General features: G+C 39.3%; 1 protein-coding gene across 1 annotated transcript; it reads right to left on the bottom strand.

Annotated features, from left to right (window-relative positions):
• Positions 1-2,638: 2,638 nt before the first annotated feature.
• On the bottom strand, positions 2,639-76,674 carry STAC (SH3 and cysteine rich domain). Its single transcript, XM_009556669.2, has 11 exons — positions 76,148-76,674; positions 50,797-51,073; positions 30,593-30,693; positions 28,448-28,529; positions 26,556-26,671; positions 22,130-22,211; positions 17,674-17,738; positions 16,691-16,779; positions 14,888-14,939; positions 14,638-14,775; positions 2,639-5,708 (listed from the first exon to the last, which is right to left on the bottom strand). Exons 1-11 carry the CDS (start codon positions 76,262-76,264, stop codon positions 5,610-5,612), a joined length of 1,218 nt encoding a protein of 405 aa, XP_009554964.1. The 5' UTR covers positions 76,265-76,674; the 3' UTR covers positions 2,639-5,609.
• Between the last annotated feature and the right edge of the window lie 67,505 nt (positions 76,675-144,179).

The following is a 144,179-nucleotide window of genomic DNA, read 5'->3' on the forward strand; positions in this document are numbered from 1 at the left end:
GCACCTGGGTGAGAATGTGCAGTGGGAGCTGCTGCCATGGCCATCCGGACTGGCCCTGCCAGGGAGAGGGGTCTATGTAGAAATTTTAAGACATTTTGAGGGAATTGCTTCAGTATTACTACTGGACTGTTTCTTTTAAAATTCTGATTTTTACCCACAGCTACCTCTCATTTTTCACTGTTTGTGATGCAAAGCAGGAACAACTTTCACAGTCTCTCAGTTCTGTGTTGTCAGCCTTTGACCCTATCAGCTGGCAAACTGCAGGTAGCATAGTAATTGCTCAGATGTTGATTTTCTTAATTCTAATGAAGGTGAATTTATGTGACCTTCTCATGGTGTGTATATGGAAATGACTAGCATTTTTTTATTGTATTTTATTTTAATCCCATATGAATTCCCTCTGTCTTCCTCTCCTTCAGACCTCCAAGGAGAAGTTATTGTCTGTTTTGACTGTCTTATTTATAGTGAGGCAGTCAGGTCAGAGAGGTATGATTTACATGTTGTACTGACAATGTTTTCCAGCTTCCAATTTGTGTGCGGCATGCAATCCTATCTTTGCCTGATGAATGACATGCATTTCAGAGCAGTAAGTATCTTGATTGATCTCAATGTATTGCATATTTGCAGTTCAACCGCCTGTAAATCTGAGTTTATATTATATGCTTTGTCCAATCCAGACAAAACTTGTCAAGGCCAGATTTCTCTGTCAGTATAGCCGTCTGTCTTAGTACTTATTGGGAACCAATTACCACCCGAATTAGCTGCTGATCACATTACAATAAGGAAAAAATCAACCAGGACAGATTTTTAAGGATGTGTGCTCATGCTGTTGGGTTGATGTTAATGAATGTAAGATATATGTATATCTATATATGTTTAAATGCTGCTGGTATGTACATAAATAAAATGAAATTAATGGAATTGAACAAGTGACATCAATTTAGGTAGGCATTGTATGGAGTTCCTTAAGCCACTCATGCTGACCTGAAGCAGCCCAGTTATTTTTGTGGGCCTCTTTTGTGGACACTCTGCCAAGTGTTCATTCCCTAGGCACATAACAATTTTCTATATAAAGAATGGTTTAAAAAATAACTCTCGTGTACCTCTTAGGTTCAGAAGTTCTTTTTACCCATGGATAGCTCAATGTGCTGTTGACATATATTCCCACTGGGGAAAATGTTTATTCTCCTTGCTTTACAAAATGTAGTGCCCACAATCTGGATGATGATTTGGGACTACATTTTTATGAAATAACTCAAATATGAATTTAAACACCTTTATCAGTCTGGCTGTATTTGTAATAGAGTGAAGTACAGAAGGCGTACACATGGGAATATCATTCACTTTCCTCCCTACACTTCAGACAGAGCCTGACATACTTTGTACTTGTTCACTTTCTGTATGCTTATTATCGTTGCTGTAAAAGCTATTTGATAAGCATATCACCAGTGAACAGAAAATAAATATCTGCATTTTTCTTTTTCTTATGTATGAAAACCACAGCAACACCCCCACCCACCCACTCCCGTCTGATTGTCCAGGCCAATGTTACTTACTCCAGTGGTTTGTAGCTTCTTAGAATATTGTGCATCAGGAACACTGTGAAATCATAGACTGATAGCATTGTTTGGTTGGAAAAGAACTTTGAGACAATTGAGTCCAACCATACCTGTCCACTACTAAACCATATTCCTGAGCACCTCATCTACCTGTCTTTTAAATACTGCCAAGGATGGTGACTCAACCACTGGCCTTTTACAGGATCATAGCTGAACTCCAGTCCCTGTGTCATTCAAGGGTTCTTCTTACCAGGCCTTAAGTGGGACAAGATTGGTATGTATTGCTGCATTTATTCAGTGTCCTCTAGGGAAAGAAAGATGTAATTTGATCGCTCAATAAATCAGACTTGTCTGCACATATTTATAATAAATGAGTTAGTTTCATTTTCCTCAGACATCTGTCTAGTGCCATTTTAGAGAACCTATGAGGTATCTGGTGGTTTCTTTAGAAGGTCACAGCCCTTCCAAATGTTCAGTTTCATTGCCTGCTGACCCTGTGCGTGTACCTCTGATGGCACTGGGTACTATATTTAGCTAAATGAATCTCAACAAATAATTACAAAAAGGCCTATAAGCTATGCTAAAGATACACAATGTTTGTAGGAACAAGTGCCTCAGCTTCTCTGGGGCAATGAGTCCACAGCTGATGATACACTGCAGTGTCTGTCTCCAAAGGAAGTCACTGAGGCAAAATGCCCAAGCATAGAAGAAGATGATAATAAACAGGGATACCGTCCTAATAGATGGTAGGAGATCACAATACAGGTAGCGCATCTTCAGCTCGTGTTGATCAATGGTTCCTAGCGCTCATGAATATATTCTGTAGCCAGGTTCCTGCTGTGATGAGATGTTCAATGGCTTAAAATACATTGTGATCAATTAGAAAGAAATGTTGAGGAAGGCCCCACAACATAACATCACTTCAAGTCTAAACATATTACATGCATTGCAGAACTACTTTAGTTTGCTAAATGTGGCAAATGCAAGAGCTGCTGCAGGTTTTAAATGGAAATGCTCAGTAACCTCTGATGAGTTTAGTGAATGTTCTTGAAGGCGGATAACTGAAAATGGTAGTCTGATGCAAAGAAGCCAAGAAACATACACTTATATTCTCCTTCCAACCATTATATAGTCTTTATTAAGCAGAATATTAAATTAAATCTAAACAGCATTTATCTCCTGAAATTCATTTTTTTCTGAGCATACCTCAGATAAAGTCCATTCCATCCTCTGTGTGATGTTTAACTGCTTGCTAATGCAGTATCTATTGTGAACTGCATAAAGTAGGAAAAAAAAATGATGGGATACTCATCTGGATTCAGAGCAAGGCATCCAAAATAAATTTGAGAAAAATGACCTTAATTCAGCAAAGTGCTTCAGTTTTAAGCATGCAAATAGCCAGTGAATCACATGCTTAAAGTAAGACTCACGTGTGTGCTTCTTGCTAAATTAGGTATAAATTACATCTACATATCAAACAGCAGCAAAAGCTCAGTAAAAAGACAAAAAAAATACCCACAAAGAAAAACCATGAAAGCTTTGGTTCAGAAGCAATGCTTTCTCAAATGTAATACAGTCCACATAAAGTCTGTTTCATTTTTACTCCGTCACTTTATTATTTATTGCTCAGTATCAAAAGAAATCAAACTGACATTGATTAAAGGCCATTGTGAGTTGTAGGTAATATTCATATATTTCTTTGAATAGTATGATGCACATTGTAGGGATAAAATGAAATCATAGAAGACTAAAATATGAGGGAATCACAGTATGATGCAATCATGTAAACAACAGCATATATGTATAGATTATTACGGATTTCCTTTGTCCACTTGATAGGACTGATCAAAAGTAGCAAATATTTTAGTTCTAACAAACACTTGCGTTTTTCCTTTGAATGGGTGAATATATAAAAAAATAATCTTATAAAGCAGAGTGGATCAATACGCCTCTACTGCTTTTCCTCTTGGTCTTTAAGGCTTAACAGAATTCTCTGTCCTCCCACTGAGTTTATTGGTTATGTAGGAAAATGAGCTGAGCAAACATACATTGTTTGCACTAGAAAAGCCCCATGTATAAATTGCTGATATTCCCACTGAAGAGATGAAATCACATACTTTTGATCAGCCAAGAGGACATTATAGTTGGTATACATCACTTACATCATGAAGGTCCACATTTCAGCAGTTGACACCGCTGCAACTTCCTCCTCTGTAATGAACTGGTACATAAGATCTTCAAAACATGTCTCTGGGAGGTCGAAGAGTGATCTGCTCTGTGACATTCTTGTCACGTGTCGAGTTGTACTGGATTTCATAAAGCTTTGAGTAACATGAGCTATTCAAATAGGGTAACCCACCTGTGAGATCTGGGCTATACAACAGAGATTCAGACTGCCCCAATATAAGGAAGAAGAGCTGATAGTTGGTTTTTAGAAATGGTGTCAACTTTGCAAAGGCCTATACTAACCTGGCGGCATCTTAGTTTCTTCTTGCAGTATTAGGATTTAGGATATCAATTTGGGGTTAAGTGGAGTTTAGACTGGCATTCAGTTTGAGGCTGGTCAAATAAGGCATGAATTCAGCAGGGAGCTTTGGATCAGGACTTAATCTCTACATCATAATATATGCTAAGCTGTTTAAATGTATTTGATGCAATTACATCCGATTAAATATTGGAAATTGGGTTGTCTGTCTTTAAACATTATAAGGCCCCACCTCTACAACAGGATTGGCACTGGCTAATATACATAACTTGGTCGGGATCCACAAGTCCCACAGACTGCTCTCCAAGTACCAGAAGTTTCATATGCCCAAAACACGTTTGAAAACAGAGGCTTATATGGACAAAAAAGACCTGTCCGCACAATCTCACTGGGATGGAAAGGATTTGTGCAATGCTCACAGTGGTTTATTCCAAGGGGGAATTCATGTCAGTGCATTTACTGCTGAATCTGCAAAACTTCTACTTAGCAAATGAAGATGAATTTTCTAAGACACTCAGTGCCTTTCAGTCACAAATTCTGGATTTCAGTAATTACAGACTTCACTTCTATGTGTGATCTGTCCTTTCCTAGCATTTTCAGTCTTACAAGGGGTTAATTTTTAAAATTTTTATAAATAAGATTAATGTATAAAATCTTTTAAGTGCAATAAACACAGAAAAATACAAAACGTTTTAAGCCTGGGGCTCTCTCCCAACATTTCACTCATTTTCTGTATCACCAGATAAAGGTGGAGGAAAGACAGAGGGACACTTCCGAGCGGGCTTATGAATCAGAGGACCAGTTATTTTTGTGAACTATGAGAGCAGCCATCACACCTGACACACGCTGAGAGCTTTTGTTCGTATACAGAGAAAACCAAGGACACACAAGTTCGCTACTCTTTCGTATGGGAAGATTGCACAGAAAGAGAAAGCTGCCGACTTCCAGGGCACAGTGCATTTCTTGGACTGACGTTGACATGGTGTGTCCAAACTTCTTTGTTATGAGACTAAACACCAGGATTAAATGCTTAAGGTGATTCGTTCATACTGGGGACAAAGTTGTAGAACCACAGCCACGCTTTACTACAGGGAGTAGACTGCAGTATGAGGACAGTTTGAATGGTATTTCTCCCACCCCCGCTCCCCCCGCCCCCCTCCCAAAATACAGACTTCAAACAGGAAGCAGTCCAACAGTTTTCTAAGACACAAGAACAGGACATGAATTTAGTCCTTCAGAACAAGCTGTCTGTCTCCATCAGGGTCCTAACAGCCATCATGCACCAGAAATCAGCCCAGACTTTTTTCCTTACCCATTTCCTGTTAGTATCCAAGGATCTCTCATTTCTCTAGTGCTTTCTGGTTATATTTTCTTTCAGTCATTCCACTTTTCTTATTTGTTAATGCTGTTGTGGCAGTCTAAATATCTTTCTTCTCGTAGTTGCAGTTTTCTTGCTATTTCCCTGAACATCTGCAAAACAGCCCATCTGGGTTGACACAGTGTGAGATGAGGCAGACAGGCATTGCCAACAAGGGGCTTCTACTGCAGCAAGTAGGCTGTTGAAATCAGATGTTTTCTAAGACGTCTATGGGGACAAAACCTTTCTTCTTCCCGCTGTATACTTTGATAAAGCCGTCGTGTTCCTTTTCAGAGGTTACGCAAATCTGAATGTAAAAAAAGTATGACAATAATAAACTCTTTGCCATGAACAAGTGACAAGTTATTCCAGGCTATTTATCAGATGGGTTAGACATCCTGTTAGTTATTTCTGTACATAGAACAAGACTTCCTAGACTCTCAGTGCTTTGATAAGAAATGCAAACTCATGTTTAGAGAATTACCTTTCCCTGTGCCTTCTTAAAGTGCCACAAATACATGAGAGACCTTAAAATCATTAAGAACTTTGTAGTGGATCAGAGATTTTGCAACATGAATTATGACTTCACCCTACTGTAATGATTGTGATTTAGTTGTCTGTGTATGAGATGATTTGGTGTTATTTTGGATCATGAGCTAGCTGTCTTCCGCAACTCTTAATGGTGAAAAGTAATCATGTTGCCAAGGTCACTCGTAGCAGCTGACATGAATGCAAGTATATTCTCTTTTGCTTATTTAAGAACCCTAGGAACTTATCTGATGGCGGTGTGTTATGTTATGTTATGTTATGTTATGTTATGTTATGTTATGTTATGTTATGTTATGTTATGCCATGCCATGCCATGTCATGTCGTGTTATGCTATGTCATCTCATGTTATTTTACTTAGTTCTTACACTTACAGGTATCTGTACCTGTTGTGGATACCAATATATTTGAACTGAACCCATCTCTGTGAGTGTGTTTGCATAATACCTACTCCAAAGGGAGGCAGTTATGATGAAATCATGTGGTCTTTACAATAGTACAAATATTATTACATCATGGTAAATGTTTGCATTTCCTGAAGACCTTTGTGACCTCAGGTATTTCCATTTTAGGGTCTATCCTGAGATACTTGTGTTAATGGCTGGGACATTTGAAAGCCTAGTGGCACAAGTACTTTAGACTGGGCACTTGAGCACAGAGCCACACAAAATAAACAACTCTTTTCAAACATATCTATTTCTACTAACCAAAAAAGGTTTAAAAATAGACAGAAAACTACTGATTTCTCATGATGTCAGTGCCAGGTCCTTAAAGTCCCCTGTCTGGACTAACAGTCACAAATGCTCTGTCTGATAGATATTTACACTGTTCAATTACAATAATTCAGGGGTATGAAATGAACAAAAAGGCTATAAAATATTCCTGACTAAATCCATTTCAGAATTATTGTTATAGATTGTATGATGACATCTAAATACCACAATACCACATCTGAATTTTGCATCAGGTTGTCTTCCTGTTGCTAAATATGAAAAATTAACTAGCAATGCTGATGCTGCCAGTGGGAGATGAAATGTCATAAGAATGAGATGAAGCTGCTTCATTTTGCCACCTCCAGTATTTGGAAATGATCAAGTGCATCTCTCTACCTGCAAACAAAGGTTTGGAAAGAAAATGGACTAATTAATTTTCTTATTTAAAATACCTACTTAACACTAACTGAATTGGATCCCTGGGGCAGAATGACTGAGCACACCAAAAGAGCTGACCAGCAATAAGAAAAGTTGATATATTGTTGTTTAGGTTAAATCCCATGGAAAACTATGGGAAAGAGATGGAATTGATGACATTTAGTTTAGGCTCTGTTGCAAAACAGCCAAGTTCATCTGTGTTACAAATCTCTAGCATAGCAGCTGCTCTCGTTCCAGTTACCATTCAAAGCAGAGAGATGGAAAGCACATGTACACAGAAAGATGTTTCTGACTACTTCTAGATGTTGGTCTGTGTCTTTGAGAAAGGCTCTGAAAACTTAATAGTGAGAGAAAAACCCCACAAAGAAGCATGAGACTAAGGATGGCCAAGCATGGCAGAGTATGCAAGAATGAGAATGTACATCTTGGTTGAAAGATGCTCCTTCTCTGCTATGTGGGAAAATTGGCCTTTGCGGCTTCTTTGTAACAAGACTTTGCTGGTTAAAAGGAGTGTTTGACTCCATCACTCTTCTTTCCTCCTAACTAAAGATGTCTGCAAGACCTCTAAGTTTTTGCATTGACAAAAGTATCCCCCAAATATGCAGATCCCCAGGAGGGACATGCAGCAGGTCTGCACTGCTCACTATCCGTGCTGCATTTCTTGCTTCACCTATGCAGAACATATTGTGAGAACAGAGTGCTTTTCCCTGATGTCTTGTACTGTCAGCAAAATGATTTTTGGAGAAAAGAAAAATAGTGGTCTTTCTGAACACTGATTTTCTTTAACTCATGAGTGAAATAGCATGGCAGAATTGGTCTTTTTTTTTTTTTTTAGAGGCCCCCAGATGGCAGTTCTTTCCCACTCCTTCACATGGAAGAGGATGTGTCAGGGGCAGAATGAGCTTGGACACAACAGGCCACACTTTTACAATCCTGTGTGAGTCAGGAAACCTCCTGGGGTTGTGGCAGCTCCTGGAGCTTTGCGAAGCCTTAAAGATGCCCCACATGATGCAGTTTCAGAAAAGAGGGAACACAACACAATCTTTGGCCACGTTTGTCATCACCCCTTATGTGAATGCTGCCAAGTATTTCACTCACAAGTTTTATGCTTGGAATTTGGTTCCTGACATTGTTAGGTGAGTGAAAATCAGCAGTAACCTCAGATAGGTGCACATTAGCATCCACAGTTTTGGACTCCACCTGATGAATCAGGTATTGCTGAGGACTAGCTCTGGTGACAGACAGCAAACATGATGGTTGTGAAGGCACATGGTTTGCTCATGGTTTACTGTACCAAACTGGAAATTGTTTCAGCTACTCAGACTGGAATGGTTTGGAAGAAGGCTGCTGGTCTGATAAGGTAACGAACCACCCAGCATCCACTGTCCAATGGATTTGGTAGCAACACAAATGTAGACAAAATAGTTGTGGTTTTTACTTCTTTTTTTCCTGCACCTTGACTAAAGGGATTAGTTATGGAGTAAGCCACAGGGTAAGAAACCACACCTCAGGCTATTCCTTAGTCATCAAGCAATTTTTAAAAATAGCTGAAAGTGGGATCTAATGCTATAAAACCACTTCCCCATTCTTTCATCTCATTTTGTTTAAAAATGCCCAAAACAGTAAAAACAAACAAACAACTGTTCATATCATAGCTGTTGTCTGAATTTGTCAGCATCTGCCCTGAGGATTTTTTATCTGTCAGTCTGCCCCAAACAACTGTGGGAGATGAGCAGTTATGAAATGACCCTTTAAGCTGCATGGCATTAATAGCCTTCTGTTCTTTTAAACCCAGTGCTTTGAATTTGGACATAACTAGGAAATTCTCTTTTTCCAGGAGCAACTCTGAACTTGGTCTAATTTTCTGCAGCTGTTTTTTGCTTATCTTCTCTCTCTCGTATATTTAGTCCATCTGTCAGCCACAGACTGGTCTAATGAAACAGGAATTTGGTTATGAGGACAGTACAGTTTCAAGAGCTGTCCTGGAGCCTGCAGCCACTGCCAGGTCAAGAGGTCTGAAAGCTCAAATCTTCTGTTTGTCTGTAAGAATGACAGCACAGGGACACAGTGAGTTCTACATCTGCTGTTGTCTGTGCGCTGGAGTTCTTGCTTACGTGAGTCTTGTGGATGGAAATGATAAGTAGTTCAGTTTTCATACCCATTCGAGCATAGTGCAAATGATGATGACAGTTTTATAATAGCTGTTTCATTAACTTTTTGGACCAAGAGCACCAGCTTATTTTACCTACAGCACTTATTTAGGGTTTTAAAGATGACCTGGGCTAACCTGGATGGGTAATGTGTTATACCCATGTTTTGGGCCCCTGCAAAATTTGTGTGCCACATAGTTATCTCTGAATGAATGGGAACACCCATCCCTGTTCTGCAAGACTGACATCAACGAAAATCAGAGATAGCTGGAAAAAGACCCTTTACCCCTGAACCCTAGATGTGAAATGCAGCGGTTATAGCTGGGGAGAACATGAAGAACTGCAACATCACTTATTGCACGGGGTATGAGTTTTAAGTGATTCAGTCCGAATGCATAAGTGACAATGATGCAACTGATTTTCAAAGGCAGCTGAGTCATGCTCTTCAAATTTAAGCTACTTTTACAGTATCCCAGGATGAAAAATGTGAACCTAAAGTAATTCCTAGACAATGAGGTGAAAAAACAGGTAGCAATGAAGCATTTAGACTAATCAGAAGACTCCAGGCTGATGAATCCGTTAGGGCTGGAGACCTGGGCTGCAAGGCTACCTTGTTAGCCCTAACCTCACAGGTTTGTGTAAGCCCATTGCCAAGCTATTCTGGGGTGGCTGGATCAGATCAGTACATATCAGCTGATGTGCATGTGCCTAAAAGTCACTCTTTTTGAAGTTCTTGTGACTGGGTGTTGGGATAGGAGGGAAGTTTGTCCCCTCAGCTGTGGTGCCAAGGGGATAGCAAAGCTGACAGCTCTGGTTTGGTGGTTGTGGCCACCACAACAGCAGTAGTCAACTCAAAGTCATCACAGAAGCTGTCTGGGAGATGTTTTTAGATGTTTTGGGCTAGTTTATATCAGTGACATTTATAAAACACTTCCATTGCAAAATGGATCTGTTGCACTGACCTTTATGCAAACTCCACTTTTGGATGAGGCAGAAAGTTTCTGATTGCCAGTATTATTACAAATGTTGTGGTTTGGGGTAATTTCTGTTGCACAAGATGACTTGTGCAATTTCAAATCAGTTGTGTTATTTAATCACAAAAGCCCAACTCTAAATCAGTTTGTATTAGTGTGACTGTAGATGCCACAGGCTTCCAGTGAAGGGTGTGAGCAGTTTTTCTTTAAGAAGTTATTTCCTTTATTTAAGTAGGATATTATAAAAGGAGCAAAATCAGACATTCAAACAATAGATTATTGTGACTTCTTTAAAAATAAGGATGATAAAAAAAATGTTAGAGGCATTTTAAGAGATTTTTCTGGACATTGATGACTTATTAGGTATGTATTTTCAAAATGGAGACTTCTTATTTTGTGAAAACATGTCAAATCAAAGTCTGTAGTCAGGCAAAGGAGCATTTATATAATGTGTGGTAATGAATTCAGGTAGGCTGGAGCAGAAGGTACAGGCTGCAGAAAATTACCAAATGATGGTACAATCAGCAACAGCTGGAAATTAGGCTGCCAGTATTGTGTGTGAGACAGCTTAAGAGTAAAAAGCCACAGAAACTGTCTGTTTTTTGTTTCTCTGTCAATAATCTTGCTTTACTGATGACAGGGCCTAATTCTGCTTCCTTCCAACAGATTGCTGATTGAGCCCTGTGGTGCCCAGATGTCTTCTGAATTTGTTTCAAGATTCACAAATCTTTCAGTGAACCCTAAACTTCAAGATGCTGATGTCTCTGAAGCAGTACAATTTTTCTCCCGAAGGCTGGATTTTGTATTTCATAATGAAATTTTCAAGGGATCCTTTGTGAAGACGAGCTTGTGCATATTGCTCAAGATGGGTGAGCAAATGGTGCTGGCTTTCCCTCAGTCCTCTCCTTGGGTATTAGCTTTGCCAGAAAGGTTTGCATGAATTTGAAACTCAAAATGTTATTCCCAGGACATGAAACTGGCAAGTGATTCCAGAGAAAGCCCTCACCCATTGTGCTTCATACTTCGAAAATATCTCTGCTCGCCTGAAATGGCTTTTCTCAAGGTATTCCTGTGGCTTTGTTGATGTGAATATACCACCTCTTGCCTTACAAGAATAGACTCTAGCTGGGAACATTCATGTAAGGCACAAGGGAGATAGAGACCTGCAGTATAAACTGGATGTTATCAAGCAATATACTGAAAATTCATGTTACTGTCACTGGATCTGTTTTCCTGTTGGCATATCGTCCTTGTTGGAATGGTTCTGCACTCTTGTTAGATCCTGCAGAATTTGACCCAGTGAATTAATAGTATAAAATGGAGACAATTTGCCATACTATAGTGACAGGAATTTATTAGGCCAGTTAAAGAGTTTCTCTAGCTAAAGTGAGACTTGACAGGAATTGGTAGTAATGAATAATGTCCCCATCTTCCTAATCTGGAACAAGCCAGTGCTTTGCACATAGCACATATATTGTGCTCACAGCACACTGGACACTGTGCCCAGAGACAGCTAAAACGGCTTGTTACATCCCACAGAAATCCCCAAATAGAACTGAAAAAAGAATTCTGCCAAACAAGTCCCATTCAGATGACCCTTTTTTTTTTAATGTCTTCCCTATTGCATTCCTCTCTCTTTTTAGCATGGAAAACAACAGAGAAATCAAGGACAGAAAATAAAAGAAGAAAAAAAGAAAGCCAAAAGAAATTTGACTTTAAAACTAAAATATAAAATAAAATTTTAAATTAAAATTTGTCAATGACAATTAAAATGTTTTTCACACCAAGAGTTGTACCGCAATGAAAGCAAAGCTGCTCTGCTGAAAAAAAAAAAAAAAAAGTATTGTGCCATTCAGGCAATGATGTCCATGGTAGGCACACATCCTGCAAACTAGATTCAGGAGTCCTTGTGCTCTTGTCTCCATACTTTTGCTACATCTTGGCCCTGTGCAAGCTGCCAGCTCTCACTGGGAGATACTATGGGGGCTCAAACCCTGTATGGAGGGACACTGTGATACAGATGAGTGTCCATGGCCTCGCTGTGACTGTCCTGCCTGGAAATTGCTCAAAATGGCCTTGAAGCTACATGAAGATCCCCTTTTTTGCATAATTTGTGGGAAGGAGGAGTGGGATCTGTTGGCTCCACTCCTTTCCTCTCATGTCTCTGAATTTGTGTGTTCAGACTGATCTCTGATCCCTGTTTTACATCAATTATTTCTTTCTTTCTTCCTCTGAAGCCTTGTCCACACGGAGTGAAGACCCAACAGCATTTGCTTTCAACCTCAGCATTTGTGTGGGTTTGAGATAGGGCTGAATAAATCAGCTACAAAGGAGGAAGTAGCAGACAGACAGGAAGGATTCATCCCTTTACCTCCTGCCCTAATTGAGATGATCACAAGCTCCTAATGGCGACCTCCCTTGTAAGCCTGTTGTGAAATAGGGACAATAGGAAGTCCTTGTGTTTTAGATGAAGCTGCCAGACTTTCTACTTGGAAACTGTGATTTTGTCAGAAACAAAACAAGAAACTGTGTCCTCACTGTTTGCAGTGGCAGCCACTCTAACAGAGAGGATCTGGTATGCCCACCGATGAGAAGGGACTCAGACTGTGACTTATTCCTGCATGGTGGCATGTCCTCGAGTTTTGCCCTTGTGCATTGCTTATACTAGAGCACGAGTGCAAATACCTCTCACTACGCTTTGCTTTGGTAATATCTTTTCCCTCTGGGTGCGCATACATAAATGATCAAAGAAGGTTCTGGGTAAAAAAAAAATTTAAGAATCTTCTCTCTTTCTAGTAGCTTCGGGGCTGTCTGGGGCTAGGGCAGTTACAGCATATTTAGGCTATTGTTACGTCTTCCTTAAAATGCTGTGTATACCCAAGGACTGTTAGGACTTTCACTAGCCCACAAGGCAGAAAAGGTACAAGTTAACCTTATCCACCAGTGGAGGGAAGCATTAAAGAAGTTCTGTGTGAAAAAAAGTTATGGCCCTGAAGATCACTCCGATGCTGACTTCTGCTCTCCTTCATTAAAATCAGTGATTGTCCAGGCACTGTAAGGCAAATGATTCTTGATGATGTAATATCAATTGCCAAAGGAAAGGAAATACCTATTGTGAGTAAGAGCATTAGTCTTCACAAGATGCAATGAGAAAAAAAATTAGCTTTTTCTCCATGATATTTGAAAAGTCATGGGAGTCAGGAGAAGCCCCTGGTGACTGGAAGAAAAGATGACCCTGGAAACTACTGACCTGTCAGCCCCACCTCTGTGCCTGGGAAGATCAGGGAACAGATCCTCCTGGAAGCTATGCTAAACCACATGGAGGACAAGGAGATTATTTGAGACAACCAGTGTGGCTTTGCCAAAGCAAGTCCTGTCTGACCAACCTATGATGGGGTGACCACAGCAGTGGATATGGGAAAAGCAATGGATATGATCTATCTGGACTTCTGTAAAGCCTTTGACATGGCCCCCCACACCACCCTTCTCTCTAAATTGGAGAGAAATGGATTTGATGGTTGGACTGTTCTGTGGAAAGAAAGTTTGTTGGATGGTCGTATTCAGAGAGTAGTGGTCAATGGCTCAATGTCCAGATGGTGATCCATGACAAGTGGTGTCCCTCAGGGATCTGTACTGGGACCAGTGCTGTTTGATATCTTCAACAATGATATAGACAGAGAGATCGAGTGCACCCTCAGCAAGTTTGCAGATGACACCAAGCTGAGTGGTGCAGTTGCTACACCAGAAGGAAGCAATGTCATGTAGAGGGACCTGGGCAAGCTGAAGAAGTGGGTCTGTGTGAGCCCCATGAGATTCAATGAGGCCAAGTGCAAGGTCCTACTCCTGGGCTGGGGAAATACGTGGTTCCAATACAGGATGGGGGACGATGTGATTGAGAGCAGCCATGTGGAGACGGGCTTGGGGGTGCTGATTGGTGAAAAGTTCTACATAAACTAGCAACGTGTGCTTGCAGCCCAGGAAGCCAACCATATCCTGGGCTGCATCAAAAGAAGCATAGCCAGTAGAGGTGATTCTCCCCCTTTACCCTGCTCTCATGAGACTCCACCTGGCATACTATGTCCAATTCTGGACTCCCCAACATAAGAAGGGTATGGAACTGTTGGAATGAGTCCGGAGGAGGGATATGAAGATGATCAGAGGGCTGGAGCACTTCTGTTATGAGGACAGGCTGAGAGAGTTGGGGCTGTTCAGCCTGGAGAAGGTAAGGCTCTGGGAAGACCTTATAGTGGCCTTCCAGTACATGACAGTACATTCCCACACACATAATATATTTTTTAGTAAAACTGAAGTCAACAGCATCTGCCTGTGCTCATCTGGCACAACTTTCTCTCTAGTCATTGGTCAGAATGCTGGATGCTGAAGTTAAGTAGGGATCTGGCACAAAGGAACTTACTTGGTTCTCTTTCAGAGTTATCTGTCCCTGTTCCTTGCAGCCAATGAATGTCCTGATACACCTGTAAATCTTCTCATCATGTTGCACTCTTTGAACAAAGTTAGCAGGAAAAAATCCTATTCTGTCATCAATTTTCCCCTGATGAGAAAACATATTGATAGAAGAAGGTCATTAACACTAGTAGTATTGAAAAGAACATATTTTTCCCCTTGGAAAGAAAACAGATAAATATTAAATAATTAGCACATACCTTCCACCAGTCTTCATTGGAGTCTTCCAGAAGAGTGATCATATCCCCTGGCCTGTAATTAGAAGAGAAAAAGAAGTTTAAGATGACTCTTAATTTATATGCTGCATCACCTTCCACAGTTAACTTCTACTAGGGAGGTGGTCTGTCCTTGGTCATTTTATCTGAGCATTCACTACAGGCAGAATCAATGAGGCAGCAAGGTTTTCTTAAATGATACATGGTAACGGAGAAGAGAGCGTCTGTATATTTGGGCTAAATTTTTATTTTGAGATAGTATCTGAGAAATGGATTTTTTTCTTCCTGTTTAATAAGAAATTGTTTAAAATACAGTCCTTATTTGTTACAGGCATTATCTTGTTACTTCAAGACATTTCACATTGTTGGGACACACCACTTTATCATCTGTGTTTTCAAGCTGTGATTGCAGAAGGAAGGCAGCAGGAAAATAGTTCTATTTAACTGACGAAGGCAATTAGGCAGCAGGGATATAATTCTGCTCAGGAATGTATTTTTGATTTGAATGGGACTTATTTACCTTTATAATGTGTGGTGCAGGGTTATAATTGCTAAGTATCAGCATCCAGCTGCCTCGTTCCAAAGCAGAGCTAAAAGAATAATTTAGCTGGAAATGCTAATAGCGAAATGTGCTGAGCTGATTTTGTGCAGGTAGTTGAACAGTTATTTGACCTCCTTTCTCCCATTGGTGGCACTTTGTCAATGCTATTATTGTAATTAATAGTAATTATAATAGTGCTTCATTGTAGAACGTAAGTGGTAGCTCATTTCCAAATGGATTAACCTCAGAAAGAACTGTCTGCTTGTAAGAGACATTTCTTCAATCTTAAAAAAATTAAAGGTTGACCCTGAATTATTCTGCTTTCCCTGCATTCCTTGTTAGGCTCACTGTATTGTTGAGGTATCAGTGCAAGACCTTGCAAAAACATTCGGAGCATGTGATGCTCTGTCAGAGCATGCATAGAAGCATAGGGCGAGGCTGGAGGTAGAAATATGCTGGACCTCCTTGGTCCACTTGCCTAGTGGTTATCATTGTTGCTGACAACTCGAGAAACAGGCATTTAGTCTTCTAACACTGAATGATCTGAGCCAGTTTTCCAACTCTCAAACAAAGATGCTTTGATGATCATTGCAGGTCCAATGTCCATGCAGGACATTGCAAATGTCCTAGTCTAGTCTAGTGTGTTTATTACAGTGTCTGAAGCCTGGAATTGCCTGTACCCAGGACTCTAATTTTAATAACTGTGAAATAAGGCCATCTCTTAGAAAAAGCATATTATTGGAATGTCCTGTCTATTCCAGAGCTTTGGAAAACCTGACCTGCTGTCAAGGAAGAAATAAGGTTGTGGTAAGTACTAATTGCTTCTGAAATCAGGGCTGGTACTTCTCCGTTGCTTCCGTAATCTACCACCCATTACATCCCCTCAGAGGTGAGCTGAGATCTCCAGAAATCTCCCCTAGCTCTTCTTCCCAGCTCATCTCCTTTCTCTGCTATGGAATCACAGATTGCTTTTACCCCTAATTTGAGGAACCAGGGAATTTTAGACAATGATGTGTTTTCTGGGATGTACAGGCATGTTTGAGCAGTGTTATTCTTCATGGAACAAATGCAGAAATTGGAATATACCCCTAAAGGAGCAAGATGCAAAGTGGAGTCCCTCAAGCAGAATACCTGGCAAGTTGCACTAAAGTTCACCAAAACTTGTGATTATTTCCTGAAGAGCTGACAGCTATATAAGCCTCAGTTCATATGCGTCAAATTAACTGATAATTATTTGGGCACTTTACCTCATCTCCAAGTCTTCGTTTTCTTGTGGTACAAATTTGTACAAGGCAACATAGGTGTTCATTTGTAGCGTGCTTTTATAAAATGGTCCCTTTAAGAAAAAAGAGAAAGAGAAAATATAAATATCTGTCCTTCAGAGGAATTTGGTTCATTTTGTTAGAGACTGGGGAATCAGAGTCTGATCTTCCAAGAAATGAGCTGGAATCATCTAATTGCTTTCACACTTTGAAGGATTATGGCCCAGATACACTGTGAACCATTAAGGCAACAACTACCTACATTTATAAATAAAATTCTTTGAATCCTGAGATCAAATTTCAGCCTTTAAAGAACACGAGCGGAATTGTGTGTAAGTTAGTGTTTTCGGTGACATCCTAAAAATGAGTCTGCCTTTTGCTCTCTGTTTCTGTATGACTCTTAAAAGCCCAGAAGTATAATATTGGCATTACAGAAGGTGTCTATTATACAGTCCTCATTTTGCATGAAGCAAGAGTTACACAGTGTACAAGTCCAAAAAACAGGTTGGGGAAAAATCACTTTCTTAAACAGAAAGCTGCTTGCACTGGGCTTCTCACAGAGAAGATTGGCTACTCACTCCTTTCTCTCCACTGGTAAACTGGAGGAAAAAAATAAAGCACCTAACCCCCAAATAATTTTCCAAATTAAATCTGTGATTTTTACTTTACTGTAGCTCAATTGTTATGACATGGCTTATCCACTGGGTATTTTGTGTTCACAATATCAATTTTTAATAAACAGAAAACATAAAAGGGACCTTGAAGGGTAAACCAAAGAGCCATCCAGTTTTGTATATTGCTTCCAACTACTGACAGTGGCTCAGAAATTATATAAGAACACAACAGTCAGATGTTGATGCTTCTCCAGAAGATGAACAGATGTACTCAAGGTCCTCACTATTCATACAAACAGGCCTTTTATATGTCTTCCCATTCCCATTTCATTCTCTCAAAATTTATGTTCATACCGGGGAATGTATATTTTTTGGTTCTTCTCCAAAGTGTTCTGTGCCATTTTCGGTGTATGTAAACACTGAAATAAAGCAAACACATGACATTTTAGCAGTAGTTTAAGATTCTTCACTTAAACAAGATCACTTTTATTTTATAAATCTCTTCCCTTTCCCCCTTACTTCATTTGATCCCATGTGCTCTCCTTTAAACCATTCTACACCTCCAACAAAACCATGTATACCACTGGCACATGGCACAGAACAATTTCTGTTTTGAAGAATTTTCAACTGTGACAAGTAAACCATTTTGATCAGATGAATATACACAAGTGCAGAACTGGGAACAGATCCTAGATCCCCTAATTGCAGCTTTATCCTCACCTTAAATGCTGTATTTTCACGTTCAGGATAAGAAGTATTCCTGTTTAAAAGCATCTGCAAAACCTGATGACCATATATGAGCAATATTGCAGGCAGTTTGTATGCAAAACCCCTTCTTCCCCTTCTTTGACCCTCTATCTCTAATTGTGTGATCGCCACCTTTGATCTCTCTCCAGTAGTCTCTGCCTGGGGACATGGGATACACTGCCTCTCTCTCTGATTTTATAGTAGGTAATCAAATTGCTTTCCAAACAGAGTGGCTCATACAGATTATCATAGGCCTGTATGTATGAAAATTTTTACTGAATTACTACATCAAAAGCTCACAGAATAAGACAATGGGCACAGCACCTGACATACCTGATTTCTAATCAGTTACCCTCCATTGTAATTGCTTTGTGTACTAATTGATGCCTGACCTTGGTTATCTCCTTAGGAAAAGCACAATGGTTTTACTACATTTACTGGATTCCCCTTTAACATTTTAAGAATTGCCTGGTGTTTCTTGCTTCTGGATAAAGTCTGAATGTGATATTAACAGCTGGAGCATTTGAGCATCTAGAACCATCAGCACCTGGGAGTACCATTTACCTCTGCAGGTGTTTTCAGCAGAAGCTGGGTTTTGTAGTCTCTAATAATTTGGAAATCTCCAAAATAGTCATAAGTAGCAGGGTGATTGTCTTTTTTTTTATCGTCTGTTATACTTAAATGTGTTCAAGGGAAAGAAGGTGCCAAGGAACACCAGACTACTGATTTTCTTTCCCCCATTTGCCCTTTGACTTATTCACCCTATCTTCCATTGGTACATATTCCTGTGGCTATTCTACATTTGTAAATGACAATCAAACAAAATCTTTGAATAAGTTTTATGAGTGTACTAGTAAGGTTCTTTGATAGCAGAGAGTTGTACTTAGATACTGAAAAAAATGTAGTGTACTTTGAACAGAGGAAACATAAGTAAAAGGGCACCACAGTACGGATGAGAAAGATTTTGTACAAAGTGACATTCATCCACGAGCACACACAAGCACATGTACTCTGATAAAACATAAGACAATGTTGTAGTCATAAAGGCCAACGTGAATGTGAAGACAGCATAGTAGCTGGTACCTGCAGCATTTAACCTGAAAATGCCCCAAGCTGTGTCCGGATGACTGCAGCTGACCTGGAGGCCTCAGAGTGCTCCCCACCAAGTCCTGTTTTAGAGAGACTCTGACCCTGCAAAATGTCATGAGTACCAGAGGGAAACCCTCAAAAATAATTTCCTGTATCTTCTAGTATAGGGGTGTATGTATATCTGACATATGTATAAAGGATGTAAAAATCTGGCAGTGTCTAAATCCTACTCAAATTGCTACCCTTCGTTTTTTGCATCAAGAAGAAAAGTAGTTAGGGAGGCAAATAGAGAAAGTTCTAATGAATAAACAGTTGGGTAACCAGGAACAATTCAGACTTGCAAAAAGTCATTCACCAGATGATGTGGAAGTATTTCAGCAGCATGTTTGGAGTAATTTCTGCTTGGTGACAGAAAATAAAGCTAAGTTACTAACATACAGGGTCGTGAGCAGAGGAGCTGACCCAGCAGGAGGAGAAGGAGCTTGACCGTATCCTTGTGTTTGCCAAGAAGTGCTCACCAAACCTGGGTTGGAAGGAAGGATGTTCTATATTTGACTCAAGAGGAAAGTGCTCAAATCCCTGTTGATAACAGGCTCATACATGTCACTTAAAGCACATTTTGGCTTGCAGTACTTCTGTTACAGATGGCAATTCCCAGCAGTGAAGGAGTGTAGCTGGCTTAGAAAAGGCTGAAGGGCTGAAAATTAGGTATGCCATCTTAAAGTTGTAAACTAGGAATTTTTGCTTCACAATATGTGTGCCAGGGCCTGAATGAAATCATCTTCCCTTGAATTTATTGTCAGAGGAGCCCATAGAAGCAATTACACAGCCACAAGTGTCTTTTCCACTGTTTCCCTTAAAGAAAAGAATCTCAGATGTACGTTTTCCTAAAATATTTTCTGCAGAAGACAGTTTCTTGGTGAAAAAAAAAAAAGAAAAAGAAGTGGAATGGACCTGATTCATCGAGGCATTAACGTGGAACTTCCTGCTGAAGATGCAGTAAGCAACTGAGGAAAAAGGAATGGTGAATCACCCTGTAAAAACATTTTGAATTAACTTTGTTGAATTTTTAATCTCTGTTTAGCTCCCTGTTTCTGGATATTACAAGGAGGCACTCGAATTTAAAGGCCACAGACATATGTTGCAAACTAGGAAGTTTTGTTTCGCAGTATGTATGCCAGAGCCTGAATGAAAGCATCTTCCCTTGAAGTTGTTGTCATAGGAGTCTATAGGAGTTGTATGTGAAACTCACTGCTAAGGAGGCATTGGACACCCTATAACAAACTTTTGAATTTACTTTGTTAAATTTTTTATCTCTGTTTAGCTCATGGTCTCTGGATATTACCAGGATGCACTTGAACCTGAAGGCCAAAGAGGTACATACTTCACATCTTTGCACAACAGAAATGCATCTCTTTTCATATTTGTTTGCCCTACAAGCAGCAGATTAAAAAAAAAACAAAAAAGATCTTTGTAGTCTGCAAAGGTTTTTGCCATTTCCACAGCTTGTGCAAACAGTGCGGGCAGTTTATTAAAAATCTACCGAGGAGAAATTTTTGGAGTGACTGATGCATAATTTATACCCTGAGCCTCTGAAGGATGGATTGTAAAAAAGCCAGTGCTGATCAAAGGAATCATTAATGTGCCGTGGAAGTTATTTAGAGGTTTAACACATGCTGAGTTTTAAAACTAATCTCTTTGAGTAAGTTCCTTGAATGCCTCTCAGCGCATTCAGTGAACACAGATCTCGGAGAAAAAAGTTTCTTTGCATTTCAGAAATGAAGTTACTGGTCAACAATGAAATACAAAGTTCTCAGAAAACTCCAAGAGGGATAAATTAATCTCAGGTGGGCAAGATTAAACAATATGAAGCAGACTGAATTGTCTGTCTTTAACCAGGTCAGGTCAACTTGCACTTGCAAGACAGAAAACCTGAAACAATTGTCAGAAGAAAGCAGATGATGTAGCTGAGATGTTCAAAAAATGAGAAGGAGGAAATGATAGAACACAGTGAGGAAAAGTGATAGGGCCAGGAGGGGAGGAAAGGAATAAGGAGGTAGCATAAAATGGGAATGGGCAGCTGAAGGTGGTATTTTACCTACATGGATTGCTACCAGCATGTAAAGAGCACTAGTGGTCTAAGAGAAGAAAGCTATTCTCACTGTGATTTATTTTTATGGTGCCCATCTCATGTGAGATCCAGGAAAGCAGCCTTGAGGTGCTCTTAGAGAAGCTGGTCTGATGGCTTGGGCATGAAGTTTTGCTTAGTGCTTCAAAACCCTTCATACTTACTGCTTCCCTCACCATGACTGAATACAAGCACAGGGTTACAAACAGCATCGCTCAGTGTTTTCGTTACTAAGATCTCAGTTGGTATCATGGTCTCAAAATCCTATCACACTGATGTTACAAAAACATAACTCTTTTATTGCAAAGCAGACAAAGGCATTGGGATATTAATATTACTGTCCACATAATACAGTTGTACTGAGAATTATGTACTGCAATTATGGTCAGAATTCATTGTGTTGGATATTTTACAGACATACATATGCTATATGATTAATTTCCTATCCCAAAGAGGTTATAGTACCTAGAGGCGTGTAGAGAAGTCAAACATATGGAAGTGAAAAGAAGTATTGTTTTTGTTCTTCTTTGCCAGTGTGAAACCGAAGCAAGTTAAGTGTTCAGTCTACAGTCATGTTCATGAAGCACAGGAGATAAGGAATGGACCCAAATCTTGCCCCATGTCAGGTCTGGACACAAAAGAAGTTAAGAAAACTGGTGGCTTGGATTTCATCTGAATGGCAAAAAGCATTCCCCAAATTCTGGCACCAATTAAATTCCCCACTCACCTCCTGCTTTGAAAACCAGAATGCTGGTATAACTTAGACACGTCATAAAATCACATCTGAAATAGCTTATACACAGGCTTACACATCTGAAGATGCTATACTGTCCCGGCAGCACTCACCGCTGTTGCTGCGTTTCCTGCTTATGTCAAGGGTGCCTGCAGAGCTATTGCCTTCCTCAGGAACTTGTGCCAGGTCAGCTGTCTGCGGGGACAGAAAGAGTAAATGAGGTGAGATAAGCCAGAAAAAGCGAATGATGAGGTGAGATAAGCCAGAAAAAGCGAATGATGAGGTGAAATAAGACCACACAAGAGCCTTTTGGGTAGTACTTGGGTGCTACCAGAGGAGAGCAAGTCAGTGTAACATGATTGCAGAAAACCTTGTATCTGATGATGCACAACAAATCATTTCACAGGGACCAGTGAAAACACAGAAAGAACTCCAGACCAAGTTTCCAGTCTGGAGTACTAAAGATTTCTGCAATATAAAGTGAAGCAAAAGTTAAGGAACAAAGGACTATTAAATAGTGTGATTCTTTGTGAAAAACAGAAGGGGCTTGGTGGAATTTGTAGATCGTTCAGGTATAATAAATAGGTGTCTACTAAGGAAATGGACATTAATTGAAACTATTGACTATTAATTTCTTAACCCTGAATACATTATTCTGTAATGTAAAGGTTATGAAAATTTTGGTAACATACTATGAAAAGAGTCAGTCTTTAAGTATCTGCCTTCGCTTTCTTCTTAAACAGTCAACTGGCTGGTATGGTTAGGGAAAATTGAAACCCCAATGTTGTTGTTAGAATGACTATGATTTATTTGTACTATATTACTGTCAATCATGATTAGAGACCCATTGTTCTATGGGTGCAGGAAAACATGGGATGACATAATCTCAAGCCTCAGAATTATATTCTGCATTAGGCTCCAGATTCCTTGGTTGGGTAGTCACCTTCTCCATGTATAGCCTGACAGGAACCAGGAGCTGCTCCAAACAACTCTGTTTGAATCTGACCTTACAGAACTTTAGTTTCTGAACTCTCCACATGTGACTTCTTTTGGGTAAAACGTCTTTGATAACCATGGAAAAACACAAACATTGAACTTGAGTGAGATGTCCTTTCTAATCTGAAAAACTGCAAATCATTATAAGCTCCTAAGCTTTTTTTAAAACTTGTTAACATGATTTCAAGACACATGGAAGGATTTAACTTCACTGCTCCATGGCATTCTGGAATTATACCGTCCACAGTATAATTCAATATATATACTGTCCACATAGCTCTGTCCATTGCTTTGCAGACCTTTGCCTGAGCTACAGGAAGAAACAACAAATGAGTCACATTCACTGTTTTTGTTCAGGGATCACAAAATCTGAATTGCTTCATAGATTTTTATATATTTTTTTCTTTTTACTACTGTTGACAACATTTTTTTCTTTTAGAAAGTACTTTTATAATTTTATTTCAGTTGTCTAATACTTTCCTAGCTACTTCTCTGTCCAAGGATACTAATAATCAAAGTGGTTAAAAGTAGATTTATGCCACAGGTATCTTGAGGTTTTCTTGTTTCGCTTGCTGTTTCAGGATCTTCTACTTCACGGCCCTGTTAGGCCTTGGCTTTAGATTCAGCCTTTTGCAGCAGGTCATGCCTGTCTTGCATCTTGCACAAATGGTTCGGCCCTTGATGAGATGGCACTGCAATAGTACTGCTAACAAGGACTCAGTGTAGAACATATCTAGGGATTTCTAGCAGCTAGGTGGAGAAGAGAAAGACTGGCTTTGTTGAAACATTGAAGTCCCAGCTATTTTTCAGCTCACTACTGTTCCTCAGTCTTCATAGACTAGATTCATAATTGCTGATTAACTTCAATTTTGTTGGGCACTTCTGCATATGGGATGTATAGTGAATGTCTCTTTGATATGTACCTCATCCAAATCCTCCTGAAGTAACCTTAGCTACCTTTAATGATTTTTCAGTCAAGAGTTATATGACAAATCGTCTAATACAAATGATAGAGGTGCAAAACTTTTTTTGAGAGGAACTGGTCCACAAAAAACTAACAAGAACTGGAATCACATTTACATCACCTCAAGTGACTTTCTGTTGTAAATGTGGGTTGCAGAAGCACATTTTTCAAGGAAGCAGTAGGTAGTAAATCTGAAGCATATGGCCACTTTCTTTTATGGGAAATGCAGAATCTGGGCTGAAAAATCACAGTGTGTTCGTCCACACTGCTCAGTCATGTTAAAAATACTTAGTCTAGTTCAGAGCAAGATGGTTATCTCTACTCTGCACAGACATGGACTGCAGTCCTCGAAACTTCATGGCTGTAGAGGTACGGCACAGCTTTCAAGCTAGTTTCCTTCACTTTTAGCTACCTTAAGCAGGAGTAACTATGCTGCTCTGACCCAGCACAAGGCATTCGACAGCCTGGACACCACTTGCAAAGTGAAGCAGAATCTGAGGTGTGACCACGTCCCTGGCATCCTTGGTTTAGTGACACGATAGAATTTGAAGGACTCCCTAGTTCCTAAGGCTGGGACACAGCCCAGCTGCAAAGCCCCAGTGTTGCTCTGAGCCTCACAACTGCATTGCAGCCTCTGCAGCACAGAATTGAGGACCGCTGGGGAAAGATCTTAGTGTCTATGTATTAACTGCTAATTCACATGCTCTGGTGCATTTTTACCTGGGCTCTAAGTGCTCTGTGTCTTGTCCCTGGCTCTGGTTACTGGTCAGTGCCTACTCTCGGGTCACACATCAGAGTTGTAAAGCTCCATTGCCCAATCATTTGGATCAGGATTGTGTCTGCCCCTGGTTCTCATTCTTGCCTCAAACCACAGGCTTTGACTGGCAGAAGTTATGGTTTCACATGCCTGTTTATTCAGTTCCCTAATGTTTTCTATTTTCGGTATGCTGACATGTGTTATATTCTCTCTCAGCCTCAATACCCTGGAGAAATTCCCGTAATGAACTTGCGTTCCTCATTTTACACCCACATCCCACCTAGTTATGATCAGCTCCCTAGGGCAAGCTGATACAGTGTTCATGATTTCTATGCTTGATTTGTCATTCGTAATTCAACATAATACTTTATTGATTTGGAAAGCAATAATTACATTTGTAGATCTTCTGTTTCAAAATAAATTAAATAATTGAAAGAAAGAAATTTAATCACAATGAAACAGGTGGCAGAGTCACTTTGGGTTTTAAAAAATAATGGAGATTCCCAAATTCCGTTTGAGGCACAAAGATAGATAGAAGACACATCCTTCAATAACTACCTCGCAGATTTCATTTTTTATTTCTTTAAATTTGTTTGTCTTCTTTCCTGCCTGACACAAATGGACATCTGTTTAGAGACCACCTACATCACCCGAGGCCACAGTTCAGTCATGTGAGTGTGCATACATTTAAGTGTCAGAGAAATGTTGCACCAAACATAATTTCAGCACAACTTTAAATTAAACAAGTAAGTATTCCTCTGAGGCCTGGAGACAAAATCACTGTGTCACTATGCCTGGTGATTTGTATTTTGAGTTAAGTGCTGGAGGTTGTCAGATAATGTGGGTCTGGCAATCAGCTTTAGTCTCAAGTATATTCAGGTGAGGCTTTGTTGTGGTTGTGGTTGAGTGTTGCAGAGTAGGAAGGATCTCTTGGGAAAAAAAAGAGAGCCCCAAGCATAGGCTTAAATGCCTGTTTATGAGAGATGAAAGGGGATGAAATGTTCTTTCAACACCGTGAATGAGCCCCAGACCTCATGGAGTCCTGATACTGTTGAAATAACCATTTCCGTAAGAAAGAAATTGCTAAGTGATGTTGTTGAACTAGGTATGGATTTAACAAAGGCAGGGCTAAGGGAACAATAAGTTCCATCATTTGCTTTGTCCTCCTTCTCTAGCTCTTCTGCCACAGTCCTGCAGAAAGTGCCTTTTATGATAAGTGAGAGTGGATGACAGAGTTTAACAGCAAGGTTAAAATCTCCCCATCTAGATAAAAGAGGCTGAGCATACCTGTCTGTATTTGGGGTTTGGAGAGAGGAGCCCAGACCTGTGATGACCCTCTCCTGAGCCTACACTGAGTAGGGGTGAAGGCACCAATCCCTTGTCCTGTTACAGTAGCACTGACTTAATTTTGGCTGGGCTTGTACTGTGGAACTTATACTTCCAAGCCTAGGCCCTAAGGACTCCGTGCTTTCACAATCACTTGCATGAAGTGTAAATGGACACCACTACCGACAGGCAGGATTTGTCCACTCCAGCATGACAGTTAAATATCTCTGTTCCACTTTTACAGAGATACACAATATTAAAATAATATAATTTCCTTTTATAATCAGATAAAAGAAGATTATTAATTTAATTTGTATTTTTTCTCTTTCTCTTCCAGTTTTGCAAAAATAATAGGTTTTCTAGTCTCCTTTTGGAAGCTGTAAGAATTTTTTTTTACTGTTTGAAATACAAGTTTTGTGAACCCATACAAACTCCTGTGAATGAATATCTGTTGCTCCTCCACAAAGAAAACGCAAGAAAGATGTGGCATACTTACAGAGTTTCTGTTGGGAGATTCAGACCCACTTCCAGAACTGCCCTTTTTGGTTTTCTGAGCTAAGGAAGTCCCAAAGCGAAGAGTTTCATATACAGGGTCAACCTTATTTCCACAGGCTGCAACAGAAGGAGCAAAACATGCATCAGTCCCTTGAAGATATGTCTGCTCATGTTCCTGCTCTACTTGGAGAAACATCTGCCTCTACCAACATGTTGGGGTGTACGCTAAGAAGCACAAATTGAGAGACTGCCCTCATGAAAAGTGTTCGATGAACTTAGTGGAACTGGCTTTTGCTAGTGATTTTCTGCTGCCTCTCTTCTCCCATAAAGATCATCCTTCCCTCACACGGGCTCTTTGGGTCCTTGCCATTGCCTCATCTCTCTTCACTTGACATCCTCTTCCTCTAATCACCACTGATGCTGCCTATACTGCCGTAAGGAAGACAAAGTAGCAGGAGGATTTAATCCATATTTGCTCCATGTTGCTACCACTGACCTCTTGGATTACTTGCAACTATAGATGCTTGAAGCGAAAAAAAAGGTGCCTTGTGCATGAGCATTTTTGTGGTGTGGGTGGGCCATCACCTTTAATCCATTTACCCTCACAGTGCTACTACTTGGATAGTTTGGGTAAACAGGACGGCCTGGATCTTCCTTGAAAGGTACCAATATCACCACTGTGGGGCCATATAGGGTCTAGAGGCGTGTATGAGTAGGTACCTGCATCTGGCAATGCGCTCTAGGTTGCTCAGCTCATTCGAGGGGTAGCCAGAAAGGCCACAGTCCCCACTGGCACATATCCATTCAATTCTCATTTCCACTGTCCCTCATAGCTGCCCCCAATTCATATCCCATGGCAGAGAAATGGATGAGTCAAATTGGCATGAGCAAATCTAGTTCAAAACCTCTTCTAGATACCACAGCATTGGACCCTAACCTCCCTTGCAGTACAAAGCAGTAGACGTATATACAAGCATAGACATCTGAAGCACTATGTAGAAGCAATGAAGTACTTGGCCAAAATACAGAGAAAACAGGATTTTGAATTTTGATGAAAGGAAAGCACACCTCATTTTTTAGCCAGAGTTTGATCAAAATGTTCCTATCACTTCTAACAAAAATGATGGATGTTTTTTAGAAAGAGAAACCTAGATAAAATCTATGTAATTCACTTTTTTTCTTTTCAACTGCTGAAACCAACAAAGTATAATAAATACCCTTAGACAGTAATTTTAAAGTGACTGCCTAGTTTTGGCTTTCATTTTTAGCAGTGCCAGGCTTGGCTGGTCAAAGTATTGGTGAGGAGAGGTTGAGGTATTTTTCTTTTTTTCAACTCAACTTCTCACTTTCAAAGTGTTTCTCCTTACATATTTGTTATTACAGAGAGCAAAATCTGGTCTTTTCAATATTTCGGCAGTGTGTAGACATGATCAATAGTGACAAATAAGAGGAAAGTAAGTGTGGGTGAAAAAGGAGAGGAACCTAGCAAAGTCCTTCAAAAGCCAGACCAATGGTTTGAATGCCTCCCACTGTTTTGATCTCTCTTATCTGGTCTTCTATCTCGTTCTTCCCAGCTTTGATATTCACCTCAATATTCCAGTGCTTCCTCCCTTTGAAGTTTCTACCTTGAGCTCAGGTAATTATTATTTTAAACAGGGTAATTGCTAAGAGGTTATATGTACAGGGTTTTGAGTGAAATGCACAATAGACACACCCTCTCCTCTTCCAGCTTTGTATCTTTGAAGTGGTCCTTTCCCGAGATGGCAGAAGGACATCCAGTCACTGAAAGGAGCTGGAAGGCTGCTGAGGGTAAATATCATGGCTGAAAGTCTGCCGCTGCTGTTGCAGAGCACTGCCAAAAGGAAACTGAACGGAAAAGCAATCAAAACCTACCAATAGGCATCACTTCTTTGATGCAGCCAAACTGTTCATGAATGAGTAGTGGTGAGCTGTAATACCGTCGAAATCCCTTCGGCTGGAGGGAGAGAAAGAAAAACCAAATGAAGTGCATTGCTGCCATGAGTGACGTAGTAGAAATAACCTCAGATCTTTGGCTACTAGCGGAATAGTGTGTTGAGGCTGGAAATTTGCCTCTTGTGGTTGAGTCACCGTAGGGTGTATAGATCAGGGATTTATTTGATTTTTCTCTTGGAAAAAAACCAGTTTCCTGTGTTTATGTGGAAGGAAGAGGAACTCATTTTCAGGCCCCCCTTTTCTTTTTTTCTTTTCTTTTACACGAAAGCAGAACTAATTAATTGCAGTAGAAGTACTGAACCATTAGAGGTTCTGAGAAGTGTCCCTCTTCCTTTCCTATGTAATGTGAAGTTGCATTGTTTTGTATTTGCCGAACAGGTGACTATTCTTCCCCACCCTGACTCCTAATCCTTATGTTCCCCCATATGCACTTGTGAAACCCAAGGAATTTAGAGCCTTTATTTAGGTTTTTCTAAGGTTTGCTGCTGACTGACTGCAGCTTCCACTGCTTTTTTGTCTTGTAAGGTCAAAAAACTCATCACCAGATGAATGCTAAACAATGAAGGTGCTAACATCTAAGTCTTTGGAAGTGCCTTTTACTGTATTAGAGGTTCACAAATGGTCTCTCAGATTGGTAATCTTTGTGGGTTGTTAGAACTTTCTAGTCATAGTGAGAAGTGGAAAAGTCACATGCGTATGTACAAGTTTTCTGAATCCCCTGTTCAACATTACATCAAAAAGTGATAGACAACTAGTTCTTTTGCTAATGAGCTACCGTATAGATTGAGAAGGAATGAGGGGACTGAGAAATTTGATTTCTTAGCTGAATAAATGCCAGATTCCCCAGTCTCAGTTTGCACCCAAACAAACTAGATTAAGACACAATACGAGCTCATAAAACTCCCATGACTTTGCTGTATGACTTCATGCTTGAAATTTGGTCTCTACTTTTCTGCTTTTGTAAACTAGTAAACAAAAGAGCAGAGGCTGGAATCAGAAATGTGTGAAACAGTTATCATGATTGAATATGTGGCTTGTCCAAGGCTTGCAATGAAGTCATTTAGCTTTTCACAGATCAACTTCCTACAGCAGAATGCTTCTCACTAGGGCTACAATTATGGTTTAAATGCTTGAATATTTGTTGCAGGTATATAAACAGCAATAACATTCACTGAATATTCCTGGGAAGGAAAGATCTTTCCAGGGAGAGGTGGGCTTTCTAGCTCTTTTGAAGTTAATGTTTGATTTTTTTTCATCTTTAACACCTTAAAACTATTTGATTTTAGGTTATATTTGTCTCAGCGGCCTTCAGGATGCAAGAAATCTGAGGACATCTGAAACATGAATACATATATTCAGTTTTCATATTCAAAATGGTCATTTACCAAGATCTTTTTCTAGAAGTAAGCAAAAGAACTATATTCCTATAAAAGTCATCAAACTGGGCTAGAGTAGTCTCAAAACGTGTGTCCTGTCTTTGCCAATAATGAGAATTTGCTGCTTGGAAGGTGAGCCAGGCACTAAGGTGCTGTATCTGTACAGGGGCAGGTTTCCTCCCATTCTCTCCTGCTGAGAGAATGGTTCAAACTGTATAGAGTCTCACTGTGAAATACTCTTTGGTTTTCTTTTTAAGATGAATAATGTTTTTTGTCAAGCCCCAAGAGTGCAAAAAACAATAAAACATAATTTGAATTATTTTTTATTTCTTATTTTGATTAGTTTACCGCATTTCTTGAGAGATTTAGACTACAGCAAGTACAGTTTAAATCAAGTTAATTAATTCTGATATTTAGCTAAATTTGGATTTTGTAACAGTTTTCATACCCACAAAACAGAAGAGATTTGTGTTTCATTTCTGTTCAGGATTTTGAGTAGTAGCAATTTCCCAAATTGATAGCAAGGGACTACCTGTCTTTACTTTTCTCACCTCAGTAAAGTGACCTGGTGTCGGTTCTGTTAATGCACCAGTTAAATGTCAGCCAGGGGGTCAGGCACACAAAGCAAGCAGCTCCAGAACGTGCTGGTGCCTCCAACTGCACTTTCTGCCCTGAGCTGCTCACTTACCAGCTTGCCCATGCAACGTTGTTGTCCGATACTGTCTGTACACTTGTGGTGGATGCTCATTTTACAAGCCTTACAGCGCAGTCCATGCTTAGCATTTGTCCCTGTGAAATGCAGAGAAATGATTTAATTAGACAAAATCAATAGTTTCCATGCATTAAACAAATGACCTGAAAGAACTGATGGGGCGGCCAGTTGCAGAAGAGTAAATATTGACAGCATTCTTTGTCTTGCCCACTTTTCTTAATATACATTTATACAGGCATTTTCTTTACAGTCTCTCCATTTTAGTCATTTCTTCCCCAGGCTCTTTCCTAGGCTTTTGCTGCCTTCAGATATATATTGGATTATGCTCTGATGTATAATAGTTTTATCAGTGATGTCTCTGCCTCACGACCATCAAGTAAAATTCCTTTGCCATTTTGGAAAGGGTTGGCATGAGAGCTGCACGTGGCTGAGGGAGCCACTGATGGAGCACCTCGCCTTTGGATCTGCGCTTCAGAGCCAGGCCATCAGTGGAGGGCCAGGTTTCATGGGTGAGAGGCAGCTGTAGGGGTGTGTAACAGGACTAAGCAAGCTCCCTTACCGTTGCCCACCCATGCGCCCAGGAACTGCTGCTCCCACCTCCCTAAGCCAGTGCTCAGAGGGTGCAAGAAAGGCTCCTTGTGTGTACCCCAATGGGGAAGTGACGATCACAGAATCGTAGAATCATAGAATAGTTTGAGTTGGAAGGGATCTTAAAGATCCCTGCTCTGTTGGGCAGAGACATGTCTCACTGGACCAGGCTTGCTCTCTTTCACTGGCAGTGAAAAAGTTCAGTGCCACTGGTAGGGGAGCTCCAGGAGAAATTTTGCCTTACATAAGCAAACTTCTCCCACTCAGGTAACAGTAATTTTGCATCATCTTTAATGTGGACCTACTTCTAAATGAGAGAGTTGAGTCTGTTTGCTTCCAGGCAGGAACAGTCACTCATCAATACACCCATAAGACTTCCTAAACTATGAAGAAGAAGTTAAAGCGCAGCAACTCTTTTATCCTTATGGGACTGTATAAATGGAATGAATAAACAACACATAAGCTGATTATCATCTACTGTGAGAGTGAGTAAGGAACAAGGTAGTAAAAAAAACCAACCCAAACTCTTGACATTTTAACTGGCTCTAATTAGTCAGACACGACAGGAATATTAGTCAGAAGGATCTTGCATCTGAAAGTACTCATGTAGCTCTTGGTTATTTGGGTAGTTAATGCCAAGTGCATGCTGCTGTCTTCATTCAGTGAAATGCTATATCTGAAAGAAGCACTTCAGGGAAGGGGTCATCAAGTAGATAACAAAACCTGCGCCTTGACAGGACTGCTTTCATGGGAAGTGGTCCCTGAAGTGGACACTTTCAAGCCAGACAGAGGCAGGCTGGAGGAGCTGGAAGCAGTTGCAGCAAACCAAGCTCAGAAGTTTTTCTGTGCTTCTTACAGCACAAGGAATTGACGTCCCCCCCCACAATCCTAATGAGATGGCTGGAGAGATGGGGACCAAGTATGCTTGAGTGTGGGTTGCACCTAGGGGGCTCTCAAGTAGCAGGGTCATCACCTGCTCTACACTTATTTCCTGCTCTATGCTCAGCTGATACATGGTGCCTCACTACCCAGGTATGTGCAGATGTCTGGCGTCAGTCCTGGGGTCTTTTTCACTAGTAAACGCAAGATTTACTAGAAGAACACATACCTAGGGTTTTGTTTTCCTGAATAGTTGCACTTGGATTATTGTGCTGTGAAGATTTTTTTCAGTTATAGTTTCTTTTCAATGACACATGCTCAAATAAATATTAACTTCTGCGACTTTGTGCTTTTATTACTGCTGAATCATCCTTCCTGATGGTCAACAACTGACATAGTGAGGAAGCAGGACTTCCTCCATTTTTTTAATTGTATTTATGGGGTGGAATAAAAAAAAGAGGAAAATGGCATCATACTTTGCTTATAAAACACGGATTTGACACGAGTGCTCACACTGGGTCTAATTCTCCTCTCATACTGGATTGTACTGACATAACTCTTACCTGCTTTACCAAGTTACTCCTGAGATTCAGCTGAAAAGGCAGTCAGACTCACAGTCCTTTCTGCTGGCTGTGTTACACTCTTCCAGTCATTGTAGTGTTAACATTACAAGGTGGATATTGGTCCTTACATGTTATAACCATGTGATCACAGAAGATACATATTTGTCAGCAGAACTGTGCATGCAAATGACATGCAAAATGAATGCAAAGTATCTGTGCTACTTTCAAAAATCAAACCCTAGCTTCTTCAGAACACAAATCTGTGGTCATATGAAAATGCGTAAGATGATAAATTAGAAAAGAGCAACACTATGTTTCTATTGCTGAATGCCATTTGTTACCTGTGGCTATGTTAAGTGGTAGCTTCAAAGAGAAGAAAAGTATTTCAGTAACACATTTCAAGCTACAAGGAGTCTTTGTAAATAAAAATAAAATTCTCTATAACTAACAAAAGCATCAATCTTTAATTTATTTTCATTTCTAAATACTTTGTGTACTGTGGGATTAGGCAGCTTGGAAATAATTTGCATATTTCTCCCTGCCTCCCATTTTGAGGGCTTAAAAAGACACATTTATTCTGTGTTTACACCTAGCCGCCGTATCTCAAGATCTGAAAATGGCATTTCTACAAGACACATTTTCTTTTTTCCCCAGGATAATTCTTTTTTCTTTATTTTGAGTTCAGTCATCTTCTTCAGTGTTTCTTCTTCAGCCTCCTGGGAGACCTTATAGCATCCTTCCAGTACCTAAAGTGGGTCTATAGGAAAGATGAGGAGGGGCTCTTTGTCTGGAAAGGTAGTGACAGGATAAGGAGTAATGGTTTTAAGCTGAAAGAGGGGAGATTCAGATTAGGTGTTAGGAAGAAATTTGTTACTGAGAGGGTAGAGCAGGTTGCCCAGAGAAGCCGTGGATGCCTGATCTGTGGAGGTGTTCAAGGCCAGGTTGGATGAGGCTTTGAGCAATCTGACCCAGTGGGAGGTGTCTCTGCTCATGGCAGGGGAGTTGGAACTAGATGGTCTTTAAAATGCCTTCCAATGCAAGCCATTCTATAACTGTATTATTTTGATCTCCTTCACACTAAATCCAACCTCCTCAGAGAATCATGGCTGTTTCAAAACTGCATGCCAGAGACATATACAGAGACAACACACTGACAACATACATAACCCAAAAGTTCCTGAGATTCAAAACTGAGGCACAACCACAGTTCACATTATGGAGAAGACCTGACCCACATTTTGTACAGGTGTAAATGAGACCAGAGCTTGACCTGTTGCATCAGTTTTTGGCCTCCCATGTAAACAAGCTTGTTGCCTGACTGGGGCTGGTTTTGGAAGGTGTCCTGGTAGTTTGAAATGGGGAAAAAGCAGACAGAACATGTATATTGCAAACAAGTTATGTAAAATCGAGTGAGTACAGTGAGAGTCCTGCCTTCATGCTGGAATTAGAGAGGTATTTCATTACACTTAACGTAGTGGCACAGGATACAGCAATGTGTTGAAATATTTTTTTGCCAATAAATTCCCCCAGAGATTATAAGAAAGCTAGGAATTTGGTCTGAACATATATGAAGTAGTAGAAAATAAGTGGTATTAATGACTAAAAGTGAAAAATTATTATAATAGTAATAGGAGAAGATTATTATAATAGTAATAGTAGTAACACCACCACCACAATGAGGCAGATTATTTGAGGGGAATTTGTATCATTTCATTTATCCACCATAGGGTACCAGGGCTTGTTTGAAGTTGAAAGCCTCCCTGTGGTGTGCTTATTCCCACTAGGTTAATCTTTCTTTAAATTGAGGCTTGAGTAAGGAGAAGAATAAGGAGAGAGTTCACATTTGAGATTGTTGCAGCAATGCCTGGAAGCAGCAGTGTTCCTGCAGAAACATTGAAGTCTGTGTAACTAAAACAGTCTCCTCAGGGACTTCTGCTGAACATACCCTGATGAGCTGCAAGCCTGACCATCAATCTTTTGTTTGCTTCTTGAACTCCTAAATAGCTGACAGCCTGATTGCAGTTTACCATTTATTCCCGCTAGCAGATGGGAACACTGTTCCAACCATAAGGCACAGCTGGAATCTACTAGTATAAAGCATTCTCTGAAATGTCTTAGCCCACCTGGAATAATTTCAGTTTGTGGTAGATCAGAAATAGAGGAACTAAAGGCTTAGCTATTAAGCTAAACTAGGAGTATCTTAACTACTTTTCTTTTGTCTGATTTTCATTCAAAGAGGGAATAGAGTAATAGCTTTGATGGACTTTTAGTTATTACCTTCAAAAAACAATCATCCCTTTCAGCCTCTTCTCCCAAGACCCTTAATAAAGTTGCTTAATAAAATTGTTAAAAGCTGAGCATGCCAGAGCAAAGGTTCTGCTCTGTCACTTTTTGATTGCAATCTAGGGATATGGCTGTCACTACTTTTATTCAAGGCACGCTACCTCATTCACTGACCAGGCGGGACAGCATTCAGTGAATGGGCAGCTCTCTTCAGTACTTCTTTTTAACTTTCATTGGTCAGTGTGTGTCCTTAAGCAATATCTCTTGAGTACCATATTAACCTAGTTCCTAACACAAGGTGATTAATAGCCTCATGGGCTTTCTTAGGCGATAGCCTTGCAATATCAGTATATTTGCCAAAACTTTGATGGGGTGACCTGATTTGAGGTAATAACGGTTAAAACTGTCACTGCAGTATTTGGCCCAGATGCTGGCGTTTAAGTTTTTAAAAATTGCAGGCTGCTAAAACTAGGGGTTCAGAATGGGAAGTACGGAATATATTTAGCTGGCTCATAGTGCCTATAAACATAACTATCAATGCAGTCGTGAAATTTACATAGGAAGAAAAAATACACAAATTTTCACATACGTCCTCTGTGTCCTATATACTAATCTCTCTTAATCTGTCTCAAAGTCTGTAAAGGCTGGTATTCCTTTTGCAAATGAAAAAACCCAAACTGACAAAAGATATAGTGTTTCACTGAAAGCAAATGAGAAAATTTCATGTCAGAGTACTGGAATAGGTCTTAAATAAACTTACAAATAAGAGTCTGCCACAGCCACTTTCTTAAGATATCATCTAACACATCCAGACACCTGGCACTGGAAGGAGGCATTGTTTTGAGAAACAGGTCATATTTAATAACACCTTGCTAGAAATATTCTATGACTGGGTCAGTTCCCATTTGGATATCTAAACTAGTAGGCAGGTTTTCCAGAACAGCCACAAAAAATTAAATCTTAAGCGGTTCTGATAATATGACCCTGAATGTTACCAGAAGTACACACTGCATCCCTTTTGTAAATCCAAGCTTTTTTTGGAGGAAGCCCAAATGGAAACACAACACCTCAGTACAGGTAAGGGGAAAGATTTGGAGTCAGAGGGAGAAGAGACAGGGCAGAGTTTGATTCCATGTCTTGTCTCTGTCTCTCCCATAAAAGTAATTTAGTGACTACTCTGCATTTCAAGAAAGTGACATTTATCATAAGGAACGCAAATGGGACTTATATTTGTCACATACATGTGAAGAGAACCTTTATCATCCTCTTGGCCAGCAGAACTGTGGCTGCAGCACTGTCAGCTGATGCATATTGCCTGTTGTTTCAAGACTTAATGTAAGATTAATAGCTAGAGAAGGCGAAAGATCTACAGCCCGAAGAAATCTGAAAGAAACCTGCAAATGTTCCTAACAACATGATATTATGCTGCCTGTATGAAGTTAACTGTATTAGGCATTTGTGCTAAAGTGTGTGTGTGTGTTGTGGAACAGAGAGGATAAAAAGATTCAGGTCTATAAATGAGAGAAAGAAGAAGAAAAAAAAGCCACAGAGGGACTGTCACCTCTGGCTAATCTAGCTATGACCCAACCACTATTTTTTAGCTTTCCAGCTGAGAAGAACATGCCAGCCAGAAATTGTTTTGATTTAAAGCTTTCATAAATAAATACATTTAAAACTGCATATTTTCCATGGAACTTCAACTTCTGCTGTGGGAGGGTGATAAAAATAATGAGTGCCTTGCCCCTTTATCCCCAAGCGCATTTGCAATTGTCACAGGAAAGCTGTCTCCATGCCAGAATTTCTGAGAGATGGAGCATTTTAAGCAAGCTAGGCCAGTATTGTAGCGGTGAAACGCTTAGGATGTCACCTTAGAAGGAGAAAGAAAAGTCCCTGCAATGGCAGTGGTGCCCCTGCAGTCATTGCTAAGCCTTTGCACAACCTCCTCTTCTGTCTCCTTCATTTTTAATTAATTGTTTTTGCATAAAACAAAAGCTATGATGCTGAAAGGGAGACTATTTTTAAAATTTCCTCTATGGCAACTTCCCACCCCTGCGGCTGGCTGCTGCTGGACAAGCTCTCACCCTCCTCCTTCCCCTGCTCTGCCTTAGTCGAGAGCTGTGGGTATATCAGAGAATGACATTTTCTGTAGAGAACATCCACATCATTAAAGTTAAAAGTCTTGAGCCTAATTCCCTGAAATCAATACGTTTGTAAGGATGATTTTGGCATCCCTTTGCTTACCCTTCCTTGCTCTTCAGCCTCCTTGGGATTCTCCTGGCAACCTTAGAAATTGCCCCCTTTCTTTACTCTGATACCTAGCACCCTTCTGGTTCTTTTTCTTAACTGATGCGGGGATGCCATTGCCTGCTGCATTGATTTCATAGAGAGGACAGAGGCTCACATCCTCAGCAGCTCATCAGGGAGCTATGAATCAGAGCCTGGACCTAGATGGCCCCAGCCACCCTAGATGGCCAACTGCTGGAAGTCATTGCTGTCTGATTCCTGACTGATAATTCAAGTTGAGGGATGCACAGTTGCCCGGTGTGTTGACTGATACACAAATATTGATTTTGCATAATGTTACCAGTACTATTAGCAGTCCTCCCGTTGCACTTACCATTGCTAAATACAGGACTGAATGGATTGTTCTAAGAAAGTAATAAAAAGAGGACATAATAATTTTGTGGTCTGCTGCTTATTTTTCTTAACTGCCTCACAGATAAATGTATTACGGCAGTTCTTGGCATTGCCATTTTGATGATTCAAAAGCACCAATTTTCTTTTTTTAAGGAGATGAAACTGCACTTTATGGATACCCTTATCTTTTAACCTGACTGGTCTATGTTAATTTGAGTACTGTGGCAAAGGCACTCTGTGCATGAATAACCAAAGCGTAGGATGAGAATGTTCAAAACACACAGAGAAAACTATGCAAAAACCTTATTTAGAAATTTTTCACAAATGCCAGCAGCATAGGATTGACTTCAAAGGTTTTACTCTTTAGTAAGGGTTTTTTGGTTTTTTTTACAGTTAAATCTGCCAGTTCAAAATGTGTGGAGTTGTGGGTAGGTTAAATCAGTAGCTCCTTGGGATGGAGGTACACTGTAGAGAGTTTGATCCCCTCCATTTGAGACCAACCTGTCAGGTCTGGACCCTACATCTTGACTGGTCGAAGTGTCCTGTTCCCTGAGTCCACCTTTTGTCAGCCTAAACCAAATGGGGTGTGTGGAGAAGCTGGCCCTTGTATATTTATGTTCTGTGGACTAGGACTTGACATCCAACCATGGTATTTGTCCTGCTAAATGAATAAATTTTAGATTATATGCCACTCAGAGGTCTGGGTCTGTCTGAGTGCCTACCGCACTCAATTTCCGCATAACAATATCCGATGTTTAAATAGCAAGAAAAGTTGCCTTGTATGTAGGCAGGCTACAAAACAGCCCATAAAATTAGAACTGACTTCCTAGTGACATAGTTTTCTTTAGAAATGACATGCTGAGAAAAAACTAAGGCAGTAATAGACAGGTTTTTCTTCAAGGCTGTTACTGAGAAGAAAAACATCCCTCTTAAAATAAAGCCATTCCTAACTTCATGGTTTTAAATTGTGCATTTTAGCGAGAGGAGATGCCTTTATTCCTCTTGCAAATCAACTCTGTAACTCCTTGACAAAGAACTTTCAGTGCTGCCAGACCTTTTATTCTGCAGTTCAGGAGCAATGAGACTCAAATTGCAAATAGGCCTTTCCTGTCTTTCAGTGCAAAAGTGATTCTCAATCTTGATGTCTGGTGATCAGAAGAGGACGAAACTCACTGCTCTGTGCTCAAAAATTTGGCCACAAGTGCTTTTTGGGTGGGTTTTGTGCAATCACTTTTTCACATATTCAGCAGCTTTGCTATAAATGTCTGTCCCTGAAAGGAATACCCACCTTCATACTTCTTAAAATACCATCTCAGGTTTTCGATCATGTAAATGCTAGTTAAGATGCTGGTACTCCATGATAAATAAACTGCCAGCTAACTCTTATTGAAAGAATCAGTCCCACCACTCTGAAAACCAAACATAATAAATCATATCTAAAGTGCTTTGCTCTAAACAAACTGACATGGATATCTCAATGCCTACTTTTCTAGGCAATTTTCTAGACAGCTGTACCTGTAGATCTTTGCGCTAGGTCACCTCGCTGAGAAGGAAAATATCTCAGAAGGATAGGCATAGATTTGCTTATGGGAATTGATGCTGAACTACTGAACTACTCTAGAAATGATGACGGCACCAGAACAGGGACAGAAGAAGACGGAGAACTTAAACCTGGTGGTGTCGTAAAGAAGGACAAGCAGAGATCAATGGCTGATCTTGGTCTCAGTAATATAAATAAACATAGTCTGTTCAGTAACTGTTCTTGAGATGAAGATGATGAAACACTTCCAACAAGATCTCCATGTTGGCATGCTCAGGTTATTTGTATCTGTGTTTCGACATGTATTGAAATGAAAAGCCATCCAGTTGCAGCCTTTTTTTTTCTGTTCTGAGATACTTTGAAGTAGCAGTTGAATTTTGTAGGGCCTCTTATATGTGCTGAAACCTTGATCTTTCAGGGACCTTGTACCATCATACAAGAGTTGAAAAACAACATCTGAACAAAAATTATGCTGCAAAAAAAAAGCAGGGCTCTGAGCTTGCTGAAAATATGGCTAAAGAGTTACAGAACGGAAGAGAAGTCTGCCCTCAGCAAAGGGATTTGGTATTCTCTCTGCTATGTTAATGAATTGTTAACACTGCCTGTTGCTTACAGAGTTCCATCATTGATGGGCTTCAAATGATAGTCTGCTATGTGCCAGAAGATTAGGACAATCAATTAGGACTATGAAAGATTTAGTTTAAAAAAACCAAACAAACCTTAATATGTAAATAACCAGTTGCTCTCTGGCTTTCTGCTCTTTCTGTTACTGAGGTTTCTGGCTCTTTCTAGCAAAAACAATACCTCATCAGTGTAACCTCTCGGAGTTGTTCCTAGTCCTTATTAGCACAGCCTAAGTGGCAGAGCCTACAGCTTTGGGCCTCACGGACACAATGCTGATATGTGACTTACCATGGCCACGATTCCTCTCTCTCCATCTTTCGCCCATTTCAGGGTACCTAGTGATGGTGCTGGAAAGTGGAGCAGCAGAAGATAACTGCATGTGTTTCCACCTAAAATGTAGTGCGTGACCAAGATATGGTCACACACAGGCTTCAGCTCCAAAGCCATTTCTTCGCTTGGATCACAATTAGCTGAGGAGGACTGAGAGCTACAGGTGTAAGTGATAGCACAATTTGCTTAGATGAGAGATGATTCAGAGGACCACAGTAGTTAACCGGGTAGTTATAATCAGTTTGGTAGGATCAGTTTTCAGGGAAGTAATTTTTACCATTAGTTACAATGTGTTCCTTATTTACAGAATTTTACAATCACAGTTTCATTTCCACAGGAGTTTTGAAAACCGAATGCCTAAAATTGGACTCCTGAACTCTCGGAAAGTAGCCTGCTACTTGCTAGCTGCAACCTGTACAGGCTGCTTGGAAATGTTGATAGCACTTTGACTCAAAAAAAAAAAGTGATGCATCCCAAAACCTTCAATTAATAAAGAGATAGGAGACTGACCCACTAGTTACAAGGCTGATCATGCATTGTTCTTACATTCATACACTCTTTAGACTGGAACAACTGGGAGCTTGATTTCCAAAAAGAAGATCTGGTGCCAAAGGATGGTTTCCTGAAAGAAAGAAGTGTGCTTGGAAAGAAGAAAGGAACCCAGAAAGAAGAAGGTGAAGATCCTGGCCCAGGGAGAAGTCTTGGAAATCAGATAAGACCCTGAAGAGGAGGAAACCATGGACATCAGTGCCAGGGAATGTCCAGGGACCTTGGCTAGTGGTGCCCGAGATGGGTATCTGCAAGCAGCATTACAACAGGAACCAAAATAACTTTCTGCCCAACCTTCCCAGTAGAGCTGTGACCTCCCTTGGGGTCTTCAATATTGTTTCTTAATTAAAATCTGGTATGCAGATCTTTTCCACATTCGCGTTTATGCTTCCCCACCCTTAACAAGAGCTCAGCATAGTCTTTAAATCTTTGGCTCAGAAACAACCTAAATTTCCAGATAGGGCATTTTGAAAGATCATCAGTGAGAGACGTACCCAACGTCTCAAGTGTTGAATTTTCTGTTGCTCTTCAGAAAAATCTGTTTCAGCTAACAAAGGGTTTGTTGCCCTTGGAGAACACCACTCACCAGTTTAGTCTGCCAACCTGTGTCTTCAGTTTGTTATGGAAAACAACTGCTATTCAGAGGCTATTGCTTATATACTGCTCTCCAAGAGAAAGCATCCTGTGACTGCCCTTTTGGTGACATTTTAGACTCATCATACTCAGTGGCTGGTTATCTCATTGTGCTGGTTTTGGCTGGGATAGAGCTGATTTTCTTCACAGTAGCTGGTAAGGGGCTATGTTTTGGATTTGTGCTGGAAATAGTGTTGATAATTCAGAGGTGTATTCATTACTGCTCAGCAGTTCTTATGCAGTCAAGAACTTTTCTGCTTCTCACACCACCCTACCAGCGAGTAGCCTGGGAGTAAACATAAAGCCGTGAGGGGACACAGCGGGGACAGCTGACTCCAGCTGACCAAAGAGATATTCCACATCATATGACTTCATGCTTAGCAGGAATGTATGGGGGAGGAGGAGGTTGTTGGTGGAGGCTGCTGATTGGGGACTGTTTGGGCATCAGTCTATTTGTAGTGAGCAATTGTTTTCATTTGCATCTCTTGTTTTCCTTGTGTTTTATGTCTCTCTCTCTGTTATTTTCCTTTTCATTACAATTTGTTGTTGTTATTGTTGTTATTATTATTATAATATTTTATTTCAATTATTTAACTGTTGTTATCTCAAGATGTGAGTTTTCTTATTTTTACCCTTCTGCTTTTCTCCCTTGTCCCGCTGGTGAGGAGTGAGTGAGTGGTTGTGTGGTGCTTAGTTGACATCTGGGATTAAACCACGACACCTCCCCAGACATTAATAAAGGAAAATGGACTTCCATGCTCAACTGTGCTGAGGGATTAGATCCAGCAAACTGGGCAAGCACCTTGGTATAACCTATTCATTTGCAAGCTGCAACAAACACTAAGACAGAAAAGATTTCACCTTGCATCTGTAAACAGATGTGGAGATGAACCACTTATGATGCCAATATGCTGTGCCTGGACGTACAGAGTAAGGCAAAGTGATGGAACAAAATGAGGCTGTACTTAGCACCTTCTCCTTTAAAGCCCATCCATGATGGAAGTCTGTAAGCAACGAGCAATGTTAAAAATTCTTGCCCATGCTTCACAAAAAAAAAGACCTGAGGCAGCACAAAATCTGTCTGGAGACAGATTATATTATGTGCCACAGACCTTGGGATATGAAAGACTGCTGCACCTCTAGAGAAACAGGCGATATTAGTACTGCAAACACAACTTCCTTCCTCAATGCATCCAGTCCTTGTTTGGTGGGACCTTCCTGTGCATTAAATCTATACTCTTTCTTTTGCGATTGCTGAGGAAGCCTAGCAGGGACATACTGACTATGACAATGTGATTCACACCGTCTCAGGGATTATACCAGCTGTATGTCATTTCCCTTCTTGGCTGGGAAGATGGAATTGTGGGGAATAGGGGAAGACGTAGCCACATTTTTTTTCCCCTTTTGTTCTTGCTTCCAACCCTTCTATTAAGCAGTAAATAACCTAGTGCTTAACATGAAATATTTCAAGATTTTCAAGATCACTGCCTGCGTATTATGAAGGAAACTACAATGCAATCACAATTTTTAAATGCAGAGCACGTCTTCAGAATTAAAAGTCAGGGAGGGGATCCGTGTGTGTGCAGCACCTTTCGGCATATTATATAAACATATGTCAAGGAAGAAAAAAGTTACCTGGAAAACTAAGATTTTGGCAGTTTAAAGAAGATAATTGCTAAAGCTGCATTTACTTGTATTCGTATTACCAAAGCAAAAAAAGAATGCAATGCTCCACGTGAGCCACAAGGACCACTGCTCTCCGAGATGTTCTTCTACATTAAGAACAGTAACAAGACACTGTGAGCAGGCATTTTGTGATACCTGATGGTAATGTTCTTTTTCTTGCAAAAGGATTCCTGCTAAATGCCTCATTTTATGGCTTCTGCAACTCATAATGAGGTGAAGTTTCCAAAATTTTCCCTTCTAGATGATGTTTTTGTCAGATGTGGCAATGTAATTATCTACATAACAATTATACTCTGATAGACAAAGACTCTAAGACTTACTAGAAGGTCAAGCTTCAAAGAAGATGCATTTAATTTTCTTATCTGAAAACACACAATCTCCCATGTGAGCTCAGGAAAAGTACATAGCAGGACATAAAAAAAGAAATAACGTGTTCCTCTTCATCCCTAGGTCTTTTACAATCATTAAGCTTACCATTATGTTCCTCCCTGAGGTTGATCTCAGGAGCAATTGTCACTACTGAGTAGGTTGTTTAGTGTTTTTCAATGCAGGTTTTGGTCAAAAAAAAATTCTTGGCTAACATCATCTTATAATACTGATTGTAGATGTACTGGAAATTTTATTCTTTTCCATCTAGTGAGGGAGAAAATGGTTATCAATATCTTTAAAGTCTCTTTTCACTGAGGATTAACTGCATTTTTTATATTAATAAGCCATATCCCCAAAATGACAGTAAGCTTGAAAATTATCTAGTAACAAACGCGAAACATGCTTGATGCTTTTCAAGGGCAAATTAGAATTTAAAATATATATCCACCTTTTTTTCTCAGCTAAGTAGTTCCTGATTAACCAATTTAGCAACAACATTGTTGCCTCATCTCAGGGGAGGAAGCCCTCCCATAGGATAATCATACTAAATATTTGCTTTTTGCTATTTGCTTTAAAGTATGTTTAACTCTTGATTACAGAAGAGAAATATTAATTTAATGCAGGGATAATGTACAGTCCTTGGCAGCTACTTTACAAATGTGGGGTTGTCCAAATTACATAACCGACTTTTTTCATGCTTACTAAAAACAAGAGACATACTGATGTAGCACACCTGTACTACATACACCATAAGTATTTCTTCCTCTTCCCATCTGTTCCTCACATTACGTATTTTAGTAGACAAACCATCCACTTTCTTGAAATTATGTGGAGTCCACATGATATTTTCTATACTTGACTAGGCTGTAACTAACAGTTACCTGCATACTGTACAGTTCAATTAACACAGTCCTTAGCTTCACAGTGCCGGAAGGCTTTTGTTTAGTGCTTCTCACAGTGCTCCTCTCAAAAGTGGGAAGGTCCACGCTTACACAGAGTTATTAATTCAACAAAGAAATCATAGGACAAACCAGGTTCAATAGATGTATTAAAATTATTATTTAGCATTTTTTTTTTTCAGATAGGTGTTAAAAAATACAATGGTTTTATTTCCTCTATACACTAGCACAGCAGGCCAGAGAGGATTGAAATTATTCTCATTCCCACTGATTCTGAGAAGTACTGGAAGATTTATGTGCCCAAAGCCATTCAGCATCATTTGGAGTGAGAACCTAAGTCTCCTAAATCTAGCAGTGGATTTACTGGAGGGAAAGGGGAGAGAGAAACAGGGACTTTAGTCCATTTGATAACACACGGTGTGTTACCTGGTACCAGTCCCAGACAAGGTTACACAACTGCCCCGTCCCTCACAATCAAAACCAAAGGTGGCTGGATTCAGCTACTTTTGAAAACCTCTTTCCAGAGGAAGACTCTTTGCCCTCTTGTATTAATAATAAACAACATTTATCTCACACACCCACCCTCCTCCTCCATTCTACTGTAATAATCGCTCATCTGGAAAATAGATCTGGGAAGGCTCAGCTGTGACTGCACAATCCCTTTGGAGAGGTGGGCACAAAGCCTCCTCCACAAGCTGCTGCAGGGGCTTCGCCTCTCCCCTGGCAGCTCTTTACCCTTCTCTACAGGAGATAACACCCATGCTGATCCAGAGGCAACAGGAATCTTTTCCTTCAAGTTCATCTGGGCTAGGAAATGCCAGAAAGACTGGGAGGAGTGGGAAAGGGCAGAGTGAACACTGAATGAATAACACCTTTTTTTTTTTTTTTTACCTTTAGCCTGCAAGAAAAGCATTAGTAAATAAAATTGCACTATTTTTTTTGAGATCTGGAGAAGTCCTCCAAACTACCATAGCCTTGGAAAAACAGCTTCGGTTACAGTTATACTTCCCAGGAGTAATTGTAGCTGCCAAGCAGTGGCGATCAACCTGTGACTGTTTATTGCATCCTTGTCTGCCTGGATAATGCTGAATAACAGCAGCTTGGATCAAACCAGGATGGCTACTTGATGGAGTGAGACAGCAAGCTTGAAAAAAAGTCAAGAATATTCATTATGAGGGAGCTGATCAGACTGGAGAGAGAAAGCACTGTGTTGCAGTTCCTGTGAAATTTTGCTATGTTTAATAAATACCCACACAAATTACAGTTACATAAACACTTCCTCAGACTACGGAGTTTTTTCATTACTTATGGGTTGCAGTTAATGATAGTCTACAAGAAGAGGTTTAGATGTTGTGTCTAAAAAAATGGGGGACCACAGCTTCAATCTAGATCTCTTTCAATCCTTCATTCAAAAAGTTGGGCTAATTTACTAACTTCGAGCCTAGCTTTATGGAGGATGGTGTATTACACCTTTAGGGGTACAAATGGTTTAAAGTCTTAGTAGCCACAGTAGCACAGCGAAATAAAGAAACACTGAATTTGAAAGATGCGGCCAGAAAGAATTATTCATAGAACTTTATTGGTTGTTTGAAAGTCCAGAATGACTGGTAAACTAGAACAGACGGGGGTAGGAATGAGTCAACACTGAAAGGACAGCACAATTTCACTGCTTAAGCACTGTTGATTAGCAGACGGGAAGTAAGCTGTGCAAAGGGTTTATTAACGTGTTTTGGTTTTTCTTGCTTGTTTTCTGCAGGTTTCTCTGACTGGAACCTAGTTAATTCCCTGAGAATGCAGATACTGACTTTACCTCTGGAGTTACAAAGTTCTGGACAATATGCATCCAATCAGAAACTCAATTGTAATGAGACCAACTGTAAATGCATGTATCTCAGGTACCTAACCAGTGATTGCAGGACTCAGAAGGACCTGGTTTTGACTGTCACTGGACATTGCAGTCCACAATTTTCTTTCATCTTTCTGAAAGTTTGTGGCCCTCTAGCATGTCTTTCCAGGTAAATATACCCCAAAATGTATGACAATAAAATGTGTGGTTGGCCAAAATTTTGTGCCAAGATTAAGGTTACATGGAATGAAACTGCTTTGAAACACAAAGAGACACAAAGTGATGTTGTTATAAATGAGCAGCTATTTCCTTAAAATACAGCTTTAAAGGACTGACTTTAAAGTCAGCTATTTTTAAAAGCAAAGTGGCTTACTTTTTTGCTACTCTACTTATATTTGACTTAGATGGGAATACATTAATTGCATGCAATATGCTTGGAATGTGTGGAAAAATAACATTTTTTCCGTGTGAGTCAGCACAGGAAATGAACTGCAAATGAGTAAAATGTTGAGAAGTCTACAGATGGAGTTTTCAAAAAATATACAAAGTGTTTCAAGAGTAGAATACTGACATCATGTTTCTTCAAGAGTGGAGTATCACAGAGATGACTGATGACACACCAGAGACTGAAGAAGAGCAAGGACTTGATTCTGATTAACATAATTTAAGGCTCTAGTCTGATCTAACACTAATTTAGTAGTTTCCATCTTTGCTAGTGCTGGGCAGTTTTGTATCCTTTTATTGGACATTGCCAAAGTTTATCACGTTCTTGCTAAAACCAGAAAATAGTAGATAACACAAAGAAAATGCAAAGGTGTTCTCTAAATTTACACTGATGTAAAATAAACAAAGGAGAAATAATGATTTAGTGATGCTTTCCACAAGATACTTTGAATTTCAAAATTTTTTCTTGCTTGGGTTAGATATGAAAATACTGATAAATACTTCCATTAAGAACAGCAAATGAAGGGGTTTCTCAGAGCCTTACTGTGAAAGGATGTTCATGGGTGGATGTATTTAAGAAAATATGAACCCCACCATTGAGCTGAATCCTCAGTCCTAAACTAACCAGTGTCTGGAGCACATAGCAGCGGAACACTGAGTGGCGGAAAGGACGACAGAGGCTGCTCCAACATACTGTTGATTTGCTCTGGAATTACATGAATTATTACTGTTGACTTCAGTATTAGAACTGACGATTGCATTGCAGTATTTGATAACGCAAGAAGGGACCATTAACATTAAATGGATGCTCCAGGCATTCCTCAGATCTCCCTCTAATCTGAAATTTTCTCCCTTATTTCACTTGGCATAAAACTACTGCTTCTATATCGAATTTTGCTTCTGTTTACTGATGTGGAACTTTAGTCTAAAACTAGTACAGTTAGTTGGAACACTTAAACTCCTGTCTTTAATGTGGAGCACAAACTGCCTGATTAATATATATTTTTTTTCTTTTTTGGAAATCAAACTAATAACCAGAGATTCTTTTGAATACATCACATTGCACTCTGGGATGCGTGAAAAACATTTGAATGAGTATGTTTGCATTATACTGATCCTAGTAAACATTCTTCTCTGAATGCTGAAACCAATTACATGTATTTGCCCTTTATCTTATGACTGTACTTCTGTCAAATGAACAAACAGGCACACGTGCTGCATTCCAAAGGCAACACTCGGCTCATAGTGCCTAACAATCAAGGAGAGACGATGCACATATTTTTTGTAGGAAGATAATGTTTCATGTTCCTTTGCTTTAATTTTGCTGTGAAAAGAGCAGCACGGGGAGCCTGCTGCCTCTGCTTGGAGTATCCTATTTGCTCTGAAGCTACAGATAGATTCTGCTACACTAGTGAGACAAGCGCACACCGCACGCTCACGCTACGCACAGTTCATCAGGCTGCCCTGTACCAAACAGAGCTGCTTAGTACATAGATCAGAGAACCATTTAAGGTGAACCTGGAATCATACTTGGTGGCAAAACTGAAACCATCTAAAGTCAAGCTGGGATTTTCCTGGACTCTTTCCCTTAGTGTTCAAAACATGTATTTGTCTTTGCCTTTATTCTCATCAATAAGGAATTTAAAGACATAGAACCATTACTCTCGAATATCACTGTCCATGAAAAATGCAAATAGAGAGCACAGATAGGCTCCATGTTGCAAGTGTAAATTCAGAGTCCCTGCACAGAAGGGAATTTTTTTCAGAGTGCCTTTGAGAGCAGGCCTGACATGATTTCCTGAAAAACTGCCTGTTTTGCTCCACCATCCCCATAACCAACAGTTGCACAATTTCTATGGATTAACCGAGCTGCAAGCAGTAACATCCAGATATCTCACGCTGCTTAAAATACAATACAGTGAAAAAAGGCATGACTGCAGTAAGGGTCAAAGAGAGAGGATTACAAGAATAGAGTAGATGTCTGTCTATGAGAATCAGGGCATCTAGACTCTAAGGCATTATAAAGTAAAACTCTTAACATCTTTTCTGCCATACCTCCAAGCAAAGATATGCTGGAGGAGGTCAGAACAATTCACCAGACTCAGTCTGCTGCCAGACAAAATAGGTCGCATTAGCTTCTTCAGCAATTATGAAAGGCTTCTTTCTCTAATGAAGACGCTGAGATACAGAACAGAAAAGAGAAGCCCTCAGAGGATAGAAAAGAACAGAAAAAGTTCAGAAGGCAGGTGGGGTTAAAGCTGATGTTTTGAAGCTCATAGCTATGCTTCAGGACTTTTCTGTTCTGGGCAGAACACAGATTGCCCAGCAAAGGAGAAGGGCACAAATGTTTATGAACTGGAGTTACTCCCTGCAAAGTTTGCTGCCAGTAATAATCTGTCTTGAGCAGCAGTGTTTTGAAACAGTATTGCTGAGTTGTGCAGATTTATGATGATACTAATCTCCATGCAAATTAATGAGAAGCTGCCAGAAATATGAAGGACTTATATTTGCAGTATATATTTGTGAAACTAAGTTTTGACTGAACATTCATCCACATTACAGAAGGAGACAAGTCCTCGGCCTGCTTCCCTACATAAAGTTATTTCAACTAACTGCCTGTATTCCAGACTTCCTTTCAATCTCTGGACTATGAATTTCCCTGATATTCATGCTTTACTCCATTCTCCTTTGACACGTTCTACCACTTAAAGTAGAAAAAAAAATAAAAGACTGGAAAATAATAGAAAAAAAAAACGTGATCAAAACTTCTCTGTTTCCCAAAATTCCATAGAGCTGTGCAGAGAGGATGAAATCAGGCCTCATAGATTTAATCCTTTAATTTATGGAAACAGGATTGTCTTGTATCAGAGAATGTTCTATAGACAGCTGCCTTTTCCAAAGAACACAAGTTCCCCACGCAAATAGGAGACATTGAGCACCTTCATGTAGAAAAAGAGATTCCATTCTCTGAAAAAGGTTGAGCAATCCTATCAGCATCTTTCAAGAACATACCGTAATGCTATCTGACAGGCATTGATGTCAGTGCCAAGGGACATGAATTTGTTACAGTAAGCTAGACAAATTATAGACAATGGTTTGTAGTCAAAGACCTGCAGTACTTCTACATGAAGCTAAACCAGTGTTTTACTCCTTGCCCTGCCTAAAAGCCTGGAATTGTGTCACTCACATTCATGCTGGCACGCTGCCACTGGATTTATTCAGTGGGCTGGGACAACTAGATGATAAGTAGAAAGAAGACCAAACCATGTGCATAATAACCTAGTCACAATGACGTGAATTTCTAGGACCAGACTTCTGAAGAGCAACTCCTGCAGCTTCCCACAGTGGTGATCATCCACGTTCTATACCTCCAGCCACCTGCCATCACTTCTTTTATGACCTCTCCTTGCATAGATCCATGGATAATAAGCAGCAGGAAGGGCGACTTTTTAGGCCTTCCACACTGCACTGAAAACTACCTTACTAGCAGGGCTCAGTGTGGAGTTGCTCTCTCCATAGTGAGGAGAGCAATAAATGATTAGTTCTGTCCTCTGTGTCTTTCTGTCAATCAGTTTCTGGCAGTGGCTTACATACCCATGGACAGTTTCAGAGAGAAGACAGAGTGATCTTTCAAAGGTATAAGGTTTGTGTGAGATTTTGTGAGTAGGAGGGATCAGGTGTAAGACTTCCAAAAAAGTCCACAGTGTAAATTCAGCCATTATCTCTTCTGTTGAATTGGTCTTGCAAAACATGTGTCCTAGAAAGGCAGCATGCGCACAACAAGCAGCTTGGAAGATTCTACTTCTTGTAGCAGATGCTACTTCTTGCCCAGTTGTCACTTAGGAGAGATGTGAGGCAACTGGAGGAGGTAGGCATGGTTGCCACAGTGAATGGGACCTGGGAGCACTGCAGGATGTGGGGGCAGACAGAAGGAGCAATAGAGTTAGAATTACTGCTGTGCAAAAGGGTAAGGCTAGTGGATTCAAACTTATAAAATGGATTTCTGCTGTTTCTAGTGTAACATACAACAGAGTTTGTGCTTGGTGTTCAGTATAATCTGAACAAGAGAGACATTTGACTCTAGCTGAAACCCTCACCTGTGATTTGTGATAAAAGCAAGTGTTCACAAGGCATGACATCTGTCAACAAATATAGAACTTGTATTAGTTTGTGGCAGATGTGACATGAGTCCAGATTCTTTTAGCAGGAATATTTTCAAGTAGACATCTGGGCTCATGTAAGTTATGGAAAGGTCATCCTGCAAGTTTGAGCACAGAAAACCACAAAAATTTTAAAAAAACATTTCTTACCAACAATCATGTGGTTGCAGACATCGCAGAAGGTGGGTTTTTTGAAGATGTGCTCCTGGAAGATGTGAGTCTTGTTGTTTTCTGGCAGCTGCTGGGCTCTGGTGGGGGACGATGCCTGGCTTTCTGAGCTGGGGAGCTGCCCAGTGCTTGTGCTCACCTCAGGCACCAACTCTACTTGCAGTTTCACATCGCTATTAGTCCTCTGGAAGAAATTGTCTGCACTTTTACTCCGCAAGCTTTTGGTCTTGAAGGAGAGTGATCGTTTCAGTTTCTGCAGCTGCAACAAATAAGCCAGTTCACAATTACTGCCTTTTCCTCTTCAATAACAAGGCGAGGCTCCTGGTTTTGGGATGTGCTGCTGACATGTAAACCTGGGAGCCACTAGCAGACCTTGAACCACCTGAACAATAAAATTCACTTTAGAATTTAACAAGCAATTTCAGAGAAAACAGATCCCAATCAGTAAATAAACTGCTCTACCTAGGCTTACTTATAGACAATAAACTTGATAGCCTTTATGAATGCTGCTATTTGTCTTTCTGGTATGACAGCAAAGAGGTACTGCAGAGTTGTATGCATTGGACAGTGCATCTTTTGTATTCCAGCATGAGAAAACTTAGAATAATATTCATCCTTGCATGGTCCTTAAGCAGCCTGTGAAACCATTTCAGGAACAGCTGTTAAATGTCAGTGTAAGAGGAGTGAATTCAGTAAAGACATTTGCTATACTTAAATTTCTTGAATTTGGCAGAAACAGAGATTATATGCAGTTTTGAGAAATTCTTGTTTTCTTTTATATTTTTAAAGAAAAGAACACTAAGGAACAGTAACACTATAATTAACTAGCCAACTGATAGTTAATGAAGTAATTAATTACTACTAGTTAACACACATTCACGTATATTCTTATATATTGTATTATGCATTGATTGTCAGACTATTAAGTACACCAATAAGGCATTATCAACTTACTTTTTTAACTCAAACTCTATACCTGTAAACTGTCTGTGTCCGCTCTGAGTCTACAAGTAGAGTCTGGGTAAAAGGAAAGCCAGCTCTGAGTCAACTTCATGTTTGTTATCTCTGAAGTGTAATACCTCTGTCTCACCTTTCACTCAACGTTATTCCAGCCACTGTGAAATCATTTTAATACTGCTGTAATTCTCTGGATGAATGTGATGTAGCAACTGAAATTTTCCATGCCGTTCAGGCTGTCTGTGGTAACCAGCAGGAATGGTTTATATTAGGAACTGTTTATGTTAGAAGTAATGATGATCAGGAATCATAATTCACACAAATATAAAGGGAAGGAATTAACATCCTTTCCCAGAAAAGCACGGCACTGGTCTGTCGTACTCAGTGGCCTCAGAGTACTCACTATCCCCAGCTTCTGTGCCTGATCTGCCCATTTTCTTTATGATGCTGTTGGAGAGGAGCCACAAGGCATCCCCAGAGGGGAACCTCTCTTCTAGCTTCAGACATTGGGAGCTTGTTCTCAGAGAAGGGAGACACTCCACCTCTTGTCCCCACATTTCGCTACAAACTCCCTGAGTCAAATAAACAGACAAAGACCTGCCTTTGTCTCTGTTTAGTGGTGTTTGAGTTTGCAATACAGGAGCTAACTGCATTCTGCTCCCTGAGATGTTTCTCCACAGTGACTTCAGGAGTAAGGAGGCAGCAGTCAGAGGCCCATCCCACATGCACCACTCTCACCCACAACTCTCTCTGGGTGCTGGGGAGGAGCCCTGGGTCCAAATGAAGAAAATACCTGTTTGCAAGAAACTCTCGGTCTTTGCAGGAATGCATGAACAAGAGCAATGAAGTCATTAAATGCCCATAACGAAGTAAAAGCATTTTCTGGTTTCTGAAACTCTTTCAGCTGAATCCTAAGTCATGGACTAGCTGAGCCCAAAACTCACTGTACAACCGCATCAACAAAATGTGGGATCCTTCCTTTTCTTCTTGGATGTTGAGTCATCAGCTCCTGAAATCACTGGGGTTGCTCAGTACTGAGCTTACTTCATCTCCAGTGACAGTTAGGAACTCAGCTATAATTCACCCCCTTGCTCCTGAAATGCTTCTCACTGAAGTCACACCTAATTAGTGCAGGAAAACACAGAGAATTACAACACCACAAGGTGACTGAAATGGCACTCATTATTGATTTGCCATCCATTTCTACAATGCCACATGAAGTTAATTAAGTTTCAAAATGCTGCTTCTGCCACAGAAAGAAGACTAAGCTGAGCAATACAGTATTTGTATTATCATGAAACAACTATCCTGCTAATCTGAACAATGCATGCAGTACATTTTATGGAGCCCTGCATTTAGTATGCTTATTCTGTTCTTCTGTGCACAGTCATTTGCCAGTCAAGAGATGTATCACCAGTCTTTCCTCACCCAGGCAGAATACTTAACAGTTTTCTGAAGAGGAGTAGTCCAGCCTTCAGGCATGCATGTCCAAACATACACGTGCACACGAACACAGCAATGCAGCTGTGCATGTTCTATGAGTTTCCAACCACGATGCTCAGAGCAGGACACATATACAAGAATGAGTTGACCAAGTTATGTTCCCAGATTTGGCAGGCATCTCTGCACAAGCTAATAGTCCTCTCTAAGACTCCCTGAGGACTGTCCTGTGCTAGCGTGGTTAAATAATTTGCAAACAAGGTAGGCATCCTTGTTGTTACATAAATGCAGATTTCATACTCATTTGCATTCACGCTGGAAGACACCTACACGTTCAGCTTGCATTGCATAATTAAAACACCAATAAAAGGCTGCAGCTATTACATCCCAAATAGGTTATATGTGTACAGAAATGACTACGCAAAAATGCAGAACATGGGCAATTTTTAGCACTCTGCACAGCTTATTAAACACTTTGGTTCGTACTGTTAAAAAGTACCTCTCAGATCAGTGTGTTTTACATCCACCTTGCATAAGTGATAGGGTAGAGGGCAATAGAAGACTGGCATCAGGTTCAAAATTTGATCCAAATTTCCTTTCTCATACTAGGCCCACATCAGATTTTGAAATAGTGTACCAGTATGTGATTGTTAACTCAGGGAAATCTGGCTGAAGCAAAGGCAAGGACAGGTTGTATAAATTGTAAAACCATAGAAGCATAAGTAATTATGCTGCAGTCAAGTGAGCATCATTTCCCTTACTTGAATATCATCATCTCCACATTTTGAATTTTGCTATGACCAAGCCCTTTTCTTTTACTGGAAGATTTCAAATGTAATTAAATACAGGTATATTATATATGTCTGATTTTGATCTACCATAAATTGATTTAATGCATTTGTCATGCCACTGGCTCCTAATAGAGTAGCTATAGCTTTCAGCTGAAGCGGGAATTAGCTCTATCAATAGAGAAGATGCTATGCAAATTTCACTATTCATAATTTCTTTCTGCAGAGTTTAAGAGCCCAAAGTTAAATCTTAGGAAGAAACACTACTGAACTTCGGAAAAACCTGCAACTGGGGTAGTTCTACACTTGACACTTACTTCAACACCAGTAAAAAATCATACATTGGGACCCTAAACCTGGTACAAAAAGGCCTTGAGATATACATTTCAGATAAATCTCCTAAGCTTTTCACATTTTCTCCTCTTCAAGGAAGGTTACAGATTGGCTTTCATTTAAATACAAATAAAAAGTAGAGTTAAATTCCCAGAAGCACAAGAATTTTTCTAGACTCACGATAGCATTGTGGGACTTCACAACACTGACACTTCAGAAGCATGAACCCTTGACACCAAATCCAGGATGTTCCTGTGGTTTGAAATTAGAGCTAGGAAAAAAAAAATCTATAGATAAAAGCATTTTATCAGTCACACAGACTCTCAGTGACTGTACAAACTAACCCTGCAGGCAAGGTAGAGATAAGTGCAATAACTAAACCTCAGAGCTTGATTAACCTTTTTTTTCTTTTTTTCCAGTATCATCCAGCACAATCTCCATCTTCCTCAGACTTTACTCAGACTTCGAGGGATCATGAAACTCTGACAAACCACAGCTTATCTGCACCTTCTCTGTTCTTAATTTGCTTATACTACAACTCTTCAGCTGCTATAACCAGAAAACAGGAGACAGCAAAATGACAGCTACTGAAATTCATCCCCAGTGTTAACTAGGTGCCACTGCTTTTGATGTGAGTGAGAATTGCACCTGCTCTCACTAAGACTTTATTTGATCATCGGAAGCACACAACTCTTTCTTTACAATTTTGGTTCAAGGACTTCTCATGGAAATCGGGAAGATATCAGTGATTTAAGTGTTTTTATAGTCCTTAGCTTTGCAATTATAAAAGATATAATGTCCACCTTGCAAAGAGCAGTTTATCCTAACTGATCCCAGATCTCTAGAAGCTCTTTTTTCTTGACTCTTCAGCTTGTCTGCCTTAGCAGTCAGTGTACCTCTGTAGGAGTGCTTCTGGAGAATGAAACAGGAGTTGTTGTGGATGCAGAATACACACCACATGCATTTCAGGGGACAGAGTACTCTGAACCAGACTGGCCTGTTAGGTGCACACTTGTAGCACAAGCAAACCCCAAAGTGATGCAGCCTGCGCTCTATGAACTACAATGAGGAACAAAAAGTGTGGTGAACAACAACAACAACTGGGAAATTTGCTTTGAAATCACACCCCCAAATCATTCTAAAATGCTAAGATAGGTGTCCTCTATACCATCACCATTTCTCTAGCACAACTTCTACATCACATCTTACCATTCAAAGCTCTAAGAAAGCCTCACTCCTTCCATATCCTACACACAAAAGTTTCCCCTTCCTGAAGCTCTCTTCTTGGTGATCTCAAGAGCGAACGGTGGTTACTAGGACAAACTGTACATCACATTACGTCACGTCATGTCATGTCACGTTATGTCATGTCACGTCATGTCACGTCACATCACGTCAGTTTGCTTAGGCCATCAGCTTTGGTAATGAGAGCAACTTTCATGGACGTTGACCACATTGGATCATTTCCTAACTTTGGTATTTTTCCCTTCTCAGCCACTGCTAACCATCCTTGCCAGCAGCAGAGGCTCCTGTGCAGTGTGAGGCCAATAGGGAGATTATTTTTATACATTTCCACTCTTAACTATCTTCCAGGAGAAATGAACAAATGAACTAGGCTTATCAACTGTACTTTGCTGACAGATCGTCTAACCAAGTCCTTATTTCCAGACATAAACCGTCTGCTGTATTTGTACTGTGCTAGCAGTAAAAAAAAAGGGACACTGCTTCCTCTTTTCTACCCCTTTCTTTACAGTAGTGTTAACAGCATCATTAAAAGGATTAGAAGTAATACAGGGTATTCATAGAGTTGGAATGAGCCATCAAACCATTTGATACCTGCAGTTCTCATAAAATTCAGCTATGGAGACTGTGTTCAGTTCTGGGCCCCTCATTCCTAGAAGGGTGTTGAAGCTCTGGAGCGTGTCCAGAGAAGGGCAACAAAGCTGGTGAAGGGGCTGGAGAACAAGTCTTATGAGGAGTGGATGAGGAAACTGGGTTGTTTAAACTTGAGAAGAGGTGGCTGAGGGGAGACATTATTGCTCTCAACAACTGCCAGAAAGGAGGTTGTTAGAGAGGTGAGTGCAGGCTTCTTCTCCCAAGTGATAGCTAACAGGACAAGGGGGAATGTTGTCAAGCTGCACTGGGGGAGGTTCAGACTGGATATCAGGAAAAAAATTTTCACTGAAAGGGTCACGGGGCACTGGCAGAGGCTGCCCAGAGAGGGGGTGGAGTCCCCATCCCTGGAGGTGTTTAAAAGACGGGTAGATGAGGTGCTCAAGGACATGGTTTAGTGGCAGATAGGAATAGTTGGACTCGATGATCTAAGAAGTCTTCTAAGAATGCTTCATCAGCAGATTTCAGTCTGCTGCGAGATAAGCATTCACCTTCTGTAAGGAACAATTTCTTCTTTTCAGCTTCTCAGAGCAAGTTTCCAAATTATTTGATTCTCACATTGTTGCAAAACAAGGGCTTGAATGCATAGGTCCCAGATGATGTTGTGTAGATTCATTAGAGAGCACTTCAGGTACATGGGATATTACTAAAAGGGGTTCCGATCAAAATCCTTCCAAATGAGGGAAAACTGAAAAGTCTTAATAAATGACATCTATTTTACTTAGTACTGTCCATCTTCAGGGTTAAGCAGCATTCAATTTGTATTAGCAATTCTCAGAATGTACTTCAGATGTTAACTAGATTTGTTGAAGGACTGGACTTTATCAGGGTGTGAGCTAGTCTGGTGGCATTGCTGGGCTTCAGCTAGCTATGCTGATTAGAGCAAACAATGAACCAGCTCAAAGAGAAGTGCTTACTTTTTGTGAGCACAAAGGCTACTGATTTTTTTCTTAAAACGGAGGGATACAAAAGTAAGTGATCTTTGAGCACAGACAAGGGTGGGATTTTTCCCTGGATTTGATTTGAAAATGCACTGCCTTAGCATTTTAATGAGCAAAAATGAGATTATGACATGCCCAAAGCCAGTATGTAATTTCATAGATAATATGTGTGTTTGCCTGCTGATGAGAAAAGTACCATGTCTTATAGCATTAACAAGATAAAAGGATATTTCAAACACTTAAGAGGTTGGTATTGTTCTTTGGCAAAGCATCTGTGATGAAATCTGTGAGCAAAGCTAATTCCTTTTCTACCTTCTTCTTTCTAAATAATAAATAGTACAAATACTCTACTAGGACAAATTGAATTAGCTAAACTGACTTCAATTTTATCTGATTTATACAGTCTGAGAATCTCACTCTATCATTTATTTATGTCTGCCCTAGCCAGTTTCCTTGGAAGCTGTATCCTTTTAGTCCACTACAAACAAGGAGGGACAGTTTATCACTGCAGAATCTGCTACTTATTATATTTATGTATTTTCCCAAAAAGACTGCACAGGTGGCATTAAAATAAATATATATGTTTGCTATTGCTGTGAGAAAAAAAAAAAAAGAATAAATCAAACTGTCTGCTTGAGTACTCTATTGGACTAGTCAAAGGGGAGACATTTTCCACAGTACATAACAATAACATTCTTAATGACTTCATTCTGACCTCCAAATACTCTGGTTGGCTCTTGCTGCTCTGATTGTCATTCTCAGATTCTCCTCCCTGCCCTATATATACTGGTTTTGAAACACACTCGCTGATCCTCAAACCTATTTAGGATATAAACCTTTTCAGGCAGGACTCCTTCTGTGATTATGTTTTACATGTAGAATCTAACTACAATGAAATGTTCTGATTGGCACTCCAGAGCGTCACAGCAAAAATCCCTGAAACAGCCTCGGGATTTGAAAACATGAAAACTGAAAGGATGCTCAGTTGTCACTGCTCCCACGAATGTCACTGTGAATCACACATTCCCAGCCCTCTCCTGATGTACTACATCCTTGACAGCTGTGCGTTTGCATCTGTAATTGTAAGACCTCTAAATTTTCAAGAGGTACATTCTGCACGTGTAACCAGTGTGTTTGCTTAGCAGCCCTGTTCATTATATACAATTCTCTGGTTTAGTTTAAACTCACCTAGTTCTCATCAATTGCTCCTGCAGTTGGTTTGAAATTATCCTATGGTTTGAGGCACATCTTCAAATATAGCGAAGAACCAGGATTAGCAAATATGTGAGACAAATGTGAAATAGAGTGCTGGAAGCTTTAAGTCCTGAAAATATGGAAAAGTCTCCCTTGTGCTGCAGATTTCTTTAGATATCTTCGAAACTCAGTGTAAGATGTGACAGGACAAAGTAATGCAGTCTGGGGAGTGATAGATTTGAGGAAACAAACAATTTAAGCATAACAATTGCCATCAAATCTCAGGGTAATACAATTTTGTCTCCAATATGTTCAGAAGTATCTATGTAGTCTTAAGGCATAAAAAGAGCAAATTCTGTGCTAGATATTCTGCAATTGTGACTTACCCTCAGCTTGTATTACCTTTTCTACCAAATATATTTTCATATTAACTTCAAGAGACTCATAGTCATTTAAGCAGTTTAGAGCTGCTTGTAAGATTAGGAAACATATGCAAAATAAACATAATGATACGTGTATTTATGTCAAATCCAGAAAATTTTAACCTTTTTTTATCATAAACTAAATAAATTGCATCCTCTGACACATTTAATAGTTTTATTTACCTAGCTAAAACTCTGAAATTTTATATCTAACAGCATTTTTGCTGCTGTGTTTTTGAACAACCCTATTTTGCTCTATTCCTCTTTTTTTTTCTTTTAATCAAGCTATGTTAGAGAGATGAATTAGAAAAAAAAAAAAGTGTGTATATTACATTTCTCTCCCTGGGAGATCTAGTGTCTATTAGTATATCTTTAAGCTTCCTGACAGGTTTGATTCAAGTTTAGTCTGAGGAAAATGCTTGCAATATCACTCAACCATGGTTCATTTTCAGCCTGCTTCTAGCAGAGAGGAAAAACAATGAATCTTTCTCAAATTTGAAGCAACGACTCATAAGATCTTTTAGAGAAGCTTTGCAGTAACTTTCCAAAGTTTATCATTAACAGTCCCCAAGTAAAACCTGCCGGGTTCATTGCGTTGGGCTCGATGATGGTCAATTCTGTCTCCTTTGTGAACATGTGCATAAATCAAAACCACATTACAAATCAAACTAAGCAACCCTTCAGCCATGACCAAAGCCTGTTGCTTGTTTTATATCAGGTTTGGAAAATGTTAGTCCCTTTGATCTCCTTTCCTTCCTCACCTAGCAAAAGAAGAGCTGCTCCTCTCAGGAGTGGAGTGAAAGACTACAAATCCTCTATTTATATCCAGGATTATATTCTCTGTGCTGCTAAACAGCTATTCCAATTTGAGTGGCACCAGCTGCACAAAATCTTTTAAAATTCAGTTTATGAAAAGTGGCTAGTGGAATAACCAGCTGCAAACCTCTTTGTAGATCCTGTCTCTCTTTCATGGTCTGGCAAATGAATTGTCTTCAGTCTTACCTCCTGAAGCCAACAGGAAAGCTCACAAAGAAAACAAGAGATGGTTAGGAATAGTCCTTCCATCTTTTAAAAAATGTCCCCGTACTTTTAGTTTCAAAAGGGGTATGTGTTTACAACATCTTGTTTTGTACTTTGGGTTTCACCTCAGGCATCTGGTTGCTAAGCAGCCAGTCATCTCCATACTTTGTCCCCACTAGGATGAGGCACACGTGGTTTTTTTCTTGCCTCGTCACATAGAATGAATTAGGACTGTGACCTCTGAGGTCTCTTCTGGGAATCCCACATTTTACTGCTCTGTTTGGATATCTCTTTTCCCTTTCAGCTTCTGAATGGAACAGTAATTACCCTCTGGTAGCTTCTGATTTAGTAATTTACTAATCTTTGCTGCGGTGGAAGTAACACAATGGAATTTGGAGATTAAAAGGCTGGATTACAGAATAATGTAAGTCCAGGCAGCCCTGCTGAGGTGAAAGAAGCTACACTGGTGTCTATCTCCTGAGGGTCTTCAAGAATAACAACAATAGGGCCTGAGTGTTGTTTCTTTTCCTTCTCATGACTAATCCGCAGTGATTGTGAGTGTAAGATTAATCATCCTTGATTGTATCTTGCATCTGTCCATGCACGAGGTATGCATCATTATTTTCCACTGTTGATTTCACAAGAAATTAGAGCTCAATATGCCCCCTCTGGACCTCTTTTTTTAAAAAAAAAAAACAAAACCCCAAAATAACCCCAAAAGTGCTGGTCTACCTATAGGAATAGTTTCCGCTAATTTAGTTTACCCCATTTGTTTTTCCTTTTTTTTTTTTTTTTAACAGAGCTGTTTTATAATACTGCAGATGGTATAATAGTATGTCTCTTGAAGCAAATATGGAAATACATCTGGCAGGGAGGCTGATACTAGCCAAGGGCAAATTAACATCAGCACCAGATCCCACATAGCGTATAATCACATTTGTACTGTGCTAAAACAAAAAGGAAAACTAAAATCTGCTGGGAATTCTTACAGTTAGTATTCTGTCAGTGTGTCCACTCCTACTGCTGGGGTTCCAAACTTCTTATGAGGTCAAAATCACTTTGCAATGAAAACATGTAAGTGCTCAGCTCTACAACAAAGCTACTGTCACGGGGCCAGATCCTAAGGTCTTTGTTTACTGCTAACTTACACTGACTTCAACGAGTGTGTTCCTTGAATAAAGGCTTGGGGTTTGGTTAGGTTGCTTTTTTTGTTTGTTTGTTTGTTTTTTTGTATTGAAGTGAAACTTTTTCTATTGTTTTATGTTGTGTGCTAAAAACAAAGGTTTTCTGCATGCACCCTGAAAAAACACCTGGCCACATTTGGCATCCTGTTATCTGCCTGACTTTATTCAACCCTTCTCAATTTCCTCCTCTTTTTTTAAACCATCTCTGCAAATATAGATATTTGCAGATATATATAGATCCAGAGGTGCACCTATGCTTCTCGGTTCTACTGTTTTTCCTGGGCACTTCACAGAATCACAGAATCACAGAATGGTTGGGGTCGGAAGGGACCTCTGGAGATCATCTAGTCCAAGCCCTGCTAAAGCAGGTTCACCTACAGCAGGTTCCACAGGAGTGCATCCATGTGGGTTTTGAATTTCTCCAGAGAAGCAGACTCCACAGCCTCTCTGGGCAGCCTGTTCTAGTGTTTTGTTATCCTCACAGTAAAAAAGTTTTTCTCATGCTCAGGTGGAACTTCCTGTGTTCCAGCTTGTTCCCACTGCCCCCTGTCCTCTTGTTGGCCACCACTGGAAATAGTCTAGCCCCATCATCCTGGCTCCTGCCCTTTAGTTATTTATAAGCATTGATAAGATCTCCTCTTGATCTTCTCAAGGCTAAACAGACGCAGGTCTCTCAGCCTTTGCTCATCAGAGAGATGCTTCAGTCCCCTAATCATCTTTGTGGCCCTCCACTGGATTTTCTCCCGTAGATCTTGTCTTTCCTGAACTGCGGAGACCAGAATTGGATGCAATACTCCAGATGTGGCCTCACTAGGACAGACTAGAGGGGGAGGTAAACTTCCCTGGCCCTGCTGGCCACACTCTTCTTGTAATCTGGTAGCAAATTTGCTGCCTTTCATCTTCTTTTTATCGCTCTCAAAGGCTGACATTGTCCTATCCTATCAACTGCTTCTTGCCAACCATTCTGAAGGCCAGGGCATGGAGCCACCCTGGCACTGCCTCTTCTGACACCACAAGTCCAACAGGATCCATATGGTCCAGGTGCAGAGCCACATCGCTGCCCTGGCCCCATTCTGGCCTGAAGCCGTGGGTCTGGGGGAATTGCTGCGAGCACAGCTTGAGCAAAACTAGTTAAATCCGCTGGGCTTCTCCTTGTTTCACTTAGGTACTCCTTGAGTTTCCTTCATCTTGTATTTCCAGTTCTAAAGTCCTAAGCAGTTGCCAGATACATAACAAATGCTGTGACAATTAAAATATTTTCATACCTTGACAATATATTCCTTGTTGTTCATTCTGCATCCAGTTATCTTACTGTCCACCATGGCAGAGATCAGTTTATTTCCAAATCCAGATCAGATCTAGCACATTTTTAATTAAAGTTCTTCTCAAAATGCAATTTATGCCACGCTATTACCCCTTGCAACACTTCTACTTCAGTGGTTTCCTAATTTTCAAAAACTACTTCCAAATCATTTTGGGGAAAATTACACCTGTAGTAACAGTTTCCAAGGAACCTGTTACCAGTACAGAAAGTTTTCATTTCAGTGTGCCTTGTGTTTTCTTGTTATCACACTTTAGTCATGCCCAGCAAAAACTGCATTCAGTGTCCTACAAAAAGAATAGTTCAAGTCTCCACATGAAGAATCTGTTTAACTTGATGATATTGTCATGTATATGACATACAGTTACCTGGCACTTCATGGACATGTTTGAAGGCCTAAACACTGTTTCAAGAAGTTGATAATGAAAAAATATGTATGGAGATGTTCACTCATAGTATAGAATCATAGAATAGTTTGGGTTGGAAGAGACCTTAAAGATCATCTAGTTCCAACCCCCTGCCACGGGCAGGAACTAGATCAGGCTGCTCTGCTTGGCAAGACCGGTTATGTTTGAGATTTATTATACATCTTCGGCTCTTTTTGCTTCAGGATAATTAATTTCTCTTATACCTTTCCCTAAACCTCCAAGATGCTGAACATCTTTAGCCAGCTATTGTTTCAAGATCAACACTTCAAAACAAAAGCATTTTATTTTTATCTTCACCAGCTGCTCAACTTTCATACTCAAATTACCTCTATCAAAGTTTCAAGATTAAAATGACTGTCTGAAGTGCAAAATGTGGTTTTATACTGAGATAGCTAACTTCAACTAAAAAGATAGTTACATGCAGAATACTACAAACAGAAAAGTAGAGAATTTGAGAATATGACTCTTGCTGAAGAACTGAGTTCTTTTTAAGTCCCTCAGTATCCCCTAAAGTTAAACTGTTGCTAATGAAAACCTGCACACAAACAGCTAAGAATAAAAAGAGAGAGGAAAAGCTTGTAACAGTAATGAGGTTGTGCTCACCTAATAAGTGAAGCACATCCAAACTTCCTACTTTTGATCTTGAGAGAGAAAAGAGCTGTCAGTATTGAAATAAGACGGCAAGAGATTTAATAGGAGATACTTATTTAGTAGCGAAGTGAGGATCTTGAACCAGTAAAACTGTGAAGTCTTGTCTGACAAAAAACAGTATAAGTGACTTCAATGGGGACGGTGTATTGCACAGGAATGCATGAAGGATTCAGGCAGGCAGGACAGCAGGGGAACAAAGGAAGAAAGAGGAAAGGGAAGCCAGGTTAGGACAGAGAGAGTTTTAAAGAATATGAATCCTGCTTAAGAGGGTGAAATTCCATGAAGCGCTTTACTTTATCTAGTCTAGTCTGCTCTTAGAGTAGGTATAACTCTTGATACCAATGGAGTAGTGCTGACATAAGGAGTATAACATAGTACTGCAGAAATCAGAACTATTGACCACTGGAGAACTGAAGAGCAAGCACAGTGCTAACTTGTGAGACCTGTACCCTGGTAATTCCTCCTGTCATTTGTAGGGGTAGTTATATGCTGTAGTGGCTATGAGTACAACTGTACTGGAGGGGTGATAAGTCATGGAAAGATATTTTTTTTTCCTGGAACTCAACAGCTGGTAGTAAAGACCAAATGACGTTACCTCTATTGTTACCTCAGGAGTATTGTATTTATTGCAGTGTGTTCCCTACAGTGCCAGAAAAAAAAAAAAACAGGCTGGCTTTCTCATCTTGTTTAAAAAAAGTCTGACTTTTTTTTGACCAGATTGAGTAGCTACATGTTATAGTCAACATCTATTCATAGCTGACTTCTCCTCAGAGGCAAATCGGGCTGTTACGATTTTTGTTTTGAAGCTTGACTGTAATTATTTTGAAAAATAATGAAATTCTTTAAATTTATCTACATTCTAGCAGGATTCAAGTAGGTCTGTTACAGCTGTTGGCATTCATTTTAGCTTTGATAATCTCTAAGGAGTCATTTTTCCAGAGTATATTTCTTGGATACCAAAACTGCTAAAAACCCTGAGATGTCAGAGCACAGAACTGCAGCCCAGAGAAGTCTGTGGGAACCTAAGCTGCTGGGGAGGCAGGGACTCAAAAGCCATAGACTGGCAGTGTAGCAGAAAAGGGATCTCCTAAGTTGTATTAGTCTTCAATTACATACACAGAAAGAAGGAGATTAAGAATACAGGGATGTTTAAGGAGAGCACTTCGCGTCTTCTGCATAAGCAATGTTTTCTCTTACCTTACTGCCTAGGTTTTAGATTTATGTATAGTTTCCTGCATATACATCTAAAGAAAGCATGAGGTTACATCAAGAGATAGTTATCCACATGCAAGTAACAGACCATGTAATACCAGACAGCATAAGGAAACCAAAATGCAACTTGAGGCATTTCTTTGTGAATAAAATAAGCACAGATTTGGTATAGGTGAAAGGGCAAGTGCAAACTGTGGGGCTTGTTTTTTTCCAAGAGTACTTGTGGCATAAGTGCCAGCATCTACACAGTGTTTATAAAAGGTTGCTCCCCCTAAGAGGAGAACCACCATCCATTTTCTTAACAGGAATCTTTAAACTTGGCTAAGCTTGGAAACCTGGAAGTTTTTCCTGTAAAGCCAGACCTTGCCTTGGCTCATTGTATTAAGGAGCCTTGTCCTGTATTAAAGCATTTGGGTGAAAAACAGGAACAGAAAGAAAAGAAAGAGAAACATTAAAAGGCAGAAAGCAAGCAGGTAAGAAAGTTTACTGTTTCCCTAGCTCTTTAACGGCCAGGAGGATAAGGTCCATTTTTCATTACAACTAACTACAGGAGATAGATCTAACCGCTGTGAACCTGCCAAAGACTCCTGTGTGCACATACTTCACGAAACTGGTATATGATTCATGTTGTGGCTACAGTTTAATAGCAGCACTTCACATTTTGAAGCCTGTATAGGCTCACATTTTTTTTCTGCTTTTGTCAGAGATGCATAGCTTTCCATTATAGAGCTGGCTGGAAAACAGCAGTTTCACTTAGCAAAAATTTTCAAAGTTCCAATGATTTTGTTTCACGTTGGCATAAAAAATAACTGCAGCCTTTTAAAATGTCTTTGAGAGAGCTGTGGGCAGAAGAGGGGAAAGCCAGACACTAACCTGCCATGGGAACAGGCGACTGACAAGTTTTTGTGGGCAAGGTTCAAGACCTCACTCTGAGAGATTCACAGTGGTGTTTGCCCTACCTAAATTCAAGCTTTTAACTCAGCTGTAGCTGCCTACCATGGTCAACTGAAAAAGATTTCCCCTTAGAGCTGCTAATTTAGAGCACACAAGGCAAGCTTTCCTTCTAAATCCCCTTTGATAAAACAATTTCAGGCTGTGTTCCACTTATAACATGGGGAGACTGAACTACTAACTTAACTGTCTGAAGTTGGTCTCTAATTACAGGTGGGGCTGAACAATTTAAACTAGGATGCATTTTTCTGATCGTTTGACTTGAAATTTCATCTGCAACCAGGAAAAGCTTCCTGATGTACGTTTACACGGTCAGGAAAACTAAATGCAAAAAGCAAAACCAAAATGTTGAACACAAGAAAAATTAGAAAGGCATTTAAGCAACTGACAAGCATACATTTCACTGGAATGTTCGTTAATGGAAACATTTGGCAAATCATTACAAGTCACCTTATGTTTATTTGTAAACAATTGCTTAATTATGTAATTTGAACTAAAAGAGGATGTGTGGACATACGGGAGAAATTAGCTGTACACACTTATAAATAATATAAATAAATACACTAAGAGGTACAACAAAAACTGTATATACTGGCTCTTTGAGCTGATTGTTAGTGGTTAATAACTGTAGGTGTAATTTAAAAGTACATACGGACCTGAACGTCTTAACAACTGGATCCTCAATTTTACTGTATAGAAGTCAGTGGCACTCTGGTGAGTTTACTATGATGAAGATTGCCTAATGTATTTTGTTTGCTTGTGAGGACAGAGATGCTGTATACAAGGCCATTTTTCACCCCAGGTACGCACAAAGGCAAGGGAAGGTGGGTCAAGGTTTTCAGCCTACTCAGTTCAATCCCAAGACATTTTAATTTTGAAAATCACTACCACAGGATTTAAATTGGTAGGGACAATGCTGGTAAGTCAATAATTAATAGTACACCTATATATGTGATTATTGAGAAGGTAACTTGTATGATCATGCCAGAAATCTACTCTTGAAGAACAAAAGGTGATGCTTCCTTTTTGTTATACATAAGTTATTTTTGTGAAAAACAAATGAAGTTAAATACTGGGGTAGTGGAGATGCAAGTCTGTCTCTAAGATCATATTCGACAGTATTTGCTATAACAACCTGCCAGGCTGACTTTGCTCTCTCACCTGAACTGTGTCCCCATGGCCTACATTTCTTTGCCTTGCTTTGATGAAGAAGGTAAGAAAAAAAAAACCCACCCTTCTAAATGTTGATTTTAATAGCTCTGTGAATACCAGTTTATAGTGGTTTGCTCCTCTCTGAATTAAACCTAATCATCACTTACTATAGGTCAGTTCCATTTTGCTTTTCTATTCAGAACAGTAGATTGCTAAAATCATCTTTATTAACAAAGCAGTGCATGTGCAGCATTTTAATAAAGCTTTTATATGGCACTCAGAAACGGAGCATATTATGTCTACAGAACAGAAGAGCATTCAAGTTGTAATTATTACTTGCCTAAAGAACTCTGTCTGCAATTCCATACTAAACTTGCAGACTCCTGCAGTGAGGAAATACCTCTCTCTCACAATAATTAAAGCTATGATATTTTTAAGTTTCACAATGGCAGCATCAAAACTGTAACACTTCCATTTGTCAGTGCTCAGCAAACTAATCAATTAAAAGAGGTCAGCTAAGAAAAGTTGACTTGTGAATCAGAAAACTTTTATGAAGGTCTATCATATTTATACAGACAAGAGACTAATTTTTTAAATGAATAAGAATATATGCAAGCCACCTGTCATATTTAACTGCTGATGTCAAAGATACGAGAAGCCTGCTTTTCAGACATTCATTATAAATACGTTCTGCAGGATTCCTGAGTTGTATTCCCTGATAATCAGCCTATATGGTCCACTGAATCAACGGAGTTTCCTCAAGCAGAGGCATATGCCAAAGGAAAACAAGGTCAAGTTATTTCACACATAGATTTCTCATTTTCAAAGCTGGTTTTCTTTTTTAATGAACGTTCAAAGTACACTTATGCTTTAGCTAGAGTGCAGACATCTACTTGCCCGGAAAACGCAGTGCTCATCTAACATTAAATAAGCATTTGCCTGTGCAACTGGACATTGTGCAGGACAGAATACTCTATTAAGAACATTCAACTCATGCCCACATGATAAAGATTAGTCTTCTGCCTGACAAACATGACCACAAATTTTTATATATGTAACTTTTACCTATCAAGAGTGTATAGCAACAGCTTTGTGAAAATACATAGTCCAGATGCTATATTTATTTGGAGGTCCAGTTTCACTCTTAAAAAATAAATAAATAAATAAACTTACTGAACTGACTTAAATGTAAGCAGTGCGTCCAAGAAATTGTGGTTCAGAGGAAAATTTTAGAGTAATCCACCAAAGACGTGTGACTGCAGTATATTACAATTAGAGCTGGACTTCATAAAAAGGAGATGGAAATGGGCAAAGCTTTGAAAAAAAAAAAAATTGGTCTTCACAGCTACCCACTGATATAAGTAACTTTTACATGACATATTGCCTGCAATGGCAGGGGCAAGGCTTGATACCCCTCCTAGGGTGTATGAGAGAGCCTGAAAGATGTTTAAGACACTTGAATTGAAATACTAATAGCTTGAAGATCAGCTGTGCTGATGAAACCCACTATCATTAGCTCAAACTTCACAGATGCTCAGATCCCCGCTCAATTTTAAAAATGGTAAAGGAATTTTCTAACTGATGTGTAACTTTTGCCTATCAAGAGTGTATAGAAACAGCTAAGGTGGGCAACAGGAGAACTACTCATCGTACAAGGAAAGACAGTTTTCTATCAGGTGATTATGACTTACCTCTACTAAAACTAAATAAGGTATAAGGGAAAAATGGACCTCTAAGTCAAGTTTATGTACTACGTTCCCTTGAAGAAATTCCAAGCCTTTGGCACTCTCAGCTTCCTAGAGATATATTTTAAGCCACATCACAATTTGGACTAAGACACAGAAGAATCCAAGCTAGTGTCTGTCTAAAGGTATAAAGGTCTTACCAATGGTCTGGAAAGCAGCACAGCTACGTAAATAGATCACTGTGTCTGTTAACGATGGCTGCCTCTCAGCAAGGGCTGAGTGCTGATGAACCCAGATGACCATGGGTTGAGGAACAGCCTTGGCCTTTGCTGACCTTGAAGTATCAGTTTTGAAATCAGCTTCATTGATAAAGACTGATCAGATACGGTCAGATGCCTGGATGTGCTCTGATGTGTAAGATGCATAGAATTTCTTCAAAGCAAATCTGTTAATATTATCTGGAATATGAAAAGAAAAGAAATAAAAAGATTCTGTGAAAGTCTTTTCCTGGCAAGCAGCGGGAAAACACTTACCTCAAAAAGGATATCTGGAATAAGCCAAGAGTCCACTAAGAATTGTGGGGAAGGGAGCAAGAGAAAGAAGAAGAGACAAAAATCTGGTATGCAAACAAGACTGGAGCTTTCATGCAGAGATCCTTAGGTCTAAATATGTTAATTGCCAAGAAAAGTTGAGCAAATCTTTGCAAAATGTATTTAAGAAAAAGTCAATTGATTGATTCAGGCTATGAAAAGCAAAATAAGAAACGGGCTGAGGTACAGTAAAGATGGGATAAAAGCCTCAGAACTTAGCATACACTTCATCTTACCTTCTTCCCAGAACAATGATCCTGAGACAAGAGTGTAGGAATAATAGGAAAGAGGTGGCAGAAATGGATGTTATGACATTAAAAAAGCAGTTCAATGTGCCTGCTGAGGTGAAAGGTAGAAAAGAGAGGAAAGGAACCAGTTAATATCTCCACTACAAAATTTTATTTTGGAAGTCTAGGAACAAGTTTTCTTAGCAAGCTTTACCAAGACACAAATGATACAAAATAAAATACAAACCTGTTTTAAGAAGCAGGAAAAGTGACACTAGTGATTACAGATTTGTAGATCTGACCCCAGTACTTCTCAACAAAAATGAAAAAAAAAAGGTTGTGTTGGATAAGATGAACAATTTTCCAGACAAATAAAAAGTTTTAAGTTTAAGATAGATACTGCCTATTTGGATTTCATTACAACTATTGAGTATGCTACCAAAAATGAATCTATTTGCTAAGATCAAAAAGAAAGTAAGTAGTGAAAAAAATTTGAGAGAAATTCAATAGGAGGTGATTAGCATTGAAAGGAGAGGTAGCAGGTTGAAGGACAGTTGTTGTTGGAGTTTTCAACAAACATCATTTGCCTAGTCTTAGGGTCAGTCTTGGTCTCTCTATTTTTATTACTGAATTTGATGCAAAGATCAGGCATCTCATAAGATGAGGTTTCCTCTAACATGAGGTTGGAGGCATTGTTAAAACTGAGTAGGCCAGAGGCTTGAGGAATTGCATCATGGAAATGTGATGAAGTTCAGCTGTGGAAATGCAAGCATGTGTACCTGAGACCTGATCCAAACCACTCTAGATGAGGACAGACAAATCTATGCTGGATCCACCAGAAATTACAGAGAAATACAATGCCAGCCTCTGGTCGACCAAGGGGTGACTAGGAGACACAAATATGAGTAGGGTTACCAGACAAGTTAGTGAAGAATTAGTAATACTGTAAAGGATCTCATGTATAATACCACGCACAAATTCTGTTACTCTTTTTCAAGAAAGAAAAACTGAAGCAGAATTGAATCAGGTGCATGGAACTGATACTAGAATTAAAAGAAGAATGGAGAGTTTATCTTAGGTCAACCTACCTTGTTTAGGCTAGAAAATAAAGGGCCAGGAAGAGATATAGAAGTCTTTTATTACATGATGGAAGCCTACATAAAGAATTGAAAAGAGATGTTTAAGCTAAAGGAACATTATCAAAATTACAATGTCATACAAACTGGCCATAAATAAACTTAGACTGGAATTAGAAAGGGGTGAGGGGCAGAGGGCATTTCTTTGCCATTATAGCATCCAGGTGTTGGGACAGCCTTTTAACAGCGGTGGTAAAACCTGAATTCAGCAGGACTACTTTGTGAAAAAGAATGCAACATAAGAGACTGAGGCAGTTGAACTGGGCTGTCTTCCAGCACTGAAAGCAACTTGTTTTGTTTCAGTGAAAATTTACACTTTTTAGTAAAACCATTTTTTTACAAAAGCAGATTTCAGTCAAACCATCTTTATTTGCCAAAAGGTAATAGACGTTTTCTCGATTTTGGCAACATAGAAAGTGTGGATAGAAGAAAATGAACTGATCACTTTTGCATTTTGCCTTAGATATCTTAACGAGCCTAGAAACTGATGTGACATATATATCAAAGTGAAAACAATACCAGAGTGCTTTAATCAGAGAAAGTGTAAGAAAGAGCGAGAAGTCAAAATAAATGTAAACACAAGAACAAGTCTTCTCACGAAATTATTGACAGGGTAGAGTACTACTTCTGTGCTCTTAATGAAATCTTCCTGCATTTAATTTGTTTCAACATCAAAACATAGAAAAGTACATAAGCTCATTTCTTTCCCTTAGTCTTACCTTTACAGTATGTACTTACCATTTTATGCAGAGGCATGGGGGTAAGATTAAGAAGGAGAACTGTTTTTTCCCCTCTTTCAGAGGATTTTTTTAAGCTGTTTGGTATTCCTTTGAAGACTACAACAGTAGTTTACATACTGGATGTTTATCACTGGTGTGGAGGGTGAAACACTAACTGTACACCATACTCCCTACCCTTTTAAAATATTAATTGATGAGTAACCATCTATGGAGCCTCATAAAGTATTAACTCTTTAAGCGTGCAAGAACTCTGTTTAACAGCATAGCACAAATCCTACGATTTAAATCCCACACAATCCTATTAAGATCCAAAGAGTTTCAAGCTGTTTGCTTTAGTTTGGTGACTGGGTTTGAAGCCTCACATAAGCAATACTGCTCTATTGCACCAGCAGGACAGGAGAAAATAAGCTCAATTGTCTTGCTCGACATGGGAATATACGTGAATGTAGTCTACATTTTGAACTTCAATGCTTAAACCTCATTTCTGGCTTGTTATTTCTCAGTGACTTCCACTTCATGTACTACATATCATGTTAGCTATCATTTAACAATTGTGCTGCATCTCCTGAATTGCCATACCTGAATTTGTACAGAACAGTCTGCATTTCCCAGAATACTGGCCATTACTTACTCTGTTCATGGAAGAATCAGGCTGAGATAAACTCATTTATTTTGTGCAATACATAGTCCACGTGCCATATTTATTTGTAGTTCTAGTTTCACTCTTGAAAAATAAATAAAAAAATCAGCTATTCAACTTACTGAACTGACATAAGTGTAAGCAATGTGTCCAAGAAATTGTGGTTCAGAGGAAAATTTTAGAGTAATCCACCAAAGATGTGTGACTGCAGTATATTACAATTAGATCTGGACTTTATAAAATGTAGATGGAAATTTGCAAAGCTGTGAAAAAAAAAAATTGGTCTTCACAGCTATCCACTGATATCTACAAATAAGTAACTTTTAAATGACATATTGCCTGCAATGCCAGGAGCGAGGCTTGATACCCCTTCTAGGGTGTATGAGAGAGCCTGAAAGATGTTTAAGACACTTGAAATGAAATACTAATAGCTTGAAGATCAGCTGTGCTGATGAAACCCACTGTCATTAGCTCAAACTTCTCAGATGCTCAGACCCCCGCTAAAATTTAAAAATGGTAAAGGAATTTTCTAAGATATACTCATTTGTGTATGAGAACCTCCAGACATTCTGTGATAATGACTTGTCACACACCTAAAGAAATCAGTAGATGAGCTCTTTCATTTTCATATAGAAATTTTAGCTAAATACAAGAAGGGTAAAACCAACAGAGTTATGTGCCAACTATGCCAAAACATAAAGAAATAATATCAGGTGTAGGAATCCTTTCTTCAGACACCTATTCCTTTAAATGGTAGTTTTCTTTACTAAATTCCAAGTTGCTTTTACTTAAGTCACATCAGAAATATGATCTCTGATCCCTGCCACTAGATTTCTGCTTATATTGCTAAGTTAGTGACTGTACAACTGTGTGTCTTTAATTGCTATCACTAGCCTGAAATTTTCCCTTAGGATTCCTTAGCTAATGACTTCCTCCCTCCCTTGTTTGTAACTCTAAAAGTCTTTGTCAAACTGGTTGTTTGTCTTCTTGGAACCATGATGTGAAGGACCCAGACAGGTGGGAGCCATAACTATAAACATATGAATGCAACAGAATATAGCAATTACATGTATTTGTATGGTACCGTCATAAAGTTATTCTCCTAGTAAACTTAAAGTAACCACTCAAGTCATACTTAGATATGAAATAAATGTTTTCAAGAGCAAATAAATTAATTTAATAAATTAATTATTAGTTTTGCAATATTCTTCACCAACTGAGCTCTAGGTGTTTTAGCAGAGTGGCAGTGTATATAGTGCTACAGGACAGCTCAGTTACAGAGTTCTTGCTACCCTTCAGACACCAATTTAAAGTTATATTAATGAGACAGCACACTGGAGGTGCTACGCATAAAGTACTTGAGGACATATAATGCAAAAGACACAGTTGTATTATGTGGCAGTATATACACTACACCATAAGGCAAATGTACTTAGAACGTGTTAAAGGGTTTGCTCTTGGAGCCCCAGGAAATGTGGTGAATTGAAAGTGTATTTGAATTTCTTTATTCTGAGCAGTTGTACTGAAGTCTAGGTGTGAAGGTGCTCATGATGAGGAGGACATGACTAAGAGTCCAGTCTTTCAGCTTTCATCATCCACCTGTGCTCACCTGTAAATATGTTCCTAATCCATAGGAAAAAGTGGTGGGAGGCTTTATCATTTATTAAAGAGTATGCTACTTTTCTGTAATTGGGGTCTGTGACTGACACCACTGTCATTCTTCCAGATTTCAGCTAATTGGTAGCAGCCTGAAGTTCTGCCTCTCAGACTCATGCTACTCAGTAATTGCAGTATCTCCTCCATGTCAACTTCTGAGTACAGTCTGAAGTGTGCCAAGTAAAATGGGTTTTTTATGGACCTTGACACTACAAGGAACTACGCACCACAGTTGCTTACACTTGCACAGGACTCGAAGCAAGGTTGCTATGTTAGTTCTACAATAGTTTTTCAAAATTATTTTTCTGCTGGAATGTTTTCAAACACATTTTGAAGGCTTCTATTATCTATGTTGTTTCTATTCCTATATTTGGAGTCATAATAGTATTTTGCTACAGAAACAATTCACTGTGGAGTGATTAGATACTGCACAAACTGTTCTACATTAACTGCAGCAGACGTGAACTTGTTAACCTATGCAACAGAGAGTACCTGAAGAAAGCTTAGCAGTCTGTGAATGACAGGATAGCTCCCTCAGCAGGGGATACTGCAAGATAAAGCTTGCACATAGGCTCTTGGCACACACTGACTTACGCCTTTGCCAAAGTCTTTTGCTTTTGAAGTACATCCATTCTTTTAGAAAAAAAAACAAGCACAAACAATATCTTTATGAAATCACTGAGAACTTTTCCATCCTGCTGTTTACTAAAAAATGAAGGCTTATCTCATTACTCCAGTGATCAGAAGGTTCTTTTGATTCCATCTGCAATATTGAAATGACAATACAGCATGTTTTCTGATCATATTTGCAGTCCTAAGATGTAAGTACACAGATGATACGTTTACCAAAAATATCTGTATGCAAGTAACAGCATCAACTGCACAGTCATAGCTTTTGCCTATTCCAATGTATCACTTGAAATGCCCACAAGACTAGGAAAAAAAAAAGATGATGATGATAGTATTTGATTTTAAACCAGTTTGTAGCTTATTTCTTCTCTGGCCAGATGCACCTAATTCCTGCTGTCATCCACAGCAATACAGAACCCTACATGCAGCACTTCACTTCCTCTCAGTTTAGGATTCATGCTCGTCAGTTGTCTTGGACACAGTGCTCCGTGACTCAGTGGGAAAATCCCTCAAGCATCATTGTAATGAAATGCCTGACCATGTGAGGGGCACCACAAGCTCCAGAACCACTTCACTGGCACTGAGTGAGGACCATAGCTTGGAGCACAGGGAGCACATAGCCCACCAGGCCCTGTGCACCAGACAGCACACATGGGGAGCTGATGCTGTCAGTGCAATGAAGGCTCCGGTTACTTTTGGGAATTCACTGAGAGACTGAGATTCCCAGTGGCCGAATAACAATTCAGCAGTTTTAGAGAAGTGGTCTCGAGGCAGGGATTTATGTACCGATCAACCAGATCCTTTTAAAGCCTGGAGTTAAACCTATAACCCCTTTGCTTTTCATTTCCCATTAACCAGGAAGACTTCAGCAGTGTCCCAGTAGTGCTGAATGTGAATAGTGTGAATAGGATAGGCTATTGCTACTGGGAGAGCTCTTTTCTTTCAGAGAGCTTATTTTACATAGGGAATACCTTAACCCTCCTCCTTGGAGTACAGCATCTAATAGACAAAAAAAAAAAATCCCCAAACCCACGTCAGAACTCTACCCACACAGACAGATAATTTTGACTCACTCTCCAAAAGCCTAGCTATAAATGCAGAATAATGTAGCAGACTTCCTACGTTAGACCCAGGCAGCCACTGCCTTTAAACTCGGGCCAGCACAAACCTTCCCTGTAAAGCAGCTGTTTTGCTCATACACCACCTCCTAAGGCTCTATCTAGCTGTAAGCTCTTTGTGATAAAGACCTCCCTATTTTTACATATTTACACAGCCCATAGCATCACTATGAAGTTTACAGGAAGACGTCAGGTGCTATCATATCAATCATAAGTAAGTAATAGAGAATTAGTAAAGCATACAACCCAGGCAAGCTGCAAAGAACATTCATTATGTAGGGTTACTACTTTTCTGTATTTACTTCTCTACTTTCCAGGTAACGTACTGCTAGGCAGAAAAACTTTTCATATGCAAGTTAATTAAAAATTCAGAGACTGTGCCATTTGAGCTTGAAGTTGGTTTTAATTGAGGTGAACCAAACCACATTTAAAAATTAATAAATAAATAAAAGGATGTGAAAAAAATCCTTTTCTGGGTCATGCATATATGTATTATTGTGCCAAACCTGTCACTTACATCCTGTTTCAAGTGCTGGCTTGTTAAACAGTGGAAGTTCACTGAGTCTGCCAGAGAAGGTGAGGCAGGTGAAACACCCCAAGCCCACAGACAAAATTCTTTTCTCTGAACCTGTGAGAAAAATTGATCTTTCCAGTCATGAGCAAAACCCTCTAAATGATCTGATGTTTGATGTGAAAATAGTTAACAAACTCTATTGGCACTGATTTCCTCCCCTAGCCCCACCACTTCCCCAGGCCCTTATTGTAATAAAAAGCAGAAAACACAAGCAAAAATACCCAAACCCAAACATGTCAAAAGGCAGGTATTTTTCCAGTTCAGACTCCTAAGCTGCCCAGGCAACAGGGAAAATTCAGAAGCAAGAGTGTCAGAGCAGGCACTGCAACCAGAGGTGGCTCATAGCACTCTACTGCTGATCTCAGCACAGGGCTGCAAATAAAAATCAAAGCAATGCATCTCTTTTCAAAACAAAGAAAGAATGGGAGAAAAATCTCATTCTCTGGGTACCTTTGATTCCTGGCTGGTAGTTGATGCTGGAGAGGGGGGCTGCTCTGTGCTCTCCCCTTCATTCTCTTTCTCCACACTATCCACGCTGACTTCAGTTGTGCTGCTTGGAGGAATCATTTTACCTCTAGCACACTGCTGCTATCAGGAAAAAGGCAACAGACCTTTCTTGCTTTTTTTTCATTTAATGTCCTTTTTCTTCTCTGCTCTTCTCAAGCAAATGAACTCAGACCACTCGCTTTCACTACATTTGTAAGACTAGAATTCTCTGGGTTTTCTTCTTTTTCTTCTACTCCTCCTCCCCCTTTCTCCTCTCCCTCCTTCCTCCCTCCCGTTTCCCTGTGCAATTCTTCTGCGAGGGGAGTAAGTTATTGATGGCTCTGTAGGTCAGTTGTGTGCTGCTTCTGAATTTCTCCCGATCCTCCTCGCCTCTGCGTAAAGCCCAGAGGTGTGAAGCAGAGTCGTGACCATCAGCCCAGTGATCAGCAGAGAGTGAGCTGAAGCAGAAAGCCTGAGCCACGCACACACGCACGGGGCACTGGAGGGAGGAGTTGTATTTCTAATGCTGTGAATAGCTTTGGAGGAGCATGTGCTGTCATAGTAGTGAAAGAAAGTAAAACGCGCATGCACACACCCCACACCCCCCCCCCCCCCCAACACAGGCAGGCGGTGTATATGAGGTGTGGAAGCATTTTACCTTTTGTGAAGCTACAGAAGGCAGTTCGAAGGGTATCTTTATATTCTTATAAATAGTGTCCTGAAGAAGGACTCTAGAAACACAGGAGAAAAATTAGTCTTCCCTTACCTTGCCCAAGAAAAGGTGATTTAAAATTCTTGCTACTCAGTGTCCCTAAAGCTCCCACCTTGCCTTACATTCCAAACTCGCTAGCAAGTGACAAGACAGAGTCAGGGGAGAGGCACCTGTGGATCCACATGTTCTTTGCTCCCCTCCTGGGCAGGGAAACCCCACTCTGAAACATGCACACGTAATCAGGGTCAGCAGGAGCTCCCACTACCGTGCATATCCTATACATGTAGGTTGTCATAGTGATAACACTCCATTGGGCAACAACAGAGCCAATGCAGCCATCAGCAAGGGCCCGCTGGCTTCCCCAAGTGCTACCATTCCCAAGGATGTGGCACCCAAAGTCACACATGGGGCTGAAGTAGTACCAGCAGAAGAAGGTCAGCATGACTTTGCTGACTGGCTCAGATTGCTTTACGTTGTGTAAATTTTTGCCTGTGATTTAAATCTGCTGCAATGGTTCTTGACAGCCCTCTTCCCTACTGAATTAAAGTCTGTATTGTGAAAGGTAGAATGGATGCGCTCCCCACCACATACATGCTTTGCAGAGCAGGAGCAACTCCATATGGCTTGTGGAGATGCCTCTTTCATTTAAAGAAAACAGAAAAAAGCAACCCAAACATGTTTCCAGTAAGCAATACTTAGATCCTGGAAAGTGAGAAGAAAAATATTGTCTCTTAGTTGGTCTGTACTGGAGGTGTGGCTGTTCGGAGGTGATTTGCTGAGGTCTGAGTCAGAATGAAGATTCAGTACCCTGTTGCTGTGGGAGAGGGTACCAGCTTCCCTTCAATCTCATCCATAAGAACACAACTGCTACCTGGAGGTGACCTGCATGCCCCCTCCACCTAAAATAATCAATGTGTGAAAGTGAAGGCAAGTTTTCAAGATAGTAAAGATTATACAGATGAAAACCAGAGCAGAAAGTGCTCTATAGCCAGTGTGTTCTTAATAACTATGCAGAAGCCAGGAAAAAACAAGTCAGCTTTTCTTTGAATCCCTGGTGAATTCTCAGGACTGGCAGTTAGGTGGGGGGAAAAGCTTTGTTTCTTTGAAACAGAGTGTAGAAGACACTGAAGTCTTTAGCAGACAATGAACTTGAACTGCTTCAATGCCATTGGTACAGGTACTTCAGAGCAAAAGTGTGGCTTAGGAGTCTACCAACAGAACCTATTATTTATCCTGTAATCAGTAACACCATTACAGAGATCAAAATGAGAACACTGGTTGCTGTTGAGGCAGTGTCAGTGACAACTGAGATTGAAGCAAGGCAATAAATAAAATCTCCCAGGGGCAGATTTAGCAGGTAAGTAAACCAATTTATTTCAAAGGGTTTGATTTCCAAAATACAGCATCTTCTTAGACTGTTGTCTTCAGAACCAGAGAAATTGTCCCAGTACAAGGCTCATTTCTTTCACTCAGCAAGTGAGATTTGGGTTTTGCTGTAAAATCAGCCCCTCAGCAATGAGCAGGGACTGTGCAGCATCACAGTTTGGGAGAATTAGAGCAGCTGTGGGCGATAGGGAACTTGGCAGGGTGACACTGATTCAACTATCCAGCTCTGGCAGTGGTCGGACTTTGATGGTCCAACCTAGCAGAGGCAAGTCAGGGCCAGGACATGGGGATTGCCCCTTGAAAGGACTGTTCTGTACACCCAACAATGAGAATCATGAAACTATTTTTTATCCTGTACTACAGCAGTGTTGTGAACCAGTCTTTCCTGTTAAGAGGCTTAAAAACATCTTCTAGTGATCTTGTAGGTCTCCTTTGAAATGCAGCTGGAGTGGCTGGTTAATAGTTAATGCTCCAAGTGTTGTAAAATCCCGCACACGTTTTGTATGAAAAGCTCCTAACGTCATGACTGTGTAAGTGACTATCACACCACTCTCTACTCTTTTTTTTTTTTTTCTGTTGTTTTACCAAATTAGTATTGGCACCTGCTGCACTCCTTCTTTCCTCCCGACTACTCACTTGTCAACCACGACTGATCTGTCAGTTTCTTGACAATTAGCCTGGGAAAGATGAGTAAAACCTAAAATCTTACCAAAAAAAGCAAAAATGGATGGAAGCTGGATTTCTCATATTTTTATTTCCTTCCAGAGCAGCTGGCTATTGAAAATCAAGTATTTGGTAAAACAAAACAGACTGATCAAATTAGATGAACCTACATCTCCCCCTCCCTCCCACACTTCACTCCTGAGAAGTTGGACTTGTGATTACTGCCGATCAGTCTCTAAGTGAAGGTACCCGGCGGAAATGTGAGTACTGCAGCACAGTGCTAAACAAGAGGAAATTGAACAGATTCTCTAGTGAAGAGATGAGGGTAGATTTCTGGAGTGGGGAAAGGCAATTTGGATGAATAAAACATGAGAGCTGATTCTCGGCTCCCAACTGAAATTGTTGCACTGTGTAAAGGCGCTTGAATGTTGCATGTTGCCTGAAGTTGCCACCGAGCATTCCCCAGCTGAGTGGTACAAGGCTGTGTGCATGGATGCTACACCTTATTTGTCCTTCGTCTCACCCATTCTCTGGCTGCACAGACAAAGGTGATAAGATGTGATGCAAAGTAGTGCTCTGAGCTCCAGCGGTTCTTCCTAAGCTCTGACTGCAGCCAGCACAAGAGCATCTCAGAGTCTTCTGACATCAAGAATATATACACACTGCTGCACTGCCAACTCCTACCTGCTGTACAGCTCTACAGTAGCAAGATTAAGCTGATGTAGGGGTTTTGGCCCAAGCCATGTTCTTTTACCTTCTTGATCTGGTAAAGGCAATCCTGTGAAATATTTGAGCACCTTTCTGCAAAAGAGGTACATGAGTAGAGCTGGATTTCACTAAAGGAAAGATATGAGATACATACTTATGTAAATTCGTTATTCTCTTTTAGACCTGCATGTATTTACTACAGAAAAATTAGAAGTAGAACAGGGAGAAGGAGCTGTAATTGTCATCATTCTCTGCCTAGTCCATAAACCATCTCATACTCCTGAGCAAAAAGGATATAATGGAGCATATAGAGATGATACTACTGATAAATGGCACTGGTTTAAACCACTATATACCTATCTATAAATGCAAAAAGCAGTGTGGAGTCAGGCCAGTTGTCATCAAAGCAGAACCCTTGAAGGAAAGAGGAATTAAGTCTACTGAGCCTGACTTCCAAGAGGAAGTCCAAATTTCTCTCCCCAAATCTCTCAGTCCAATTTGTGAGTGATCTAGGTGAGAAATAGTAGCCTCTTTCCCTAGTCAATTCAATTTTTCTTTGTGGAAACTGTCAATGAGATATCCCTTTTGTGTCATTTGTAAGGGGAATTCGACATTTGGCATGATGCATTTGTCCAGAAGTACTGGTGGACATCTCTACTAGGCCTGGCTCTCAAATATCCACTATTGCCCACAGCTGGCTACTGGACTGCAGAGACCAGACCCTTGCTCCAGTGGATTATCTGCCTATGTTTCAGACTTGCGGGCACTTCTCCACCAACAAACATTGTGCCTGCAGAGAAAATGATATTAAGATAGTATTAGGTGGCTGAGGTTTTTTTGTTTATAGTCACACACCTCTTGTTTGCTTTTGGTAAAATCTTGGCAGTTCATCAAGCAGCTAACAGTTAACAACTCCCCCTGGATTCTGCTTATCAAAATGCCATCTAAGGGCTACATCACTAGCTCATCAAATTGGAAGCACAAGCTGGTAAGTGCTCTGAAAATATTCCTGGTACAAATGGGATACTAGTGGTTTGCATTTTGACTAAAACGATCTGAAGTACTTTTTAGAGTTAAAGTACTAAGCTGTCCACTGCTCCAGGGATTGATTATACTGTAGCAAACAAGTAAGGGGTGGAAGAAGCCAGACCAACAGATTTATGCTTATACTTAAGCAGGGAGAAAAATAGAACTTCTGCCTGAGTATTAATTTCAAAACCCTTTTTCTCTCCACCCACAACAATGCTGCAGAGATTGATGCAGAGATCATGCTGCATCTTGAGCAACTAGAATCTGTCTTTCGGAGAGATCACAAGGAGACTGAAACACCTCTACACGGACATCTAGACCACGAGAAAGAATACTGCTGCATTGTCTTGTGACAGCAAGAAATGTTGGGAAGGGGAGCAGAGCATGTAATTATAAAAGATGGAATTTAGCCAAGATACAGCATGTGATATGTTCAGTCTTACAAAAAGCATTTCAAAACCTTTAAATAACCAGCGACAGTCCCGACCTGATTTTACATCTCTGCTGGCAATATGATTCTTTCTCACTTTTTATAGGCATGTGATATAAAAAGAATAGGCCTGTGGAATCAGTAGCACCATTTCCTGCAACTCACAGATGCTCCTAGAAATTCCTGCTATTGAATAGTTATTTACTGACTTGGTCCAACATGACTGTAGCAGGAATGCCCTGAACCACTCCAACATGTTGCTGCAGTGGTGATTTAGCCATGTACTAAATCCTTTCAGTGTACCCATGCTCCAAATATTTAAAGAGAGAACAAAGATATCATAATTAGCATCATCTCCTTCACTCTTTCTAGACTCTGCTTTAACCTCTCTCTCTTCCCTTGGATACTCATTAAGACTCTTCCTGATGACTCTCAGCACCACTCGGAAGGTCTCATATAATCATACCATCTCAGCCAGTTCTACCTCTTTTCCTCAGCCTTTTCCAGGGTGGTGTGGGAGGAATTCCTCCACAGGGTCACTACCCTGGATCTTGGGCTTTGTTTTTTCCTGAAAAGCTTTTTATAGAATGGAGCTTTCAGTTGTGTCTTTCCTTCCCAAACCTTCCTTGACTTGAATTGTCCCTTAAATTCCTTTGTCCAGGCGTTAGGCTTTCCAGGCATGAACTAGGTGTTACAGACCGCATGGCTTTACTACATCTGTCTCATGTTCCCGTCTTCTGTATTCGCTTTGGTATTGAATACCATCATCACGAGCTATTTCTTAACTAATGTCAGTGAAAATGAATTGAGAAAAACATTTTGCTTAGACTGTAAATAGAATCCAAAATAAGATCTGGCAAACATTCCCAGCATAGATAGGGGTGAACACAAGGATATGTATATGCATTTTTTTGCATACAGATATCTTATGGCTATGCACCAATTTTCAAAAGGCTGCTCATGAACAGTATTTCCTGTATTAGGTAGTTACAGTATGCCTGTCAGTGTAATATTTAGGTACAAACATGCATGCTGAATGGAAAATGAGCCTCACTGTCAACTGCAAACCTGTAACAGTTGTGCTATAGTATTTTGCTTCAGAAGAAAAAAAGATTTCTCATTGTGCCAATGACCTTTGTCAGGAAAGTGGGGCTTTTCTACAAGGTGTGGTAGAAATCAATTATGCACAGTGAGTCTTTCGAATGCCTTCAGACCCTATAGGATGAAGGAGGTTCTGTATAAATAACAGAAATTATCATTATCAAGATTAACATTCCACTCTATCAGATTAGTGCATGTGTCATCTGGAATAGAAGTGTGTATGATGAGGATTGCCCAGAATTATGTAACTTATTAAGATGATCTATTACAGCTCTCAAACAAGGATAAAGAAAATAAACGTTTGGCCTATTATAAATCTGATGGGAAAGTGAACATCTTACAGCCCAAATGTATTAGTTTTTTTCTTAAATCTTGATAAGATGCAAAATTTGAAGGGTATTGGATGGTAGCTGGGTTATGTGTCTACATACTTACCAGTTCAAAATAAAAATGGGAAGTAAAAGAGGAACTGAGCAAAAAACAAGAGTAAACCTTAAAAAACTGCAAGAGGTTATATATAATGATCTGTATTGTTTTATTGAAAGCAATAAAAAGTCTTAGAGTCCAGTGCAAAACAATAATAGGAAGATAAGCTTGTCTTCTTGGTAAAGACAAGACTATCATTATCCTTTGAGCCTTTGAAATATAATTAATAACTCTTTAAACATATTCAGGTCAATTTACATAAAGAAAATCAGATCTAAATATTAAGTCCACAAGCAGTAATAAAACCACTAAGTATTGCAATTGAGAAGCTTTCCAACATGATTTCTTCATAGAAATAAAACATATTTTTTAACTGCTCCAGTGCATCTAATTGTTAATTTTGTTGCTCAGAGCAATAGGAAATAATACGATCCCTTACTTCCATTTCAAATTTCAACACAGAGGATTCTGGAGTCACTGTTTCTTTTGATAAGTACATGTCGCTGCCTTATATTATTCAAAAGGGTCAAGCTCTGCTGCAAGAGCAAACAATTTCTCTAGCAAAGATAGTAAAAATTTTTAGAAGTATAAATATCAGAAAAAAAGAGAAATAAAAGAAAAACGAGGGAGAAATTGTCCAAAGTATGAGCATCAATACCTTCCACATTCATAGCTATTTATATTCTTCACTGGATTTAAGAAAAAATCACTTACTGTTTCCTATGCTTGATCATACCACCTGCAGCAATACCCCTCTGTAATTGTCATTCTGATGCCTCAGTGTCTGAAGTGTTCAGGAAGAAAGGGATTGCACATTGGACCTGGTAAGAGCTGGAACTCTCCCACTGTTTCCATGGAGTGGGTTATCTCAAATTCAAATTCAAATGCCTAGACTCTATGGTTTCAGACTTTGAGTAATCAGGGTATTAAAGAATATGGTAGATTTATCCATAAAATTGGTTAAACTGATTTTGATAAGATAACTGAGACAATTAAATTTTATGACTAATGATTTAGCTAATATATCTCTGTATTACTTTAAAATACTGCTTTCATTTTGTAGTCTATAATCCTTCCATGTCTTATTAACCTCTTTTCATGAAGAAAGAAAAGATTATGGAGCAATGAGCATCTCGATGTCTGAAATCTGAAGGAAAAGCAAGTTACTATAAATTCCAATTGAGGGCTGATATTTGGGATTCTTTAGGTTAGCCAAAAGCAGAACAAACAGAACTGAGCACAATTGGTTGGACATATGTAGGTTCAGGGGACCAACAATTAAAGAAAGCAGCAGTTTATGACAGAAGAGATAGAAATCAACTCATAATGTCAAGGATGATTTCAAACAGGGTCGCTCTTCTGGAATCCCAGGTACAAGGAAATGCAGCAGACTTGGTAGCCCACGTGATCAGAATATTCAATAGATGCAGACCTTAGGAAGATCTAACTTCAGTCAGAAAAAAACCCTTTCATTTACAAGAAAATATGGAAAGGAAAGTACTAGTAAACAAGCTGGTGTACAACAGATGAACTTGTCTTTCCTAGAGGATGTAACCAGCCCTCAGATATGAGCTCCTTTAGTCACAGAAGTTTTACATCTAAATTGTGAGATCTTCAGGCTAGGCATTGTCCTTCTATTTTCACTTCGTACAGCATCTAGCAGCTAATTTTGCTTTTGGTCTGGTGTTAGGCATTACAGTAAACCAAACAAATAACCATTTTTAAAAGTGGGTATGTTTCTACTCAATCCCAGTGGCATTGTAAATATAACTTGGGCAATATCTGGCTGTATTCAAACATTTTATCACCAAAATTTTCCCTTTGTTTTCCTCTCTGCTTCCACCCCCTTATTTTGTTATAATAAACAAAGTTCTGCATTTCTGCACTGATTACTAGAACTGGAAGAAGAAGAGTTGAAACAAAGTATAAAAGAAGCTAAACAGTAGTTTTTACATATATATATATATATATATATGTGGTCACAGGCCGCATACTTTGCACAGCAATGGCTTCATATATTGGTAGCCATGTTGAATGACAGACAATAATTGGCATTAATGCTCCAGAAAGATAGGGGAAGGTCACTGCAGTAAGGACTCCATACATCAAAAGAGAAGTCTAGAGAATGATCTGATTTACAAAAAAAAATGACTGCTGTGTATTTGTGGCCCCATAATGAGAGCTTTGTGTATGACATCTATTTTTATCTTCCACAGAGATAAACAAAGAATGTGCAGAGATGTAAATAACGTACTTTAAATGTAGATAGTTGTTAAAGGTTTTGACTTCTTTCAGATATATTTAATCCCATTGCAGCAAGTGGAGTTATAAAGATGCTTGCAATATGTCTTAAAAGCTATTTTAAAAGCTATCTCTTCATAAACCAAAATGCACTGTACTCAAATCTTGATGAAATTTCTTAAACATGCATCATGGACCTTCTTCTTCTTTTACAGATGTAAAAGCTGCTTTTCTTTGACTTGGACAGAAGAAAATGGACCATAATCAAACACGTAGCTGAAAATCTTAATGCTACTTTGGTCCAAAATATTTTAGATTTATTTTCCTTGTTATTATGATTTTTTTATTATTAAACATCTAAAACTCACACCTGAACCCCACATTCAGAAGCAAAACCAAAAGTAATCTAGTGTTGGTTTCACTCACCTCAAGTCCATATTTTTACTCCTCAAAAAGTAAGGATCGAAAGCTTTATTTTACCAAACCAAAACTTTATCTGATCTAAATGCAAAACATAAGTAGCATAAAATAGATGATAACAAGCAGCTGCAACCAATTTTTTTCCAGTTCTTTATTGTTAGGTGTTGTTTGCTTAGCAGCTGGTAAACAGGCTATTAAAAAAGGCTTGGGGACAAAAGACTTGAATGACATGAGAGTCTTGAACTTTTGTTAACAAAAGACAGATAATGCTGATTTTTAGTTTAAAGAGAACACATCTCCCTCCCACCCAGAGAGGCATATTTTGAAAATTACAGTAAAAGCTTCTGTGCCAATTCTAAAAAATATCTTCCCTGAGCAATACAGATTTGCACATGAAGTTTCAGCCCTATTGTGCTGTTGACAAGAGGGAATCATTCACATTCAGCTATCAAAAGAATAAATATTTTGAAAGTGGATTATCTTAAAGGAAAGTCTTGAGGATGCCTGCAAAATCCTTGGACCACCAAAAGCAATTAAAAGTCCCAGGATTTCATAACTGCAAACAAGTTGAGGTGGTTCCAGTTAGGCACATCAGCTGCTATCCAGGGTAATAAAATGATTCTGAAAAACCAGGCCATAGCAGTTATCTGGCAAATCAGATAGTGCTGTTATAGTCAGCATGCAAATCATTTTCTCTGTTAATTATACTTGTCTTATGGCAGAGATTTAATTATCCAAGAAAAAAATTAAAATTCCTAAAAGAGCACACAACTGACAATTGGAATACAGACAAAGTTCCCTGAAGTTTGACATGACACCCACGACAATGTTATCCTGAGAGATCAGCATGAATTTTGACTACATTTTACTTCTGGGTTTGGTTTTTTTTTCAAGTGGCGAGAAAAAAATTTAAAATGTAATCTTGGAGTGTATCACTTTCAAATGCTTACCTCTTTTCAGCGGTTCTTGTACGTACCAAATTACCCTAGCGTTTTTTTTTCAGTCACTGTGAGAGCAGCATTGTACAAAACTACTTTGCAAAATACAGTTTCACACCATGAATATGAAAATACAGTTTTCATTTCACCTCTGAGAATACCACTTACAAATTCCTAAAGCCATGAAGAATATCAATAACTGCTCTGTTAGCCATTTAATCTCATCAGTTTTGATTGATGTATAAAACAGAAATCAGTGTTTAGGTGAAATCCCTTTCTGAAAAGTTTTCTCTTGATTTGTTTTTGGCTTGTTTCACCTAATTCAAAAAGTGAAACAGCAGAGATGATAGATCTTCTGATCACCGGTATTACTAGGCTCTTTTCCATTTTCTACTAGAGGTTCACTGGACTGAGGGCAAGCTGTTTCTCCAAGCCTCCAAGTGGAGGTAAAGGTGAAAGGAAGAAGATGGAATCCTCTGTGAAATGCTCAGGTATCGGGCTGGCCTAATATTAGTGTTCAGCTGAGTTAAACGGCCATAGCTTAACTCAATTTAGGGAAGTGTGTTAATTTACACAAGTGGGTTTAAAAGTATGAAGTAAAATTGAAAAGTAGGTGAACTAGAACCTAAGTTGCATCTGAAGACACATGTGAAAGTTTCATTTTAATTGCTTTTATAATTTTTTTAGATGAAGCCTCAAGTCTCTGCTCTTAACTCTCGGCTTCTCTACTACCAGAGGGTATAATATGAGCTGAGGACAAATTTATAGAAGAATGCACCAAAAGGAGGAACAAGTATTAACTTGACATTAGAGAAACTATATTAACTACATCACCTGGGACCACAGAAGAGACACAAATTAATGGAATCACCGCTCTCATTTTGTAAGGGTCTACCCTTGAGAGAGCAACTTGACTAAAAATCAGTTACTATTTTAGATGACAAAGCTGAACCAATTTGTCTTAGCTGTCAGATGTTCCTACTCAGAAAGGACGATTCCTGTTTTTAACACACAGGTTCCTTTCTTCTATATTTTTCTGTATAGTCTGTCTCACAAAGAAGTGTAACTATTCCAATGCATTTCAGCACAGTTCAAAAGCCATGTCCCTATTTCAGCCTCAGGGGTTCCTATTAATTTCCTTCAAAATGTTACCTGTTAGTTGAAGAAACAAGGGTTTTCTGCTTTAATTAGTCACCACAGTTATCAGCTCATTTTCCACTATCAGACCTGGACATATAAATGATTTGTATATCCCCCATAAGGCTAGCTTTGATATTGGGGCCTTATCTAACAAACAGTTTGTCTGGGCTCTCCAAAAAATTTAACCCACTAATTTTTTATTGAAAGAATACCACTATGCTACAACATGTATTGGGATTTGTTGGCAGATATAGAGAAGCATGATTGTCACCTTAGGCAGTGTTGTGATCAGAAGGACATGTTTTCTCAGTGTGGAGAAGGCAATCTGAGAGCACTGTTGGTGTCTTGGTCTTTATTAAAGACTCATTGCAGACCGGGTAGAAAGCCATCAACAATAAGGCTTCTTGGGGACAGGTTCTGAACGTATGCAAGCATGTTCCTTTGAGCTGTGGCTAGAGGATCTTCTCTTCTTCCGCAGCTGTGGAAGGAAAGAACATGGAGTCATAGAGTGATTTGTCCACACAAACCCTGTGTGGCCTTGTTTACACCATGTAGACTCTGGAATAGAGTGCAGGCAGGTTTCAGAATGTTTGAGAGAAAACCAGGGTTTGACCACTGATTATCTGCCTCCTTAGATGGAGGTGGCAGGAGTAACTTCTTCCTATTAATTAGAAATAAATGCCTATCTATCATGGACTCATTGGCTGTTTTGGCTTGATGCTTAGCCTGAAGGTCTGTCATTCAAACTGAAGAGGAATAGATGTTTTTTTACTTCTTGAAATACTGAATCAGCGATATGAAGTATGGTGTAAATGACTGTTGAGCCTTTCTTGAGCTCAGCTTTTCAGTTGTAAGGTCTTAGCCATGATGGCATGAAGGTATTAGGTAATACAATCTGAAGGTTAATACCTGTGTCTACTTATTGAACCATCAAACATATCTCCCAATTCCCTCACTCTTAGTCCAAACTGTTCTCTCCCACCTATGCTCTGTCTTGGCCTTTGATTGGAATGGTTGTGCATAATTCTCTCATTTCTTCAGACAAATCTCTCCAGTGTCTATCATTTATGTTATGGACAAAGTCTTTCAAACCTGTGAGTCTTTAGAGCTTGATCAAGCCATGTGAGCTCATGAAAAGGGCACTTCTGGAAATGCTTTGCTCTCTTATCTGATGTGTGTCTGATGTAAGCCTTTTTCTAAGCAACTGCTCACTAACAATGGTCTTTCTACAAAAGGAGGGAATACACTGGGTATACTGTGTTCAAATGAGCTTTAAATTCTGAATGTAAATTTCTTCTTTGTTGTTAGCTGTACATATTTGAACTGGAAACTGGATGAAATGTTACACGGCACTGCAGATGCATCAGCTTCCTTGTCTTCCAAAATGAAACAATTCAATATTATTTTTCTTTTTAATCCCTTAAAAATAAATAAAGGTAAAAGAGCGGAACACTAGGAACTCAGATCTTGACAAGGAATGTGGGGTTTGGACTTAGTTTTGCTGGGTCAGAATGCACAGATGGTAGAATTCACTGCAGTGCTTTTCAAAGCTAATGGCAGCACTCTAAATCTGCACAGCAGAATATCAGATTATGAAACACTCTCACATGCAATGAATGAAACTGCAAAATGTGTCTGTGATTTTGATATAAATTTGTCAGGTAGTTCATCTGTTTTAGAGGAATGTGATCTCTGCAAATTTTGATGCACTTGGTATTAACTGCAACTTAACTATGACAGAACTTGAACTCAGCAGAGCACCCGATAGTTTTAGGCTTCCAGACACTTCAAGCCATTTTCCTAATGAGGATCATCAAAAAAAGAACGTTTGCCCATATTAAATTTGATGCCATCACAGCATTCCCGTGACTGCTTGTCAAAATCAAGGGATAATTTAAAGGCTGTAATGCAAGAGCTATATTTTCTTTGCAACTAGGGTAATCCTATATTTAGGAGAAAGTTCAAAATCCAATTTTGTATACATATATATATGTGTATATATATACATAAATGTTTCAAATGCTTTTCTGGGCATGGTGTGCTGTCCTAATTGTTTTGATTACAGGAATTACAGCCAGCAGAGAATTAGCTTCTGGGCCACCACTATGTAGTGAATAAAACTCACAAAAGTCAACATTTAGGATTTAAAAGAGAAACCAGCGTCTGAATTCTGCTTCACACCATGTGGTCTCCTCCTCTCCCCTGCTTTCCTCTTTATTTTGTAGCCCATGAGTCAGATAGCTCATTCCTGACACAATCCCATTCCATCCTTCTCATATGAAGCATACCCTCCTCATGTGTATTCAGGCTGCTACTACTACAAACTCTATTTCTTCTGCAACACTGGAAGCTGCATTTCTGAGATCAATGGTCCTAAGCAAATGTCTCAGCCCATGGATGACAGTTGAGTGGGATCACTGAATTATGAAATGGCTGCAAGAACTGAGTTACCAAAACTACATCTGCTGTAGCCTTACAGCCTCTGAAACAAGCAGTCTTCTCATTTCTTTTGTTTACACTTTCTACAACGTAGATTTAAAGCAATCTGGGGTGGCCAAATTACCTTCAAATGGAAAGCCAGGTTAATCAACCTACACTAACCTTCATGTACAAGATCACTATTATGCAAAGGTCCTTTGAAGTCCTTAATCTGTGGACACCCCAGTGTTTTCACTCTCCACAGAGGCACAATTCAAACTAAGACCTCAGTTTATTTGTGGCATGGCTTACCCACAACAGTTAGCAAGACAGATTTGACCTCTTCAGCATTACATTGGTCATGCATCTTTGCTTCTAGCTGGAAGAATGGTTCACAAAGAACCTCAGGGAAGGTTCATTTAACACGAGGCAAAAGCAATTAGAAATAAAGACACTGAGCCAAGCTAACCCCTCAATCAGGTTGGCTCAGGGCTGTGAACCAATCAGTCTAATTAGACAGACGTGATGAGGAGCTACTGTCCTCTCCTGAAACACCCAACTGTGCATAGCATTGGCAACAGTAATCAGCCCGTTATCAGAGACAAGAAGCAAAACATTAGCACTGCAATTACCACCGAATGACAATCAGGTAGAGCCTTGCATTTCACAGAATCACAGAATCACAGAATCACAGAATCACAAGGTTGGAAAGGACCCATTGGATCATCGAGTCCAACCATTCCTAACACTCCCTAAACCATGTCCCTAAGTACTTCATCCACTCGTTCCTTAAACACCTCCAGGGAAGGCGACTCGACCACCTCCCTGGGCAGCCTGTTCCAGTACCCAATGACTCTTACTGTGAAGAATTTTTTTCTGATATCCAACCTGAACCTCCCCTGACGGAGCTTCAGGCCATTCCCTCTTGTCCTGTCCCCTGTCACTCGGGAGAAGAGGCCAGCTCCCTCCTCTCCACAACCTCCTTTCAGGTAGTTGTAGAGAGTAATAAGGTCTCCTCTCAGCCTCCTCTTCTCCAGGCTAAACAACCCCAGCTCTCTCAGCCGCTCCTCATAAGACTTGTTCTCCAGCCCCCTCACCAGCTTTGTTGCTCTTCTCTGGACACACTCCAGAGCCTCAACATCCTTCTTGTGGTGAGGGGCCCAGAACTGAACACAGTACTCGAGGTGCGGTCTTACCAGTGCTGAGTACAGAGGGAGAATAACCTCCCTGGACCTGCTGGTGACCCCATTTCTGATACAAGCCAAGATGTCGTTGGCCTTCTTGGCCACCTGGGCACACTGCTGGCTCATGTTCAGTCGGCTGTCAACCAGCACCCCCAGGTCCTTCTCTTCTGTGCAGCTCTCCAGCCATTCTTCCCCCAGTCTGTAGCGCTGCATAGGGTTGTTGTGCCCCAAGTGCAGGACCCGGCATTTGGCCTTGTTAAACCTCATCCCATTGGTCTCGGCCCAGCAGTCCACCCTGTTCAGATCCCTTTGCAGAGCCTCCCTGCCCTCCAGCAAGTCGACACTTCCTCCCAGCTTAGTGTCATCTGTCATTTCTGCCTGTGTGGAACTGGGGAATTTCCAGTTTTTGAAACTGTGTTACAGTAGCTAGGCTTCTCGAGAAAGGAGAAAAAGAAAAGTGAAGGAGGCATGTAAGTTCTAGCGGAAATAATTGAAAACTGCCAAAATTGTGAGATGTTGGGGAAAAAAAGCTCCAAAAAAAGGCAATTACTTTCCTGCAGTTTTATGAAGTTATTTATGCTCTAAAAAAAAGAATTGAACAAAACTTCTTATTTTAAAATGTTGAAATAAGACAGGACTTCCTCTCATGCTGTTTTATCTCACCGGTTTTTGAATAGTTAGTTTCTAGTCCTTATGATTATGACTATAATTCAGAAAACATTAAGTGTAACACTAGACAGAGTAGAAGTGTGCAGTCACTGTCTGAAACAATAGCTTGGATGGATATGAATTACTTCATCCACCTTAGCATACATTAACTCTAAAGAGTGGAAATAATACTGTTAGCATTTCACTACTATTAATTTCATTTCAAATAACTAGCTAAAGTACATGTCTCAAAACCTTGTATTCTCTCCAAGCATAACCCTCCTCCCCCCGACTATATTTTGTGTGATCAAGTGTGAGCAAATATACTTCCAACCTGTTGGTTTGTTGGAATTTCTTTGACAGAAATGTTTTCCTCTGGCAAATGATTTCTTTCCACTCCTCAGAAAGGGTCCATTTCCAATGAAATATGAACACTCAATGAAACTACAACATTTTTCTGAAGCTAAAGTTGACAAAATATGAATTCTGTGAAGCGGTTCCTTTCATATTCTGATTTGTGACAGTGTGTATTGCCATGTTATCTCTCCCTACACACTTAGAGATTCCAAGAACTCCAAAAACCAAGGGTCATTTCTGCAAAACAGGTGTAACCTTAACTAACTTTTAAGCTTAGCCTCGTATGGTCTTTAAGCTCTGTCAGGATCTGGGTAACCTAGCTACAAGATGCACCATATAAGACAAAAGCTAGAAAGCGGGAAAGCTGGGAAGATTTTTCACCTACCTGTTCTTTTTATTTTTTTTTTCTTTTTCCCTATCCAGTGAGAGAAGGAACTAAAGCGAAAGATTTTGTTTAATCCGAGTCTAATTCCTCATGCATTTCAGTGATGTTTTTCCCCTCACTTACATGCTCTTTCAGATGCAAATCTTGAAAGTATTTCCCTGTTTCTAAATTTTTGTCACAGGTACAACCAGCCCTGGGAGATGAAGGCAGTGGAATTCCACAGCCCCCCACGGACTCCAATTAAAATGAGGGCCAGAAAGCAATTACTCTGTGAAAGTATATATATATCTCCAACCACCCGTGAGGGGTGGCATTAATAAAGATTTTCAATGCTGTTGCCTAATTAGGAGGAGGAGAGCTAAGGTTAGCAGCTTTGCTTGTCACAGTGATTCAAAGCATGACAAAGGAGAATGAGAAATAGTGCTTTTAAGGTGAGGGAAGCTTCACTTTCAAGCTCATGGCAGCAGGGCTTTCATTTGATGTTTGCATGACAGAGGGAAGGAAAAAGAATGAGTTCTAAGCAGCCATAGCCTAATAAAGCACCACAGATTTTGGAAAATAGTGCCTTCAAGAAAAATGAAACTCATCCCCATTGGTCCTATTAGGAAAGGAACCATCTCTATGTACATATTTCTTTTGAACATCACTGCCATTCCATTACAATCTCCTTTCCTCCTCATATCTCGCATTTGGGCAAATGCCAACTAAAAACATGTGTCTCTTTGGGCCCTGGATGCTCTCCAAATTTGCTGGCACTTTTGTTCCTTTCATCATTAAGTAGTGAGAGGTTCAGGGGCTGAAACATCTGTGTTAATATCTGGATCACTGTGAATTGATTTAAAAGTGCTCATTACCCTTATCTTGATAATCAAGTCTCCCTCTTTCACTCACTCACTCCAGTCTCCTGTTCCTCCTCTCAGACAATGACACTTGTATGAGAAGCCAGATCCTCACCTCTTCTCAAGGAGGCTGGAAGGGGGTTAGAAATCAACAGTTCAGCCAAATCCACCTGTACCAGAGGGTATGTTAGGAAGCTTTTTCTAAGGGTGCTGCACTGCATTCCCTGATGAATTAAACTGCCCTTTCTTGCGCGACATCATTAGGTCTGCATCTTGTTCAGTTTGACTGGAAGCAGAACTTGAGACAGGCATTAATAGAATTATCCTCACTAGAATGGATAGGAAATACCACTCTTATGGAAAGGCATATGCCTGTTGTTCATCAGGGCCTTTGTTTTAAATGTTATTAATCTGGCAGCATGTCCAGAAGCGGAGAATCCCTTGTAGCTATTTTGGATCATCGGTGAATTTGAGGGAGAAGTAAAACTATCAAACCACTGTTTTCTGCATTGTTCCAGGTTTCCTGCCACTTAGCAACCATCATTACCCTGGCCAAATTATTAGAATTTATGAGGCTATGGCCCTATGGAGTATAAGTGCTGTCTAGACAGGCAGATGCAATAGATTTGTATTGGACAAAGTGGCACTGTATGTTGTTTATTAACAAAATAACCTCTTCCCATGTACTAATTATTTACTTTGCTACTGGAAAATATGCCTCAGTAGTATGAACACAGAGCAGCCAGCGCAAAAGATTTACATGGAACTTTGAGTCATTCCAAGTACTGTTGTAATATTTAAGAAGGGGCATCTTGGAAATGACTACTACTCTCATCTATTTGGAGTACAACCAGAACAAGCTCAATTGCTATCAAATGCTAGCATCTCCTTATTTATGCTCAGGAGGGTCAAAGATGGTAAAAGTATTGATACATGTTTCTTCTTCCTTTGCTGCACAATTAAAACAAACAATTGTTTTCGTCTGCCAGGCGGAAAGAATATATACATACATTGCAGTAAAATGGTACAAGTCTGTCTCCAGGGCTAACTGGTAATGGTTTTTAAAGATCGTCAAAAAAGATATATGCTCAAGTGCTGTTATGCCTCTATACTGACAACTAAAAAGAGAAAAACAACCTCAGCTATGATTCTGACATCTCTCAGTTGCAGACTTTTCCTCCCTGCAAGCAGCCAGTTGAAGTGGTTAGCCAACAAGAGCAACCCTTGTATTTTAGGCAATTCAGAAAGTATTTCCTCACTCTTACTCTCATGAGGGGGAAGCAAGATACTTGAGGAAGTCTGGAGAAGTGACAAGGCTTTCTTCTCTTTCCACTGCCCACACAACAGGTCCACATGCAGGACGAGGAGAACACTTCTAATGGAGAAAAAAAGATTGTACTCCCACTGTCTGAAAGGAGCTAGACACCAGGACTCTGGCTTAAAAACCACGATCCGGCTCACAGGCTCCTAAGTGGAGCTGCACTAGCATGCCAAGATCCCTGCTGCTATTAAAAACCTTCTTATTAATTTCAGCCGAGGATCAGCATGTTTCACTGCTCTGCCCTGCTGGACACTCTGGCCAAAATTCCTATAGCAACAGTTTTGGTTAAAAACAAATTCGAAAGACAAAGTAGATAGCAGGATTAAAAACAAACAAACAAACAAACACATCCTTGTGAAATCAGAGAGATAGTGAGTATACAGAATGTGGGTATATCAAATGATGAACCTGTTTCTCTCAGGAATTTTCCTGCCGTGTCCTCTTGTCTCTCATACATAAAGCATTTAGGTACTGCCCTGGCATTTCAACATATGCAGACTTCCCCTTGGGGCACTAAGCCTGAGTGGACTACCCAAAATTCAGAGGTCTGGACAGCCCTTCTACAGGCGTCAGCCACATTTACATCACTCGGAGGCTGGATGCTCTGGGTGGGACAAATTTGCCCCAGGACAACTGTATATAACCTGTCCATCTAATATACTTAATTACAGTCCCAGATAGGAACACATATGCATTCATTGTAGAATCAGCTTCCATAAGAATAGCATGTCTGACATATCCAGTGTGCATTGGTTTCACTGTGAGTGACTTTATATGTATTTATACCTGGGAATCCCTGACCCAGGACATGGTGTTTATCCTCCATGAGAGAGAAGAAAATATTAATGCTGAGTAGCTAATGCATTTTTACTTTACACAATGAAGTGTGGAAGATTTTATGATAAAATAGCAATGCTACATGTACTCAGCATGTGTCTGCACCACGTGATTGCTTTAGTTCTTGTCTACCTGGCTTATTTTAGCTGTAGGCAAATGTTTCACTACAGCTTTGACTTCATTTTGAAATGCTCACCTGCTGTGCTATTCTCACTGCTTGATAATCCTCTCCCAAGTAGCAGACTTCTTAGAGGATGCCTCTACAGAAAGTTTCTTGAAAAATGGCTGTTAATACCACCTATAAGAACTGAAGGCAAGGATCCTGAATGTGCAAGAGGCTACAAAGAAACAAAACAAAGTCTCTAGCAGGGCATGCAAGAAGAATAGATTCTTGTTACGGGGAAAGGGGGAAAGGAAAAAAGGGAGAGTAAAGAGTGATTTCAAAATTCTCTCCTTAAATTACCCAAAAAGGGACTAAAATTGTGCTCAGTTCTGGTATTATAGCCTTCTGATTCAATTTTCTACATTTCCTCCCCATTTCCACTTTTCACAGTCCTCATTCTATCCCAGCTGCATACAGGATGTTTTTGTGGTTTGATAGAGACTTTTCTTTAATACTAGCTCTTTCTCGAAACAATGTATTACCTCAATACAAAACTAAAAGCTTCCTCTCCTGTAAGTGCAATTGAAGAGGCATTCTATTAATTTTTATTTTAGGGTTGGTGTCATAGCATGTAATGAACATCCCATCCCCAACATAAGAAGGAAGGAATTAGTGTCTACAAATGTAAGAGGATTTTTTGAATTATCTCCTCCCTCATCAGGGTAAAGAACTTATTTCTTGTTTGTGTGTTTGTTTTGAAAACTAGAGAACTCTCAACAACTTCCTGCTGCAGCATTTGTAGTGGAATTTTAAGCATCTACACAACCCAATTTCTTGAGCTGTACTGAAAATCCAGCCTCTTGGCCTGGTGCCTAAATGCTTACGGTGAATAAAATCAGTTTGGAAAATGTGGCCCAGAATATGAGGACCACCTAGCTTTTTATCAGGTTAGCTTCCTAAAGACAAATGGTCTAAGAACTACTGACTAAAACAGGCAAGAGATACAAGCACTTTAAAAACTAATCAATATTTCATTAAACCAAAATAAAGGAAAACTAAAAATGCTGGGATAGGAAACTGGCCTCCTAACAAATGTGTTTCCCTGCTTCTTGAGGGCATCTATAGGTATGACTCAATCCCTCACTTGACTTCAACACCCATTAGGTAGAAGGAGATCTTCCTGAAACTTTCTATGAGGAAGGTGACAGAGCTGTAAGTCTGCCAGCAGAAGCCAGTAGGAGGTCAGAGAAGTGCAACAGATGAACATGGCTCAGTTTAGACAAAGAAGTACTGCTGTGCGTCAGGGAAGACCACACCTTTCTACAGCTTTTTTTCAGAAGCAAAACTGGTACCTGTTTGAGCCCAGTTAGACTGTCTGGACTGGGGTCTGCTAATGAGAAGAGAGAGAGAGGCAAGGCTGAGATGGCAGCAGTCATGGCCATGCAAAGAAGCTGAACACGCCCGAGACAACAGAAAGTACCTGAGCACATCTGCAAAAAGGCACAAGGGGATGGTCAATGGCATGCTGGGATCACACACAGAGACCGTTGAACAAACTTGTTCTCTTCAGATGTGTGCCAGCTACACAAGTGCATAGTTACAATGGTGAGTTCTTTAGGGTAGCCCATGGGTGGTAGCTGCAAAGCAAGTTCTGGTGACACATGACCTGTTACCAGTTTCTGCCATGGTGAGGACAGTAGGAAAGGTGCCTGCAAAAGGCATGGGTCTACCAAAATGCCTGGTGTTGCCACAATCCTGTGGGTTCCCCAGTAAGGCAAAGGGTGGTTAGACCCCAGATTCATCAAGGGGCATGGTCAACACAGTGCTCCAGGGTTGGCACAGCCCCAGGAAAGAAGAGTACTGGCCTTTCTGAGCAAGCCTCAGCCATTCTGTTCATACCAGCTCCTATTATCAGCACAACATGGTCAAGGTGCACTTAAATTATCCTCGGTGAATTCCCAGACTGTCAGGCGATGTGCTTGCAAAATTTCACAGCATGCAGACAGTTGATGCATTTGGTCTTGAACTTGCTGCTGGGGATGTCTTTACAGGACTATGTAGACATAACCACTACCACAAAATGTCAAAATGCTTTTAACTTCTACAGATTCACAGCCAGAAGGATAAACAGCAAGGTCCCACATAGGCCCTTCTTGTGTTTTTGTATTTTTTTGTGCTAGCATGAATGAATGTTGGGTTTTTTTTCTTTTTTTTTTTTTTTTTTTTAAGGTGATAGCTAATTTATATCTAGATCGACAAGGAAACTATTTGATTGATTTCTCTTATTGATTTTTCTTTTATAGATCACTAAAGTAGCAGTGTATTTACCAGGACAAAAACATAAGGAGATTAAAGAATCAGACTTGCTATTACAGCAAATTTTATATCACTTCAGAATCAAGAACATTTTTCTAAAATGACATTTCTTCTTATGAGGAATGTGGTAAAACACATAGAAGAATTACTTTGAACTTCCAGACGAACCCCCAAATGCTAACAAATTGTATACTTCCCAATGTTTGATGCAGCTGTGAAGGAGGGAAAAAGATTATTTCTCTTAAATGAAATAAGTTCATCAAAGATAAACAGAATCTCAAAAGATGAGAAGGTCAGGAATCAGTTGTAGCAGGATGAGGCCATTTGACTACATCTCTGAAGTTCTTGCAATATATTTTTCCAGTTTTGGTAAGTTCTCTATGCCTAGTAAAACAGGACATCTCGTGAGTTTTTTAGACTCATCTTTCTAGTCCCAGACATAAAAGCAAGACAGTCAGCTTTCCTTCTGCTATTTTACAAGTTCTGAGTTAAGGTGAACGTCGGTAGCTGTAGGAATAATTAATGGCAGTCTCAAAACTTTTAAGCTATTTCTCAGCACAACACTTGGAAATATGAAGCTGTGGAAATAATTGATTATTTTGAGCTAGTAACTGAAACCATAAACCAACAAGCAACAAATAAAACATAATTTGGATGAGGTGTTCTGAATTGCAATATTTCTTCCTCTAGCTTCTCACTAGATTAAGGAAAGCAAAAACATTACTTAGAATTTAAAGCTGCATTTTTTCTGTTGGCACTGGTTATCTTTCCTAATTTTTTTCATTTTGTTTCTCATAATCTAAAATGTGGATTTGAAAAGAGAAAATGTTTTTGCTTTGAAAGTGCTGCATGAAATATGAAAATGAATGTTATGATAACATCCTCAATTTTCCCAAACAAATTTTTCTTCTGAACTTAGTTCCCCACTGAGAGATTGTTTAGGTCATGCAGAAATTGATTTTTCAGCTAGTAAACAAAGCGGCTGAAAACTTTCGCCTAAATCGAACATTACATCTGATATTGTCAAAATCAGTTCAGATATCCTAGCCTCATCTCATTGGTTACCTTCCAGATTTCTTAATGTTTACTTAGAAATTACCATGAGCTATGTCATTCAGTCCTGTAGTAACTGCGTGTTCAACTAAATCTTACGTATTTCAGTAACCACCATTTATATGAAGTGGATTAAAAGCTTCGGTCTTAGTTCTGACTGCACTTTCTCAAGAGTTTGCTAGCAACCACTAACAGGCATTAACACACTGGACCTCAGGTCCTCTAAATGGAATATCATACCACGTATGAAAAATGTGTATTCGCAGAAGAAAATGCATTTCTCCAGGCACAGTAATGTGTTTATAAAATACACTTACAGACAAATGCCCACACTTAACATTCTGTGCATTTTAAAAAATGAAGAGGTGCCATTTAGGGGCACATCTGACATGCATTTTAAAAGGTCTACAGAGTACTAGAACAGAAAAAAATACAGAATTACAATGCCGGACAAGACCTCAAAACAACCTCTATGTACAAAAAGGTAGCTGGTTAATAGAAGAGTAAGGAACAGGGAAGATAGTCCCATTATGGCTGGAAGGAGATAAAAAAGCCTTAGGAAGATAAAATAGACAAATTAATGTCTAAGAGTATTGTGGTGATCTAAAGAAGAGAGGATAAAAAGCATTATAAACTGTGTTCTACAGCAAGTAAACTATAATGCCATTCTCCTGAGAAAAAACATTACGCATATAAACTTATTATCAAGAAGGATGATATTTCCCCGCAATTCACTGATTAAGCTGGTAATTAGTAGTGTATAGCAGAAATTCAAAAGGTATTCCAAGGCCTTGGGGCCTATTGAGCTTCTTTGACATAAATTATAGCAATTTCTGTAGCCAAGAGAGCTATTTTATTGTATTTGTCCATTTCAAGATGTCAACAATCTCTTGAAACCTGACACTACTGGGTTGCGGCTGTTGTTATCAACACATGGAGCTAGTGAAAAGTAATCTACTTTTGGAGAGACAATTTCTCATTTGCTTTAATTAGGGCAAATTACATCCTGCAGCCATGCCAGGCAATGATAGCAAGTGATGTCACAATTAGACCATACCTGAAATACATATTCAAGTCACAGCCATCAGTGTTGTCACCAATTGCATCTGCTGGAAATTAAGTTCTGGAAGATCTGAATGCTTCCAGGAGATGTCAGAGTCCCACCTTTGATCTGCTGAACAGCAGGTGGGAGTGAAGGCTGGAGTCTTGCATCTCTAAGAGCAGAACAGAACAGCTTTGCAGTTCAACACTCAGAACCACAGACAACAGCTTATACATCTTGACAAGAAGCCACACAGGCAGCTGTTGTCCTTGTTCTCCATCTTTGGTTTGGAGTATTTCACCAAATTAGAATCCTGTTTCTACAAGCCTTGGGTTTATAGCTTTTTAGTTGTAAATGAAACTGCTGCTGATTTGAGCTACTGTTTTCCCCTGGTAGCACATTTCAGTGATTCAGAAGTGATTCATTTAAAAATTCAGGGACATTCACAAGGGATTATTTTTGGGAATGGCTATAAACATTTAACCATTACAATAGCACCCTGAGGAGTCAGTTTACAAAGGCAGAGCGGATGACTGGCTGAGGGATCATAAGCAGCTGAACCTTTAGCTCTGCTGTAAGTCAGTGTGAGGAAGTGTTCGTGTGTGTGTACATCCATTTAGCTGCTAATGAGAAAGTAGAAAAGATCATGAGCTAAGCAGTGCTATTACTCACTAGGGTCATCAAATTATTTTCTTCACCATCTCAACATCTCCCCTCTAGCTCTTGATCATTATTTTTTGTATTTTATTCGGAAGGATTCTTAAATGAGTTTTCCTTTAGGTAAATAATGCTCTCTGACTGCTCCTTAAATTCTCCTTAATCAGCAACTCAAAACAAACCCACTAGCAATCCATACTGTTGCATTAGGAAAAAAATATCCTAGCAGCAGAGAAGGAACAAAACTTGTATTTCGAAGTTATATGATTCAACAGCCCTCCACGAGTTCAATGGTCCAGTGCTGTGGGGTATGTTCAAGGAAACATCACCCTGCTCAGCCACAGGCAGACAAATTCTGCATTTAATAACAGGAATGAGAGCTTCTTGCCTGATTCTCCACAATATGAACAAATGAATGGGACACTGAAAGGAGGTTTCTCACACCCATCACTTCTGATTTTATGGCCAGTTCTCCCTGGGTAAGAAGTTGTGCAAATTACAGTGTATCTACTTTCTTTACTGGCACCTGTGCAAACTTTGCAATCAAAAGGCCAATGCTTTCCCACAAAACTCTCTCAAGCAACCTGTCCAAGCTTTACTAAACATTCAGCGTGAAACTAATAGCCTACAAGGAGATGAAGGAGGCAGTATAAAATAAGAAAATTTCACGCAGACTAATAACTGCCCTGAAAAGAGGAGAAGAGTAAGATGAATTTGTTCCATGTTTCTCAGTGTCAGAAAATGTGTGTCAAGACAAAAAATTCATAGAAGTCTAAAAGTTTCTGGAATACAGTCTGGCTTACTGTATAAAGATGATTTCAGAGTGGAGTGGTGTTTGTTTACATTCAGTTTCTGCGGCTAATACTTTGAATCCTGAGGCCTCAAAACCATTTGTATATTCTCATCATCTCATTTTCTATATGATTCTACCTTCTATGTAGGAAATCCTTTCTCCCAAGGCAGGACATTCTTCTGCCTATGTTAGGAGCTCACATCAGTGAATAAATAGTCTTCATGGAAATGCTGGCTCCTTTCTTTCTTTCTGGCAAGGGTCAGGACTATTTCAACATTACATAAACAGAAATTTTATACTTATGGTAATTATAATTCTTTCACACTGAGTTTAGGAGTTTGTGACTGTTATACAGTCTGTCCACCCTCTATATTTAGATTCATAAAACTAATATCACTCAGAAAATATCATGCGTTTTCACACTCAGATCTGTCCTTTCATCCTCTGAGGATTTCACAACTCTGCAATGTTACGAACAAGACAGAAAGGCTTAGTTTTCAGTTTCCCCCTATATTTAGTCATGCGACAATGTCGTAGTCTGAGCTCTCTTTTTTCCCTAAGAATTATGACTTGCATTAAGCAATTCAACTGCTTTTCCCTTGATCCCACTGGAAACTTTGCTGCCGATTTCAGTACAGGAAAACAGTTCAACCTCTTATATCTAACCTCATATATCTTATATGATCTCATGTGAATTATCTGTAGGATACCACATCTCTACTCTATTACCTTTTTTACACTGCTGGACAGTAGGTTGATATAAAGGAAGGTGAAAAATACATATTATGGACTAGCCTGTCCTTTGCAAAATCTGCTTCTAAGATACTAGACTTTTCTAAGGTACTAGACTTCAGAAGCTTCTCGATATTGAATTTGTCTAATGCAGCTGAGCATTCTTTCTATAAGCCTAGATGGAAAACAAATAGCAAGCAATATTTTTTTGCAGTGATGATGTTAGATTTTCATTGTGGAAAAGAGTGCAGTATTTCTTGCTACTAATTGTTTCCTGGAGTGCATATGCTCTTCATAGAAGCTTGGATCAAAATCTAATAGAATAACAGATAAGGTTAAATGAGAGTACAGATAATTAGGTACAACATTGATTTTCCTGTTTTTAAGTACTGTTTTGTTTGGCAATTGTATATTTTCCATGAGGCTGGATGCTTTACATATGACAAAGAACAGAATATATTATCTGAAAACAGCAAACAAAAGCAGTCACAAGAGGTGAATGCCAGAGAGTTTCAGTTGCAATCTACCTGGAGATAGCTATACATGGAGAGGAAATTTATCTTACAGAAATGTAAAGAACAGAAAAAGATAATAAAGCAAAAAAAGATATCAAATCTGAAAGGTTCTCACTAAAATCAAGTGTAGGATAATCTCTGTGACATGGATTAAAAAAGCTATCTTCATAAGAGAGAGGGATGCGTGTATTCCTTGAGGGATCTTTCTTAACCAAATGAGAAGGTTATTTATGGATGACTTCTATGCTATAATTTAAGTACATAACCTATTTTTACACATGCACATAGCTGGAAAAGTACTTGTAGAGAAATGAGCATAAGCTTTCTGCTCATCATGTACTTTATGTGATGCGGGTGGTTCTTCCAAGTCTAATGGGAACAATTCATGCTTGCCACTGAAGTCTTCACTCAAACAGTCTGCATGACTTGGGGTATGATGGTAGAGCTCACTGAATGTTCTCACACTGCAAATCTTGATGCCCAAAAGTGACAGTACTTTAATTTCCTGTTTATGGCTCCGTAAACCAAAATTACTGTTATAAATGGATGGTAGCTCACAGGAGAAAAGGTAAGGCTGGACAAGGGAGGTGAGATACTGTAGAAGAAAATGTTTTGAGAAAACTAAAAGCAGCACATAAAAAGTTACAATGTAACAGCTTTATCTCTACAAGAACCAAATTCAAAGGCAATTTTAAATCCATTCCCAGAGGGTCTAGTGTGCGGTTGTGACCTTTTAAATCCAAAAGGGCAGGAATCCCTCTTCTCATCTGGAAAATGACTATATCCAGAGGGGTTTTATCCTTGTTGGTGAGAAGAGCTGCAATTTTATTTGATGCACTTGCTGAGAAAATTCTGATTCACTGTTATTTTATTAAAAAAAATTCCAGCACTTGTAGAAAGTAAAAAATTGCAAGCCACATTTCTAGTGATTGTTAAGTAGGCCTTAGCACTGGCAGCAAAGAAAAATAACAAGGAAAAGAATCACGTTTAAGTTGATAACCTTGGCTCCACGGACACAGCAGTAGGGAAACAAGAATTATTACAGAAAACAGTGAGTTGTGTTTATCTGGTATTTTTCTCAATGTTTTATCGGAAATACAGCCACACACACACACAAAGAGTTACAATAAGAGCAGCAGAACATGGACTGGTATTTGCTTTGCCAGTACCTTACTTAACAAACCCTGATTTCCAGCAGATTTGCACATGAAGTGAAAGAACCTACATAAATGTGGCTAACATAAGGGAAGGTCGTTACCTCTACCAGAGTGATTCAAGCTTGTGTCTCCTTCTTGAACCAGCTTGTTGTCACAAAATGAAGTTCCATGCTTCTGGGAATTTTGGTTAAGATTTGCTACTGATATCAAAGTTATCAGGGATAAGCAAAGGGGAGGAGATTAGTAGTCGGACTTTGTGATAGTCAGTGCTTTGTTGCCCTAGGAAATGCAGCAAAGTCCTCTGGAAAATTAGTCTCCAACACCATTTAATTAAGAGAGCACTAATTTTAGTATTACTGAATGTATGTTTGTCCTCTGGACCAAAGTGACAGGGGAGAAGAGTCTGTTACAGCTCCAAATAAGGAAGAAACAGTAGTATCACAGGCTGTTAGAGATCTCTGTTCAACACCTGCTCACTTAGCGAACGTGGCAACTGTCACACTATCATAAATTAGGTAAAAAGATATCTTAGAAGCAGTTTTGGCAACTTCCTCTGCTACGTCATTTTTAGCTTTCTGTTCAGTAAGTGACAATGTCTGTCTAGTAAGCATTAGCTGGGAAAATAGGGCAGAAATTGGAGGAAAAGGCAAATGCAAAATGAAGAAAGTGTGGCTTTGTCTTCAGAGAAGAATTAGGGAGAGGGAATCTCAGAGAGTAATAGCAACGTTAAGTACTTTACAAGTGCATGTAAGACCTTGCTATCAATTTTAATTAAAGTGCTTCTTCAAAACTCTGTGTAATGCACTTCGATGAAAAGAAGCCAGACATAAGAAAAGAAGACACAGTTTTCTGGAATACTGCAAATATGAGTGAGAAAAAAAAATCCTAACATTTAAAAATGTCTTCATGCCTTTATAGGTGCTAATATAACAAAGCAGAATTCAAACCCCAAGTTCTTAACCATACACCAGTACTACTGAAGCACTTCTGACTTCCTGCAAAATTATTTGGTAAAATCTCAATTAAAGTGCAGATCATTAAACTGTAATTATATAAATTTCTTTCCATATTTTCCATGTGCTTTCATGCAAGAAGATGTAAACAAATATTTATAAAACATACTGCGGCGGTAATTAAAGAGATCACAGTGTTGGTAGAGGAAAGGCTGAATGGATTTACATCAAAGCCTTCCTTGCAGAACCTCTAATAATTTGAGAGGCTAAGCCAATCAATCTTTTCCAAGCTTCTGAGCAGATCTGAAAGTGCTAGGAAATAAAAGAAAGGCTCTTTCTTCACCTGGGCCTAAAATGGTGTAAATGCTGAAGATTTGATTAGTTCTGTTGACAATCAGTATCAGCTTTGCTAACCATCAATATTTCCAGTCAAGGCTTTATTTGAAATGTAAACATCCTTTCCTGCACTTCATTTCTGGTATGGAGCTCAGTTTTAGAACTTTTAGTACTGTCCAGATTTTTGGAAATGATTTGTTCCTTAAGAAATTGAAAGGTTGCCTAAGGAAACTTTCCTATTTTTGTGCTCAGGTAGAGAGCTTCTAATATGAAGTTTAATCTTTGTGACAAAAGAGAAGATGCATGCAATGAGAAATGGTCGTCCTTTCTTTACAGGACAAAGGGCAAAAAGGATCAACTGGATCCATGTTGCAATGGAGCTGTGCCAAACCCATAGTTTTCCTAAGGAATCGAGGTGAAAATTAGAGCAAGGGTTTTCTAGCATGTTGTGTAACAATCTTAAACACAGTGAAACTATGTTCAATAACTCTATCAGCTACTAGGTTAGACTAATCATCTCATTGGCTTCACAGACTAAATCTCCCATCTCAGGTTTCCTTGCCTTGGAAACCTGTAAGACAAAATTCTCCTCAACAACAGGCAGTGAATGAAAAATCTATAGAAGAACATCACCATGATAAAAACGCCCTCTTAAAATACCCACATGACAATTTTTTCAGCCTTGAGCAACTGTGTTGCATGTTATGAAGACGATGAAGACTGCCTTAAAATCCTCAGTGCATGTCCACATCCAGCACAGAGAGGATGCTGAGGGAAATGTTTACCCTGTTTTTGTGTAGAATAAAATCTGAGGCTAGTAATTTGCAGGTAAACTGCAGAGTCACTTCCCAGAGCAGAGACCTGGTGGTATTTAAAGTCCAGGTTAGAGGAAGACCATTTTCTACTTTCCATCCCTTTGGTGTGGTTTCCAAGAAGAAGAGAGCTGGGTGAGATTGAGTGCACCCCCAGCAAGTTTGGAGAGGACACCAAGCGGAGTGGTGCAGTCACAATCATGAGGTTCAACAAGGCCAAGTGCAAGGTCCTACACCTGGGTCAGGGCAATCCGTGGTTTCAATACAGGATAGGAGATGATGTGATTGAGAGAAGCCCTGCAGAGAAGGACATGGGAGGTGCTGGTCAATAGGAAGCTTGACATGAGCTGGTAATGTGTGCCCATGGCCTAGGAGGTCAACCGTATCCTGGGCTGCATCAAAAGAAGTGTGACCAGCAGGTTGAGGGAGGTGATTCTGCCCCTCTATTCCTCTCTTGGGAGACCTCACCTGGAGTATTGTATCCAGTTCTGGAACCCTCAACATAAGAAGGATATAAAACTGTTGGAATGGATCCAGAGGAGGGCTACAAGGATGATCAGAGGGCTGGAGGACCTCCCGTTTGAGGACAGGCTGAGAGTTGGGCTTGTTCAGCCTGGAGAAGAGAAGGCTCTGGGGATATCTTATAGTGACCTTCCTGCGACCTTCCAGTACCTGAAGGGGCTACAGGAAAGCTGAGGAGGGGCTGTTTACAAAGATTTGTAGTGATAGGACTAGGGGAATGGCTATAAACTGGAGAGGGGCAGATTAAGACTGGATATAAGGAGAAATTTCTTCACCATGAGAGTGGTGAGGCACTGGCACAGGTTGCTCAGGGAAGTTGTGGCTGCCCTATCCCTGGAGGTGTTCAAGGCCAGGTTGGATGGGGCCTTGGGCAGCCTGGTGTGGTGGGAGGTGTCCCTGCCCATGGCAGGGGGGTTGGAACTAGATGATCTTTAAAGTCCCTTCCAACCCAAACTATTCTATGATTTTATGATTCTATGATTCTATGTGTGTCACAGCCGGACTGCAGAACACCGGCCACTCACTGGTCAAATATCTGCACCATAGGGTAACCACTAACCCTTCCGCTTCTGTATCACGTTCACCACAAAACCTTCCCTCGACTTACATAACTGAGTAAGAGATGCAGAAATGTGGTACACAAATTAAAATATTCCCTTTTCGTAGGCTTTTTTAAATATTGAGATCTTATTGTCTCAGTTTCAGTAAATATGCTGCTTTGCTTTTTGTTTTTAAGGCACAATATTAGATTGTGTCCATAAGTGAGAACACAACTGGTGCTTTCTTCTTTGTCCTCATTTTCCTTAACATGACACAAAAAAATTAACAAAACAAAACATTTTGACTGACATATTTGTGGTTTGTTCTTTTCTGCCTGCCGTAAACAATGTTGTAATGAGTTCATTTCAGTTCATTCCCATTTTAGGGGTATTATGAGTTGTAGCACTATGTCTGCAGTTAAAATGGAGCACACTTTCTGGATTTGGCAAAGGCTCCGTAAACATTAAAAACTTTATTTAATGTGTCCATTATATTTTATATGTAGTTTACTAAATTAGAACTAGTCTGGAATTTTCTATAGGAACCATTTTTAACTGGAACTGTTGAAACTTTTCTAAGTCAGATGACTTTTGGGAATTTTTACCTCACAGCTATTCCAATTTTTCTACTTTCACCAACTGACAAAATATCAAAATATCAATATTGTGTGTGATAGAAATCCTTTGGGGTTTTATTTAAATGTCATTAGAAATCATGTATAAAAATATCTTATTAATTTTTTGTGTATCTTTCAATTCAGATAAATAGTCAAGGATTTTAATAAAATAAGCTGCAAGTGAAATAATTTAACAAAGCAATTTAACATATTCAAGAGATGGACTTAGTACTTCAGTTTTGGTTTGGGTAATTAGACTTTTCCAACCTTTTATGCGGTACAGGAAGTTCCCTAGTGTGCAAAGTAATTTGAACAAAACCCAGTAGCCCAGTTTCATCAAAGAAAGTTCATTGTTTTCAACATGCTATTCACAACAAAATATACTTAGACACATAATTCACTTCTGGTCCCCTCACTACAGGAAGGATGTTGAGGCTCTGGAGCATGTCCAGAGAAGAGCAACTAAGCTGGTGAAGGAGCTGGAGAACAAGTCTTATGAGGAGCGGCTGAGGGAGCTGGGATTGTTCAGCCTGGAGAAGAGGAGGCTGAGGGGAGATCTTATTGCTCTTTACAACTACCTGAAAGGAGGTTGTAGAGAGGAGAGTTCTGGCCTCTTCTCCCTAGTGACAGGTGATAGGACAAAGAGGAATGCGCCAGGAGAGGTTCAGACTGGATATCAGGAAAAAAAATTTCACAGAAAGAGTCATCGGGCACTGGCAGAGGCTGCCCAGGGAGGTGCTTGGGTCTCCATCTCTGAAGGTGTTTAAAAGACTGGTAGATGAGGTGCTCAGGGACATAGTTTATTGGTAGATAGGAATGGTTGACTCGACTTGATGATCTAAGGTCTTTTCCAACCTAGTGATTTTATATTTCTATGATTCTATAATGTATTATGAAATCTGAAAAATAATTTCACCAGATCGAAGCTACATCCACCTCTGAGGACAGCTGATGATGATCCAGAATAAAGATAGGAATGGAAATGACTTGCAATCTCAGTGGCTGTAGGTAATTGTCTATTGTTCATAGTATCGCAAGACATCAACCCTACAATAGAAGAAGAAAAGTTGGGTGGGGATGTCAAAAAGATTCTTGTTCTAGTCCTTCCTTTCTTCTCTGTGTTGATATGGAGGAGTGAGCTTGACTATAAATCATCTTTAACATATGTAAGGTTGTAGCACTCATCAGGTTTTGACATAATGTGTCCCTAGGCATCAAAAGAAAATTTCAGAGAGGACTGACTATATTGCATTAGAAAAACTAATTACCAAAATTGAAATCTAATTATGATAGGGCATTTAGGGCACAGGATCCCAAAGCTAGAATTGCTTGGGGACTGTAAGTAAAACACTGAACAGTGCTTCTAGTGTATGGTATCATATGTCCTTTATACTTCACATTAAACCAATGCTGCTTTGCAACAATACTCGAGAGATCATTTCCCTGCATGTGTTCTTATATGCTATGCAATTTCACTAAGTAACATAATGACTCTAAAATATGTATATTAAGCATAATGTATGGGTTTCCATTTCTACATCCTGAGGACTTGTGTCTTTTTATTAAAGGCAATATAAGCCAGATGTGAGCATGGATAAAATACAAATAGTCTGTACAAAGCCAGTTTAAGGATGCAAATAATGATACTTTTTAATTACTTTTTAACAGCCTCCACAGCACTACCTCAATGTATCTTGGAAAAAAATCAGAAAGGAGCCATTTTATGTGCTTATTCTGCAACACTTTATAACAAGCTTGATCACACATTTTTTCCAAAATCGACTTCTGTCAATAGTCTCCAGTTAGGCACCCAAGTAATCAGAAATCTCACTCTTTATAAATATTCATACATGAAAACTGCACTTCAGATAAACGAAGGCATACCCCGTCCTGGTGAAAAACTGGTTGGATGGCTGGGCCCAAAGAGTTGTGGCAAATGGAGTTAAATCCGGCTTGAGGACAGACACAAGTGGTGTTCCCCAGGGCTCAGTGTTGGGTCCAGTTCTGTTCAATGTCTTTATCAATGATCTGGATGAAGGCATTGAGTGCACCCTTAGTAAGTTTGTGGATGACACTAAGCTGGGAGGAGGTGTCTATCTCTTGGAGGGTAGGGAGGCTCTTCAAAGGGATCTGAACAGGGTGGATCAATGGGCTGAGACCTACTGGATAAGGTTCAACAAGGTCGAGTGCAGAGTCCTGCACTTGGGACACAACAACCCCATGCAGCACTACAGGCTTGGAGAAGAGTGGCCAGAAAGGTGCCTGTCAGAGAAAGACCCAGAAGTGTTTGTTGACAGCCGACTGAACATGAGCCAGCAACATGCCCAGGTGGCCAAGAAGGACAACAGCATCTTGGTTGGTGTCAGAAACAGTGTGGCAAGCAGGACTGGGGAAGTTATTCTGCCCCTCTACTCAGCACTGGTGAGGCCACGCTCCAAACACTGTGTTCAGTTTTGGGCCCCTCACTACGAGAAAGACATCAAGGTGCTGGAGGATGACCAGAGAAGAGTGACAAAGATGGTGAAGGGGCTGGAGAACAGGTATTATGAGGAGGGGCTGAGGGAGCTGGGATTGTTTAGCCTTGAGAACAGGAGGCTGAGGGGAGACCTTATGACTGTCTACAACTACCTGAGAGGAGGTTGTGGAGAGGTACGTGTTGGTCTGTTCTCCCAAGTGAGAGGTGATAGGATGAGAGGGAATGGCCTCAAGGTATGCCAGGAGAGGTTCACATTGGACATTAGGAAAAATTTCTTCACAGAAAGGGTTATCAAGCACTGGCACAGGCTGCCCAGGGAGGTGATTGAGTCACCATCCCTGGAGTTATTTAAAATATGGGTAGATGAAGTGCTCAAGGATATGATTTAAGAGTGGACAGGTGCGGTTGGACTTGATGATCTCAAAGGTCTTTCCCAAACTAGTGATTCTATGATTTGCTGAAAGAAGCAGGCTATTATTTATTTATTTATTTTTACTAACCTGGGGCTGAGAAAAAGTTGAGAAGACATCACATGACTTGTCCAAAATCTCAGTTAAAGTTTCTGGGAAGTGCAGTTTGTGTCTGATTTCTAGACTTCAGCAAATGGAACTGCCCCTTCCAATGGCCTCAATGCAAGAAAGAACAGCATGCAATGTTTGTCATCAAGTTATGGTCTCTCAGTGAATAAGCAACTTTAAAAGCTAGTATAAATGAATATATTTAAGGGAAAAAGGTTAAGAGCATGGATTCTAGCACATGCCGGAAGATATAATTTAATTCATATTCATGAATAAAACATTAAGAAATGAGATTTCTCTTAATGACTATACCAACACGACCCAAATATAGCAATTGTGGCTAGTCATTTAAAATGTACCTTACAGTTTCAGCTGAAAAAAAAGAGAAATGTGGCCAGAAATGTTGAAAGAAAAAAGTAAAGCGTTCATAAAGCAGTGACTGAACAAGGAATTATCAGAAGACTCTTGTTACTCCCCAGGTTTGCTGGTTTGATTTTATGGGTGCTTTGGGATTAATTTAACTTATATCTGGACTTGCAATATGTTGAACATGAACAGATGAGTGTGGTGGGAAGACTGCATCCCTCCCCATGAAATGTTTTTAATGCAAATTTCGGACAAACAGTTTTAAAGAAGTCTTGAAGTCGGTCTGTTCTGTGGCAAAGTCAACCTCCAGCCAAGTAAAGAGTCACAGAGCTGTCAACAATTCCTGTGTTGCTTTTCTGTTTGTTGACAGAGGAGATTTGGGTCATGACAGAGAAACTGGCTAAAATAATTTAAAAAAAATAAACACTGGAGAAGTGTGTGTGGTGAGAAACTAAAAAGGGGGAAAAAAATGTCCCTGGAGACTGATCTTAATATTTAAACATCTGTTATGCATCAGATACTTAAGCTCTCATACTGAAATACAAGTCAGAGTGCAGAGGCTACTTAAAAAATGATGTACAGTAATTGAAAATAAAAGATATTTCAGGCTCATTCCATGAATTTAGAATAAACCACAGCAGTCAATTGGAACACACTAAATAGTATTTTTTTAAAGTTAATTATCCTAATGTAGCTTATACATTCCCCAGACCTGATCCTGAGACACTCTTGTTCCCTAGGGTTACACATAATACTTCAGGTAAGAACTTTAATTGACTTTCAAACTCTTACTGCTTGATGTAAGTGCCACTTCTAAAGCTGTACGTTGTTCTTGCATGTACACACATTGTATGCACTGGAGAAATTATGGTGCATAAGCTCTGAATGTGCACCTGGATACTGGAAATCATTATACTTTCTGTGAAAAATGGAATATTAATGACATTTTGCATGTTAATGAAAATTTGCTGAAGTTTCAAGTCTACTAAGATACGAAAGTTATTAGTAAGATGACCTAGCAGCTACCTAGTTTCATGCCTTTTTTATAAGCTGGCTGAACTCAAAAGTTTTGAATGTAAGCAACACAGAAGCTAACATTGAAAATGTAGTATTATTATGGGGTACAACTACACCTTTATTCTACCTTAAATTAAGCATACCTAGATCAAGAGATTATTAGGAAATGAAACTGCTGGTGCCATAACAAAGCCCTAAAAATCATGACCAGTTACGCCTGCAATTCAAATAGCCTTATCCCTTGCCCAGAGAAGCGTACCCTTAATGTGTTCTTGTGAGAATATCTAAAGAAAGACATTTTTTCTAGCCTATTTATTTTAGCATGTCACATTCCCTATCCCAGTGATATTCCATACTTGTTTGGTCTTATAACAACCAGAAAACTCACTCCCCTTGTTTTCAGTCAGCTCCTTCCCAGCTTAACTCTGCCCAATATTTAATCTCTGATTTCATACAAAGCAAGGAGTGATGTAACTTCTCAGCCCATATTGCTGGCTTTCACTGCTGCCCTGGTAAATATGAAATTAATCTTACTCTGTACTTTCCCCTATTCAACATTTGAAGGTTGGAAAGATCAACCTATTAATAACTCCAATACTACATTCTTATACATCTCTGATGACTTTCGTAAAACTCTCACTCCAATGGTTACAAAAATGTACAAATTACTGCCCATTCCACTCTTGTCTCCTGCACGTTGACAACTAAACATGAATATTGGGCCACAGATATGTTATATCCAATAATTATCTCAGCATTCCTTTGCATCTTCAAAGTTGTCTTCATCTATCTTGCATTTCTATTATAACTCTGTGGAAAAGATATTTCTAACTATTTATTTAACAGGTAGTATAAGGCGAGCCTAAACTGTACCTTGAGATCCTAGCCATGTGAATTAGAAATAATATCCTATAATCATGAAATTTCTTTCTATGCTTGAAATACCACCAACTACAACAACCTCACAGTACTTAAAGCATTTGAAATCTGTGTTTTCCATGAATTTCACAGCTATTCAGCAGCATCCTATATAGTGAAAAATGGTAAAAGAGAAAAACAAGTAAGTACATCTGTCAAAGAAACAGTTATAGAGAAGTGTGAGATTATACTAATAGGCATTATTGGTGGCAGTTTCCTGTTAACTCCTTTGGTTAATTCCCACACCGCCTTGTTGACACCTCTTGGAGGTGCTGCTTGTGAACAAAAGACAGACTTATGTCTTCTCTCTGTAAAGATTTCCTGTTTTCACTTCAATATTCAAGTGAAACTCATGCTGATTTGATTAAGTATTTGTTATACTTTGCAAAATTGATCATCTAAATCTGAAAGATTTTAGCTGACATAACTGAGGATTAATTTCTTCAGAGGTATGTCATTCATTTTATTTCCAGAAAAAGTGGCAAGCTTTTCAGAAGAAGTCATCATGATAGATACTGAATGAATCTGAAAATATAGTTTTATTATTTTGAAAATCTTACTCCGGATACTTTAAAACAGCTTTTTCTTTTTAAGATGTGCCCCTGAGAAAGTTTTAAAAAATTAAGTCTTTGGTACAGTGCTACTTCACCTGACCTAGATTTATGCTGGTCTGGATCTAGAGTGAGGATACTACTGCTACTGCAAGATTTTTCACTATAGAGAAATCACTAAATACACAGGCAATACATAAAAGCTGTTCTTTCTAAATGCTTGTTGCTGTTCACAATGATGCTACAATATTACAGCACCATTAAGAAATCAAGCACCAGACACTGTGAAACAGAGAAACAAGTTTTCTTTAAAATAAGTATTTCCAGCAATTACAAAACTAGCTAAGAAAAAGAGGAAAAATACAAAATATCTCTAAAATGGTGAAACTCTATTTCTTATGAGCTGGAAAGGCTCCTTAAGTCTGTTGTAAGAATGCGCTGAAATTATGAACCCATGAATAGAAACTTCTATTAATTTCCACTTCTATGGAGAGCAAATTTAGAAGTAAAAATGTCCAAATCATTTACTCATAATTTATATTAATCCCATAAATGAAGGGGAGCATAGGAACAATTAAAGAGCACATATTTACTGACATTCATCTTCACAGACAAGTGTAACGACAGTGAAAGACTTAATGCTTTCATCACAGCTACAATAAGAGTTTTCTCACAAAGGCTACTCAAGCAGCAATGTCCTGTGGGAAAGATCCAAACATTCAGAAAGGCCAGAGAAGATGAGATACAACAGGAAGAACCACCTCTGTTATACTTGGAATGGAATTGAGGGAAAAGAGATTTCAGAACAGCTCAGCCCAAAGAAATACTCAAGATAATATGTGCCTTTGAAAGTCTCCCTAAAGCCGGTCTCGTACTCCCTAGGCACTAGGTTATGGTTCTTTTGCTGTATTGGTACTTGAGAATAAGCGTTGCTACAGCTTCAAAATCAAAGGCTGCAGTGTGTTTTAACTATACATATGGTAAAAAAATATTGGATAATTTTCCTTGAGGGGTACTACTTCTGAGTTAAAAATAACCACATTTCTTCATCTAAAGATAGCAGCATGGTGGCCGTCAAAACAAACTAGCAATTAACTCAGTATGTAACCAAAAGGCCTAAAAGTCATTTCAAAGTGCTAATTGTTTGTATACAGTAAGTACCAGCTGGAAACCAAATGATCTAAAGGCAGGATGTGATTTGAGTTGGCAGACTGAACAGTAGTAGACACAAACATTTTATGTGTCAAGTATTTGTCGTGCCATTCATTACAACAATTAATGTCTTCCACAGGGGATATTACAGCCTCCTTCTGCAAAAAAAAATCCTTGGATTTATGAAAACAAATAGATTAAGATTAATAACCTCAGTAAATTACCAATTTTGTGAGGGTTTTTTTTGTTTTTATTGTTGCAATCATTGTAACAAAAGCCCATTAAAACACTTCCAATTTCCTCATGGAATGTGGACGATACTTTCCCCCCACCTCACATGCACACAAGGTTTCATGCAACATTTCAGCTGTCTGCAGAAAGAGGCTGCTATCTGCATATTGCCCTGTTTGCAACACCCATTTGCATTTGAAAACTTCCAGAAACTATCTCTATGGTCTAGTCCATATTTGAGGAACAAAGGCTCAGCTTGCTGAATCAAATGGAACAAGGAGAAAACTACATACATGTGCTTGAAATCATATAGAAATGAACAAATTTTATCCATTTATATGCTCTTAAGCTTTTCTCCCAGTAAAAAAAGGACAAACGTTCTAAGACTTGACTGACCATTGTTCAATGTGTAGGTTCAAAGAAATCAAATGATCACCATTAACAAGAACCTTAGTACTATACCATATGCAGTCTAATGAATGTAGTTTTTACCAAATTTTTATTAGTATCTGAACAATCAGATAAGAAGTTCATAAAAATCCAATACTATGAGAAATTGATACATTAACGCTCCTTTTAAGACTACGTTTTTCATTCAAGTGATTCAAAACCTCATGCTGGACAGCTGAATTCTCATCTAGTTTTCATATGAATCACTGGAAAGATGTCCATTGCCTCTAACCAGCTCTAGATCAGACCAGTCTATGTAAACTACATGAATTTTTCAGTCCTAGACCTTTTTTCCCTCCTTACTTCCCAGTAGTTACTGCATATCACATATTGCACCACAGCATGTTAAAGGCAGAAGCAGCACCTATCTGCATGTAGAACGAACAAGCTCATCCTTTGCTATAGTGCTACCACATCAAAAATTCTTCACCACTCTGAACTTTATTTGATTTGATTTACTTCCTTTCATAAACAAACAAGCTGAAGGTGAGATTTAGTGACTTGTTCCAGGTATCTGTAAAGTCAGTAGCAGAGATCAAGTCCAGTCCTTGACTGCAATTTACTACCCAAGTGCACGTAAACCTGTGGTAAAATCACCTTCAGTAGAGACTCACTTTGAGTTACAATGGCAAAAGAAGAAATGGATGAATATCAGCAGCTTTCTTAGTGGAGGAACCTGGTATCAAAGTGCTTTAGTTAGTGTATTGAACATTTTTTTAAATGCCTGCCAAGTAAAATTGTTGTGAAAAGGAGATAGGGAGTACCGTGGATAAAGTGGTCGCAAAAGACGTTTCTGAATTAAAACCCTTGACAGGGAAAACCAGCCTCCTTTCATCACAGTTGCTATTATTTCAGCCCTGCCAAAATAGTTAAAATTCTCTGTTGGAAGCCACGGTCACGTAATTCCTTGCATCCAGCACAGGTGCTGGCAGCTCAGCACTACCACTGTCCTGCCAGATGCAGGTGAACCTTTCTTTGGCAACATGACTGTGTATGTTCCTCTCAAGTTATTTTTCAGCTGCAACAGAGGTGAGTCTTTTGCCTTCTATTAATTGTAAAGTGGCAAGAATCCTTAATGAGATAAATGCAGTGTTATTCAGAGGGCAGAAGAGCTTAATCGTCATGAGATGACTCTAATTGCAGGGTAGTACTTTATTAGGGCTGAGTTTTGTCACTGTTAATGGATTGCTGGAATGCCTAGCACAAGACTTTGGATGCAGTTGCATTTGGATAGTTGAAAAAAATAGACTTATTGTGTTTTTACTTCAATTTCTTTCCCCATTAATTAATCAACTGGCTACAGAGGGGTCTGGAAATTGAAAGTGTTACCATCGAAGTCATTGCAAATGACTCAGCTTCTGTAAACAAGCCCTTAAATAAACCCGGGCTATCTGGACCCTAGTTCTCCATTTCTTATCCTTCAATCACAATGCAAAATATTTTGCAGTTTTCATCCTGGATTCGAAGCATGGAGATGAGGTAGGATACAGTTTTGGAAGAGGTCTGCAAGCATTACAGAAGCAGCTGGGGGGGAAAACTCCAGAAATACAAGGAAGCTATGTCAGAGCCTCCCTCTGCTCTTCCCACTGAGGCTTGCGTCAGGCTTAAGGGTGCAGAGGAATTCCTCATATCTATGGCACCACCAAGATCAATTGAGACTATGTCTCTACAGCTTTCTCTATAGCATACATTAATAAAGTCTAGCAGCAGCTCTGATTCCTCTGGGAGTCAGGGCTGGCCTTGAGATTTGAGATTTGAGATTTGGAACAACTTTCCAAAACTTCCCTCTTACTCTTCTCCCCTAACTCATTGACAGAACAAAAATGGTATCCATGAAACCTCTTCCCTGAGCTGCTAGTTTAATTCAGCAGTTCCAAAGTTAAAGCTGCAAGGAGGAGGGGATACGAGATGTTCTGGACTGCAAAGCTGCACAATAAAAAGGAGGCATCAAACTGCATGTGAGCCAGAGCTCAGAGCTTTCTACATCTAACTTGGGAATGGAAAATAAAGTGACTGAGGTTTAAAGTTAGATAGGCTGCTACCTTGACCTGCAACAGAACACTCTTTTCTATTTTTTCTTTGCCCTCCATTTAAAACTGGCACAAGAAGGGGGCAGTAAAATTATTAAGAGATTACTTCTGAGTTTTAGACTTCTGAGGATTTTTTCTTATTAAATACCATGGGTGGTGGGAGAGAATATTGGGAAGAGATTTTAACAATTAATAGAAGCGTTAGCAAGCACACACTATTTTCAGATCTCTGCTGGTATCACTGTGGATGCTTGTGCACAAATGCAGTGTTTTGTCAAATAAGGTGCTATGTACTGCGGACTTGAGTTATCAAAAATAGAAAGATAATTTCAGATCCATCCACAGCACTGGGAGTTGGGGACAGGAGGAAAGTGGGGGTGGAAAGAAATATTTGTGGAGTGGAAAAATTCAGAATTATTTGAGGGTGAGAAAAGGGGAGGAAAGACTTAAATTAAAGCTCTGCAGTAAATGCTGAAAAGAATAGAAGGCAGTGAATCTGGGCCTCGCCTGTACACAGCTTTTGTGAGAGTTGCCCAATCAATACATACAATGCTATGTGTGCTGTGTACTGCATAACATTAATACAATTCAACTGTGAACATGCTTGTTTTAAAATATTTGTATCATAGGTGCTTGCATATATGCCCTCTTCAGTCAGGTAGCCTAGCTGGAATAAATAATGTGGTTAGTAGATCTGTGATAACTTGACTTAGACTTTAAAGATACTAGAAAGCAATTACACGGAGAGCTTAGCCAGCAGAACTTAGCTAGATATGTAGCTAGCAGCTATGGCTTCAGCCAGCAAAAACGATGCAAACAGATTGCACAACTTCCTAAAAGAAAAGAGTCCTAGGCATTAGAGTTAATCTGTGATAGAATCGGCAGAAAAAGTTTATCTGGAGTATTTTTTAATGTTGATTGGCCTCACAGCCTTAAAACCCATGGGGAAACACTCTGTACAAGAGTAGCTGGCATTCAGCTTCCCTTAAAAAGGGAACAAAATTAAATAAGCTTAACTTCAGCTATTTTGTTCACTAAGGAAAAGCCCAGAGAAAGGTATAATATAGTTCAGCTATAATAGAGTGATATTCTGTCTGCATTCTCTGTAAAAGAAACAGGCAACCCAAACAAGATAAGCCTGAAAGTAGTCAAAAGACTCAAACAGAAATCCTTTCTCTAACAGATATCCATATACCTGGGCCCTTGTTGGTAACAGTTTAAGACTAATTTCCTCTTTTCAAATGAAAGTCTGTGACAAAATAACGTGTGGAACTATTACAAATTCTGAGCAAAGCAGATTTTCCTACACTTGATATTCATAAATTAGATGAGGCAAGTCTTTGTACCACACAATCTGTGTTTTCTGCAGAATCATCTTCAAGGAAGCCAAATATGTCAATTTATGAGGTTTAAAAAGTCTTAGTTATTTATATCACATACACATTGCAGGGATTTTTAACCATTATCAAAAGATTAAACCTGTCTTGAGCCACTAGTGCCCAGTTTGGGATGTTACCTGAGAACTCAATATTTTTTTTGGCAGAGAGGTGAGACCTTCTGTGTCCATGGCCACATCAGTAGTTGGTCTAAGTCAATGTATAATCTCTCCAGTGTTCTAGAGACTTGGGCTAGTGATGGCTCTGTGAATGCCACAGTCACTCTAACAAGGCAGTGAGGATGTTTCAAGTGCAAGGAAAATAACCAGGCAAAGTCAGAGGCTGAGAAAACTTGGGCTTGTCTGTCCCTCTTAACATCCCATACATTCTCCTTATTTCCTTAATAGTAGGCTGCAAAAACATTGCCCTTTTGTCTGCTGAGGTTACATGTACACTTGTGCCCTCAGACCTCCCCCCGCTACACATTTGGAATATACCTGCAGGTGCTTTAGGGTTCCATGAATACAGGTGGTCTTTTCCACCTCAGTCATCATCAGTCTTAGGCCCAAAATGGCCTCAGACATGATGACTGAATTTCTGTGCAAAGGAAAGACAGATGGTTCTTGAAAATGGTTGCACAATAAAAACAATTTCAAGGCAAAATGGGTTTAAACAGCGTCACCCTACAACTTCATGTCTGTGATTCCTTTTCAGTCTCTAGACTCTCATTATTCAATCAAATCAACTAAGCTGAACAAGCGTTCTCTTTTAACCAGTGTTTTCCTTCCACTTCCCAAACAAAGCCCTCCAAGACGGCTGCCCAGCCACTCTACAGAGGCTTTCTGCGACACTTCCCAAAATGCACATTGTTCAAGGACTGTGCAATATTACTCTGTCTGCTTTAAGGCAGCATGAACACAGCTGTCACTAGTTGAATTAAATGAAACACTGACTCATACTACATCTTTGATATTGAAAAAGGTGTGGGTAGCATTTCATAGCTCTCAAAAAGCTATGATTTCGCATTATGTTTAAATAAAGAAGGGAAATGACTTTAGAACATATAAACCCTAGGTGACAGATGATGTATCATGTATTAAAAAATTTTAGCAATATTTTACATGGTTCTGTCATCATCCATCAGCATAAGGATCACAAGGAGAAGAGAAGTTCAGACAAACTTTCAGAAGAATAAGTATACATTACAGGAAAAACAAAGTAAGGATTTAGAAACACAAAGCACTGCTCTACTTACTTCCAGGTCAGATTTTCTTTGGCAAGGTAGGAATAAAAAACACGCACATGCAGAAGCTCAGGCTGTATTGGTCTTTGTCTCACACCCAGTCACATTTGTACAAAGCGAATGCTAAGTGTCCTTGCACGATGGCATCCTTATGTTTGCCCTCTAAAATGAGACACTAGTTCCTAGCAATAGAGAACTGCAGGCAAGTAATTTATGGGATTAGGTACACACTTAAATTCTGCTTTTCTTTCCTTCTGTTACTTACCCCAGGTGTGTTCTTTTGAAAGTATTTTGTACTTAGACGCCTACAAATAAAACTGATCTCAAAGCAAAAATAGTAAACATCAGAAGTACTCTGCACTGTTTATATAGTGCAGTCCATGGCTGGAAATACCTTCCTCTCAATGAACCAATACACTTTTTGAAGTTACATCCTTCAAGACAAAATGTTCCTTCCTACAATTATTAGATGCAAGAGAATGTGATGTAGAGCTTTTTAAGCCAGGCTCTACGCAAAAGAAGACTTCTGTTATGGAATATGTTGATGCCAGAAACTTTTTCCTCCTTGGCTTCTGCAGGAAATAAAAGTAAGGAAGACAAACCTGCCCTCTAGGAATACATCGAGATGTACATAGTTAAGGTACATAGTGACCAGATTTCCTGTTAAGAAGCAAGGCAGAAGATGTAGTGGTCAAGTTAGTAGTAAAGGCACTCACTGGAAAATTTGATGAGCACTTTTAAGATGCTTAAAGTTGCAATCTGGCTGAGAATCATTACAATTTTTAACACTGTTCATTTGTTGTTGCTCTTGATTGCAAATCAGGATTACTCATATTTCAGATAAGATGCCAATGTAGAGGCAGGCTGAGGTAATCTGGGAAGTGTTAGCCAGCTGATACCCTGGAGGTGTTTGGGGGACTGGATTCGAATACTTCTCAGCATGATTTTGAACACCCGTAAAGTCCCACTTCATCCTAGTAGCCAATAAAAGAATGAGTCAACCAAGACAGTTTTATTTTATAACATGTACTTTGCACCCGCCTTTCTAACTTGCATAACATTATCTCAGTGATTTGCTGTCATTCTGCTTCAGTCCCCACCTCTCTCCTTTGCAGTTTCTTCAAGTGCCAATGTAAGCTTTAAGTTCTCTAGGATGCTATAATGCATTGAATAAATAATAAGCTTTCCCCAATATTTCCCCCCTATTTCCTTTGACCTCATAATAGTCCCTAAAATCTAATTATATCCATATGAACATCCCTCCAACTACTCTCCATCTGTCAGAACAACTAATAGTAAATTCTAGAGAAATGTGCTCAAAAGTCTGTTCATAATCAAGGTCCCACACTCTCAAAGATACAGCTACAGATTTACTTCCTCTAACACTCATATCGGCTCACAAAAAGGGTCAGGGAGTAAATTATATAGCAGACTTGCAGTTCAAGTTGCCTGCTTTCTTGCCTGACCGTTTGCACGCTATGGGAACTCCATGAAGAGCTAGAATCAGTGTCTGCCATACATTTCAAACAACAATATGCTTTCCATAGAATTTCATCCTTAACTAAATATAACACAACAATGTCAGACTTCAAGACATCACAAGTTCTGGACTTAGGCTGTATTGTAGACTCAGTTCTTGTGCCCCTCAGTCTTTGGGAAAACTCTAGGTATCCAAAATTCTAGGCTAAGCATTATCTTTTTGCAGTAACATAAATTAAAAAGGGGAATAAGAAAGTATCTACTCTACTACCACTACACAGGACTAAGGGTAGGCGTGGATATTTTGTTTGTTTGTTTGGTTGGTTGGTTGGTTTTAGAATAATGGAATAACTTATGTTGGAAAGGATGTTTGGAGGTGATCTGTTCCTAACTCACTGCATGGTCTGGACTAGTTTCAAATTGACATTGGGTTGCACAGGACCTTATTAATTCAAAATGGGAAAGAGCAAATGAAGAAAGGAAAAGATCCTTGTGCAGAGACTATTTCTCCATGTTTTAAAAACTCTCTAGATAGCAGAGCAAAAGCTTCTTTTGCTTTTCATCTTACTCTATACCTCAGGAAGAAAGATATCGACAAATGCACAGTGGAAATCCAACCAATTAGAGTGTAAAATCATATTAAGTCTGTCTTTCTCCATACAGCTTCCACATTCCATGCTGAAGGGAATTGAGAGACAGAAAGTGGCATTGCAAAGCAAGTCTGGCAAAAAAATATGAAAGTGGTTTGCAAAGAATCTGCTTCATATTCCCAAAGCTTTTTCTATTCCCCTTTACCTCCGCCAAAACTATAAAACTTTTAACACAATTCCAGTAAGATCCTATTGTTGACACACAACCAATTAGCAGTGTATCAGTGCTCTGCTCCTAGAAGCATACTCACAGTCCTTGGAGATAGCTTTTTCTGAGGCTACACTGCAATATAAATGAAAGTGATCTGAAGCACAAGGATGCTTGTAGTTACTCAGACTTCTAGTGCTCACTGGTGTGCATTCATAGTGTGCACATGCCGTAAGCTAACCAAGTAACTGTAAAACGTCTCCACTTAATGCTGCACCATCGCATCCTCAGGATCATGTTAACAAGGCCTTTGGCCTAAGGTGGGATGTCACACTTTGCATATAAAATTGTTTTCTTCTCCTTTACAATACATCAGAATGCTAGGCATAGAGAAGTAACCCTTTCAGATGAGGAGATGTGTGCAGTTTGTCCTTCTGTGCCTGACAACCATATTGTTGTGTTAGAAGCTTTCACCTCACTTTGCATTAGGAACATAAAAGCTGCAAAGCTCCCTAGGAAAATTTCATATCCTTGGATTTTTTTATATAGATAAATAGAGAAGAAAAGGACAATTAGGAGGAAGATGATGAATAGGCCATGCAAATATGTTAATTGACGCTCCCACAAGATCAGTATGCTGACTGCAGAGGGAGTTATCAGCACAATTTATGATCATAGCCAAGGTGCCAACAGTGACCAATTCACACCATGCCAGCAAAATTTGTAACTTAATTTTATCCTGTACAAACTGGCTAATGCGTGACCTCAAAGCATGGTGGCTAAAGACTTATGCAGCTGTGCTTCACTAACACAAGTTCTCTAAGGAACTGGAGAAGGCACATATTGACCCCATATTGAATACAAGGCTGGACTAGATTACCATGTGTAGTCCCTTGTACTTAAATAACCCTAGGATTACTGAAATCTATTTTAAACATGACTTGCTTAAATTCACAACTAGAGAGGTGTTTGCTTTCTACAACCAAACAGAATGCAATTTTAGTTTGTGAGTCTCAGAAACCAACATGAAAATGAGATGAGAAGGGGAGGAGAAAGTAAATTATCATAGCAAAATGAAAGGTGAATATTAATGAAAAATTATTGAGGAATGTTACAAGCAACAGGATAATGTCAGAAAGAAACCTTAACTCGAAAAAGTAACTTCAGTATTTACAACTACTCAGCTGTTCAGCCTATGCTAGGCCACATAATACAGTGACTCTCTTTCTCTCTCCCCACCCTCTTCCTTCTCCTCCTTATGCCCATGCTTCCTCCCCTCCCCAAAGTTATTTCTCTGTAAAGTAAGATAACACCTCATTTATAAAGCAACTGGATCTCTCTAGAAAGAGAGCATTTGGATAGAAACAAACAATTCATTGCCATTGGAGTTTCTCTGCACATTCAAACTCTAGGGAACAACAGGACACAAGCCGAAGGGGAGGGTCAGAAAGGTGCCCTAACATTTCCCTAACGCAATGATTGTGGATGCTGCTGTCTCTTTGACGAAGGAGCTATCCTACTGTTCTTGCCTGGGAGACAAACTCATCTGTAAAGGAACAGGGGACCAATGCACCACCGACTCCCAGACTGAAATTTTTCTTATAGATTCTCTTTTTATTCAGCACATTACTTCTCCCAGTCATAACTCAGCAGACACCAGTCACTCTGATCAAATACCAGGAGCAAGCTTCAATATCAAAACAGTCAAAAGAGTAAGACTATGCAAAAAAAAAAAAAAACAAACAACTTGGGACGCACATGAACAAGTTTTTGATACATGAACAGAAAAGGATAAAGGCTTGTTTTGTACAGTGATCATCACTCAAAATGTGTCTAAACAACATTAGCTGACAAACAGAGAGGATGATGTGAAAATTTAAGAAGGTGTTTATGAATTAGGGGTACGTAACCACCTTTCCTAATTAATGTTCTTAAACATCTACACTGTTTATGATGAACATATTGCCTGATAAAAAAAATTGTGAAGGAGTGAGAAGTGCTTACTATTTTTCTGAAACACAAGTTCTCAAACTAGGAGGTCACTGCAGGCACTTGGGCAGAAGGAGAGTGGGAAGAGATTGCCACAAAGCTCTTCTAACTAAATGAGATGAACATGAAAAGAAAGCATAAATGGTCATCAAGTGTTCCAAGTGGCACAGGCTCAAGGCCTAACTGAACAGGTTCATGGACCTGGAATCAATTTGGAGCTATTAGAAAAGATACCACCTTCACTGAAAAAAAAAAAATTTGTGGCATAATTACAGGTTTTTGGAAGCTGATAGAGTCTTGAAAAGAAGTAGCATGATATGCTACCCCTACTCTTAAATACCTCCCTAAGAATCAGCTTCTGAAGACTGTCAAAGGTCGCTCTGTGAGAATAGCTGGATCTTTGCTCCAGGGACTGTTTTCATAGACATTTTCTAGGAAAGTGCACTTTGATAGGAAAGAAGAGACTGATCACCAGTGTGACTGAAAAAGCATATTTTGCAATTCTTTTTAAACAAATATACTTTGTCTTATGGCTTCATATTGATGGAGAAGCCTGAATGGCACTTACTAATGACATTTTAGAGCACTGGAGAATTATAGGATGAGTATCATCCTAATGCAAACTATATACTACACTACAGCATCATAATATGCATTTGTGTAAGTCCCTAAGTCTCCCTAAAGTTTCCAGTTTTGTGCTCACCCACGCCTGTGAAGAATTCACCATGCTCTCTACAGTCTATGGAAAGGTCAGTGTAAAGCAGTGAAATCACAAAATTTCTAAGTCAATATTTTTCTACGTATGTTGCAGATGCACTGGGAGAAAAGGCCAGATTCCACCTACCCAATGCAATTCATTCAGTAAATCCAACGGAGGGTAGAGCAAAAAGCAAGCAAACAAAATCCATGCTGATGTTTCAAATCTCCAATTTAAAAAGAGATGACGACTGTTAGTCTTCAGGACATACCTACAGTTATCAATACCAAACTGTACAAAATGATTGCATACTTCTGCTGGAATATCCTTAAGGACCACTTGGCAATAGATACCAGTATCTTAAACAGGCCTAAACCGTGGTTTACATGACACAAATTTCAGAGAACAGTTACCTAGCTGACAAACATGGCTTGTTGAACTGCAAGGGAGAAAGACTTTAATGGCAGGATAAAGTTAGGTTGGCATAGTGCAATGCTGCACAGATTTGGGTCCTGTCATTATAGCACACAATGGAAACCGTTACTATGGCTCTTGAACATTTTTATGTCATCACTGAAGAAAAACTGTCCTACAGCAGAGAAAAAAATAGAGAAGCTTATAATTTTTAAAAAGTATTTAGCTACTAAAAGATACAGATAATTACTTCTGAAAATTCCTAATGGGTGTCATGCTGCATCTTCTATTGCCCATCTTCAGTATGTCTACAGATATCTACCCTATATGGGAAAAATAAAGGACTCATCAACACCCTTTCTTACTTATGTCCTGGAACAAGAATAATTGGGAGGATCCTTTTGTTCCATAGCTATCCAACAATACTCTCATGAGTTTCTCTCAAAATTTGACATCATTTTTAGTGCTCTAATTAACATGTAATTTGCAAAAAACCTTGACTCTTGCAACAAAGTGAATTAATGTAGTGCATGGTTAAAACCCTTGACTATGTCCCATCTCCTCTCTTGTAGCTCAAAGACCAATAAAAAACAGTATTCTGCCTTTTATTTTTTATTTTTTATTTTTTATTTTTTTTAAATTAAATTTTCAGGATATTTAGGCTGCGTTCAATCTGAAGTTATAAGAGTAACAAATGACAGATGACTGAAAGAACAGAATATATGTATTAGTTTTCTTTTGGAAGACCCAGGATTAGAACAGGTCTATTTTCATCTTTACTGTTTAGCTCATTCTACCTTTGAAGAAAGGGAAAGAACATTTTCTGCTCAACTTTTAAAGCACACTTGTTTGATAGAGGCTTTGAACTCCTAAGAAAGTACCCTGGTTTTTATAAACTATATTACATTTTATTGTCACAATACTAGAGTTCTGCTTTGTTCTTCAAAGTCCTCTGGGATGAGTTCACGGGATGAGAATCTGCATAAATATGCATGGGGTGGCAGTGTGCCTTGTGTTTCTAAATTAAATGTTTATGCCATTCAGAGCTCCTAACACTTCAGCTTTTGCAGAGCTGGAAAGTATCATATGTAGCCCAATGATATATGCTATACAATGAAAAGTACCAGAGAAGCCCGTTTCCTCCCACTGTTTTGAAAAGCTTTTAGAAGAAAAAAGAAATCTGCCTTGAATTAGACCTATGGAAGACTTAGAGCTAAATTTGTTAAGAACTTTAAAGTGAGTTTTCTAAGAGGATGAAATCTTGCCTTCTCCAGGACCAGTGTTTTCAATGCCAGGAGCATACAATAAGTAACATCCTCTTGTGTCCCTACATTAAGTTATCTGTGTATGATATGTTGTGATGGGAGTGTAAAATGAACACCTGAAAAATCATTTCTTCTAAAGGGAAGGAGGGGAAGGCACAGTCACTGACATATTCAGCTGTAACGACAAGCAGTGAAGACACTGACCTTGGGATGCAGGAATTGATAGAGTCAAGTAAACACAGAAAAATTAAGGAACATACTTAGAAATAGCATACTTCGGAATGCCAAAGTGAGTGATACCTTTTTCTTTATAGCTAAAAGCAGACTAGATAAGTATTACGTTGGACAATGGAGCCCTTCCTAGAAAGTTCAGTACCATTACGACAGGAAAAGCACACTTTGTACAAAATCCATAAATTTAGCAGGTATGCCTTTAGTGTAAATCATCATTGATGTTTCTGAACCAGATTAGAGAAAATAAGAAGCATAAATTTGCATTTTTTTTGCAGCCTGTGAGCAAAACAAGTGGCTTCACCATGTCTTTTGCTTGCTGAGTCAAAGATGACTTCTTGCTGCTGATGGTTATAGGTCTGCAACGTGCCAAGATGAATGTTGTCATCCATATTCCCACATCTGCATCTTGCGTGCTCAGCTCTAATGCACCTAGGCATATATTTTTGTACTTCAAATAGAAAACTCTTCAGTTGCGCAATCCTTTAGGCATCAAGGCTCAACCCAACACCCACTGACAGCCCATTTAAAGCCAAGGACAAACAAAGCAGGGGAAAATGTGTGCAAAGCAGCCACACATTCCCCACCCCACACGCCCTCAGATACAGTGTATACACTGCCACCAGGAAAGTATTAGTTTACTTTCAGGTGAATTGACCATAAGTGTTCTTGCCCACTGTGCTGTCCTCTTTTTCATTCTGGGCCCATTACAGTGAATCAACAAGAGGTAGCTTGATGAGATTTAGCCTGAAGATATAGAAGATAAAAATAGTCTGTTTTAATTCTGTTCTGGGCTCTGAAAGAAAGAGGGGCCAGCAGAAGAGCCAGTTGAAGATATGTACAGTTAATTTCTCAGTATTGTTACTTTTTTAACCAGGAATGAAAAGTACTGTTTGCACGTTTGAACTCAAAGGAAATTTGGTAAGTGTTTGAAAAGCTGAACTCTGTTCTAAAGGAATAGGGGGTTCCTCCTACCAATGCTGGACTAAACATACAAGAAAATGTTAGAACTTACTGAAAAGAAAAAAATTCTCTGAGCTGAAATGTGACCAAGAACTGTTGCAGAGAAAAAATTAGAACTGCACTGTAAAAACCAAATCATCCTCTCTTCCTACTACCACCCAGGATGTAATTTTATTTTTTTTTTAACATTTCCAAATTTTGTCCAGTTTCAGGAAGGCTGGAGTTTTAGAGGTTTTTTTGCCACTAATTTCACTTTTAACATTTGTAGTTATGGAAACAGGAACAAGAGAAACTGTGGATTGTAGAAGACTTCTGAAAAATTTTTGAAGATGGAAGTGTTTCATTTTGATTCCTACAAAATAACCAAATAAAAATGCATTTTAAATGTCATTGCAAAACAGATACACTTTCTTAATCATCTCTACAGTAGGAAGTCTGAAAGCACTTATATTTGAGCTCTTGTTCTTAACATTCCAAGATTATAGTTAATGAAATCATCCAGACTAATTGTAAGATCTGGATTTTCTAACTGTGAATAAATGTAATAGTGAGAAGTTGTTACAGCTATTTTTCATCGATAGGTCTCAAAGCACCATAAGTTCATTAATTAAGGACTAATGCAATCTAATTTGCTTAAGAACCCACCCTGAACAAAAACCAAAATAGCTTGCATATACTTAAACCCCAAGTGAATAACTTACTGTTTTATTTCAAAGACATTATCGTAGCTTACAGACAGGGTCTTTTTATGGTGCTACTAATTTTAGCAACCGCTTTATGGAAAGAAGGCTTTAAACTGTTAATCAATTCAAATACATGATTTACACAGCAGCATTAGCAGAACATGACTCAGTGCTTTCTGAAAAATACAATGCAAATTCTTAAGTGCTTGAATACCAAAAACAAAGAGAAAATTCTGGGGAAAAAAAACCCACAAAGATAAATAAACATAGAAGATAAGAGTTCGTTACATTCTTATCTGTTTAAGTTGGCCTGGACATTGGGACGGTTTCAGTCTCAACAGAGAGACTGAATCCATTGGATATCTCCACATCACCAAGTTTGTTATCTTTACCAAAGCTCCCTACATGCACCTGGACCCATCTGGCATCTACAATAGAAAGCATGCTATGAAATGCTAAGCAGGATGTTAAGTGTCAGGTTCATTGAAAAACAAAATAAGATGCCCAACAATTCCCTTTTCACACTGACTAGAACAGAATTATCAGAGCAGATAATTTCATATTTTTCCACGGGTACACAGTGCAAGAACCTTGGACACGGGAAAAGCAGATTGCCCAGCAGATAATCTTGGTTGGTGTAGTTGGTTGTGTACAGTGAAACAAATAGGTATAATGTAATATGATTTTGAAGAAAAACTTAAAAACCCACTTAATTTTACTTGCCTTTAGAAGTCAAAAAAAATACTAGCCTTGCCTATGCACCACATGGATCCAATGGCATTTATCACCACAATAGCCCTAGCATTAGAAGGTGTTGGGATACAAGGTTACAAAATTTTTATATGTGTACAGCTACAAGAATGCTTGGGATTGTACCATCACTCAACAATGCAAAAAACATAAGGCAAAAAGAAAGCAGTTAGACCACTGACAGCTGTAATAAACAGACATACAGACAGAAAGACCACATTTGTTTAATACCTTGGAGTGCATACATTAGAATGATTAGAATTTACTGAAACACTGCTGAAATCCAGTAATGAACTGAACGTATGTACCCAGGCCACTGAAATGCAGAGAAAGATGTGTTTGCATAACTAGCTCATAAGGACAGCCTTTAGCAAATCCTGCTACTAAGAGGAGAGCAAGTATTTATCAGATCACACCCTAAGGGCTTTAAATTGATAAACTGTTTCTGGGAAAACATCCCAATCTTGATAGAATACAAGTTAACTTCTAACTTTTATCGGCTGCTGTAACCTTAGGTATGCCAGATTTCTAAGCAAAACAGGAAGGAAGGAAGGAAGGAAGGAAGGGAGGAAGGAAGGAAGGGAGGAAGGAAGGAAGGAAGGAAGGAAGGAAGGAAGGAAGGAAGGAAGGAAGGAAGGAAGGAAGGAAGGAAGGAAGGAAGGAAGGAAGGAAGGACAGCGAACCCACAACAATTCATGCACATAGAAAAAGTAGAAAAAGCAGAGGTTGTCCCATGATGCAAAAAAAAATTCACGGTGGACTTCTCCCTTGTTATTACTGAACTATATTGTGTTTATATGTATTGTTATACACACACACACTGCATTTCATTCTTTCAGGCTTTACAGGGGCTTAGTGAGATGCAGTTTAAGCGTGTTAGTTTAGACAGATGCCAGGGCATCAAGAAATGAGAATGCAGGAAACCATTTTTAGGTTCGGAGTAGCTTACCTCACTTGGTCCCTTCAGACCTGCAATATTATTTAGCAAGAACTCAAAAGTGTCATCTTTGCCTTGGGAAGCCCTTTGCTTACATTAAGAGGAAGACATGACACAGGGTTTGAGATGATAACTAAGAGACAATTCAGCTTAAGGTACTGATTTATTACCAAGTCAGTATTGCAGACAAAGAAGATAGGAATATTGTAAAACACATGGTTTGCACAAATTCTGCACTCTTCTCTCCATATAGGAGTCAAATTCTTCAGCTTGTGAGAAGACCATGTGAGAAGCCGAGGCAACAGTATCACAACAGTCACTAGTAGAGCCTGGAACAACTCAAAAGAGATGAAAAATTGTGTATGCAAACTAAGGATATTGTATGCACAGCACCTCAAATACCAATTATTTGGTCTTACAGTAGGAATGATTGTTACATTTACAGGTTTCTCCCAACAAAGGAGGTCCACTTCAATTTGGTGCTAGCAAATTTCAGACAACTCTGTTGACCTTGTTCATAAGTCTTACTGAAGTAGGACAAGACCTTACAGAGCAGCTTTGCCCTTATCTCTCACTGAATCAGACTACTGGGTAATATGTAATTAATTTCCCTCTGGACATGTCCGAGTTTGATCATTGATGTCAAGTCTAACTCTTTCAATCATCTGTGTTGATGACGTGATACATGAAGAGCATCATTGAATAGCTTCTTTTTTGGGCAACCGCTCAAATTACCTTACTTCTTCAAGTTAGAAAACCCATGTATGTTGTAGTGTTTCAGGTTTCTGGCAAAGATCATCTGTAAACTCAGATATGTCAACCTCACTACCTGCTTATACTCATGCCATTCTTCTTTCAGCATCACCAAGTCTACTCAATACTCTGTACTTTTTCATCTTTGAGTAAATATTTTTGTAGGATGGGAGAAAAACTATACTTACATTCAGCCTCCTAGGTGCAACAATATTTTAGACTAAGTTTTGGTGTCATCTATTCAGAAATGAGGCATCTGACATTGTGGTTCAATGACTGTTTCTTAACTGTGTGATTTCTACTGACAGTGAACTTCTACCTTGTGCCATAGCAACTGAAAATGTTTCTGATGGAAAAGGACAGGGAAGGTGTGGAACACAACATGTATACACAAATAGAGAAAAGAAAAGTTAAATTCCCCTGTTATGAGGTCAGAGGTTTCAGGGCATAAAATCATTTTAATGGATAATAAAACTTAGAAATTGTTAATATGAGGCAAACTCTCCTCTCCTGCTATAAAGGTCTCTTTATAGCAATTGTATTAAGATTCAAAGCACTTTCATGAATCAGAGGCATTAAAGATTGCTAATCCTTTTTTTCCTAGCAGTATAAGAAACATTTGAATGCTCCCCATGGTACTGCATCATGCTTACAAGATAACATCGCTATACCAGTGGTCTCTAACATCCTTAATGAAAGTATTCCTGCCTTTAACCAGAATTTAATGTTGAGGAAACTATATTTATCTTCCTACCAAGTTCTCACCAGTTTAACAAAGTTTTTAGAACATGCTGACTGTAGGTAACCCTAGCTCTCATGCTCGGCTGCTCTAGAAATGGTGGGGGTTGTTTTGTCTTTCTGCTTGACTTTATCCATTCACAGTTTATTTGGACTCAGGTTTCTCTTCAATTTGACTGCTAGTGATACGCAGAAGTAAAGTAGTGTAAGTCCTTATAAGCAACCCAAACTATTTCTGTTGGCTGCAGTAACACAAACTTATTGGCAACAAGTCTGAGTTATTTACAGCCTAGTATAAGGAAAAAATATTGGCCTCGTCTGTCTCTCCAGTTTGACATCCTGACTCTACATAACGACATTAAAAGACTCAAACATGCTTTATGTGAAGTATACTCAGGGGCAGGAGCTAACTGCGTGGGCAATGCCTCCAAGTAGCAGCACTCAGGCCTAGACTGGATAGCTGATATGCATCTGATTATTTTGGACCTTGACCACATGAACACAGGTCCCTAAATCTGCACGATCTGCTGGTCACCATTCTGAATGATAAGTGAACCTGAAAAAATCTGAAATGGGTTTTTCAAGATTTTCATAAATAACAGTAAGAAGAAGATATGTTACAAAGAAAATTCTAGTAAGATAGCAGTATGTGAAGATCATACATCTGGACCCAAGTCCTAAGAAAACTGTGAAACTTAAATATTGCACACCTTCAAGGCAGAAATTATCATCTGGGGAACTGGAAGGTGTAGAAAAGCTGTTTTCTTTATGGTTAGTAGTTAGACAATCAGTCCGTTATTCTTAAAAATCTTATAGGGTGTGCCTGTTACTCCTCTCAGAAACCAATTTGCCCCCATGAAAACTTTTCAATTTGCTCACATTGGAGCAAATACACCTTTCCGGTAACTTTTCCAAGTATTGACCAAACTTCGTGAGAGATTAAATCATGTTACAAATTATCATCTGATCAAGAAGCAGCACAAGGAATTTACCCAAAATAATATGTTATTTGAGATACTTATAGAATCATAGAATTATAGAATGGTTTGGGTTGGAAGGGACCTTAAAGATCATCTAATTCCAGCTCCCCTGTCATGAACAGGAACACCTCCACTAGATCAGGCTGCCCAAGGCCACATCCAACCTGGCCTTGAACACTTCCAGGGAGGGGCCATTCATAGCTTCCCTGGGCAATCTGTGTCAGTGTCTCACCACCCTCATTCTGAAGAATTTCCTCCTTATGACTAGTCTAAATCTGCCCCCCTCCAATTTATAGCATTCCCCCTAATCCCATCACTATATGCATTTGTAAAAAGTCCCTCCCCAGCTTTCTTGTAGGCCCCCTTCAGGCACTGGAAGGTTGCTATGAGGTCTCCTTGGTGCCTTCTCTTCCCCAGGCTGAACAAGCCCAACTCTCTCAGCCTGTCCTCATATGAGAGGTGCTTCAGCCCTCTGATCATCCTTGTAACCCTCCTCTGGACCCATTTCAATAGTTCCATATCCTTCTTATGTTGAGGATTCCAGAACTGGACACAGTACTCCAGGTGAGGTCTCCCAAGAGTGGAATAGAGGGGCAGAATCACCTCCCACAACCTGCTGGCCACGCTTATCTTGATGCAGCCGAGGATATGGTTGGTCTTCTGGGCTGTGAGTGTGCATTGCAGGCTCATGTCAAGCTTCTTATCGATTAGCACCCCCAAGTCCTTCTCTGCAGGGCTGCTATCAATCACATCATCTTCCATCTTGTATTGAAACTGTGGATTGCCGCAGTGCAGGTGTAGGACCTTGCACTTGGCCTTGTTGAACCTCATGAGGTTCAGGTCCCTCTGGATGACATCTCATCCTTCCTCTGTGGCAACTGCACCACTCAGTTTGGTGTCATCTGCAAACTTTCTGAGTGCACTCAAACTTTCTCTTGAATTAGTCTCTTCTTAGGACCCTATGGGGAAAATTCTTTATTTTAGATGAGTGTTTTGAAAGGTGTGGCAAGGGAAAAAAGAAGCAACAGAAGGAATAACAGCTTTCCATTTACTTTCATAGACATTGGATCAGGATCAAGGTAGAAAAAAACAAACAAATAATTAAAAAAATATCAACCCCAAATGTCCACAAAGGCACAGGTTATTATAATGTGTCACACATGGACAAGTGATCATTAAGCTTGAAAGAAATAATAATGTTTAGGAAAAGAAAGTATTCACCATTCTAACATAATCCATTGAGGTCATCTAGTTCTGCTAATAAATCGTGTTGTTTTAGACGGAGCTTGGCAGCTGAAGTCCAGTGCAAGATTTTATAAGAGGTTTCATAAACAAAAAAAAATAAGGCTAGAGACATATAAGAGCTTGTTTCAAAAAGGTGTAGTAAAGAGGACAACCTGTTCCAATCAGAAAAACCTCCAGCCCCCCACCTCTTCGAGAAAAATGGTACCAAATAGTCAAATTTAAAATATTTCATTAATGAAGTGTTTAATTGCTTCTTGATCAATCCAGAAGTTTATTTGCCTACATTGACCCATAACAGTCACGCCACCTGTCTATGAACCTTCATAAACAGCTTTCCTACTACTATAAAGCACGTTGGTGTTTGTGTCCTTCATGAGTTGTTTGAAAGAAAATACTCCCCACAATCTTTTTTGAAGCTAAAATTTCTTAAAACAGCAGTATTGGATTTTTTCAGACAGCTTTTTCTTCGTTTTGCCGGCTTCAGACCACTACATCAAGTAATTTCTTCTGGGTTTCCTTTCTGTGATTTCACTTAGTAACAGAATACAGCATTTATGTTAACTATGGAATCTCTCACTCTCTGCTAGGAAGAACAGTACCTGCTGGCAGGACCTTTTCCCCTTCTTGGAAAAGAAACTTTTCTCCTACTTCTCTTTAACCTTATGCACCTTCTTCAAGTCCTCTTAGCACCTTGCTATCTCATCAGGTCTCTCAGGATTTTCTCTTAAGAAAAGAAGGAAGATAAAACAAAAAAATCCCTTCCAATCTTTACTTGCCCTCTGCTTCCCTCACAACTGATTCTGGCTTTTGCTGTTCCTGTCTTAATAGATCATCCAAAAAGTTGTAGCCCAAGCTTTTACCTGGGAAGTGTTGGTAGGGCTAAGCACAGTAATGCTTAGAAAGTCAGGTCATCTTGAAACATATAACCATTGTAAGCAATTAAATAAACAAACAAGCAAGTACTAATCAAAGCAGTTGCAAGAGTCTTTTCAGCAGCAACATTAAATGTGCAATAACTATTTTAAGATTATTCAATTTGTAGGTCAGTTCAGATCAGTGAACTTTTCTCACAAAGAGTTTAGGCTGGCCATCTATAATTGATTTAAAATATGAAAAGTAGATTTGAAACTGGATGATTTTTAGGATGTATTTCTAAAGTACAGACAAGAATTAATTGTCTCCCAATGATACTGTAATTACCTTTTAAATTCCTCTTAAAAAAAGTAAAATCTACTGCAGAGCTGGGCTAATTTGCTGCTAAAGTGTCTACAGCTGAAGGAAACCAGAGTGTCTCATTAATATTGCATAGAGTTTCTGAAGAACAAGATATTTCAAATGAGTGTTAGTTCGATGCTGACAAAAATGATGGGCTAGCATAGAGATCTCAATCAGGCTGAGTGTAAAAAGATGCTGGAAAATCTTGCCTTGAACCTGAGTGTAGTGTGCCAGGAAAACAAATACTTCTAGTCTTCAGTAAGCAACATCAGAGTGCAGACTTGTTGCATATGTAATTCAAATTAAATTGGGACAGGTTAGTAGGATTACCTTTATACATATAAATATATATATACATAATGCATAAATAAGCAAATATATCTATAATAGCACTTCATCAACCTATTGAAGTGCAGATATTTCACCTCTAGAAAGAATGTTAATAGATAATTTCGCATGATAATGAAACACAGTTAAAGATGGACACTAGGAGTTCAGAGCCCAATGCTACAGTGCTGTGTATTTTGAGAAAGTCTTCAAGAAGGGTAGCATGGTGAGGAGACAATGGAGGAAGGCAATGTCTTGTGCCTTTGATCTCAGCTTGATTAGATTGACTGGCTGGCTGCCTGTCCACCCACCTGATATCTATGATGAGTCCTTAGATTTTCTATCTTCTTGACACTACCTACAAATATGCTTCTTATAATAAAAGAAACGCTGGTGCGGGTGCTAACTTTTGAACAGTGTAAACGCTAAAGCAGAAGGGTAAAACTGTTAGAGATTTATCGATCAGAATACCAAAGCCTGAGCTAGAGAGAGCAAACAGAAAACATTCAAATGTAAATTCTTGCAAAATGTGCATCTAGGGGTTTGACATAAGCCTCGATGCAATGTATCACCCAGACTCAATGTATTATGGCGCATTCTATGGTATTTAAGTGACTCAGCTAAAGCAGATTACAGTAAGGGTCAGTCATATCTTTCTACACCACTGCAGTTTAGTTCGCTGGTCTCTCAATGGAACAGTGTGTGCGTGTGCCTCAGCTTAACTGGGGAAAAATAACTATTTGCACAGCTAGATCAAATTTCAGAATCCAGATTAAGCTGCAGTCTAAATGTATTGAAGTTAAATTAGATAGCTAATAAATTAGTTTGTGAAGAGCAAATATTGAAATATCAGTGCTTAGCAACCGATACGAGAGAGCAATACAAGAACTTATTGGAAGGAAGGCATTTGGGTGAAAGGTGATTAATGAGTACAAGCCTATGTTCCACTTGGCAATTTCCCCTACTACATGTGTGAGCTTTGGAGTTAGAAAGACAGCTCAAGGCTAATGAGGTTTCCTAGTTAGAAGGCACATTAACCTTTCAGAGAGAAGTTTCTTGGTGATGTCACCATCCGCCTCAATCATGTTAGCATTGAAAGAGATCATAAAGGTTATTCTCATTATGACAAGTTAGCAAATAATTTGTAATGAAGAAAGTTTTTGGTGCTAGTAATCCTAAGCAAAGAAGGACCTGTAATGTCAGAAGAAGTTTTGAAACTTGGTTCTAAGAACTGAGGGTTTCTTTTTTTTCAGAAGGATGCAGTATTTCAGAACAAACCCAAAACTAACAAAAAAAAAAATCTCATGCCATAACAGAGTGATTAAGGCAACAATGGTCACAGGTTGAATAACTATTGGTCATCTCAAAGTCCAGAGAATATTAAGCAGAAAATTAAAAACAAAAACCCCCAAACAAGTTAATAAATAAAAATCTGGCCTCTTTTTCCTTCAGGTCAAGGAATAGTCAGCACCAAGTGCAAATTTAAAGCTATCAATTAACTAACAGATTATCCTTTTTCTTCCCTGCGTTTCCATTCTTCCTGATTTCCAAATTCTCTCATAGCTGCTATTCTTTACTTGACTCCTGTTTTTCAGGTAAGATGTATAATATTTGTTTATTATTAGGTTAATTTTTCAAAGTTGTCTTTGGAGAGCAGTTGAGGCTTACAACACATATTCAATGCATGCACAGCAGAACTTCGTATATTTTCCAAGTAGCTTCTGGGTATTCAAACACAGCAACAGTGGCACAGATCTCAGCAGGTTATCTTCAAAAATCTTCAGAAAACTTCAGAACACCTTAACAACTTGAAAGATAACCAACACCATGATTTATGCTTAAAAGAGTCAGAACTCTGCCTTGATGGCTATAATTACCTCCTTCATATTTCCCCCTTCATCCAGCACCAAGCTTATGTTTAATCAATTCTCAATTTTGTTCTGTTTCATAGCTTTCATATATACAGTTCTTGTACTTACAGAAAGCTCTATTCCCATATTTTCCAGGTTAATTTGTACATTTTTCCATGATAGAACTATTAGTAGTCAATGTGCATTTTTCTTGTTTTGTGATAGGAGTGCCTTATTTGAAAATATGAAAAAGCCCCGTATATTTGAAAATATATGACAATACTCTGAAGTGAAATACTAATTTTAGAGGTGCAAATGTGTTTAGACCAGAGACTTTATTACAACAAATTCCATGGGTTCTCAGAGATAAGGTCTGCTGGCAAGTAAGGTATGCTGACACGATCTCTATTGACACAACTGGCAAAGCAGTGATCATCATTATAGAATCGTAGAATAGTTAAGTTGAACAGAACCTCCAGAGGTTTATGGTCAACTCCCTCTGCTGAAGGCAGCATTTGCTAGAGCCAGTTGCCCTGGGTCTTGTGCACTTAGGTTTTTAAAACCTGCACATATAGAGTCTCTAGGCCTTACTGAGCAACATCACTTTCTAACCACACCTCCCCCACACCCCTACTCTTTTTTTAAAAAAAAGAAAACCAACAAGTTGACAAGCGTTACCCAATATTTTAGCAAAAGTTTCTAGCTTCCATTAAATGAGGAGTTTCCATTAAACTAGGATCTTTGATAAGAGGAGGTTGTTCAGGATTTTCAGTAGGAGGTTGTTCTAGTCCTACAATTGCTGTATTAATAGCTAGTGAGACATATGAATACCTGTATTTGAAGAAACATTTACCTCACCCACTGAGCGCTATCATAATGTGCATCCCTATTTTCTTGATATTCCTAGTTTGATACCTGTTCTTCAAAGAAAATCACCATTCTTTAAAGTCCCAGAGTGCAAAGCCAAAAAAATAATTCCTTTTTGCCAAGCCATAAGCAGACATCCAAAAATTAATCAAGGCGCAATCCTGAAACAACAAAGTACGACTCATGTGTCCAGCAGAGACTTTGTTTCCACATTTTTCAAAAGTCAGGAATTTGCAAAGCGCTTCTCAGGGTGAAGGCTGTAGGAGTGAAGCTCTTCCTCTCTGGGCAATTAGCAAGCGAGGAGGGACAGACCTGCTGCACTCTCTTTCCTTTTCTCTCTTTCAGTAGGGAAATAAAAGCTGCACACTGACAACATTATTTCAAACTGCTGTTCATCAACAGTAAAGCAGTCACAGGAGCGAGAAAGAAACTAACGTTTATTTTTTTCACACCAATGGTGAATACTATGAGTGCCTGCTAGAGAAAGCCCAAGGAGTCCTCAACACTGCAGTTCTCTGCTGTCTCCTGAACTTCATGATCCGCCTTCAGCACTTAGCTGGTGTATAACTCTGTCTCCCCTCAAGTAAGATCAAATAGCTACTGGGTAGGAAAAGGAGATAATTTAAACAATTCATCTAGGGCTTTTCCACACATCTTGCATTTTTAAAATTCTGTGGAGCTTGTAAATGAGCCAGGGTTTTTTGTTTTTTTTTTTTAATCCAGAAAAATTCCTGAGGGTCTTTAGAAGGCTTGGAGAGGAAGAGTTTCTGAATTTTTCATAGCACATAAAAATCTCATCCTAAATTCAAATATATAATAATTGTAGTTGCGTACATATGTTCATCTAGTTAGTTCTTCACCTTATTCTGCAACTGTTTTTCTAATGACTGCCTCCAGGTTTCGTTTTTCCCCTCAACGCAGCTTCTGGCTACGCTTTCTTTCAGCTTTTAAGTGTTTATGGTTGGTGTTTTTTCAGTCCTTCTGCTCATGAGCTATGTAAACTCAATCTACCAGTGACACTAGTGAGAATGCGGGCTGGATTATCTGTCCTGATTACACCATGCTCTTGTGAGCTCAATTCAAGATTCAACACCTTGTCATGTAGCAAATATGAAAGTGTTTTTATGTCCATTCAGATACAACAAATTGTAAACATGGCTTAATGGTTTTCATGGTACTGTAGCAAACTTGCCACTCACAGCATTGAAAGTTTTTCTTTTCATAACAAATCCTAACAAGGTGAAAGGTTAAACTAATTAGTCTGCTAGTTCTGTCCATAGATTTATCACTTGATTTAGCCTAATGAATGTCAAAACAAAAAGCAGAAATGCCAAGACATTTTCAATAATTCCTGACTGGTGTGAGTAAAAGAACTAGTGAGGTCATTTTAGAGTTGTACACTGGAAGAGGCAGAGCTCAAAACATGCACTTCAGTTTATTTTTTCTACAAAAAAATTGATTTAAAATTCTAAAGCCTGACATCAGCAATCTACTCACAAGAAGTAGTTTCAGGTCAAAGTAGAAAATAGGAACAGAATAAGAGAAACATTGGTATTAAAAAGCAAACCCAGATCAAGACAAACTGAAGAAAAAATTAGTATAGACCACGCAAACTTTGAGACATTCTGCATAAGAAAATCTCATTTTTATTACTCAATCATAGTGTAAATCTCAGTGAGTCCAGTGCTGAGTCTGAATCAACTGTGGTTCCACAGCAGTCTCTGTATTAGAGAAGGAAAGCAACCATGGAATTCCTTGGTAACACTTAAGTGACAGAGGTATTCTTGTGGCATCTACTCTCTTGCAGAGATTTCGTACAACACAACCAGTGCAGAACCAGTTCCAATTCCAACTTTTAAGTCAAATTTCACACATTCTGTGCTGGCTTAGTTTTCCTTTGGTTTACAACCAACAAAGCCGTCTCTGGATATTCATCTCCACCTGCCCTCAACAAAGAAGCTTCTGACTTACGCCTGGTAGCTAATAGAGTCTGCCGTGATTCATAACTCTATCACTGATATTTCTTCCTAATTAAGATCCTTAATTCTCAACAGCTCTTAAAGAGCTAGTAATTTGTTTATATTCACTTTGCCATTGTACTCATTATTTCCATTGAAGACTGATAACACTAGGAGGATGTTTAAGCACTAGGGCCTGCCTCGTTTTGCTCTTGTTTAAAGCAGGGTGCACACAAATCATGAAGTCAAAAGAAGGTTTTCAGTCCTTATGAAGCAACAGACATGGATGATATTAGTTTGGCTGTATACAGCCTGTAGGTAAAGGGCAATGGAGCAAACCCAGGTTTCTTGCTCAAAGCAGAGTAGCCAGTTGCTCTCTACTTTGCTCTTCTTTCTCTTTCTTATTATCTGCAGATTTGTGCAGGCACCGATTCAGAATGCCTGATGGGGTGTAGGAACTTTTCAATGACAGTAGAGATTTCAGTAGAAGATGGCTGATGTGGAAATTCATTTCACTAAACCTGTACTTTAACTAATAGGAAGCAGAGAGGGAGGAAGGAAAGAAGTGAAGCATTCCTGGAACTAATAAGAGATTACCATTACGACCGAGAAGCTCAAGAGGCAATGAGTTTATTAGACACACCATTACCAAATGGAAAAGTTTTCCTGATCCCCATTCTAATTTATCATGAGCAAAAAGCAGCTGCGCCATTAAATGTAGATAAAAAGCCAATGAGATGCAAATATGCAAGAGAATAATTACCAGGCAGGCAAAAGAGCTTCTATTTTGGGTCTGTTGAACAGGGGATTAATTTCTTGTAATGGAAGTGAAATCTGCCAGATCAGGCTCCTGTGTAACCCATCGCCTTCAAATTCTCACTGAACAATCCTGCGCGTTTGCACTGAGCACTCTATGTCAGAGGCTTTTATCTGCACATGGTGCAGTCTCCAGCACAGTCTCCTTTGGGCTCTGATTTTAAAAAGGCACATTTCTCAACGGCTGGCACTGGGTGGTCCCTTGATAGGTTACTTGAATTAGATTCTAAAAAGAAAGAAAGAAAGAAAGTATTTCTGAAGTGTATGTTTTCCTTGGATTAAAGACAATCAATGCTCATTTAACTCTCATGTTCTTAATCTATTCAGGAGTAATCACTTCATGTTAAACCGATGCACATCAATAGATCTGAGATGGGGAACAGAAAAATTGTTCTTTTCCAAAGACTTGGACCTTTATCAAAGAAATAGCTTCATTTCAAAGGAGTTTCATTGTAGTTTTGCTGTCACACTAAATCACTGATGGTGTAATACACTGTAATACACAAGATTTTTATGAAGTTTTATTATCTGTGCTTACTGCTAAATGTATGAACTACTACTTCTAATCCTTTCTCAAGTAGTCTGGCTATTTAATGGTATGTTTAATATTTTTATTGTTTTATTCTGTATTCCACTAGGGGACTTCAACAACCCTAAAATCTGCTGGAAAATTGGCACGGCAAGCTGTAGGCAATCCAGGAGACTCCTAGAGTGTGTTGAGGATAATTTCTTAATTGAGAGCAGCCCTGCAGAGAAGGACTTGGGGGTGCTAATCGATAAGAAGCTTGACATGAGCCTGCAATGCACACTCACAGCACAGAAGACCAACCGTATCCTCGGCTGCATCAAAATAAGCGTGGCCAGCAGGTCGAGGGAGGTGATTCTGCCCCTCTATTCCACTCTTGGGAGACCTCACCTGGAGTACTGTGTCCAATTCTGGAATCCTCAACATAAGAAGGATATGGGACTATTGGAATGGGTCCAGAGGAGGGTTACAAGGATGATCAGAGGGCTGGAACACCTCTCATATGAGGACAGGCTGAGAGATTTGGGCTTGTTCAGCCTGGGGAAGAGAAGGCACCGAGAAGACCTTATAGCGACCTTCCAGTACCTGAAGGGGGCTACAGGAAAGCTGGGGAGGGACTTTTTACAGAGGCATATAGTGATAGGACTAGAGGAATGGCTATAAATTGGAGGGGGGCAGATTTAGACTAGTCATAAGGAGGAAATTCTTCAGAATGAGGGTGGTGAGGCACAGGCACAGGTTGCCCAGGGAAGTCGTGGATGCCCCATCCCTGGAGGTGTTCAAGGCCAGGTTGGATGTGGCCTTGGGCAGCCTGATCTAGTGGGAGGTGTCCCTGTTCATGGCAAGGGGATTGGAACTGGGTGATTTTAAGGTCCCTTCCAACCCAAACCATTCTATGATACTAAGATTCTATGAAGCCTATTATTTTGAAGAAATTAACTTCATAAATAAAACAAGTAACATTGCAAATATTTTATTATAATTCCGGAATTTTAGGAAAGCGTAAAATATTGTCATGAATTTGAACCATTTCACCTGGAACCACTGCAATTAAGATGCTACCCAGTTTGCACAAAATCTTTTGGGCTTGTGGGTTTCTCTGGTCTTTCCTCACACCATCTGGGATGAGTGCTTACCCCTTAAGCCAGCAGGGGTCAGGCTACTGGAGCTGCATGTTACCACATGCATTGAGCATTTCCTTACCTTTGTGGCTGGATGCACACCTGCAGCATCTTTCAAGTTTGTGTTAATATAAACATGCGGTAGGAAACAGTGACTGTGTCTTTTAAGTACCTCAGAAATTATTCTGCATTTTAATGGTAGAGGTCTGAGACACAGAGGATTCACCACGACTTTGCAAATATACCCCAGACAAAAAGATAAAACCCACAGCGCCATGTGTTCTCTCAGTGGTGAGAAGTGCCAAATTTTCTAGGCAAGGCTTTAAAAAAAAACAGGGTCACCATGTCTCACCCTGAAATACTGTCCTGTAGTCTTAACTGGATTACTGTCTTCTCTGTCTGTTAGTTTGCAAAATGTTACTCACTGTACAAAGACACCTCTGACCCAAGTGTTGCAGCAGTCACAGAATATGAAGTCTCACTTCTGCCGGGAAAAATAGATTTTGGTTCTACTACACTGCAGTCTCTGCATATGCAAAAAAGTGGCTCGAAAGCACAAAGCAGTTCATCCAACAGGATACTATTAAGCTCCACTCAGAGTAATAGCAGACCAACTGTAGAAATGATAGCTAAAGTTTTTACTTTAGTTCAGAAGCAGTCCTAACCATATACTCGTCTGACACAAGCTGATGAAGCTTAAACAACCGATTTCAGCGCTATGCCAAATTAATCTCTATGTAGAGTATTACAGCTCAAAAATCGTAATGAGACAATTACAAACAATTTTAGACTATCAGTTTTGAACATGAAAACCCAAAGTAAGCGATAAGAGACACTAGTTAAAATATATTCATAATTTATGAAACCATCTGGGTATCATAATATCTTGGAATGGGTTATTTTCTTGAATGTTGTGAAGTATCTCTATTTACAGTACCGTTTTAAACAAAATACATGGTGTGGAGCATTTGGAAGTAATATTCTGCTTAAAACCATTAGAAATAGCACCAGATGCTTGAAAATTCATAAACTAAATCTTTCATCGTTTGAGTATATACATTCCCTTGAGAAGCACAATTGTGTAGTATGAAATCTCTGTAATTTACCATCATTTTCCATAGATTTTTTTTGCCTGATGTAAATCTGTTTTTCTATGATATTTAATCTTGTTTTGCATTATCTCCTCTTCTTTTCCATATATGATATCGGTGGATAAATTACTATCACGATTGCAATGTCTGAGAAATTTTCTTCCTTTCACTACTTAAATAAAAATTTGATTTGGAAAACTAATCTAAAACTTGGAAAGCAGAGATTAAATTAAGTTTAGCCCAGATGTTTGCTTATTTTATTTATTTTATTTTTGCTTCAGGTTTCGGTCCAATTCTTTCACAATGGAACTGATGGGACAAAGTAGGATATAACATTTCTTAGGACAATAGTGTAGAGTAACAGGCTGGACTGCATCAGAATTTTGAACCATCTGAAGGAACAATAAGGAGGTAAAGCTTGTGATATGCATATTCAACTTCATATACAGATGATGGGAAGAGCTCTTCTACAGTACAGCAAGCAGCTGGAGCAAGACAGAAGACAAATTTCTGATTTAAGAACTAAGACCGAAAACACAGGGAAAAAACAATTTGTACTGCTTTGTACTGTACATGTGATTCATCTGTCATCTGTAACCACTCAAGTAGAAGACCCGAGTATCACAGTGGGCAGTTAAACGTGAC

Source organism: Cuculus canorus, chromosome 2 (assembly GCF_017976375.1).
Source record: "Cuculus canorus isolate bCucCan1 chromosome 2, bCucCan1.pri, whole genome shotgun sequence".
Classification (NCBI taxonomy): domain Eukaryota; kingdom Metazoa; phylum Chordata; class Aves; order Cuculiformes; family Cuculidae; genus Cuculus; species Cuculus canorus.

Coding starts and splice junctions, on each gene's coding strand:
- STAC (XM_009556669.2), bottom strand. CDS start 76,264: ATGATTCCTCCAAGCAGCACAACTGAAGTCAGCGTGGATAGTGTGGAG. Junction 51,074..76,147: donor CTACCAGCCAGGAATCAAAG/GTACCCAGAGAA, acceptor TATTTGTTGCAG/CTGCAGAAACTGAAACGATC. Junction 26,672..28,447: donor CAAAGAAGTGATGCCTATTG/GTAGGTTTTGAT, acceptor CTTCTGTTGCAG/CCTGTGGAAATAAGGTTGAC.